The sequence below is a fragment of the Erythrolamprus reginae genome, chromosome 1, assembly GCF_031021105.1.
Source record: "Erythrolamprus reginae isolate rEryReg1 chromosome 1, rEryReg1.hap1, whole genome shotgun sequence".
NCBI classification, from domain to species: domain Eukaryota; kingdom Metazoa; phylum Chordata; class Lepidosauria; order Squamata; family Dipsadidae; genus Erythrolamprus; species Erythrolamprus reginae.
In genome coordinates this window covers 311425353-311569531 of record NC_091950.1, presented here as the reverse complement: position 1 = coordinate 311569531, position 144179 = coordinate 311425353, and the positions used below count along the sequence as shown (strand labels likewise).

Here is a 144179-nt window from a genome sequence, read left to right as displayed (position 1 = left end):
CTACTTGCTTTTCCTACTGCCCAACCACACTGCTCACCCATTTTGAGACTGTCACAAAATCACTACCCCAAATCCTTCTCTTCTGAAGTTTTTGCTAACACAGAACTGCCAATACAGTTGCCTGCACATCTTTTCATTTCCCAAAGAGTTGTTAGTGAGATTAAATCGACACATGTTTAGTGCTTTTTTTAGTCTCTAAGTTCTTAAAAGCTACCTGAAAACTTCTTTGAACAGAAATGCCCATGTCTTAGGAAAGAATTAAGGTAAGAATTCAGAGAAAAGAAGCACAAAGACTTGTGGATTTAGAAGATAGTCATAACACAACCACCCCCATAAATGACCTTTAAACAATAATTACATTGCAGGAGTTTATCCCAGCTATAATGTCAGCTGCCACCAGGAAAACGTTGAAAAAGTGCTGGAGAATATTAATAGTTACTTTCTCTTGTACTGTTGGATGAACAATTCAAAAAAAGACATAGATATTTGTATTTTGGCAGGTACTGTACATGATAACGGCAGCAAGATTATTTTTATGCACAGACATAGAAACATTTGAAAAGAAAAAATGTTTGGTGAGAGAACCTGTTGAGTTGGCCAAACTGACCTCTTTAATTAGAGAAAAGACAATATGTATTTTTTACAGCTGACAGAAAACTCATTATGGGCTCTTTGTGTACAATATTAAAAATGAACTTATGGTCTATGGTTTAGATCAGAAGTGTCAAACCCAAAGCCCGGCCTGCTGGGTGAGTTGTCCTGTAGTGAGTCAGCCATTGCAAGTTGGCTGTGGTGAATTAGCCATGGTGAGTTGGCTGTGGCAAGTTGGTCCTGGCGAGCCGGCCATGATAAATTGCCGTAGACCCCTCTCTCAACCCAACGCTCTTCCCAGGATTGTTATTTATTTATTTATTTATTTATTTATTTATTTATTCATTCATTCATTCATTCATTCATTCATTCAGTCATTCATTCATTCATTTATTTATTTATTTATTTATTTATTTATTCTATTTTTATGCCGTCCTTCTCCTTAGACTCAGGACGGCTTACAACATGTTAGCAATAGCACTTTTTAACAGAGCCAGCATATTGCCCCCACAATCCGGGTCCTCATTTTACCCATCTCGGAAGGATGGAAGGCTGAGTCAACCTTGAGCCGGTGATGACATTTGAACCGCTGACCTACAGATCTACAGTCAGCTTCAGTGGCCTGCAGTACAGCACTCTACCTGCTGTGCTGCCCCAGCTCATTGTGGGGAAAATAGGAGGACGGAGGAGTATTAGGTATGTTCACTGCCTTGAGTTCCCTATCCAAAGGTATAAAGGTAGGATAAAAATCTAATAAATAAATAAATAAATAATAAGTAACATTCAGTACTTTACTTACAAGCTTCAGGAAATAGAATGAAGGAGCCTGACTTATCTCCTATAACAAAATACCACAGTAAGTAATGCTACCATAGAAAATGACCATCTGAAATATTCTCACTTGGTATTTTCATTCCATTGGTTTTCAACCTTGGTCACTTGAAAATAAGGAGACTTCATCTCCCAGAATTCCCCATGCTGGCTGAGGAATTCTGGGAATTGAAGTTCATACTGCAATTATGCAAAATTACTTGCACTAAACACCTGATGGATGTGTGGGAAAGGGGTTCCTTCTTTCCATACAGGGGCAAAATATCATACGTATCATATACTCTCCAGCGAAAGGCTGCAAATATTTTTGCTACCACACTGTGGGTGTGGCTTATTTTGTGGGTGCGGCTTGCCACCCATGTGACCAGGTGGGAGTGGCTTGAAAATCATGTGACTGGGAGTGGCTTAAAGGTCATGTGAATGGCTTAAAGGTGACCAACTCACTCACGTCAAGGGTTAGGGTTAGGGTGTCTGGCCTCTCCTCGCCTCAGAGATACAATTTCCCTATCTATTTACTATTACTGAACATCCAAAATATGCTATTTAATTCTACGTGTACATACATATTACACACAGGCACACAAAAATATAGACTATCTACTATATAAACTGTATGTGTATACACATGCACAGCTCTTCTAAAATTATACACATTCAATTTCATTTACTGCGATAGAAAAAACATAGCCAGAGCTCAGAAGGAGAAAAAAAGGGGGGGGGAACCAAAATTTTTCTACTGGTTCTGCGTACTTGAACAGAATTTTTCTACCGGTTCTGCGTACCTGACCATACCCGTAGTAGCCCATCACTAGTATTCGCTGGTGAACAAGCCCAGAGAATCCCTGAAGCAGTTACCACAAAACTTTTGATTTCTTGCTCGCCCAAAATCTTCTTCCACCAACAAAAAGACGCAGCCTAATATATGCTCCCTCTTGTGGTCTTAAAGGAGAGGTTTTTCTCCCCAGCTATAAACACACCATCACATATTACTGCTTGTTATAAAAAAGGAAAGTCTCCAAGGCTTTTACAGCTCTCTCATAATTTTTCTTTATAAGGCCGTCAGAAAGCCTCATCTAAAGGCAGACATGACCTTCTAAAGTATCCGTAGGGCGCAGTTTTCTACTGCAGTGTTACAAATTCATCAGAGCATTTCCAATGCCCAAGAGGGTAGCTTTGCCAAGCCATTTTAAGTAAAGATGTGTCCAATCTGTTGCATTTTCCTCCCCACCATCACTCACTCTGGCTGTGAGCTCTGCAACCATTGATTCTTACCACAAATGAATCAGCAAGACACAACCGTTCCTCGTTTTTCTGATTTATGACATCCAGATATCTTTTCCCTGCAAGGTGACGACCAGATGCAATAACAGGGAAAAGGGTACCTTCAGGACCTGTGGCTTGCAGTGTTCAATTGTGAGATCCCTGCTAATTAACATTTATAAACATGGGTTCAGGTGGGGGTTCTTACTCATCGCCACTATCGGTGTGATGCGTTCACAGCTCTGGGTGATCAGTAGGGGGAGTGAACGTCGCGGTGAGATTTTGCTTCTGCGCAGATTTTGCTTCAGAGCCGCCCCGAGTCTTCGGAGAGGGGCGGCATACAAATCTAATAAATTATTATTATTATTATTATTATTATTATTATTATTATTATTTAAATACAACACAGTAAACAAGATCACTATGCTGGATTTCGTATTTCATCACCAGTCGGGCACTTCCCAAGGACCTAGGACTGTGTGATGTAGCGGCAAATTATGTGTGCGGATCCCAGTAAAGCGGCCTTTTGCAAATGACAGATTGAGATTTTGTCAATTTTGATGGTTTTCAAATGTCTGCTGAGATCCTTTGGCACTGCGCCCAGCGTGCCAAGTACTACTGGAACCACTTTCACGGGCTTCTGCCAGAGTTGTTGCAGCTCGATTTTTAGATCTTCGTATTTCACTAATTTCTCTAGCTGCTTCTCCTCAATTCTGCTGTTCCCTGGGATTGCAATGTCGATGATCCATACTTTCTTTTTCTCCACAATCAGGATGTCTGGTGTGTTATGCTTCAGAATTCGGTCAGTCTGAAGTCGGAAATCCCACAATATTATTATTATTATTATTATTATTATTATTATTATTATTATTATTATTATTTTGAAATCTCTCTCACACGCATATCCTCTCATGAGATTTTGCTTCTTGTGCATGCGCAGAAGTAAACTCTCACTGGAACATGTGCACTCCCCCTACTGGTCACCCAGAGCTATGCGCACATTGCTGTTTTTACTATCAGTGCACAGTGTGGCCCGAACCAGTAAGGAACCCAATACTGCATGGGTTGTACTCGAGTGGAGTAACCATTAAGATCTTGGACTGTTATCAGATATATCCAAGTTCAGTTCTGCCTTCTGCCATAGGAACTCACCAAGCCCAACTCTCTCTCTCTACATTTTGGTGGAGAAAATATGCAGGTTGAAATTTTTAGATATAGCACTAGCACTTAAAATTATATAGTGCTTTACAGCTCTCTCTAACAGTCAGCATATTGCCCCCAACAATCTGGGTCCTCATTTTATCGACCTCGGAAGGATAGAAGGCTGAGTCAGTCTGGAGCCGATGGGGATTGAACTACCAGCAGTCAGCAGAATTAGCCTGCAATACTGCATTCTAACCACTGCACCACCACAGCTCTTATGTAAATCTAGCAAATAAACAAATAACATTAAGGATCAAATTTGAGACCTTATAGGAAAAGCAAATGTAGCACCAAGGCACAGATCTTCCATGTAACATCCAACCTGTTAGCATTGCAGACAAAGAAATTCTACCGCTTGCTGGTCAGCTGGTCTAACTGGAGCGGCAGAAGAAAAAATGTCCCTACATTGGCAACCTAAGAGAAAAATGTCATGCATTACTCAGAAAAAATATACACAGTCTTTAAATCATGTCAAAGAATGTGCAGGAACTTTGTTCCTGCCTGTACTTTGAATACAAGCTTATCAGTGCCATTCATATTATTCTGAACAACAATAAATTCACTGAGAATAGAAACAGGAGTTATTTATTTTCTACACTGTTCAGATAGTAGGGATTTTTTAAAGAAGTTGTAAAATGTGCATAATCCAAAAGGGGAGTTGCAGATTAATCTGAAATCTCAATCAGACTGATACATATAAGGTAACCAAACTCATTATTTTAGTGCTACTTGGCTTAGAAATTAAAAATGCTTAAGTTATCAATGGAAAGCTTGACAAAACCTGGGTTCGAGACCTGAGCACTGTGCCACAGGGGAAAACTCCCATTTCTTGCTCTTACTCACTTAGCAGTTCAAAAACAGGTGAATGTGAATAGATCAATAGGTATTACTTTGGTGGAAAAATGACAGTGTTCCATCTTTATCATATAGCCATGCTTGCCACATGATTGTGGAAAATGTCTTCAGAAACGCTGGCCTCCGCCTCCTGCCACACGAATCCCAGCGACCGATTAGGTCCCACAGAGTGGGCCTTCTCCGGGTCCCGTCAACTAAACAATGTCGGTTGGCGGGCCCCAGGGGAAGAGCCTTCTCTGTGGCGGCACCGGCCCTCTGGAACCAACTCCCCCCGGAGATTAGAACTGCCCCTACTCTTCCTGCCTTCCGTAAACTCCTTAAAACCCACCTTTGCCGTCAGGCATGGGGGAACTGAAACATCTCCCCCTGGGCATGTTTAATTTATATATGGTATGCTTGTGTGTATGTCTGTTAGTATATGGGGTCTTTTTTAAATCTTTAAATATTTTAAATTTGTCAGATTATTTATGATTTGTTCCACGTGTTGTGAGCCACCCCGAGTCTTCGGAGAGGGGCGGCATACAAATCTAAGTAATAAATTAAAAAAAATAAATAAATAAATAAATAAATAAATAAATAAATAAATAAATAAATAAGAAATGGAAATAAGAACCCACCCTAGTTCACCGTGCATTCATTTACTACAAAATGAGATTGCCTCCAGATACATTAAATTAGAATTTATTCATTTATTTTTTGCTTGCTTGCTTGTTTGTTTGTTTACTTGGATTTCTAGTCCGCCCTTCTCCAAGGGACTCGAGACGGCTTACATAATAAAATGAATGCAAAATACAGAGGGATTTTAAAAAAAAACAACAAGTATAAACCTAAAAACTAAAACCCAAACAATTTAAAACCATTCAACCTAATTCATTCCAACCACAATCATACTGTCAGCCGGCACAGAGTATCAACGCTCAACGGCCCCAGGCCTGCCAGCAAAGGTGTATTTTTAAAAACTTTCAAAAAGCCAGGAGAGTGGTGGTGGTGAGAATCTTTGGTGGGAGTTAGTTCCAAAGGATCGGAGCTGCCACAGAGAAGGCCCTTCCCGAAGGGCCCCACCAGTCGACATTGCTTGGCTGATGGGACTTGAAGAAGGCCAACTCTGTGGGATCTGACCGGCCGCTCTGTGTCAATGTCTATGAATAAGACATTGACACATAATGCTGATATAGATTCCTTTTCATTTCTTGCTTGGAGTAAACTGCTAAAACGTCTATGCCACCCTTCTCCCTATCCAATTGCTAGTTTGGCTTACAGGCTGTCCTTATGGAACTCTAAATTAAGAGCGCTTTTCCCTTATAGGATGAGCTTCTGAAATGTATACCGCTCAAAAAATAAAGGGAACACTCAAATAACACACCCTAGATCTGAATGAATGAAATATTCTCATTGAATACTTTGTTCTGTACAAAGGTTGAATGTGCACAACAGCATGTGAAATTGATTGTCAATCAGTGTTGCTTCCTAAGTGGACAGTTTGATTTCACAGAGGTTTGATTGACTTGGAGTTATATTGTGCTGTTTAGGTGTTTCCTTTATTTTTTTGAGCAGTGTATTTAGAGATTATTGAATGATTCTGAAATTCCCAAGCAACCTGTTGTAGTTCCCAAGCAACCTGTTGTAGTAATATAATGGAAATATGACACATAAGTACTCCTAGTTGTAGAATATGTTTGTGGGGAGAGGTTCCTTAAACTTAAAGAAAGTTCAACACTCGGTTGACCATGAAGTTCTGACTCAGTAAGTGGGAGCGGAATCCTCAATCTGAGTATAGTATTGGCAGTTCTGTGCTAGCAAAGACTTCAGAAGAGAAGGATTTAGGGGTAGTGATTTCTGACAGTCTCAAAATGGGTGAACAGTGCAGTCAGGTGGTAGGGAAAGCAAGTAGAATACTTGGCTGTATAGCTAAAAATAATAATAATAGACAAATAGCCTTCGATTTAGAACCATCTACTGTTTGAAGTTGCAATGACACTGAAAAAAGTGACTTAGGATCAGTCTCGCACTTACAAATATTTCAGCATCTCCCTCATCACGTGATCCAAATGGGAATCCTTGGCAACCAGCACTACACCTGTATTTACAAATGTTGTAGCATCACTGGGATTATGTGATCACCTATTGGTGACCTTCTCAGCCAGCTTCTGACAAGTGAAGCCAGTGGGATTTGCTTAAGGAACACATGATTCGCTTAACAGCTGTAATGATTTAATAACTGTGGCAATACAGTTGGCAATAAAATTGGGCACAAACCAAAACAGAAATGCAAGTCCCAATTGCGGTTGTAAATCAAGGATTTTCTGTATGTTACTTTCTTTCTTTCTTTGTTTCTTTGTTTCTTTGTTTCTTATTTTCTTACTTACTTACTTACTTACTTACTTACTTACTTACTTACTTACTTACTTACTTGGATGGTGAACTTACTTATTCACTTGGACTCTGGATGGTGAACAACAATATAAAACAATATAAAAATAATTTTAAAACCCTTAATAATAAAACATTCATAGCCATTCAGCCAGGGCTAGATGGTATAGTTCACCAGCCCCAGGCCTGCTGGCAAAGCCATGCTTTCACAGCCTTTCAGTGGGGATCGTGGGGATCTCTAGTGGAAGTTGTTTTCATAGAGCCGGAGCCACCACAGAGAAGGCTCTCCCGTGTGGTCCCACCACGAGACACTGTCTAGCTGATGGGACCCTGAGAAGGCCAACTCTGTCGGCCCTAATCAGTCTCAGGGAGGTATGTGGCAGAAGACGGTATGGTACACAATCTTTTCTATTTCCTTTGTTGTGTGTGCATTTTTTTTTCACTTTCTATTTTCCCCCACTTTCTATACAGGGGTTTGTTTGTTTGTTTTTGCCTTTTCTTTGCCAATTTTTTTATCTTTATCTTTGTGTTGTGGAGGGTTTTTTAATCATTTCTTAACTCTCTCTATTTTAAAAGCAACTCCCCCCAAAAAAGAGGAAGGATTTATTTAGCTGGGGAGAGAGAAAAGAAATTAAACAAACAGATGAACAAGTAGTATAAACCATCTGTGTATAAATAGGAGTAAAATTAAAACCACGATCCAGTTTTCTAAAAAAAACCAACAGCCCAACCCTAATTTATTTGCACAGAGTTTTAGGTAACTGCAGGCCCTTGGTTGGCTGTCAGAAGGTCAAAATATAGCCTGCTGCAGCCCTTATGACAAAGGGAAGGAGGGAAAGAGAGGGAGAGGGAGGGAGGGAGAGGGAAAGAGAGGGATGTAGAGGGAGAGAGGGAGAGAGAGAGGGAGAGAGAGGGAAGTAGAGGGAGAGGGAGGGAGGAAGGAGGAAAATATAGGGAGAGGGAGGGAGGGAGAGGGAGAGAGAGGGAAGTAGAGGGAGAGGGAGGGAGGGAGGAGGGAAATATAGGGAGAGGGAGTGAGAGGGAAGTAAATGCAGAGGGATGGAGACAGAGAAGTAGAGGGAGAGAGAGGGAAGTAAAGGGAGAGGGAGGGAGAGAGGAGGGAAATATAGGGAAAGGGAGGGAGAGGGAGGGACGTAGAGGGAGAGGGAGGGAGCAGGGAAATATAGGGAGAGGGAGGGGGAGAGAGGGAAGTAGAGGGAGAGGGAGGGAGGGAGAGGGTGAAAGAGGGAAGTAGAGGGAGAGGGAGACAGGGAGAAGGGAAATATAGGGAGAGGGAGGGAGAGAGAGGGAAGTAGAGGGAGAGGGAGGGAGGAGGGAAATATAGGGAGAGGGAGGGGGAGAGAGGGAAGTAGAGGGAGAGGGTGAAAGAGGGAAGTAGAGGGAGAGGGAGACAGGGAGAAGGGAAATATAGGGAGAGGGAGGGAGAGAGAGGGAAGTAGAGGGAGAGGGAGGGAGGGAGAAGGGAAATATAGGGAGAGGGAGGGGGAGAGAGGGAAGTAGAGGGAGAGGGAGGGAGAGGGTGAAAGAGGGAAGTAGAGGGAGAGGGAGACAGGGAGAAGGGAAATATAGGGAGAGGGAGGGAGGAGGGAAATATAGGGAGAGGGAGGGGGAGAGAGGGAAGTAGAGGGAGAGGGAGGGAGGGAGAGGGTGAAAGAGGGAAGTAGAGGGAGAGGGAGACAGGGAGAAGGGAAATATAGGGAGAGGGAGGGAGAGAGAGGGAAGTAGAGGGAGAGGGAGGGAGGGAGAAGGGAAATATAGGGAGAGAGAGGGAGTGGGAGGGAAGTAGAGGGAGAGGGAGGGAGGAGGGAAATATAGGGAAAGGGAGGGAGAGGGAGGAATGTAGAGGGAGAGGGAGGGAGGAGAGAAATATAGGGAGAGGGAGGGGGAGAGAGGGAAGTAGAGGGAGAGGGATGGGGAAGTAGAGGGAGAGGGAGGGAGAGGATGAAAGAGGGAAGTAGAGGGAGAGGGAGACAGGGAGAAGGGAAATATAGGGAGAGGGAGGGAGGGAGAGAGGGAAGTAGAGGGAGAGGGAGGGAGAAGGGAAATATAGGGAGAGAGAGGGAGTGGGAGGGAAGTAGAGGGAGAGGGAGGGAGGAGGGAAATATAGGGAAAGGGAGGGAGAGGGAGGAATGTAGAGGGAGAGGGAGGGAGGAGGGAAATATAGGGAGAGGGAGGGGGATGTAGAGGGAGAGGGAGGGAGGGAGAGGGTGAAAGAGGGAAGTAGAGGGAGAGGGAGACAGGGAGAAGGGAAATATAGGGAGAGGGAGGGAGAGAGAGAGGGAAGTAGAGGGAGAGGGAGGGGGATGTAGAGGGAGAGGGAGGGAGGGAGAGGGTGAAAGAGGGAAGTAGAGGGAGAGGGAGACAGGGAGAAGGGAAATATAGGGAGAGGGAGGGAGAGAGAGAGGGAAGTAGAGGGAGAGGGAGGGAGGGAGGGAGAAGGGAAATATAGGGAGAGAGAGGGAGTGGGAGGGAAGTAGAGGGAGAGGGAGGGAGGAGGGCAATATAGGGAGAGGGAGAGAAAGGGAAGTAAATGGAGAGGGATGGAGAGAGAGAAGTAGAGGGAGAGAGAGAGGGAGGGAGGAGGCAAGTACAGGGAGAGGGAGGGAGAGAAGTAGAGGGAAAGGGAGAGAGGGAAGGAGGAAAGGGAGGGAGAGAGAGGGAATTATTCACTTAAGAAATGTGATAGTATCGGGTTCCTACCGGAATGGATGAGGACACCACACTGGTAGTAAAATTGGAGTTGCGTGTACAGCTTCAGGTCTTTGGCATGCATACACATGCGTCCCAGTGAGATTTTGCTTCTGTGCATGCGCAGGAAGCAAACTCTCACAAGGGGATGCATATGTGTCCAAGAGTTTTGCAATTTTTGCTTCTGTGCATGTGCAAAAGCAAAAAATCACCAAAATCTCACGCATGCACGCATCCCCTTGTGAGATTTTGCTTCCTGCGCATACGCAGAAGCAAAATCTCACTGGGACGCACGCACATGCATTGCGGAAACCTAAAGCACACCAGTAGTGACAATAGCAGCAACCAACCCCCACCTGAACTGTGGCAAAAGTAAGTCATAACAATGAGCAAAACTCACTTAATAACTGCCTTCCTTAGCAACAGAAATTTTTGGCTCAATAGCGGTCATAATTTGAGGAATAAAAGAGACACACCTCCCCAAAACCATCCAATACACTAGTCAATTAAGTTTTGGAAGTAAACACATCTACAGATGCAAGCAAGTTTCAGACCCAAATTAAGGCTGGTTTATTTATGCTTTACTTCTAACTGAGAAGCAGACGAGAAAGCTGAGCTTGGCTTAGGCATTTGAAGTAAACACTTATTTGATGTCTGATGAAACGAGCGTCCACAGAAATGCGAGGTAATATTTATTAAACATCTGGGGAAAAACAATCTGGCACGTACTTTAGAGAAGGAGACTCAGGTCCATCATAACACCCGAGGCACATTAGACGTATCGTCAGTGCAGTTTATGAGTCCCTCAGGATGACAAACGGCTCAGGCCAGCGATGCCCATATACGGCTACACACTTCCTATGAGCTGACAGTCTTGTAAGAGCATTGCGTACAGTTATTTGGATCAGGTTCACATTCCTTGGGCGTGTTCCTCTAGGACCCAGCGCTCTATTTCCGCTCTGAGGGCTGGCTCGGACCTCCAGTGGCTCTCATAAGAAAATAGCCATGACTGAAGGTTGAAAGTGTGCAAAATTCTTTCTTTAAGTACACAAACACTCCTGAGTCTAGCCACTTTCCTGCAGCCGTGCCAGGGTTGGGTGTTGTGTTTTTTCTCCCTTTCCCGTATGTCTGCTACTTGATCAAGCGACTTCTTTAGGGAAGAAGGTAGGAGTTCGAAAAAGGGAGAAGCAAAAAGAAAGAATGCCACAGATCCACACCTGTGGGGTGTTTCTTCTTTTTTTTTAAAAAAAAATAAGACTTACCATTAGTTGAAACTAATGTCGGCACATACATTCCACATATAGCTGTACAAATAAAACTGGGTTGCTGTTGTAGTGAATTCCTAATTGGATCAGAAAAAATATATACCGTCTGAAAAAAGAGCTGATGTGCAAACACCTGCACGAAAATTAGGAGCCCATATGAACAATCAGCTATTTATGACTGCCTGTCGTTCTTAAAGTGATTGAATGCCTTTTGTTCACAACTCTTGGCATAGAAAAGCTAGTGACAATAATTACCACGCATTTTAATTTTAGCATGACCACATCAGCACAACATGAATTTGATGAGTCATTCCTCAAGGGTGTACAGAGCAACAAAATTTCAGTCCACAGGATTAAAATACTAGACACGTTGTGCAATTCGTGGAACACAAAGAGAATTAAGTCCAAAATTGTTCTTAGAAACCAAACTGAAGTTGGCTTTCTTTCTGAAGAGTAAGCAGATACCCTTAGATAGAGGACATATAATCAGATCACTTGAGAGAGATAAGCCAGATAGCAACTTGACTCATTGATCTGCAACGTTGTGGACCATGAGTGATGCAGCAAAATTAGGGTATGTGATAGTACCGGCTAATATTCTGTGTGACTTCACATAGACAGCTGGGCATAAGAACTGTTCCACGGAACACAGATTTGTCAAAAGAAGGAAAGTGTGCTCTCTATGAAAAACATCTTTCTGTTCACTTCTTATATGGAAATGGAAGTTGGCTGAGTCAGGAAAAACGTAAAAGTATATTGACTGAAGTGGGATTGGGGCACTTAAGCAGTGTGTTTGGTAAAACAAGAACAGACAAAATGAATGTAAACTGAAGACAAAAGAAAGTGACCCATATGAATGAGGTACCTTGGTCATTCGGAAAGAAAGAATTAGAATCAAACTGAAAAACAAATACAGTGATACCTTGTCTTACCAACTTAATTGGTTCTGGGACGAGGTTTGGAAGGTGAAAAGTTTGTAAGATGAAACATTGTTTCCCATAGGAATCAATGGAAAAGCGATTAATGCGTGCAAACCCAAAACTCACCCCTTTTATTTATTTATTTATTAGATTTGTATGCCACCCCTCTCCGCAGACTCGGGGCGGCATTTTGCCAGACTCGGGGCGGCATTTTGCCAGCCGAAGCGCCCAGTTTTTGCGCTGATGGGATTTCCCTGAGGCTCCCCTCCATGGGAAACCCCCCTCCAGACTTCCGTGTTTTTGTGATGCTGCGATTTTGCTGAGGCTCCCCTCACTGAGAAACCCCACCTCCGGACTTCCATTCCCCTGCAGCATGGCAAAAACACGGAAGTCCGGAGGTGGTGTTTCCCATGGAGGGGAGCCTCAGGGGAATCCCAGCAGTGCAAAAACAGGCACTTCCCTGGCAACAGAAGTCCGGAGGTGGCGGCTTGGGTTTGTAAGGTGAAAATAGTTTTGAAGAAGAGGCAAAAAAATCTTAAACCCCGGGTTTGTATCTCGGAAAGTTTGTATGATGAGGGATTTGTAAGACGAGGTATCATATACAGAGCAGAGAATAATAGAATTGGGATGGATCTTGGAGGACTTCTAGCCTAACCCCCTGTTCAAGCAGGAGACCCTACACCCATGATGGCGAACCTATGGCACAAATGGCACACAGAGCCATACCAGAGGACACATGAGACTTTGCAATGTTTCTGCCATGTTTCAGTTCCAGCTGATTTTCGGTCTTGGGAAAGGCCATTTTGTCCTCCTGACACTTCAGGAAAGCTTCCCTGAAGCTCCAGAGGCAAAAAAAAATTTCACGCAATGGGCAAACCAGGAGTTCAGAAAAAAGCACTTCCAGTTTACCGTTATGTTGTTTTTTGCACTCCGGAGAGTTCAGGGAAGTTTCTTGAAGCCTCGGAGTACAATAAACAGCACAATGGGCAAACCGGAAGTGCATTTTCCAAACTTCCGGTTTGCCCATTCTGCTGTTTTTTTGTAGTCTGGAGCTTCAGGAAGGTTCCCTGAACCCTCCAGAGTGCAAAAAAATAGCATAATAGCAAACTTCGGAGAGGGGTGGCATACAAATCCAATTAATAAACCAGAAGTGTGTTTCCCCAAACTTCCAGTTTGCCCATTTGGGCATTTTTTCCACCTACCAGGCTTCAGAAACGCCTGTGAGTATGTGCAGGGGGAAGAACGGGGGATGGGCATGCTTTCGGTGAGAGGGAAGGGGTGTGTGGGCACATGCACACATGGTAGCACACACACACACACACACACCCCTTTTGACACGCAAACCAAAAAAAGATTCACTATCCCTGCCCTATACCAAATGCTTGTCCAGTCTCTTCTTATTTTTATTTTTTTTCAATTTTTTTTATTATTTTTTTCATAAAAACAAACAAATACATACAAACAATAAACATAAAGTGGGGGTATATTTCCCCCGCTTCTTATGAAAGTATACATTCAAATATAGAAAAAGAATACATAATTAAATATATGTTAACTATTATAGTAAAGGATGTCCTATATCACCATTGTTATTTATTATGACCCTTGAAACCTTATTAATTAAAATAAGAGCGGACCCCAAAATAAAAGGTTTAACCGTAGGAGATGAAACCTACAAACTCCAGGCCTTTGCAGACGATCTAATGTTTATAATTGAAGAGCCGACTACAACAGTTCCTACCTTACTACAAACCATTGAACAATATGGAAACGTAGCAGGTTTAAAGATAAACAAAAGCAAAACACATTACTTGACCAAAAATATGAATAAAACACTAGAAACTAAATTAGAAAGTATTTCTGGAATAAAGACTGTAAAAAAGGTAAAATATTTAGGAATAAATTTAACAGCGAAACCAATAACATTAAAAAATGATAATTATATGAAATTACTAGCAGAAATTAAAAAAGACTTAGCAATGTGGAATAATTTGAAAATATCTTTCTTAGGAAGAATTGCAACAATCAAGATGAACATTTTACCCAAGGTCTTATTTCTTTTTCAGACAATACCAATAAACCCAGGGGGTATCTTTTTAAAAACTTTAACAAACTTAGTTAAAAAATTTATATGGCAAGGTAAAAAAGCAAGGATAAAAATGAATTGTTTAGAAGATATTAAAGAAAGAGGTGGATTTGGCCTTCCAAATTGGAAATTATATTATCAGGCCGCTGCATTAACATGGCTTAGAGATTGGATAATTTTAGATAACAAAAGAACACTAGACCTAGAAGGACATGATTTAATGCTTGGATGGCACGCATTTTTATGGTATGATAAGGACAAAAACCATTCTTATTTTAAAAGGCATACGTTAAGGAAATACTTATTAGAAGTATGGAAAGACATAAAGAAAAATCATTTTTTAAGTATCCCAGACTGGCTAGCTCCTTTAGAAGCAATAACACATCCAAAGTCTATAAAGGATAAGAAAATAACTTATAGATATAAAGAACTATTAAATGATCAGATGAAGCTTAAATCTAGAATTGAATTACAAGAAGAAGGGATAATAATAGATTGGTGGCACTACGCCCAGATCCGATCTAGATATCAGAAGGATAAAACTCTTTACATTTTTAATAAAAGTAAGAATCCTTTAACTACTTTAATTACCACTAATTCAACAAAAATGATAGGGAAAATATATAAACTACTTATCGCTCATAAAAATATAGAGTTGACTTTAAAAGATACTATGATAAGATGGTGTAGAAATATTGGCAAGGAAATAGATATAGACACATGGGAGAAAGTATGGATTAACAATTGGAAAATGACTAAATCAGTTTCCCTAAAAGAAAATCCAGTCTCTTCTTAAATACCTCCAGTAATGGAGCACCCCAATATTTATGGAGGGGCAAACATTCCATTGATTAATTGTTCTCACTGTCAGGAAATTTCATAAGATGCATAAATAAGATATGTAAATCTTTATATGTTGTATTCCTTTGACTGATTATAGGGCTTTAAGTTTAAAAGTAACTGAGAAGAGTTGTTTGGGGGAAAGGCTTTTGAAAGTTCTGTGTATCCTGTGTGTTAAATGTAAATCTTTATATGTTATATTCCTTTGACTGATTATAGGGCTTTAAGTTTAAAAGTAACTGAGAAGAGTTGTTTGGGGGAAAGAAGGCTTTTGAAAGTTCTGTGTATCCTATGTGTTAAATGTAAATGATTAATTTTATTCTCCAGGGCACCAAAGGGCCAGACGAGGAACAACAGCTGGAAACTGACCAAGGAGAGATTCAACATGGAGATAAGGAGGAACTTCCTGATTGTCAGAGCAATCAACCAATGGAACAACCTACCAGCGGACGTTGTGAACTCCAACACTCTGGACATTTTTAAGAGAAGATTGAACTGCCACTTGACTGTTGTACTGTAGGGTTCCTGCTTGGGCAGGGGGTTGAACTCGATGGCCTTCATGGCCCCTTTCAACTCTAACAATAAACAAATAAATAAATAAATTCACTGGATTTTCAAAAGTGTCATATTTGTTAGCAGAATATCACATGCGTTTGTATGCTAAGCTTCTCAGTTAATTTTAAGCATGGTTGTTGCGGGTTCTGTGGTTTAGTGTTGTGCAAACCCAGTCCATTCAATTAGTTTATAAATCTGGAGAAACCTAGATGTTTGCTTTTCTCTTTCTCTTTCTCTTCTTTTGCCAATTTCTATTCTTTTTTCTTTGTGTAAAAAGCCAATATAGCATAATTCACCAAAAATGTCTCCCCTTCCGCTTCTCTTTCAAAAATGTTGGATTGTTCGTTGCATTCAAATGATCAGAGTAGCCTCAGGATGTTAAATTCTTAGGACATGTGCTTATTTTGTGATAACTAAGGATGAAGAGCTATATTTGTCATGTTCAGGATTAATTTGATTTGAAATAGAATACTTGCTAGGAATCATGCAGGGAAATTTAAACTGGGAGTTGTAGGTGTTCTCTAGCAAAACGGGCCAATTCGCATGTAATGCTATTCCTGTATCCAGATGAAAATCCCACAGAGTTCATCAAAGCATTATATAGCAAAGGGCAAACTAACAGCCTCTAGAACAGGGCTGTAAAACTTGTGGCCCACAGGCTGGATACATCCCACACTGGCCATACCCACACCTGGTTTAGTGAAGTTGTAATACATCCCGTGAGAACGCTGTGACCATGCAAGTTTGACAAAACGAAAAACTTTTGATTCCAACAATCGTTTGCCATTTTGCATAATAGCTGAACCTGATGAGAAATGGACCAATATATTGGGAGGGTAGGAGGTTATCTATCACCGGTGTGTCCAGTATTTAACCCAACATTTCAATTATCTAGCTCAGAAGTGTCCAAACTTGGCAACTTTTAAGATTTGTCAACTTCAACTGCCAGAATTTCTCAGCCAACATGAATATAAAAATATTGCAGTCATTTGATCGGTGGTTAATGATTTCATCCATCTGCTTCAAGGCAAGCAGTCAAACAATTACTTCATCATTTGTCAATGCTCATTTGGTCTTCCCATCCAGGTTTGGCTCATGGTCACAGATGCTTTAAACTGCATTGCTTTCAGTGTCCTCAATTCAGTCATTTCTGGTTCGATGATGTATGTTAATACAAACTATCCTTCCCTCTGCAACTATTTCCTACCATATTTGGGGATTTTAAAGCATCGTTCTATTTACCTGGTTGCGTTTTCATTTTCGTAAGCATGTTGTACATAGTTTAGTGTGTCCGTTATTGACTCAGAAGTGGGTAAATGAAGCCTTTTCTTGCAGGTATCCAAGTAAATACAGGTTTTGGAAAGACTCATGAATTTAGAAATGTGTATTACCTACCATAGCAGCGTTTTACTGGATTTTTACAAAAGAGGACTTTTTCCATTAAGGAAAACTCATAGGGAAAAATATCATTGTGGTGTCGGAAAGAAGCTGTGCCCGTACAGTATTATGTTTTAATAAAAAAAGGAACCAGCTAGGTGGCAAGTTTAATTCATTGCAAACTTCTCCATGGAAGGTCCCTTTGATTGGAAATAGTGGCAAACAGCACTGATATTACAGGGCAGTATCTTTTAAAAGGCCTGAATACTAACCCTATATTCTGTACCTCAAAATTCTCTATTGAGCCACGTAATAAATACAGGTAGGACTCAACTTAGTACCACAATTGAACCCAAAACTTTTCTTGCTAAATGAGACAGTTGCTAAATGGGTTTTGCCCATTGTTACAATCTTAAGTGAATTGTGAGTGTTTTTAAATTTGTTAACGCAGCTGTTAAGTGAACCTGGCTTTTCCCATTGACTTTGCTTGACAAAGAGCAAAAAGTGATTTAATTTAATTAAATTTATTGAATTTATAGGTTGCCCAACTCCTGTTGGACTCTGGGCAGCGTACAGCAAATAAAACAATATAAAAACAATTTTAAAACTCCTGTAATCAAAACATTCATCACTACTAGAGCAGAGCTTTGGTGTTATTGCTCAACGACCCCAGGCCTGCCAGCAGAGCCAAGTTTCTGAAGCTTAACAGAAAGTCAGGAGAGTGGAGGCAGTACAGATCTCTGGGGTAAGTTGGTTCCAGAAAGCCGGAGCCACCACAGAGAAGGCCCTTCCACATGGTCCCACCAGTTGGCATTGTTTGGCCGACGGAACCCAGAGGAGGCCAATCCTGTGGACTCTAATCGGCCACTGGGAAGTGTGAGGCAGAAGACCATACAGCAAATAGGCTGGCCCTAAACCATGTAGGGCTTTATAGGTGATAACCAACCTTAAATTGCATCCGGAGACCGACTGGAAGTCAGTGTAGCTCACAGAGTGTTGCAGTTATGTGGGTGTATCTAGGCACACCCACAACAGCTAGTGCAGCTGCATTCTGGACTAATTGTAGTCTCTGAATGCTCTTTAAGAGCGCATCTACATGAAGGGTTACATGATCCAGGGACACTGCAACCATCATAAATATATGACCATTGCCAAGCATCCAAATTTTGATCACGTGTCCTTGGGCATGCTGCAATGGTGGTTTGTGTGACAGACGATCATAAGTTGTAACTTTGAATGGTCACTAAATGAGGCGTTGTAAATCAGGATCTACCTGTCTGCATTTGCAAGCCACCTTTCTCAATAAAAATCCCTTGTCTTTAAAGTAGAAGCTCTCGGAGCTCAACCTGTCCACCACTCTCTCATCAATTGCTTAAGAAAAGGAATTACTAATTGGATCCAGACCCAGTTTCAAGCAAAGGATCCAAGGGCTAATTGGAACAAGCACCCTACCCTCTAATTCTTTGGAAGAGCCTTCTGATGAAATCCACATTTCTAAGATCAGAAGGCAAAGCAGCTTCCCTGGGTATTGGATCAAGTTGCAGGGCCAGCCCAAATCCGAGAGGGGGAAAAGAGGCGGCAAGCCTTTGGCATCAGATTTGGATGTCATTAAAGGGCAACTCATTGTTAGTTATTGCATTTGTTATTACTATGTTTCTACTGCCAGGTGTGGGGAAATGCAGATGTGGGATTTTCTGCCTCATTTGCCAAAATAACTTGGCTGGATTTTGGTGGAACTATATTTCCCAATTTGTAGACGGGGCTGGCTTTGTAGGCCAATTTGATCATCAGCCAATTTTTTGTTTTTTGTTTTGTTTTTTAAATGGACCTGTGCTGTTATAATTCTGCCTTCTCTTCTCCCAAGATTTATCTATCTATCTATCTATCTATCTATCTATCTATCTATCTATCTATCTATCTATCTATCTATCTATCTATCATCTATCTACCTACCTACCCACCTACCTATAATCTATCTACCTACCTACCTACCTACATCTATCTATCTACCTGCCTATCTATCTACCTACCTACCTATCATCTATCCATCTACCTACCTACCTACCTACCTATCTATCTATCTATCCATCTATTTTGTCCAATACACAATAATACACAATGAAGGTTATAGAGGATATAGTAGAGAAGAAATATGAGATATAGGAAAGACTATAAGACAGGGGACGGAAGGCACTCTAGTGCGCTTATGTAAGCCCCTTACTGACCTCTTAGGAATCTGGAGAGGTCAACCGTGGATAGTCTAAGGATAAAATGTTGGGGGTTTTGCAAGCAAACTGTTCTTCCTCCAGGCAACTCAGCTGTCCGATTTGGAGAAGAGAAGGCAAAACCCAGGCTAGAGGCCTAAGGAACATTGTTTTCAAACTCAAGAGCACGTAGAAGAGCCCTGCCCTATTTTAAACATAAGACAATCTCTCTGACTGGCCCCAGGCAAGTGGTGTCTTCAGACGTTTCAGGCCACACCAGGACAAAGGATGTACTCAGAGGTCTGGCTTGCAACTTCTCTGATGCAAAAGTGTAGCCTTAAAGCAGTTGCACTTAATATCCACTTCTGAAGCCCCTCCCCAATTTGCTACTTAATTGTTGCTTTTTAACTAAGGGAGAAAGGAAAATATTACCACATACATGGGAAAGTAGGCAAAAGAACTGCATCTCATTAGTTTGATTGAAATGAAATATAACCCAAATCAAATGTGGAACTGGCTAGAGTCTAGGCCTAGTTGCTGCTCATCCCAATTTTTCAAGGCGGTTCCAGGTTTTCTACGTAAAAACTAACTGTGGACTTTTGCCAGGAAAAAAGATTGACATTGTCCTTAAAGGCCCTGGGGACATATTTACATATTTAATGATAGTTAAGAGTCTTATTCATTTCTGGGTGGAAGTTAAATAAAGTCCTATGTGCCTTGGCATTGAAATACAGTTGTATGTGTCCAGTGTACATATGCATATACTGCCATCATCGCTTAATGCAGTGTTTCCCAACCTTGGCAACTTAAAGATATCTGGACTTCAACTCCCAGAATTCCCCAGCCAGCATTCGCTGGCTGGGGAATTCTGGGAATTGAAGTCCAAATATCTTCAAGTTGCCAAGGTTGGGAAACACTGCCTTAATGGTCTCTCAAATGAATGAGAGGGAAGAATCTCTGAGTTATGCTTTTAATTACAGTCCCCCATATTATGGAATGTCTCTAGTTCTCTCACGGCTGGTCTTTCAGAAGTTGATAAAACAAAACTATTCTGGAGCGCGGTGAATTTTTTGTTTTTATCTTGACTTCAGTTTTTCTTAACAGTGTGTTATGCATTTTTATTAAACTAATATAAGTTTATTTCTAGTTCCAAGAGCCCAAAACGTGAATAAACAAATGAATAAAGAAACAAACCTGAAGAGTATTTATCTCTATTTTTTCCCCCAGCATATAAGCCACCTCAATAGCTCAAGTGATTCTAGGCCAGTGATGGTGAACCTTTTTTTCCTCGGGGGCTAAAACAGCTCCCCACCACCACCAATGGAGGCCGGAAACGGCCTGTTTCCCAACTTCAGGTGGGGCCAGTAGACTTGTGTTTAGCAGATGCTTCCCTGGAGCCAAAGGAGGGTAAAAACACCCTCCCCCATCCCCCCATGCTCTCTGGGAGCCAAAAACACCCTCCCAGAGCCTCTGTGTGAGCCAAAAATCATCTGGCTGGCACAGACATGCACATTGGAGCTGAGTTAGGGCAATGGCTCATGTGCCAGCAGATATGGCTCCACATGCCACCTGTGGCACCCATGCCATAGGTTCACCTCACTGCTCTAGGCAGTGCATAAGATTAAAACAACAAAACAAGGAGTAAAGCAGTAATAAACAACAAAAACAATTCACTATAGTAACTTGTCAAGAAAGGAATACTGGGTTCATTACCCAGAGACTGTCATTCCAATTCTTTTGCCAGTGAATTTTACCTGTGTGCTTATACCAGGGGTGAAATCCAGCAGGTTCTAACAGGTTCTGGAGAACCGGTAGTGGACATTTTGAGTAGTTTGGAGAACTGGAAAATACCACCTCTGGCTGGCCCCAGAGTTGGGTGGGGATAGAGATTTTTGCAATATCCTTCCCCCAGGAATGGGGATTTTGCAGTATCCTTCCCCCACCACACCCACAGAACTGGTAATAAAAAAAATGAATTTCACCACTAGCTTATACCTACAACCACCCAGTAGCAAATGGTAGTTTGCTAGTTGATTACCCAACACAAAATATCCCTGGGTTAGTTTCCAAAAGTTAAAAAACAGCCTTATTTGGTTAAGCCAAGATATAGCTGTTGTCTTACAACTATTTGTTTAGCAATGGTTCGGTTGGGAGGGGGGGGAGTGATTTGCAAACAGTCCTTGCACTTACAACCGTTGCTGCAATCCCATGTGATTAAAATTTGAGCATCCAGAAATGAATAAGACTCTTAACTATCATTCTGAGTTGTAAATATGTCCCCAGGGCCTTTAAGGACAATGTCAATCTTTTTTCCTGGCAAAAGTCCACAGTTAGTTTTTACGTAGAAAACCTGAGTCTACGGAGAGGGGGTGCATACAAATCCAATAAGTAAGTAAGTAAGTAAGTAAGTAAATGAATAAATAAATAAGTAAGTAAGTAAGAAAATAAACAAACAAACAAGTTGGCAACTGGCATGCATTTATGATGATTGTAGCATCCCAGGGACACCACGTGACTGCCATTGCTGACCTTCCCAGCCAACTTCTGACAAGCAAAGTCAGTTTGGGAAGCCGGATTTGCTTCATGACTGCACGATTCGCTTATGGTAGGTGAGGAAGTCACTCCATGCTCTTGAGTTTGCAGTGATTCATTTAGCAATATGATAACAAAGGTCATAGAATTGGACACAAATCACTTGGCAACCACATTGTTTGGCAACCAAAATCCTGGTCCCAATTGTAGCCATATATTGAGGACAACCTGTGTTGGTTACATTCTTAAAAACAGGAATTCACTTCTAAGTTGTCCACTCATTTGCAATGCTTAGATTAGGGGCTATGGATGCCCTTTCTGGTGAAATCCCAGCTGTGAGCTGCTTAAGGGAAACAGGTCATTTTTATTTTATTTTTTGGAATGTTGCAAGTGTGGTGGATTGTGGATGGTCCCTAACAAAACTCCTCTGAGGAAGGGAGGTTAGTATGTAAAAATAGAGGCAGACAGGCAGAGAGACATAATGCCTCATTTCATTAAATAGCATCTTCTTTAAAAAAAAAAAAAGCTGTGGAACTATTGAGGGAAGGCAACATGTTTAAGGAGCAAAAAAATGGTAGGTGTGTTGCTTACGAAGAAGGATGAGTTCATACACAGTGGGAAAAACAGAGCACATATTCCGTGCTTCTGTCTCCTTTCAACATGCCAAGTATTTCAGAGCATGTTCCCTCCTCCCTACTTGTCTGTCTGTCTGTCTGTCTCTCTCTCTCTGTCTCTCAACAGAACGTAGTTATTAGGAAAAATATTCCAGTATGATTCAGTGGCCTAATTCTGCAAACCAAGCATTGTACAATACACAATTCTGGATGACCATATAATAAGAAATTCACGAAATAAACTTCTTTCCACAGAAAGAAAGTGTACCTAGCAGCGTTCCCCGTAAGCTGCGCGTGTGCCCCCCAAAATACCCCCACACACCCTTTTTCACGGGTGCGCGCTCCCCATTCCCCTGCCAGCCCGTGGGGGGGAGTCGCTGGCAGTAGAAGGGAAAGGAGCCGCGGCCGCCCCTGCCTCCCCACGGTGCCTCCGGCCCCCTCGGCCTTTTAGCGCTGCCCCCCGCCCACCCAATCCGCCCCCTCTGCTCCTCCACTGCCTCCTGCCTTGGGGCACGGTCACTCCCGCACCAGGAACGCACGCCCTGCCCGTCTCACAGTCCCTTTGCCGAGAGCACTTTCATCCCGGGCTCTCAGCAAGGGGGTTGCAGAAGAGGCGGGGCAGGCGTTCTCACAGCGGAGGCCGGCAAAGGTGATATTCAATGTCGGGGGCGCGCGGGTGGTTGCGCGTGCTCCCTATCCCCCTGCCAGCCCGCTTGGAACATTCAAAATAAGAAAAACCTTCGCCGGCGAACACTTTTCTTATTTTGAATGTTCCGGGCGGGCTGGCAGGGGGATGGGGAGCGCGCGCAACCACCCGCGTGCCAATTTTGGGTTTTTTTTATTATTAATTTATTTGAATAAAAAAGAAGGGATTTATTTATTTATTTATTTATTTATTATTTATTTATTTGTCTGTCTGTCTGTCTGTCTGTCTATCTATCTATCTATCTATCTATCTATCTATCTATCTATCTATCTATTTATTTATTTATTTATTTATTTATTTATTTATATGCCGACCAGTCCCAAGGGGACTGCCGCTCAGACACTATACTTTTCCGCCCACACTGAAAAAAAATTAGAGGGAACATTGGTACCTAGGTGTGTGGGGTCGAAGGAAACAGTTAAGCATCGGAAGTCTGCAAAGAAATTAGTAGAAAGTTTTCCACCATTGTTATTTCTAGAATCTTACGTCTTAAGATTCTGGAAAAAGGATACACTCAGCTTTGCTCCTAGCCGCCCCGAGTTCACGGAGAGGGGCGGCATACAAATCTAAATAATAAATAAATAAATAAATAACCCTTTGGGCTAACAACTACCCACCTCCTCTTCTCCCCTTCCCCCCTCTTGAATTCTCTATTCTCACTCATGGTAGGAGGTGACCCAAGTAGCACTAGATGTTGAGCAGGACGGGGTTGCCACTCCTGCTGCTACTGGTAAGCTGCATGCGCAGCTCTGCAGCTCTAGCACGTGCGCACATGTGTGCAAGCAAGCTTTTGCTTCTGTGCATGCAAAATATCATGAGGGGATGTGCACATGTGTGAGATTTTGGCCATTCTTTTTATTTATTCATTCAATTTATTTATTTATTCAATTTTTATGCCGCCTTTCTCCTTAGACTCAGGGCAGCTTACAAAATGTTAGCAATAGCACTTTTTAACAGAGCCAGCATATTGCCCCCACAATCCGGGTCCTCATTTTACCATAGGGGAAGGTTTGGTAGGGAAGGTTTGCCTATTTGCCGATGATGACTCTAAAGTGTGCAACAGGGTTGATATTCCTGGAGGCGTCTGTAATATGGTAAATGATTTAGCTTTACTAGATAAATGGTCAAAGCAATGGAAACTGCAGTTTAATGTTTCCAAATGTAAAATAATGCACTTGGGGAAAAGGAATCCTCAATCTGAGTATTGTATTGGCAGTTCTGTGTTAGCAAAAACTTCAGAAGAGAAGGATTTAGGGGTAGTGTTTTCTGACAGTCTCAAAATGGGTGAGCAGTGTGGTCGGGCAGTAGGAAAAGCAAGTAAGATGCATGGCTGCATAGCTAGAGGTATAACAAGCAGGAAGAGGGAGATTGTGACCCCACTGTATAGAGCGCTGGTGAGACCACATTTGGAATACTATGTTCAGTTCTGGAGACCTTACCTACAAAAAGATATTGATAAAATTGAATGGGTCCAAACGCAGGCTACAAGAATGGTGGAAGGTCTTAGAAACATAGAAACATAGAAGTCTGACGGCAGAAAAAGACCTCAAGGTCCATCTAGTCTGCCCTTATACTATTTTCTGTATTTTATCTTAGGATGGATATATGTTTATCCCAGGCATGTTTAAATTCAGTTACTGTGGATTTATCTACCACAACTGCTGGAAGTTTGTTCCAAGGATCTACTACTCTTTCAGTAAAATAATATTTTCTCATGTTGCTTTTGATCTTTCCCCCAACTAACTTCAGATTGTGTCCCCTTGTTCTTGTGTTCACTTTCCTATTAAAAACACTTCCCTCCTGGACCTTATTTAACCCTTTAATTTATTTAAATGTTTCGATCATGTCCCCCCTTTTCCTTCTGTCCTCCAGACTATACAGATTGAGTTCATTAAGTCTTTCCTGATACGTTTTATGCTTAAGACCTTCCACCATTCTTGTAGCCCGTCTTTGGACCCGTTCAATTTTGTCAATATCTTTTTGTAGGTGAGGTCTCCAGAACTGAACACAGTATTCCAAATGTGGTCTCACCATCATTCTATATAGTGGGATCATAATCTCCCTCTTCCTGCTTGTTATACCTCTAGCTATGCAGCCAAGCATCCTACTTGCTTTCCCTACCGCCTGACTGCACTGTTCACCCATTTTGAGACTGTCAGAAATCACTACCCCTAAATCCTTTTCTTTTGAAGTATTTGCCAACACTGAACTGCCAATACAATACTCAGATTGAGGATTCCTTTTCCCCAAGTGCATTATTTTACATTTGGAAACATTAAACTGCAGTTTCCATTGCTTAGACCATTTATCTAGTAAAGCTAAATCATTTACCATATTACAGACGCCTCCAGGAATATCAACCCTATTGCACACTTTAGAGTCATCGGCAAATAGGCAAACTTTCCCCACCAAACCTTCCCCTATGTCACTCACAAATATATTAAAAAGAATAGGACCCAGAACAGATCCTTGTGGCACACCGCTTGTAACCTGACTCTGCTCAGAATACTCGCCATTAACAATAACTCTCTGATGTCTACGCTTCAGCCAGCTGAAAATCCATTGAACTATCCAGGGATTAAGTCCAATCTTCACTAATTTATCTATCAGCCGATGTCTTAGAAGAACTTGAACGATTAAAGATAAATAAGGCAATGGGTCCAGATGGCATCCACCCCAGAGTTCTTAAAGAACTCAGATCTGTCATTACTACCCCCCTGACTGATTTGTTTAACCAATCCTTGTTAACAGGAGAAGTTCCTGAGGATTGGAGAATGGCCAGTGTTGTGCCTATTCACAAGAAGGGCAGTAGAGAAGAAGCTGGTAACTACAGGCCAGTTAGCTTGACATCAGTTGTAGTTAAAATGATGGAGACTCTACTCAAAAAGAGGATAAATCAGCACCTAAAAAACAATAACTTATTGGACCCAAATCAGCATGGCTTTACTGAAGGCAAATCATGTCAGACTAATCTCATTGATTTCTTTGACTATGTCACAAAGGTGTTGGATGAAGGTGGTGCCGTGGATATTGCCTACCTGGACTTCAGCAAAGCCTTTGATATGGTTCCACATAAAGAGCTGATAGATAAATTAGTGAAGATTGGACTTAATCCCTGGATAGTTCAATGGATTTGCAGCTGGCTGAAGCATAGATATCAGAGAGTTATTGTTAATGGCGAGTATTCTGAGCAGAGTCAGGTTACAAGCGGTGTGCCACAGGGGTCTGTTCTGGGTCCTATTCTTTTTAATATGTTTGTGAGTGACATAGGGGAAGGTTTGGTAGGGAAAGTTTGCCTATTTGCCGATGACTCTAAAGTGTGCAATAGGGTTGATATTCCTGGAGGGGTCTGTAATATGGTAAATGATTTAGCTTTACTAGATAAATGGTCAAAGCAATGGAAACTGCAGTTTAATGTTTCCAAATGTAAAATAATGCACTTGGGGAAAAGGAATCCTCAGTCTGAGTATTGTATTGGCAGTTCTGTGTTAGCAAATACTTCAAAAGAAAAGGATTTAGGGGTAATGATTTCTGACAGTCTCAAAATGGGTGAACAGTGCAGTCAGGCGGTAGGGAAAGCAAGTAGGATGCTTGGCTGCATAGCTAGAGGTATAACAAGCAGGAAGAGGGAGATTATGATCCCGCTATATAGAATGCTGGTGAGACCACATTTGGAATACTGTGTTCAGTTCTGGAGACCTCACCTACAAAAAGATATTGACAAAATTGAACGGGTCCAAAGACGGGCTACAAGAATGGTGGAAGGTCTTAAGCATAAAACGTATCAGGAAAGACTTAATGAACTCAATCTGTATAGTCTGGAGGACAGAAGGAAAAGGGTGGACATGATAGAAACATTTAAATATGTTAAAGGGTTAAATAAGGTTCAGGAGGGAAGTGTTTTTAATAGGAAAGTGAACACAAGAACAAGGGGACACAATCTGAAGTTAGTTGGGGGAAAGATCAGAAGCAACATGAGAAAATATCATTTTACTGAAAGAGTAGTAGATCCTTGGAACAAACTTCCAGCAGACGTGGTTGGTAAATTCACAGTAACTGAATTTAAACATGCCTGGATAAACATATATCTATCCTAAGATAAAATACAAAAAATAGTATAAGGGCAGACTAGATGGACCATGAGGTCTTTTTCTGCCGTCAGCATCAGTCTTCTATGTTTCTATGTTTTTATGTTACCCACCTTGGAAGGATGGAATGCATGCGCAGGAGCAAAACATTGCCAAAATCTCGCACATGTGCGTGTCCCCTCATGAGATTTTGCTACCTGCGCATGCACAGAATCAAAATCTTACTTGGATGTGCATCCACACATGCCGGAGACACAGAAGTGCACACACAGCTCAAATTTTGCTACTGGTACAATGGCGTCAACTGTATCCATAGGAGCCCGCTGCTGGTGTTGAGGGTGGTGATGACAAAGGCCATCTTCATCCATGAAAACAGCATCATTTACTTCACCAGGAAGGAAAAATACAAGCAGTGATTCTAAACCCAATTTATTATCTCCAAGCGATGTTGTTTAAGAGCCTGTTGGATATGACTACATGATTTCTGCAGTCCAACTAGTGTAACTATTCTTTAAAGTGTTTGAGGAATGTTAGAGAATGGACAAGATATAGAGAATGTAAACTCATCGTGCATTGTAAAAGTCTGACCAACTTTAGTCTGCAATACTTTCCAACGATTCAGTTGCCATATCTGGTGTGGGTGGGTGTGAATGAGAGGGAGGGAGCGAGGGAGGAGGGGAAAGAGAGAGACAGAATAATAAATATTGCACAGAAATATTTGAAAAACCTCTTTCTCATCATTATGGGTGGTATGTGTCTTCCTCAACTCCAGGCCTTGGAATCTGATAGTTCTGTGCAGCATCTTAGCTGTTCCAAGCACTGCATTCTTCTGGTTGCTGGGATCTGTTGGAGCCACGCTTCCAGCTTAGAAATTACAGTGTGTGTATTGCAGTATTGCAGGCTAACTTTGCATTTCCACTGCCAAGAGTTCAAACCTGACTGGCTCAAGGTTGATTCCTTCCATCTTTTCGGCATACAAATCTGATTAAACTTAAACTTTTCAAGAGTGGTCAAATGAGATGGTTGGGGGCAATATGCTGAATCTATAAACCACTAGAGGGGGCTGTAAAGAACTGTGAAGTGATATATAAATCTAAGTGCTATTATTATTGTAGAGTAGAACAGAATAGAATAGAATTTTTATTGGCCAACTGTGGTGGGAAACACAAGGAATTTGTCTTTAGTGCATGTGCTCTCAGTGTACATAAAAGAAAAGTTCATCAAGAATCATAAGGTACAACACTTAATGATAGTCTGGGTACAAATAAGCAATAAAGATAGGTGGGGATGAGGTTACAGAGAGGTGCTCCTTATAGAAATGTTCTTTAATTCTTAGCAGATGGTCTTGTGAGAATGAAATCTGTAGAGTCACAGGGAATAATAAAAAAAATAAAGAAACCATTTGAGAGCATTTCACCGAGGCAGCCGTCATCAGCACCATTTTGGAAATCAATTGTTATATAAAAATTGTTGATATGTATGAATCTAATCTTTCCACTGAGAAGCTCTTCCTCCAGATACAGTTTACACTGAGAGCTACAGTGTTTTATTTATTTTTATTTTGTCAAGTACGTATTGGTTGTATACATAGATATAACGCTGTTTATATACAGAAGCAATTGCCTTCAAGTCAAACAGTATATACAAGATTACAGTATTAGGTCCAAGATTGGATTACTGGGGGGGGGAGTGTTTTTAGCATATTAAAAGCAGTAATGAGCAGGAAATCTTGTAGTTGGTCTTGTGTATTATAATTTTGTGGAGTATAATTGGAAAAGTTGATGTGATATTTTCTAATATATTCATTTATTTTACATTTTTCCATCAACCTGGAAAAGGACTCCAATTTTATAACAGATTCCACGGACAGTTGGGGGGGGATCTGTTGTGGCCTCTCCACGTCTCGCCCAGCTGGTCATGGATCCTGAGGATCGAGAGACGGGTGTGTGCTGATACCCAAAATCTATTGGGGGAGGCTATTTCTAGGAGCCAAGATGGTGCAGTGGTTAGAGTGCAGTACTGCAGGCTACTTCAGCTGACTGCTAGCTGTAGTTTGGAGGTTCAAATCTCACCAGGCTCAAGGTTGACTCAGCCTTAAAATGAATACCCAGGTTGTTGGGCGCAATATGCTGATTCTGTAAGCCACTTAGAGAGGGCTGTTAAGCAGTATGAATCGGTATAGAAGTCTAAAGTGCTACTGCTATTTCTTGGGGGGGGGGGGTCATTGCTGGGACAGAACAGGAATCCTCTGAGGTTAAACAGAGAAATCCCTCCTTTTTAAAATGCCTCTTCAGAATGGATAAATTGTTCACATGAAATCTTTGGTATTTTAATAGAGATCATATACACTTTCAATAAATCATTGAACTCCTTTCACTCCCCCCTCCCCAAAACTGGGATTTTAGTGGATTTTATGCCTTTTGAAAGTTAAGACTGATAGATGCCAGTGGCGGAGGGGCTGAATTTCTGAGGAATTCTGGTTCAGCCTTTTGAAGTGTATGTGTGGGGTGGGGGGGGGAGAATAAAGATTCCAAAAGGAGACATATTTTTAACTTCTATAAATCAGGATTGCGGTGATTGGGAAGAATCTAAAGCTGGAAGCAGGGAGGGAAAGCTTCTCTCTCTCTCTCTCTCCTCATCCAAGTCCCCCTCCCCAGTGGAAAACACAAACGCCTTTTTTGTGCGCCAGCTTTTTCAGACGGGAGGAATGCGGAGATGTCAAGGGGTCAGGCTCAATCCGGTGTGACTTGACGAGGCAGGAAGGTGGAGAGGAATGCGAGGAATGTCGCTGTTTGTGTGGGACTCCATTCAGCCGATTGGCGAGTCCTGGGCGCCTCGAAGAGTATAAAAGCAGCGCCGCTGCCTGCTGGAAACTCAGACCTCACCAGAGCGCGCTTTCTAAAAGCAGAGAGAGAAACAAAAAGGGAGAGAAAGCCGCACTTTTCCTCGCGATCTAATCGAAGGAAGATCTGCCCTCGCCCACCAGCAACATTTAAAAAACCAAAGGATCTCACCTGGACAAGGCGATCCCAAAACAGCCAGCAACTCCCCGTGCGTAAAAGTTGCGAGCAAAAAGGAAGATGGAAGCGCGCAGCCTCGCCTGGGTTTTCCTCGCCGCTCTATTCAGCTGGGTAAGTTGTTATTTTCTGAGACGGATTGTCTGCCTCTCCTCTTTCTTTACTCACCGAACCCACCTGATGGGGCGTTTATTTGACCTTTCTGTCTCCTTCTCTCTCTCCAGGAAGCGGCCGGCCAAGAGTGCAGCGCGAAGTGCCAGTGCGCCTCCTCGCCCCCCGAGTGCCCACCCGGGGTGAGCCTGGTCCTGGACGGCTGCGGGTGCTGCCGCGTTTGCGCCAAGCAGCTGGGCGACCTTTGCACTGAGCGGGATCCTTGCGATCCTCACAAGGGGCTCTTCTGCGACTTCGGCTCCCCGGACAACCGCAAAATCGGAGTATGCACCGGTGAGTAAAGTTGCTTTTCGTTTTTTGCTTGCCGGCGCTATCTTTGGGAGTCGGCAGTGTAAGAAAATGCTGAAACGGTTGGCTTTTTTCCCCTCTAGGCAATGTTTCTCGATCTCATCAGTTTTAAGTTTGATTTAAAATTGAAATTAATAAATTGAACTAAATACGATGAGTGGACTTCAAGTCCCAGAATTCCCTAGTAGGGAAGCCTGCCTGGCTTAAAAAGTTGGCTGGAATTGACAAACGCTCTTTTATGGCTATGCAAAGCGGTCCTGTTCTGAGAGCTTTCTTTACTTTTTTATGGTTCAGGTATATTTCGTAAAAAAAAATACTGAGTCTGATTGGATAGTTTTCTCCCAAAGGCTTCTAGGAATGTTTAGGTGTATTTACAATGGTGTATATACTGTACAATGTTTACAACTACAGTGATGTTTAGGACTACAATGATGTACAATGGTAGGTACAGTGGTGCATAAGTCCTTCTGGAGTTGGGCAGTATATAAATATGTTTAATTAATAAATAAGCACACCACTGTTCCTACCATCCCTATCCTATTGCACTCTTTTTTGTTACTTTTTTACTTATGTTTATACAAACTACTACTATCCTATACGTGTTTGGCAAATAAATAAAATAAATAAATAAATTTCCCAGAATTCTAGTTACAATTTCTGAGAATCTGACTTACAGTCATTCGTACATACCTGATGACATCCATCACAACTTTGGCAACTTTGGCAACTTTTAAGTCGTGTGGACTTCAACTCCCAGAATTCCTCAGCCAGCAAGAGGAATTCTGGGAGTTGAAGTCCACAAGTCTTATAAGAGGTCTTCCAACCTTGGCAACTTTATTAGAATAAAGTTCCAAGATGTTCTATTCGAACTTTTTTAAATACTGTACTTTTTAAAAATACAGTAGAATAGAAGTACTGTATTTAAAAAAAGTTGGAATAGAACATCTTCCCATAGTTTGGGAGGTTTCATAGAGCAGAGAAAGTTTTACCCAATGTTTACACTTCTACACTTGCCTGTTATTAAAGGCAGAGGACCTGAACATAAACAAACTCGAAATTGGTTCTGTTTAGCCCTTGTACAGTTCTAGATTTCCTGATATTTCCATGGCTGATGACCCATCACTGAGTATTAATGAGTGAATCCTGTTTTCTGTCTGTAGCAAAGGATGGTGCTCCGTGTATATTTGGAGGCATGGTGTATCGGAGTGGTGAGTCCTTCCAGAGTAGCTGCAAATACCAGTGCACTTGCCTGGATGGAGCTGTAGGCTGCGTGCCTCTTTGTAGCATGGATGTTCGTCTCCCCAGTCCTGACTGCCCATACCCACGCAGAGTGAAGCTGCCAGGAAAATGCTGCGAAGAGTGGGTGTGTGATGAGCCCAAGGACAAAGAACGCACTGCAGTTGGACCTGCTCTTGCCGGTGAGCTGACTTTCCTTCATATTCCTTTGCGTTGTTGCTGTACTAGCTTCAACTACATAGACCACTTTGGTCATTCCATTGTCATAAGCACATTTACTCACTTTGATTCTTAATGTCCATCTTTAGCTAACTGTTTCTCCTGTGCTTTTCAGCCTACAGATTAGAAGATACCTATGGACCTGACCCATCCCTGATGCGCGCAAATTGTTTGGTCCAGACCACTGAATGGAGCGCCTGCTCAAAAACTTGTGGAATGGGAATCTCAACCAGGGTTACCAATGACAATGCCCACTGCAGGCTGGAGAAGCAAAGCAGACTTTGCATGGTGAGACCATGCGAGGTAGATCTTGAGGAGAGCATCAAGGTAAATGATTGTCCATTTCTGCTGTGTGCTCCTGTAAAAATGTTTCATTACCTTATCCTACTTTGGAAAATCTCTAATACAAACTACCGTAGTTTTCAATAAGTTGTACAAAATTGTTCAACAAGTGAGGTCTACTCTTCTCAAAGTGCTGAATTCCTCTTTTTCCTGCTCATCTGTTTCCCTGTATGCATAGCCCATATCAAGTTGATCTGGAGAACTTCCTCTTGTAGGATTATAGCGCTATATGTATTTTTCCAAATTATGAAGTTTTCTAAGCCTTGTTAATGCTGTAATTCCTTTTTTGTTTTGGTAGTGATGTGAAATATAAGTGTAAATAATCAACAAAAATCCTTGTAGTTCAGTTTTGGATTATTATGATTATTATTGCTATACTGTATATAGAAAGAGCAACAGTTTCAATGTCTATATAAACAGTGTGTTGTCTGGTTACAAGTTAGTTTGAGCAATAATCATCACAATAAGAAAATTAGACTCAAAGGATACGAGGCTAATTTAAGTATCTTTAGAGGGTGGGACAAATATGAGTTTGTCTGACCATGAGACTTATATAAGACTGGCAAAAGTATATCTATAGATTGAATGCTACATTTAGCCAAACATAGAACCCATTGATACCTATATTAAAGGTAAAGACAGTGATTTTCCCTGTCCAGTCGTGTCCAAATCTAGTAGATTTCAACTATGACTGGATCAGGGGTAGACAACTAATGCCTTTCAAGGATCTTAGGCTGTGTTTTCCATAATTATTTTGGTCATTATCCCATGCTTTTTGAAATTGATGATGTCCAAAACCTCTGGAGGTCCCCTGGCTGATCTCCAGTCCAGGATTTACCTTAAAAAGTTAAGAAATTAATAAAAAATGTAAACGCTGGAAATATCCCATGTGCTGGTGATCTGAATTGTTTATTTGATGTATCAATATAAGATTTTTTTTCCTTTCTTTCTTTCAACAGAAAGGTAAAAAATGCATCCGTACACCCAAGATCTCTAAGCCTATCCAATTTGAGCTGTCTGGCTGTACCAGTGTGAAGACCTACCGAGCCAAATTTTGTGGGGTCTGCACCGATGGGCGTTGTTGTACCCCCCACAGAACAGCCACTCTCCCTGTGGAATTCAAGTGCCCTGATGGTGAAGTCATCAAGAAGAGCATGATGTTTATCAAGACTTGTGCCTGCCACTATAACTGCCCTGGAGACAATGACATCTTTGAATCCGTCTACTACCGGAAGATGTATGGAGACATGGCATAAAGCCCCACGAGATTTTTTTTTTTTTTGAACTGGACCCTCGACTTGAACTGATAATGACATCTCATTTTGTTAAGCGTAATTCTATAGCACAAGTGATTTAAATGTCTGCTTTTTTTTTTATGACAAAATTGTTCCACCTTGGCCTTAAGGTCAAATTATCTACTGACCCCAAACATTGGTTTGAAGGAAGAAATAATAATAATAATAATAATAATATGAATATAATGTTGATGATAATGATGATGAAGAATAGTGAGAGATGAGACAGAATTCGTGTCTCAGAGTATGTTTGGGGAGAGGGATGAATAGAAGCTAGTTAAGGGACACAGGCAGTTTTCAGAAACATTTTCAAAATGTGGTGACATGTGTCCTAGTTAATTGTGCAATCAAAAAAAAAAAGACCCCTTAGCAAAGTTATTGGCACTGGTTTTTGTGACAGTAACAGCTGGACTGGACCTTTTTTATCCAGCAGGTGCTAAGTAATTATGTTATTTGAAAATGGCAATAATTCTGCCTTTGAAACTCTGATTCAGACGATTTGTTACAAAAAAAGAATCAGAATTTGACTGGACAGCTTGTGGCAATGGTTTGTTTGTCACGGGCAACATTTTTTTAAAAAAAAAAGATAGTGTAATAGTGTAAATACTGTATATGTTTATGTGTGTTTGTTTTATGTGTGTTTGTATGTGCATGTGTATATATATATATATATATATATATTGTACAGTTATCTAACTTAATTTAAATGTTGCATTTTTTGTTAATGCTTTGATACATCAGTGTTAGCCTCTCTCTTTTTTTATGATTCAAAGCTTGTCTTATCCACTGCATACATTCAGCTCATAAAATAGAGTCTGTAATGGTAGTTTTGTTGAACCTAGGAGGGGGGGAAATTAACTGAACTGATACTTTGATGAAGAAGATACATCAGTATCCTATCCAACCATTTCACCAAAGTAATAACAAAGAGAGGAAGGTACATTTCTCTCTGTCTGAATTAGTATTCTCTGAAACAAAACGAGTGCTCTCATATCTTTCCACCTGGGAACAATTTGTTACTTATAGATAGATAGAATTTTTTATTGGCCAAGTGTGATTTTATTGAGAAGTGTGACCAAAAGTTACATGTTTGCACCTTTTTAGAAAAAAAAATAAAGTATTTTATTTTTTTATATAAACTGAATTGTACCGACTTCTGATTTTGTTGAGTCTAATCATTTTGGGCTATGGGGTATGTTTATGCATCATTTCTTTGGTGCTTCACTGAGATATTTCTGTATGCTGGAATGACGTGAGTCATCTGAGCAGGAGAATGTTTTGATAGAATGACTCCCTGTGCACGCTCCCAATAGGAACACGACATGGTTCGACACTAAAAATAAGCATTACTTCGCCAACATGGCTATGAAAAGAATAAGGAAACTGTAGCCTCACATGTTTTTCTTCCCAATACAACACTCAGCATATTATTCAATTCATCAGTTGAAGGAGTTGTAATTCACAACTCCTTGCAGGTTTAATTGGACTGAAAGTTAAGCTGCTTTAACAAAATCATTCTGAAACTTGTCTGGGTGGCAAAATTCATGCACTCCATCTCCATAAATTATTTCTTAATCTCCATGGGTGTAATCAGCTTCTTGCCTAATGATGAATGTAAAGAGTTTGTCCTCTAGAATACACATGCAGATGCACAGTAGAAGTATTTTCAACTTCCTCTATTTTCAGAGAATAGAAAACAATACCAATAAACTAGTTACCACCTTCATCTAAGATTCTTTCCAGATGTTACTTTAATTGAAGCCAATTTAAATGGCAATTTCACTTTACCCAAGTGTAACCATTTTGCATTTAGTAGAGCTTATTTCTAAATAACCATGAATAAACTGTACTGCTGCTCACATTTACTTTGCTAGAAGTAATACTGGCATGGTCAAGGCTGATTAAATTGCAATTCTTTGCAGACAGATTTTGTTCTGTATTTCCCTCTGGCTCTAAGTGAACATGTTAACAGAAAGGGATGACTCCCCCCCCCCACACACACACACAGTAGACCAGTGTTTCCCAACCTTGGCAACTTGAATATATCTGGACTTCAACTTCCAGAATTCCCCAGCCAGCGAATGCTGGCTGGGGAATTCTGGGAGTTGAAGTCCAAATATCTTCAAGTTGCCAAGTTTGGGAAACACTGCAATAGACTAAACTTTATAACTTTCAGTTTACAGGGCCTTGTGTCCTAGCTGATGAAATTCATGAGCATCTAAGAATACTAGAAGTATTAGAAGAAACAACACTGACTGGCGAAGAATTACCAAAGAAAAATCAGGTAAATCAAATTCTCAGACAAGTGCAATAAAATCCCATAGTCTTTAAAGAAAATGTACAGTACATTAGCTTATTTTGTCGCAAAACTCATGTATTTTCTACAATATTCCACAGCATGATAAATATCCTTAGTTCCTTCATACTACTCATGTCAGACTATGGGGCATCGCTTTCTTAGAGGAAGATGATATATTTAGTGTGTAGTATATTTAAGCATCGACCACTGTGACAGTCCTGAAGATCCCAATTTAAAGATGGCTCCAGGATTCACCAGGATCTTTAACTGAGTTGTGCTCAATTTTCTATTCCTTGATAATTTCCTTGAAAAGCAACATTCAGGGGGACAATTCATAGATCACTGACTGTGATGAAATCCCATTGCTATGTTGATGTGGTCCCAAGAGGCAGACCTATTATAGGGAGCTGCAGCTCATTATAACTACTGAAGGAATTATTTAGGAGGCCAAAAACTGTATCTTTCAGACAGCCGCTAGTGGATGAAATTGAGAATAGGAATATGTGGTCTGCAAATTGCTAAATTTTCAGACCTTCAGTGCATTATTTATCCAAAGTCTGATTTGTACGTCATTGTGGTTGAAGCAAATGACATGGGTCATATTTACATGGGAAATGCCTGCAATTTTTAAGGAAGGAAATGTCTCATTTAGTCCCAGTAAAAAATAAAGAGTACATTGTCATCACCTGTTGACTACAGAGTAGGCATTTACCCTATAATTTTTCCAGTCTGGAGTGAAAATAGTTGGAAAAGGTTCATGGAAGATGGTGGGGAGAGACCATATACTGTCAAATAATGAATCCCATGTGCACGAAACACATGCCATAAATCTGTGCTCTCTGCTTCTTTTCATAAAGTTCCAAGATTTTACTGTCCTCTGGAAAACGCTACAAGATATTTTAAAAATAAAAATAAAAAGAATCAACGTACCTTGATCAAACGAATACTATTTTAAATATAGGCCTAGTGCGCCAAAGTAAAACAATATACAGTGGTGCCTCTACTTAAGAACGCCTCTACTTAAGAACTTTTCTAGATAAAACCAGGAGTTCAAGGGGTTTTTTTGCCTCTTCTTAAGAACCATTTTCTACTTAAGAACCCGAGCCTGGAAAAATTTCCCAGGAAATTTGAGAGCGGCACAAAGGCCGGGCCAGTTCCCTGCCATTCCCCCTGGCACAGTGTATGGAAGGCAGCCTCATGCTGGGTGTATGGGAGGCACATGCTCCTCCTTGCCGCCTCAGAGTACATCTTTATTTTTTAAGCCTTAAAGTTTTGGATTTTTTGTATTCCCCTCACCTCACCTTCTTCCTTCAGCAGCAACTGTCCTCCTCCTCTTCTTCTTCCTCCTCCTCCTCCTCCCACCCAAATTCCGAGCTTTTATTTCTTTCCTAACGAGTTTGCACGCATTATTTGCTTTTACATTGATTCCTATGGGAAAAATTGCTTCTACTTAGGAACCTGATGACAGAACGAATTAAGTTCTTAAGTAGATGTACCATTGTATTGAAGTTTTTGTAGATGTAATTTTGAAAACAATATAATGATTGAGAGAATAGTGGGAACAGAAATCTTCCCACGCAGATAGGCAGCTCACATGAACCTGCAGCAATTGCATGATTGTCAGAGGAGAAATCATGAAAATCAAGGCAGTGTTATACTTGACATGGACATGGTTCCAGTTGCTAAATCACTGAGATGCAATTATATGATATGCAATTAATAAATCCATGCAAAGAAATAAATAGCTACGACATAGCAGCAGCAAAAGTGTTAGACCATGGAGGTCTAAAACAAGGTGCAGAGTGGCACACAGGATACACAAACCCATGCCCTGTTTTGGCCAGCAAAGTGCTGCAGGAGGCCCTCCAGGCCAAAAACATATGTGAGGGGGCTCAGCCCATTTTGACTGGCAGGGTGCTGCAGGAGGTGCCTGTCCCGTCTTCTTCCCCCACTCCCCTGCCAACTGCGGAGGAGAATGACAATGCTGATTGGAAGAAATCTAGTTTGACACCCCTGGTCTAGATATAGAGATATGATAGAAAGAGAGGGAGAGAGGGAGATGATAGATGGGCAGCATTTATAGGAAATTGTTGTTGTTGTTGTTGTTGTTGTTAGTAGTAGTAGTAGTAGTAGTAGTAGTAGTAGTAGTAGTAGTAGTAAATTGACAGAATGCAAGTAAGATTTTCTTCCAACTTCCTTCCACTTTAAAATGGCTGGTAGAAGACAACTAGGGTGGGCTACTGCCTGGATGGGGGGGGGATGCAGTGTGGTAGCGAAAGTGGAGCTCCACCCCAGAACACCCAATTTGCACTGAAAGATGTTGAAAGAAAATGTAGGGCGTCCTGTATAAGCCACGCCCACAGTGTGGTAGTAAAAATGTTGCTAGCCCTTCGCTGAAGACAACCCATGGACATTAGAGCTGAGATACAGTTTGACCCTAGATATAACTAGTACCTATTCAATCACTAGTGTTGTATCTTGAAATGGCTACCTTGTATTTCCTGTAAATAGTTTGTTCCGTCTCCCAGCGCTGTCTGAGCTGAAGCAGGAAGTCGCTCCTGATTGGCTCAGACGCGGCTGGCTCTTGCTTTGGCGGGAGCCGCAAATGTATAAAAGAAGCGGTTTCTCCAAGCAGAGTCAGTCGGTACTCGCTGAATTGTCACTTGCCTTGCTGAGCTGTCACTTGTTCTCTGAGCTGAATAAAAGTACCGATTTGTTTGAACCCTGTCTCTGGGTCTACTTCACTGGCGACGAACGGACGGAAGAAACATCGCGTGCAACATGAGCAAAGTCCAGATCGGCCAGGCTCCAGAACTCTTCGACCCCGAAAAAACGTCCTGGGACGAATACATGGCTACCTTCGAGATCTTCCTCGAGGCAGCAGGGATACAAGACGCCGAAGCCGATTGCAGACGAGCTATTTTTCTGAATTACTGCGGCCCAGAAATCCGTGGCCTCGCCCAGACTCTCACCGACCCGCAGCCAGCAAGAACCGTCGCTTGGGACGTCCTACAAGACAAGTTAGCGAGCCATTTCAAACCGACCAAACCAGCCATGGTTTTTCGGCATCAGTTCTCTATGATGGCTCAGAAGGAAACAGAATCAATCAACCAGTTTACAACGCGACTTCGGACGGTGCTTGCACAATGCAAGTTTAAAGACCCGGAAGCTCGCCTCACCGATGCCTTGGTTTTTGGCATGAGAAGCGCCACGGTGAGGAACAAACTCCTCACCGAAGACGAGCCGACTCTACAAACCGTAATTAAACTAGCGCAAACCGCAGAAGCCGCCGACGCAGCAGCTAGAGAATTAAAAGAACACGGAAGGCGAGAACTCATCGCCAAGATTGACTCTGCGTCTCCCCGCGCCGTGGAATCAGACGACCCCAGCCAACCAGCTCACAACGGGGACAACTGCTTCCTGGTACAAGACCAGCCGAGACACCACAGAGCTACTCACCCAGCCCCCTGCGCGGGCTGCCGGGGAAACCACCAGCGCCATCGATGCCCCTTCCGAGACGCCACATGCCGCCGCTGCAACCGTCGAGGCCACATCGCCATCGCATGCAGAGCAACGGCACCAGAGGAGACATTCGCCACACCGCAACACCAACGACTACAAAACCAGACCCCCCAACCGCGAGAAAATCGACCGTTCCGCTATTCGGGTCAAAGGAACTACTCAACCGCTAACCGCGACTACTATAGAGGTAACACTCAATTTTCCGTGAATAACACGGCAACAAAAAAAGGGGCCAAAATTGTTATCTCACTGTTACTAAATAACCAACCATGCTCGATGGAGCTTGATACTGGGTCTAGGTATACCATTATGCCTTGGGAGAAGTTTAAACTGTATATGCCTAATCTGTCTAAATCTGATCTAAAACAAACCTCTTTAGTGATCAGAGATTTTCAAGGGGGGGGTAATCTCGGTCCTGGGAACAGCAAATGTACCTATTGTATTCAAGAATGTCAAATGTACCCTACCCATGCTTATTGTAACGGGGGCTAAGCACTCTCTCTTGGGGTTGGCTTGGATGGAACCTTTGGGGATTGAAATTTCGGGTGTGTGTAATGTAAACTGTGATAATATGCCTAACTTTGTGCAAGAGTTCCCCGAAGTGTTCAGCCCCACCTTAGGATCGTATAAGGGGCCCCCTATATCATTTTCCATCGACCCCAAGGTCCCACCAGTCAGGCTAAAACCTCGCAGGGTCCCCCTTCCGCTTCTCCCCAAACTAGACCTGCAGCTTGATAAACTTATAAGCCAAGGTATTTTGGTCCCTGTGGAACAAGGGCCATGGGAAACTCCCATAGTTACGCCTCTGAAGCCAGATGGTTCTTTAAGGGTTTGCGCTGACTATAAATCTACCCTTAATAAGGCCCTCCAACATCACCCCTACCCCATCCCGGTGGTACAACAACTCCTACACTCCCTGGGGGAAGGGAAAAGGTTTGCAAAAATCGACCTCGCGCAGGCTTACCAACAGCTTCCGGTCGATGAACAAACAGCAAACGCACAAACAATCGTAACGCACAGGGGGGCTTTCAAATGCACGAGGTTACAGTTTGGGGTGAGCATAGCCCCAGGGATATTCCAGAGCATTATGGAACGCCTATTGTCAGGGGTTAATGGGGCCATCCCATATTTTGATGACATCTTAATTGCAGGGGAAAACCAGGAACAAGTAAACAAAAGAATAAGGGAAGTACTTAAGAGGTTACAGGATAAAGGCTTAAGAATCAAGCCTGACAAATGTGTCTGGGGAACCAACAGTATAGAATTCTTAGGATATAAAGTAGACAAAGAAGGTATCCACCCCACAACAGAGAAGCTGAGAGCCATTAGGGAAGCCCCAGAGCCACGAGATAAGAATGAGCTGCAGGCATTTTTAGGCCTCCTTAATTTTTATTCCGTTTTTTTAAAGCAAAAGGCAACAGTAGCAGAGCCTCTACATCGTTTACTCCAGAAGGAAACCCGCTGGACCTGGGGGGAAACTGAACGTGAAGCCTTTTTCCAAATAAAGCAATTACTAACTTCTAAAAGTGTGGTAGTCCAATATAGTGCTTCACTACCCATTAGGCTCACGTGCGACGCTTCACCGTACGGCATAGGAGGAGTCCTAGCTCACGTTCTGCCTAATAAGACAGAGGCCCCAATAGCATTTTTCTCCAGAACCATGACCAGCACAGAGAGGAATTATAGCCAGTTAGACAAAGAGGCTCTAGCTTTAGTGGCAGGGGTAAAGAAATTTCACAATTACATTTTTGGAAGAAGTTTTGAATTAGTCACTGACCACAAGCCCTTACTAGGTCTGCTAGCCCCCAACAAGCCCACTCCGCCTTTTATGTCTCCAAGACTGATCAGATGGGCTCTTTTCCTCTCAGGGTACCAGTATGATCTCACCCACAAGGGGGGGAAGGAAATCAATCATGCAGACGGCCTCAGCAGGTGCCCCATAACAGACTTAGTGGAGGACCCTGCTCCTTCCACAGATGTACTAATGATAGAACTCGAGGATAACCCACTAACCACGGCCAAAGAGGTGGCTGCACACACGCAGCAAGATCAAATCCTTAAACAAGTGGTAAACTGTGTACTTAAGGGATGGCAAAGTGATTCTGTGAAACCTGAATTGTGTGACTTCAAAACCAAAAGACTTGAGTTATCTTATGTAAAGGGTTGTCTGCTGTGGGGAGATAGAGTGATCATCCCCAAAAGCCTAAGGGAAAAGGTACTCAAAATGTTACATGTGGGCCATCCTGGGATTGTCAGGATGAAGAGCCTAGCAAGAGGGCATTTATGGTGGCCAGGTCTGGATGCTGATATTGAGAGCTGGGTTTCGAAGTGTGAACCATGCCAAGAGTCACGGCCTAATCCCCCCAAAACAACTCCGGCTGAGTGGGAGCAGCCTGCTGGTCCTTGGTCAAGAATCCACATTGACTTTGCTGGTCCAGTGGGGTCCCAGTATTTCTTAATAGTGGTTGATGCGTTCTCCAAATGGGTGGAAATAATAGCAATGAACAACATAACCACAAGTGCCACCATCAAGGTATTGAGTAGATTGTTTGCCACCCATGGTTGCCCAGATATCTTAGTGTCTGACAATGGGCCACAGCTAACAGCCAGGCAATTCGAATTGTTCCTAGATGGCCTAGGGGTCAGGCATGCCCTCATCTCGCCTTACTCGCCTTGGGCTAATGGATTGGCAGAACGTTACGTTCGTGTGGCAAAGGAGGCATTGCGCAGGTCAGGCCCTGGGGATGTACAACAAAACTTGGACCAATTCTTACTCACCCAACACATCACCCCTAACTCGCACACACATGTAAGCCCTGCAGAGTTATTAATGGGAAGGAAATTAAGGTCACCACTAGATAGGTTGAACCCAAGATTCTGTATTAATAATAATCAAATGTGTGTAAAACCTGAAAGAGAAATGTATTTGGGACAAAATGTATATGTAAAAAGTTTTGATGGAAGTGTAAACTGGATGAAAGGAATTGTTGTTAAGCAAAATGCACCAAAGACTTATATAGTAAAACTAGAGGATGGTCGTTTGTGGAAACGACACATAGACCACATTCGGAAGCGAACAGAAAATCAATTGCCACAACCCGCTGACATGGACTCTCCCCCTTCAACAGACTTTAACACATTGCCCGAATTAAGAGACACGCAAAGGGACTTATCGGGCCAGGGAGAGCCATCCAGCGACGCCGAGCCATCCTCCTCCTCCGAAGCCTTTGTTGGGCCCGCCAGGCCAAGTCCGCCGCACCGGGAGAACAGCGGCGAGCCATCCTCCACAGTCAGTGTCGAAGGAGAAATTGAACTGCGCAGGTCAGAGCGAGCTTCACGGAGACCCCATCGATTGGACGACTTTGTCACGTGGCTTTCGTGATGGATGTGTCCAACTATGAGGGGAGGGGTGTTGTATCTTGAAATGGCTACCTTGTATTTCCTGTAAATAGTTTGTTCCGTCTCCCAGCGCTGTCTGAGCTGAAGCAGGAAGTCGCTCCTGATTGGCTCAGACGCGGCTGGCTCTTGCTTTGGCGGGAGCCGCAAATGTATAAAAGAAGCGGTTTCTCCAAGCAGAGTCAGTCGGTACTCGCTGAATTGTCACTTGCCTTGCTGAGCTGTCACTTGTTCTCTGAGCTGAATAAAAGTACCGATTTGTTTGAACCCTGTCTCTGGGTCTACTTCAACTAGGTCTTGCATCACACTTACAGTACTATCTACCATTCCCAGGGTATCAGCCAGGCCAGCAGTGTATCCACAGTCTAAACACACAATTTCAAGACTGGAAAATTGTCTAGCCTTATGTTAGTTTGCAAAAATCTGAGGTCTATACAGTTACACTCCAGTTTCCTGGAATAGAAAAGCAACAGGCATTTTAAAAAAATTCAGTTCAAATAAAGTTGCAAGCATTATAACCTTGTCATTCAAATCTACTATGACTGTTTAACTCAATATGGCAATTCATGCCCATGTTTTCTGGCCAGATATGAAAGACTCAAAAAACTTTTGGAGAGATGCCACTTCTCTATCTCTTGTTGCAGAGTCATCTGCCTAAAACTGTGTCATGCTAAATCACTCCCCCCCCCCACACACACACACCCCGGTTACTTTCAGTTGAGTTACAATGCAGAATCAGATGTACAGTACAGAATCTGTAACAGCAAAATAACACCTACAAAAAAATGGAAAAGGGAGGGAAGGGGAAAGGGGAGGGGGAAGAGGAGGGGAGGGGGAAAGGGGAAGGAAAGGAGGGAGTGACAAAGAATGGAAGAAAGGAGGGAAGGAAGAAAGGAAGGAAGAAAGAAAGAAAGAAAGAAGGAAGGAAGGAAAGAAAGAAAGAAAGAAAGAAAGAAAGAAAGGACTTGAACGCATGCTCTAGAAATAGCCAACCCCAGTTAAGTAATCAGCATTCCTTGCTGTCTAAAACTTTCCCTAAACACAATGTTATAAATCACTTCAGCTATTAACTATAATTCAGAAGGCATAGTATAAGAGGGGGAAACCACATTTTTCTACCCCTACAAGCTTTGCTTTCATTAGGGAAAGGCTTGGGTGTGGCTTTCTTTAAAATACCCTACGTTTTATGTTCTACATACATGGAAAAAATTACTAAAAAGGCTGTCCAGCCACTCAGACCGACAAAAAAGAAAAGGCTTTGCCAAAGAACAAGAAGAATTTGAGAACAGAAAGAGTTTGTTTAATTTTTTTTAGAGCTTCCTTTTTTCCATTCTTTTTCTCCTGATCTCTGCATTTCTTCACATGCCCTTAAATGGAAGTTCTCAAAATACCACCCACAAACAAGAGTGTTCAGCCTGACATGAACCAGGAAGTGTCGGGGGTTTCTTAAAGCAATCCTCTTCACCCTGAGACCGAGACAATCCAAGAAATGTTCGTCTGGGAACACGTATGTTAAAGAAAAGAGCCTTTGCTATTGGGGGAATCATCTTTAGGATTGCGCAACCTTGCTTTTAACACAGGCATGCTTTTGCAAAAGTTTAAGTCTATCAATCTACATGCTAGAGTTTTGTTTTTTCAGTGGAGGTCATTGAACCTGCCACTATTGCCTGGCAAATAGTTTATCCAGTTAACCAGTGCAAAATAAACAAAGATATCTGAAACGGCTCCAGTCATAGTTCCCTCTAAGCTGAGCAGTGAGCAATCGCTCCCTTAAAAATCATCATCAACTCAGAGTTTTCCAAACCTGCCCAGAAGCCGAGAGGGAAAGAATGAGAGGGAAGGAGAGAGAGAAGAAGAGAGGAAGAGAGAGAAACAAATAGAAAAAAGAGAGGAAGGAAAAGAGAAAGAAAAAGAATGGGAGTAAGGAAGAGAGAAGGAAAATCAAAATCTAGTTTGAAACTAGCTCAACTATTTAAGTGGCATTTTGATATTGATAGAGTTTCCCTATTATGAGCTCACTGTTATAGACACACAGTACAGTATTTTATTTTGAAATTCTCTGAGGAAAAACAGGGTGGTTTTTTTATTTGTTTGTTTGTTTGTTTGTTTGTTTGTTTATTTGTTTATTTGTTTATTATTTCTGTGCTGCCCAGTCCTGAAGGACACTATACTTTTCCGCCCACCCCCCAAAAAAAATTAGAGGGAACACTGGCCCCAGTTATATGTGAAGCAGCCATTTTGGCCTGGATCCCAGATTTCTTTGCAGGGTTTGGCCTACTGTTGCATGCTCTTTCTTTCTTTTTTTTCAATTGAAAAAAGAGGATGAGAAGAAAGTCGGAAGTGGAGCCTTCGGGGAATGATACAGGAAAAGCTCACATTTCGTCCCCCCACCCTGTGTCTGTGGTAAATAAAAAGAAAAGCATAACATCTGGGGGTGCCTGAAACAGCTGTATTTCAGTAGAGTTTAGGCTGCCATCTCTTTATTCAAAACCAGAACAGAGAAAGAAGGACCTGTCAGACTTACCAGGCAAAAGCCAACAGGTAACATGAAGAGATAAATTCTACTTTATTGTGAAAACTGAAATAACAGAATCTTGCAACTCTGAAAGTACAATTCTCCTGAGATCACCTCTACAGCCCAAGAAATTAGAATAGGCCTCCATCTGACCCTGTGGTTTTCTCCATCTAACTGGGCTATTCTTTCTATTATCTAACCATTCCCTAAGCAGCATCTCTTCACCCTATTTCTCAAGGTTTTTCTCATAAATATTCTATTCGCCCAGGCCTAAAAGAAGAAAATATGTGTCACAGTAAACAGTTTCTCATTTTTTCTATAAATGACAGAGGTGTTCAAACCTCCTTCCCATCTCTAAACATTTCTTCTTGTGCCATATGTGTCATCGGTTGATCATGTTGGCGATCATGTTGGCTAAACACTAGATGGCAGCAAAGAGAAGCAGATCACCTTTTTCATACCATCTAGTGCAGGGGTATCAAACTCAAACTCCGACCCGCAGGGTGCTTAGATCTGGCCTGCGGTACTGCTGTGGTGCCTCTGTTAGCAAAAACAGAGCTTGTGAGGGTCACATTTGAGCTCATAACAGGGGTGGGCTACTGCCCGGATGTGTGGGGGGGATGCAGCAGGGTAGTGAAAATGGAGCTCCAGCCCAGAGCACCCAATTTGCACTGAAAGAAAATGCAAGGCGTCCTGCCTAAGCCACGCCCACAGTGTGGTAGTAAAAATTTTGGTAGCCCTTCACTGACTCATAAGCTCTGTTTCCGCTGGCAGAAGTTTGCAGGAGGCCATGGCAGCCAAAAACAGAACTCGGGAGCCCATTATTACTGGCAGAACGCTCAAGCCACCACAGATGCCCCCGACATGAGTGACATTGAATTGGCCACACCCACCATGGCCATGCCCCCTGAAATTAAGCACACCCCTGATGCGGCCCTCAATAAAATCAAGTTGGACACTCCTGATCTAGTGGTTGTCCAGAATTGTGGAGGCCTGATCTAGTAATCTTAAATAAACTCTCTCTTCTAAGGTATTATAACAGGGTATTATTCAGGGTGATTATTGCAGGGCTCTGATCCTAAATTTACACTGGGTCTTGGCCCAAGCCTTTATGCAATGAACTGTCGGATAGCTATCCTAATACATTTGGGACATATAAATCTCTGTGCTAGGGCTGCAAAAACCAGGCGGGAAAAGCATCAACCTGTACACAATTGTATGTGTTGAATATGTACCTTTTCTCCAGAAATATATACAGCATATATAGACATCCCTCTGCTTCAGATTTGGCCCTATCATAATTGTCTAAAACAAGTTGGGACAAGAGGAAACCACAGGCCAAAATTGCCCAGTGAGCTGCAGTAGATTTGAAAACTGGGTATCTCTAGTCCTGTTTTTGCCACATATCCATGGATAGGCTACTGCCCGGATGGGGGGGAAATGTAGTGGGGTAGCGAAAATGGAGCTCCACCCAAAACACCCAATTTGCACTGAAAAATATTGAAGGAAATGCAGGGCGTCCTGCATAAGCCACGCCCACAGTGTGGTAGTAAAACTTTTGGTAGCCCTTCGCTGCACATATCCCATCTTTTAAGGGTCTTCACCAAGCACCAAGTTCCTTTCCCATCATTTGTCCCTGCTGCCAGTAAACTTCAAATGCACCCATTAAATTAAAGAAACTTTGCATCTTTCTTGGTGAGACGGCAGGAACATGGCAAAAAGCTTTCTTCCAGCTAGAGAATAAAGCTTAGGAAAAGCACAGAAGCTTAGACACAACTTCCAGCTTCAAGGCAGAGGTACAAAACCAATGCTGAGTTGTCAGGATACTGACAAATATTCTGCGATGTATCACCATTTTTTGCTACCCAGTACTCGGGTGACATCAACAGAAAAAGATGCTCAATACCAGGCGGGGGTTCCTATTTACCGGTGCTACCAGTATGATGCGAGCCCAGCTCCAGGTGATCAGCAGGCAGCTGTGCACATTCGAGTGAGATTTGACTTCTCCACATGCAGAGGAAGCGAAATCGTATGAGAGGATGCACGCATACCAGCTAGCAACCCATTACTGGTCCATATCCTGGAGGCCCTCTGGAGACCAGAAGCCTGTTTCCCAACTTCTGATGGGCCCTGTAGGCTTGTGTTTCACCCTCCCCAGGCTCCAAAGGCTTCCCTGGAGCCGGGGGAGGGTAAAAATGCCTTCCCCCAATCCCTTGGAGGATCTCTGAAAACCAAAAACACCTTCCAGAGTGTCATAAATCAGCTGGCCAACACACACGTGAACCTTGGAGCTGAGATAGGGCAACAGCTTGCGTGCCAGCAGATATGGCTCTGCGTGCCACCTGTGGCATCCATGCCATAGGTTTGCCATCACCGTTCTAGGCCAGCATCTTAATCATTACATGAAATTGTGTAAGTACAGCAAATCCAATTTTATACCCTACATCAGGTTGGGAAACACTGCCCTACATTATAATAGCAAAAAACCCCTCCATGGGCAGAGGAAGCTGCGTTCTTTTCTAAAACTCCAAACTTTTGGCTGGCTCAGGCTTCCTTCATTCTGGCTTTTACATCTGGCTTTAATTGGTAGCTTTCAGGTCTCTAGGAAACAATACAAAACAATATATTAAATCTGCCTGTCTTAAATTTGAAGCAGAGAATTGTAGAATCATAAAGATAGAAATAACTTCAGCGGTCATACAATCTAACCTTTTCCAAAGCAGATCATTAATAACCCCCAATTGCTGTTTAAAAGCTTATAATAAATACTACCTTATTCAGAAGGAAAGAGATTCCTTCTAGTGCCATATTTTTAGATGGGGGTGGAAATCTCCAGAGAGTGGGATCAATTTGGATTATTAAGATGATTTTGAAAATAATTGTTGCATGACACAAATGCATATGTTCTGCTTGGCTATCTATCGTCCTTCAAGACAGCTGAGGAGAATGTGCCGCAGTAAAGGCCTGACAGTGTTTAGGTACCTTGAGATTAGATGAGTATGTCATTTGGGAGGCAGAATACCTGTTACATTCATACCCAGTATTTCGAATCCATTAAGATACCACAAATTATGGACATTTCACTTGTAGAGACTCTCAAGTGTCATTATATACTTGCAGCACTCAAATTAGTTGCAGCCAAACCATTAACACAATTTTGCTGTTGTGCACAGTTAGGCCCCGATCTCCAGTTTTACACCAGTAGAACTTTCTTTCTTTCTTTCTTTCTTTCTTTCTTTCTTTCTTTCTTTCTTTCTTTCTTTCTTGATTGGATTTGTATGCCACCCCTCTCCGTAGACTCTTAGAACTTGTAGAACTTGTACAATCAAAATGTCTAAGATAGGCCCTTCACGTCCCTGAATGGGTCTCTTACGCCAACCTGACAGTCCTCATGAAAGTGGAGGTTAGAGTGTGGGTGACCATACTCAATTATCTGTTTGTTCAGATTATTCTTTTGCCCACCTTGGACGTACCTCATTAATTGAGGGATAATTTTCAGCCCATTTGGAAACAGGCAACGACAACTAAAATATCAACCTTGAGCTTCTCTCTAGATGTGTATGGAGATTCTCAGTCATCCAGGTCATGGTTGTCCCAAAAGTGGTTTTTCAGGAGGCAACTGGACTTTCTTGTTTTTCTTTGAAGACATTTCACTTCTCATCCAAAAAGCTTCTGAGTGGATAGCGAAAACATTGCAGATTACAGGAACATTTGTGCTTCAGTTTGAAATGCAGACAACACAGAGTCATCCCCAAAAGCCTGCGCCTGTCTTCAACAGCGAACAGACACAAGGCAGAAAAAATCCTGCAGCCAAAAAGGCTTCACACACATGTGCACTATTCAAGTGATCCTGAGGACACAGATACACTTCCAAGTGGCCTCAGAAACTCTCTAAAAGAATGCAAATAACCAGCTGTCTGCAAGGAATATAAATCCTTCCATTCTGCATCAGCCAGTCAGAGCTGGAGAAGCTTCTTGGATGAGAAGTGAAATATCTTCAAAGAAAAACAAGAAAGTCTAGTTACCTCCTGAAAAAACATCTTTGGGACTTCTATCAGGGTCTTCTATTAAGCATGGGATGTGATCAGGCCAAAGCACTAAGTAAGCGTAGCAGGCACAGAGCGTCAGTGTCACGCTGTGTATTGACAGCCCCCAGAGACATCCAGAGACATTCAGTAGTTAAATAGTTAACTCATGTATGTTAATTTAGCTCCCCCCATTTATGATGTAAATCCTGTCTAGTCACTTCCTGTTCCAGAAGAGAAGGAAGATCTCCATCTTTGAAGAAAACTTTCTAACTATGTAGACATGTTTTCTGAGCCTGTGATCAGGCATATTATGATTTTATACTTTTATACAAATAAAGTAACTTCGTTTTGAAGCTTTTCTCTCATTCTATCCATCGACCTCCGCAGTTAGTTTCATTTCAGCTCACGCGAGCTGTAATTGATGATTCTAATTGCGTCAGTCAGTTGGATCTATAGTCATGCATCAGTAACCTACTGCTCTAAGCCAAATATGCTAATCTTTGTTTTCTATAAGGCCCATTTGTATACCCCATGGTAAGCAAACTCAAATTTGTAGCTTGGCGATTCAAGGGTTCAAAATAAGTAATACAGTGGTACCTCGGTACTCGAACGCTTCCTTTCTCGTACATTTCGGATAACGAACAAAATTTTCGGCAAAAATTTGCTTCGGTATCTGAACAAAAATTCAGATACCGAACAGCCAGAGAAAATTTTGTTCATTATCCGAAATGTAATCCCGGCAGCTTCAGGGGGCTGAGATGCTCTCTAAGAGCTCCAAGCTGCAGGAAGGGTGGGGGCTGCTGCAATCTTGGCAGCTTCTGGGGACTCCTTTCCTCATTGCTGCCTCTTATTACCTGTAAGCAGCTTCAAAAACTTTCTCCTTCCCTGTGGCTGCAACAGCGGCGGCTTCCCTTCCAGTAGCAACAGCGCCGGGAACGTCACGTGATGAAGGGAAGCCACCGGAGCCATCTCAGCAGTTGCTGCCGCTCCAGCAGCTTCCCTTCATTATGTGACTTCCCGGTGCTCTTGCTACTGGAAGGGAAGCCGCCGCTGTTGCAGCCACAGGGAAGGAGAAAGTTTTTGAAGCTGCTTACAGGTAATAAAAGGAAGCAATGAGGAAAAGACCCCCCCAAAGCTGCCGGGATTGCAGCAGCCCCCACCTTTCCTGCAGCTTGGAGTAGCGAATTTATTTATCCCATTGGAAATAAAGAAAATAGATTTAATTGGTTCCCAGCGAGTTAATAGGGGCTGGGAACCAATTAAATCCATTTCCATTATTTCCTATGGGATAAATAAATTCGGTACTCGACCAAATCGGTTCTCGACCACACTTCTGGAACGAATTGTGGTCAAGTACCAAGGTACCACTGTATTTTGGGATCAGCACCCGACAGCTCTCATGAGTACTGAGCTTTTTAAGTGACCATGGTATACTCATGTATTCTTATAGGCCACAGGAATGTCAAACTGGCAGCCCATCCCAGCTCTGTGAAGAGAAAAAAAACATTGTAATAAGTCACACGATTGCAACAGGATGCTGCAAGTTTGGCGCCCGTGTTGTAAGGGAAGATTGCAGTTAGAAAGTGAAATATAATGGAGTGCTCTGAAAGTGGGCAAGATTTACCAGCTGGTTAGATTCTGAAAGGAACTTACCATGTGCTGCCGTGTTTTTATATCCAAATTCTGGAATAAAACCTGAAAACTCTCAGGTATGGATGTCAGAGTCCATGTTTTAGATCATGACATACTGTCGTGTTCAAAGTTGGTAATTCAAAAACTGCATTTCTGTTCAGTTTCCTGCTACAGGCAGATTATCATAAAAAAGTTCTAAATGATAAAGGCAGTCTGACCCCATGTGGTAGAGTTGAAGAATAGTTGAACAAACTATTTATAGAACATATAAGAATGAGAACTTAGTTTCAGAAAATTATTGGTTCACAAAACCTTTGAGCAAAGGAAAGAGAGATCATCATAATCATCAATTAGAACTTCAGGGATCAACATAGCATATACCACTAACACCACCCACCTAGGCCTTATTCTGTCTTGCTGAATACTTTAATTTCTCACAGAGTAACGAATCAAAACTAAGTCAGGCTTTAAAACAATCCTTAGGTTTTCCAGAGAAACCGTAAAGGTTTAGAGATAACAAAGGGTGAAGCAAGGAGAGTTTTGCATGTAACCATCTGTCTGCATTTTATTATATTTTTCTCAGTTTTTGTTCAACTACTTAATATTACTTCTGTTTTTCTTTAAATTATTAAATATTTGTCATAAATGAATGAAATATTATCTCCCCTGCATTTTTCCTCTGAGAACCTAACAAGGTCCATCTTGTCTCAATATATCTCAATTCTTGTAAAAACTATGTGCAATTCTTGAACATGATACCATTATCAGCCATTCTTCTTTTGTTTTGTCTTTTTAATCAATCCAAATTTATTACCCTTTTCCTATTATTTGGAACCAGGTATAAGTAGGTGTAAGAACTGAAATATTGTGCATTCAAGCTAAACACAATGTGGGGTGGGACAATTTCTGGCTACCACAGTTTCCTTAGACTCCCATGAAATGCATTTTATTATAAAAGAATAGACTCTTATTTGTTCATTATCTTAGATATCTATAGTACTTACCAATTGTTACAGAGATTATCCCTGAAAGAAGCTGATACAGTATTGTAACTGCTTGCATGTTTACCTCCCTTATTCTTAAAGGAACAGATAACACTATGAAACCATTATTTCTTTCTGTATGCCATGCATCATTGATGAATTGAAATTTTAAAAAAAACATTCTCAGACTTCCAAAAAAATTGGTCTTAATCATTGTTATCAGTAAGAAAGAAAAGAAGAAAACCAATCTGTTAGACAGTATTTACTTACAATTCTCCTAATCCCTCAAAAAGACATGTTGCGATTTCAATTATATACATTTGAAGACTTAATCTTATGTGACAAAAAGGAGGGAAATAGAAGAGAATAGGAACCCCTGTAACTCAGGGTTGACCCCTTGAACTTGAATGTTTATACTAAACAAGGTGCAAATCCCACACTCGCTAGCGCTGATGCTATTACCAAGTTGGGTAATGGGACATCTGGAAGCAAACAACCAAGGCACGAAGTTTTTCACATACTAAAAATCCTTTCTGAAAGTTGTATCCTGCTACTTCAACAGACAGTTGCCTTGGAAAAATTGTCATTGTTCAAAATTCAACAAAGGAAAAAAAATGGAACTGAAAAGATTTTTCAGGAATAATTTTTCTTCATACAGTATTTAAAGAAGGGAGCTGTTTGCATTGCAGACAATTATTCCTTAAGTAATCAAAATAGGTATGATACTTTATTGCTTGCCATAAGTGTTTTTCTGCCTTCTACTATCTTTAGTGGCAAGATATTTTATTTTCGGATAAATTGATCTTGTTATAGTCAGTCTTTATTCAGTCCCAAAAAATATGTATAAGCATAAGAGTATTTATTACATGTTTAGTGCCTATTGACACAGAATTGTTCCATGAAATTTGCTACAGTATAAATCTCATCCAAATATTATCTTCCACATGAAGTTGGAGAAACCCTTCTTCAATCTACCTTCATGGTCCTTGTGTTATATGCAAATGCTTTAAGGAGAGACCTTGCCTGTTCTATGGCCTCCCTGTGATTTGTTCTGCTTATTAAAGTGTATTTTGTACCCAAGATTTTTTTTTTAAGCCAGTGGAACTGGAGAAAAAAATTAACTTTACTGAATAAAGCATTGTTATTATTGTTGTTGTTAGCCTGAGTCTGAAGTGAGGGACGGCATACAAATCTAATTTTTTATTATTATTATTATTATTATTATTATTATTATTATTATTATTATTATTATTAAATATTATTATTATTAAATATTAATAATAATAATAATAATATTAATATTAATAATAATATTATTGTTGTTGTTGTTGCATATAAAACTTGAATTTCAATTACTGATTTCTCTTATTTTTTTCAGTATATTGTTCATGATCCAGATTGGCATAGACCAGTTATGGTGAACCTTTTTTTGCTGCAGGTCCAAAGTCGTGCGCATGTGCCCAGACCAATAATGCAATGCCCTCCCCCCACGCGTGCGCACACAACCCCTCCACCACCACCGTGCTTCCCTCTTGCGCATGTGCACAGGCCTCACTGAAAGCTATGGAGTTCCAGTAGGCCTGTTGGGCTTTTTTTTGCCCTCCCCAGCTTTCAGAAAAGCCTCCTGAACCTGTAAATGGTGAAAAGCAGACAAAACGGCCTACCGGAAGTTCATTCCCAAATTTATAGTAGGCCCATCACAGGCTCTGGAGACTTTCCTGAACCCTGAGGAAGACAAAAATGGCCTCCCTCTCACCCTCTGGAATGCCGAAAATTTATTTATTTATTTATTTGATTTGTATGCCGCCCCTCTCTGGGGACTCAGGGCGGTTCACAACAACTCGGGGCAGCTCACAATGAAATCAGCTGGCCAGGATGCACATGAGTGCTGGAACTGACACAGGGCAATGCCTCGCATGCCCTCAGATATGGCTCTGTGTGCCATTGTGGCACACATGCCATAGGTTTGCCACCATGGGCATAGACAATTGAAAGAGTTTATAAATTAAATAATGGAGTAAATGAGTTTTATTCTATGCGACCCTTATTTATATAATTTATCTTATGCTCCAATATGTGCAACTAGGAATATCTGCTAATCCCCACTTCCGCAAAACGAGGGTCAGAAGTAGGGTGTTTCAATAATGGGATTTTGTCCACTTGTGAACTCAATCTTTCCTTGCATTGTAATCTTTCTGTAAACTATTTAAAATGGAGCTTTTGAAGAAAGCGTTAGAAATGTGAACCGTCGTAATTTATTATTCCACTGTTTATATTTTGATTTTTTTTCTTATTATACTTTCCTGTTTTATTGTACAATGTATGTTTGATATTTATGTGTTGATAGAAGTTGTAAAATGTGAAGTGTCTTTCAGACAGTGGTGAGATTAATCCAATCAGCCAATCAATCAATCAATCAATTCTGCATTCACATAGCACTCAGCCACAGAAAATACACAAATTTTGTTCATGTCTGTTCAGATATATGAATGGCTAATCAAATACAGTCCCCTAATTTTCTGGTTTTGTGGACCAGCAATGGTGATGGCGGTGAAGGCAGAGGGAAGGGTTTCATACATGTTCCCGTCACTTAAGCAAATGGAGTTTTGTACACTCATGCTTACTCACTGCTTATATAGATCGGTTCCTAATGGATCATGGACTGGTACTGGTCTACAGTTGGAGATCCCTGAGATAGTATCTGGGGATATGGCGGCAGTGTCAAACTTATGTCATTAACATTATATAAGTATTACACCAACACGATACAATCATCTTTTGTGTTTCAGGAGTCCACAATATATTAGAGCTGTAATCCTATAACCATGCAACTGAAAATAAATCACATTAATCATAAAAGAGCTTCTGAAATGATATGTATGATACCCCTTCCCCCCAATTAAGAGTATCCATTAAATTGTATTCTATTTATTAAACAGAGGGGGGGGGTTTCAGAAAATGACAATTTTTTAAAAAAAAAACTTTGTATATTACTTATAACTTTTGAAATATACATGCCAGTTGAGTTCACTTGTAGTTAATTTGCTCTTGCCTCTATGTAAAAAAAACCAAAACCCAAAACAACAACTCAAGCAGAATAAAGTAACTCCTGAATACTTTTTATACTGTTGAAATCATTGTAAAACTGTTGGTTTTTATCCCATTTGATCTGTTGTGGTGATATTGCAGACAGGGTTTTATAACAGCATAGCCATAGACATTTCTATCACATTGAAGAGAGTAATAAGGCTGAAAGCTATTTGTTTCCCATATAGGTGATCCATTAAATGTCCCTGAGATACAAAATGTGGCACAGTTTCTTCCTTGTTTCCATTTTGCTTCAGTATCTTCCGTATCTTTAGAATCTTTGTTTTTCCGAAGCTGTGATCTAGTCAGTTTCTCTCTGTGTCTCTGTCTCTCTCTCTCTTGTACAGAAGCGCAACAAGGTTAGTTTCTGGCTTTGTTAAATCTTGGCAAATATGTTTTCAACTTTAAAACATCAGCCACAGGCTGCTTTCCTTCATGATAAAAGCTAAGTCCTGTAAGAAGTTCCACATCTCTAACTCGAGCAACATGAAATCTCATTCTCTCTTCAACCCATAAGGATTCGGGCTTGCCAACCTGTTGGAAGAAAGAAACAGGTATTCTAGTTTTTGTTGCAGATATTTTGAGATATTTACAGACCCAATGCAAAATTGATTATTGCTTTGAAGATGATCTGAGAATGTTCCCCAGAGCAAGAAGGAATGTGTCTGGAAAGGTGAGTCCTTGCTCATGACCTATTGACCATAAGGGGGCAGCAGAGCTTAGCTAGAGAATTAAGGGCCTGTTCTGTTGTCCTTTCTTCCTCTATTCTACCTCTTTTTTTAAAAAAAAAATAGATAAATGATTCAGGACACTTCCATTTGCTTTCATTCCCAGGAACCTATGCAAAGAGAACATAATTTTTGACTCTCTTGTTGTTGTTGTTGTTATTGTTGTTGTTGCTGTTAGTTGCGAAATTGTATACAACCCATCTCAATCCCATGGACTCTCTTGTTACTAGAACATAATTATCGGGGTACTAGAATTTGCCTATTCCTGTAATGTATTTCCTAATGAATTAAACTCTTTTCTGGTGCAGTTATAAAACTCAGGATATTGATCATTATTCGTGTCATATTCCCACTCTCAGGAATGGGAAGGCAAAAAAGCTCAAATGCAAACAAAGAAACAAAGACTTAATTTTTTGCTGCAGCAATCTGACTACTTTTTATAAGTGCTAACACAGCATGCAATTTAGCCTTCTTTCAGAGGGAACTGAGCAGTCCCAGAATTATGATGTTGAAAGAGGCCAATTTAATTCATTGATCCAACCCCTGCTTAGATTAAAGCAGCAGGACAGATGGCTATCCTATTCTTGTTTGAAAACTGTCAGTGGAAGGGGACTCCACGTTTTTCCTGATAATTGCTTCCACTGTTAAAATACTTAGTGCTATTTGGAACAGTTCCTGATGATCAGTTAGGAAGTACTTGCTTAAAGCAATTTGTTCTGGGTGCTGCACTCTGTGGCAACAGAAAGCAGATCTAGGAGAGTTATCCGGAAAGTAAGGTTACAAGGCTTGTAGCTCTCGCAGGGAATGTTCGCGGGGGAAGTTAGTATTATTATTGTGTAGTGGAAAGCCAGTGGAAGCAACTGAGCAGTGCCAGTGGCAATGTTCCCTCTAATTTTTTTTCGGTGTGGGCGGAAAAGTATAGTGTCTGAGCGACAGTCCCTTTGGGACTGGGCGGCATAGAAGTATAAATAAATAAATAAATAAATAAATAAATAAATAAATAAATAAATAAATAAATAAATAAATAAATAAATAAATAAATAAATAAATAAATAAATAAATAAATAAATAAATAAATAAATAAATAAATAAACAAACAAACAAACAAACAAACAAACAAACAAACAAACAGGGAAAAAATTCCCCTTTTTATTAAAAGAAATTAATAACAAAACAAAACCAAAATCTATTTCTATTATTACTATCTTCTCTTTTTTCATCCCTGTCTCCTCCCCCCTTGTGTGTGTGTGTGTGTGTGTGTGTGTGTGTGTGAACTCTTGAACCATTTCCAGTAACAGGTGAGCTATTGGAAATGGTTCAAGAGTTCACACACACACACACAGACACAAACAAACGGCTGGGGGGGGTTCTCTCTTATTATTTGGGAGCTTTTTACCATATGCTTTAAATCAAGAGTCATTTCTTTCTCTTTCTCTCTCCCCCTCTTGCTCTCTCTCTCTTTTTCTCACTTTCTCTCTCCCTCTCTTGTTTTCTTTCTCTCTTTCTATTGCTTTCTTTCTTTCTCTCTCTTTCTTTCTACCTCTCTTTCTTTCTCTTCTCTCTCTTGCTATCTCTCCCACCCCTTTCTCTCTCTCTCTCTTTCTCACTTACTCTCTCTCCTCCTCTCTCTCTGTCAGCGAGGGGGCTGCGAGACCGCTTTCTCCAAGCGCTTCGGGAATGCCTGCCCTGCCTCTACTGCAGCCCCCTTGCTGGAAGTCTAGGACGAAAGCGCTCCCAGCGAAGGGGCTGCGAGAGGGGAGGGGCGGGCATTCCCGAAATGGACAGAGAAAGCCCTCTCTCTCAGCGAAAGCGCTCCCAGTCAGGGGGCTGCGAAAGAGGGCTTTATCCGTTCGTTTCGGGAAAGCCTGCCCCGCCCCTCTCACAGCCCCCTGGCTGGGAGCACTTTCGTCCCGAGAAGCCGAAGGCGAAGCCGCAGCCACAGCTGCCGCAAGAGAAGTCTCGCCCAAGGCAGGAGGCGGCGGAGGAGGAGAGGAGGCGGATCGGGCAGGCGGGGGGAAGGGCCGAGAGGCCAGGAGCGCAAGGGGGCCGGAGGCACCATGGAGAGGCAGGGGCGGCCGCAGCTCCCTTCTACTGCCCGCGTCTCCCCGCCCGCCCGCACCTCCTCGCCCGCCCGCCCCCCCCTGCGGGCTGGCAGGGGGATGGGGAGCGCGCACCTGAGGAAAAGGCTGCGCGGGGGGGGGGGTATTTTGGAACACGCACGCGGGAACGGTGGCCAGTGGTCAGTAGATCATCGACTGGCATTATGGTGAAAGTTAGAGATGAGTGTCCTCATTCCATTTCCTCTAAGTGTGAAGTGTGCATTGTAATACACTACCTGAATGCTAAGGGCATGAATGCTGCTGCAATTCATCATGAAATCGTTTCAGTTTATGGAGAGGATATAATAGCAAGACAGCATGTGACAAAATGCGTCAATTTTCTGCACTACATCATCGGTCACAACGGCTGTCCACTTCTGTCTTCATTGTGAATTTCCATCCTTCTGAAATTCTGTACACGTTTTGCACTTCGCACTTGGAGGGAAACGGAATGAGGACGCTCATCTCTAACTTTCACCACAACCCCAGTATATGATCTGCTGACCACTGGCCCTGCTCATTCACTTCCGCTGGCTTCCTGCTACATGATAGTAATACCAACTTCCCTTGTGAACATTCCCTGCAAGAGCTACGTGCCTTGTAACCTTACTTTTTGGATAACCCTCTTACATCTTCTATGTGACATGTCTTAAATGCTTTAAAACTGTTACTTTATGCTATGCTATTTTCTGTCATCATGTACCACCATCTAGCTGGCTCTCTTATTCCATTTACTAAACTCTACTAAACCAATAATTCCCTCAACACTGTCAGACTTTTTACTAAATCTGTACTTCTATTCTACTAGTTTTTCCTCATCATCCTTTTCCTCCCACTTAGGACTGTATGACTGTAACTTGTTCCTTGTTTCCTAAGATTTTTATTAATATTGATTGTTTCTTCGTTGCTTATTTGACCCCTAGGACAATCATTAAGTGTTGTATCTTTTTCTTTTATGTACATTGAGAGCATATGCACCAAAGACAAATTCCTTGTGTGTCCAATCACACTTGGCCAATAAAGAATTCTATTCTATTCTATTTGTGAACAATTGTAATTCCAATATCTTTTTTCAAATACAGATAGTCCTCCAACTTACAATCACAATTGAGCTCAAAGTTTTGGCTGCTATGCAAGACAGTTGTTAAGTGAGTTTTGCTCCATTTTATGACATTTCTTGCCATCAATTGTTAACTGCAGTGCCATAGGTGGGGCCATCTGGATTTTTAAAGCTTTTTTTTTAGTACTGCACATCCATGTGCGGCGTGTCCCTGAGCGAGTCGGCAATAACATAATCCAGAATTCACCACTGCCTAGGAAGTAGGTAATGGTAAACCACTACCAAACATCTTGCAAACAGAACTTGTCCCAGTGGTTTCCAGAAATCAAGATGGACTCAAAGAAAACATCCCAACCCCCCCCCCCCCCCAAAAACAAAATCTGCATTGCAAACCAGGATTTGAATTTGAATTTTCCTGTGTTTTTTTGACATTTATTATTTTCAACTCACTTTTCCAGCCAAAGATCTCTCCAAAATCCAAGATTCTGAATATTTTCCATTTGACCTAGAGCTGTGATAGCTAACCTATGGCATGTGTGCCACAAATGGCACATGGAACCATATTGGTGGATATGTGAGCTCGGGTCTGGTGCGCATGTGTGCGCTGGACAGCTGCTTTTTGGGCCTTCTGGGCCCACTGTTTTCAGCCTCCGGAGGGGTGGGAAAGGCCCTTTTTGCCCTTCCCAGGCTCCTAGAAAGGCTCTGAAGTCTGGAGAGTGCAAAAATCGGGTGTGCCATCACATACCAGGAGCAGGGGGTGTCACGTGTGTATGTGCAGGGCATGCATGGAATTATTGATGTGGCCCCGTGCCCCTTCCCTTTTGGCACACAACCAAAAAAGGTTCGCCATCCCTATGTAAAGTATTAACGATCCACTCCAATTATCAATTTCATACTTGATATATATTTACTTTACCCCTATTTCCATGATTCCTACTTGCAGCCTGAATATCAAAACTTCAGAAAGATCATAATTAATAATTTATTTAATAATTTATTAGACTTGTATGCCGCCGTTCTCCGAAGACTCGGGGCAGCTCACAACAGCAATAAAACAGTACAATATAAATCTAATATTTAAAACTATAACTAAAACCCCACTATCTCAAAAAACAATACTATACAGTCACAACCACGCATAACCCTTAATGGTCAGAGAGGAGGATACATTAATTGCCCCATGCCTGGTGACATAGATAGGTGTTCAGGGTCTTGCGGAAGGCGAGGAGGGTGTGGGCAGTTTGAATATCCGGGGGGAGTTGATTCCAGAGGGCCTGGGCCGCCACAGAGAAGGCTCTTCCCCTAGAGCCCGCCAGACGACATTGTTTAGTCAACAGGACCCAGAGAAGGCCAATTCTGTGGGACCTAATTGGCCGTTGGCATTCATGTGGCAGAAGGCAGTCCCGTAGGTATTCTGGTCTGATACCATGTAGTGCCTTATAGGTCATCACCAACACTCTGAATTGTGTCTGGAAACTAATCGGCAACCTGTCCAAATAGAGCCGCAATTGGTGCACCAGGCAAACCTGGGCAAGCGCCCTCCTCACCACAGCTGAAAGAGGATGTTCTAAAGTCAGCTGTGGATCAAGGAGGACGCCCAAGTTGCGGACCCTCTCTGAGAGGGTCAATAATTCCCCCTGCCCCAGGGTAATGGACGGACAGATGGGATTGTCCTTGGGAGGCAAAACCCACAGCCACTCCGTCCTGTCAGGGTTGAGTTTGAGCCTGTTGACACCCATCCAGACCCTAACAGCCTTCAGGCACTGGCACATCACTTCCACTGCTTCGCCGAGTGGACACAGGGTGGAGATATACAACTGGGTGTCATCAGTATACTCATGACACCTTGCCCCGTATCCTTGGATGACCTCACCCAACGGTCTCATATAGATATTAAATAGAATGACAGAAATCTCTGTATAAGATCCATGGGCCGGGGGGGAGGGGAGGGATGATTATCTAAGGGCAGAAAACAACTTTGGTGATAATAACACAATTATTTATAAACATAAGACCCCATAATTAGGACTGTGCTAATGTTGTGCTACAGTTTATGCTAGGGATAGACATGAGGCTTTTTATGTTAAAAGCTATGCAAAATATTCTACCCATTTCAAACATTTTCCTATATTTTTCACATTTTTAAGTCTCTGCCCACACCTACTATAAAAACTAGAAACTTGCATTTTTTAAAATTAAAAAAACCCACCTCTTTTGTGAGTCGTTTATGTTTCATGTATTAAAAGATTATACTCACTGTACAACTTTCACTGTTCTCTTTTCTGTGAGGTATAATGTAAGATATAACATCGAGGGATCCTTCACATTGCAAAGGCGTCTGGGAAACATTTTTACAACTTGTCAATGTAATGAAGTAGTGAGTGGGAATCAGGACCAGTGAATTAGCGGAGTGCCTGAAATTTAATTTTTAAAAAATGGGAGGGGGGAAGCAACATTTTCTTGTTAGTTGTACTGAGCATACTCCATACACCAAGGAAATATACATCTATTCAGTTAAACCAAAAGCATAGCTTTAAATGATCTACTATCAGCCGCCTTGACTCTGCGAGGATAGGGGGGGGGCTATAAATCTAATAAAATAAAATAAATAAATAAAAATATTTCAGTAGATATAGCCCAAGGGTGTCAAACTTGTTTTTGGTCCACTGATATATTGTGACTTATTTATTATTCATTCATTCATTCATTCATTCATTCATTCATTCATTCATTCATTCATTTATTAGATTTGTATACCGCCCCTCTCTGTAGACTCGGGCGGCTAACAACAATAATAAAAACAGCATATAACAAATCCAATATTTAAAATAACTAAAAAAAACCTTATTAAAAACCAAACAAGCACACACACAAACATACCATGTATAAATTGTATAGGCCTAGGGGGAAAGGATATCTCAGTTCCCCTATGCCTGACGACAGAGGTGGGTTTTAAGGACTTTTTCCACCTTTGATAAAACAAGGGTGAGTGTGGCAAGCACGTGATGCATCTGGACTCAGGGCCGCCGATAGACCGGTATTACTGGGAGTGGCGTCAGGGGCCCGGCCAAATTGAATAATGGGGGGGTCCGGCGCCCGCCAAAATCTCTCCAACCCCGATTGCGACGAACTCTGCCTCTGCGGAGCTTCTCCGACCGCGGCCCGCACCTTCTTCCCACCCCCGCGAGGAAAGAAGGCAGGGAGACTGGCAGATAGGCAGGGAGCCCCGATGGCAGCCGCGGAAGGAGCTTGGCCCTCCGGAAGCCAAGCTCCCCATTGCTATGGGAAGCCAGCCGCTTCTCCTGCTGAGCCCAGTCCTCTCCCGGTGGCTTTCGGCTCCTCCCGCCGAGGAGCTGCAAGGCTGGCCCCGGAGCCCCGGGCGGCCAGCGTTCCCTCGTGCCCGGTGGGCTCCCCTTTCCTAAACCCCCAACAGCCCCCTCCTTCCCTTCCCGCCCTGCCCTCCTTCCCCGAGGCGTCCCTTGCCCATCATCCCCTGCCGGGCAATGGGGCAGCAGGACTGCTAGATGGGCAGCTCTTCCGGTGAGGGTGGGCAAGGCGCGCCCTTCTCAGCTCTCGGCCTCCATGGCTTCGTAACGGCCTTTGCCCGCGCAGAAAGCATCCTTCCTCGCACCCAGTGCCAGCCATGGGGGCTTCCGCCGCCACCTTCCGCAAGGCCCCCGAGGAGCTGCGTGGGTCTCCAGCCTTCTCCTGGTGAGTCACCATGGCAAGGATGCGGGCGAGGGAGAAAGGGAAGAACCCGGCGCCTCGGGCGCTTCCCTCTTGCGGTAGAGGGGTAGGTGGTTTGTGGGGAGCGGGGGAGGGAAGGAGCCGGCATAGTCAAAATCACAATTTCTTTCGTTTCTTTTTCTTTCTTTCTCTATTTCTCTCTTGCTCTTTCATTCTTTTTTCTTTATCTTGCTTTCTTTCTTTCTCTTGCTTTCTCTCCTTCCTTCCTTCTTTCCATTTCTTTCATTCCCCCTCTCTTTTTATTTCTCTTTCATTCTCTTTCTTTCCTCTTTCTTTCCTTCCTTCTTTCTTTCTTTCATTTCTTTTTCTCTCTTTCTCTCTTTCTCTTTCATTCTTTTTTCTTTCTCTTGCTTTTTTTCTTCCTCTTTCTTTATCTCCTTCCTTCCCTCCTTCCATTTCTTTCATTCCCCCTCTCTCTTTTTATTTCTCTTTCATTCTCTTTCTTTCTTTCTTTCTTTCTCTTTCTTGCTCTTTTTCTTTCTCTCTTTTACCTTCCCTTCCTCTATTTCTTCTTTTCTTTCTCCTTCCTACCTTCTTCCCTCCCTTCCTTCCTTCAGTCCTTCCTCTCTTACTCTCCCCTTTCATAAGTTTCCTTCCTTCCTTCCTCTGTTCCTGTCCCTTCCCCCTTTCTTTCTTTCTTTCTTTCTTTCCTTCCCTCCCTCCATTTCTTGCTTTCCTTCTCCTTCCTCCCTTCTTTCCTCCCTCACTCCCTTCTTTCACTCCTTTCTCTCTTACTCTCCCCTTTCACACCTTTCCTTGCTTTCTTTGCACCCTTCCTCTGTTCCTGTCCCTTCCCTCTTTCCTTCCTTCCTTCCTTCCCACCCTCCGTCCATTCATTCACCCATTCCTCTCTTGATCGCCCCTTTTACCATTCCTTCCTTCCTTCCTTCCTTCCTTCCTTCATAGCTCGCCCTCGCCTTTCTTCCCTTCCTTCCAGATGGGAGTGCCTCCTCAAGACACCCGCCCGACTGCTGGTACCCTGCTTTTTCTCTCCCCTCGTCCTTTCCAGCTCCTCGCCAGTGGCTGCCGGGTGTGGGATCCCCCTCCACTCTCCCCTCGCTAGAAAGCACATGGTTTTGTCAACAAGGCCTCTTCCAAGAAGGGAGAAGTGCCAAGGAGCCGTAAATAAGCCTCGCTCCGCCTGACCGATGCCAGGAGGATCTTTCTTTCCCTCGCCGCTCCCGCTTCTTTCTTTCTCCTGGACGAGTCCACACAATCGGCTTAACCCAGTTCCTGAAATAGCCTATGGCAGTGCTTCCCAACCTTGACAACTTGAAGATATCTGGACTTCAACTCCCAGAATTCCCCAGCCAGCGTTTGCTGGCTGGGGAATTCTGAGAGTTGAAGTCCAGATATCTTCAAGTTGCCAAGGTTGGGAAACACTGGCCTATGGGACCACCTCGCTTGGCGTGAAGCGGGAAATGATCCCCGGGGGATGGAGTGGCTTGGCGACTTAAAATAGTTTTAAAATGGTGGGGGGGCAGACACTTAGGCTGCATGGGGCCCCAAAATTCCTGATGGCGGCCCTGTCTGGACTCTGCGTAGTAAGCTTGCTACCCCGATGTAACCCATCAGGATGTATCAAGCGTAGGCTAATTTATACTTGAACCTGCAATGAAGTAATGCAGCCTCTAGGGGGAGCCGATCTCCCTTGTTAAAACGATTCCACAAACTATAGTGGAATTATTTCCAGGTACATTCAAAGAACTGTTTATAAACCTTTAAAACTATATGTAATGAGGCCAGACTATTTGTATGAGAATTTTTTTTCTCCTTTCAATCAGTCTGGGCTTCACAATCTCCAAGCAAATTTATTTTCTCAAATCACACTATTAAAATTAGATCTGATAGAAACAGAAATCATGGGTGTTTCCATTTCCTGTTCCAACTTGTACGTATAGAAACATAGAAGCATAGAAGACTGATGGCAGAAAAAGACCTCATGGTCCATCTAGTCTGCCCTTATACTATTTCCTGTATTTTATCTTACAATGGATCTATGTTTATCCCAGGCATGTTTAAATTCAGTTACCATGGATTTACCAACCACGTCTGCTGGAAGTTTGTTTTAAGGATCTACTACTCTTTTAGTGAAATAATATTTTCTCCCGTTGCTTTTGATCTTTCCCCCAACTAACCTCAGATTGTGTCCCCTTGTTCTTGTGTTCACTTTCCTATTAAAAACACTTCCCTCCTGAACCTTATTTAACCCTTTAACATATTTAAATGTTTTGATCATGTCCCCCCTTTTCCTTCTGTCCTCCAGACTATACAGATTGAGTTCATTAAGTCTTTCCTGATACGTTTTATGCTTAAGACCTTCCACCATTCTTATGTATCACAGACATGATGTGTGAATTGTGTTTTCAAAATGTACTTGAAATGTATTTCTCTTTCTTATAAATCTTATAATTACTACCAAAATGGTGATGGACATTCTTTACAGAAAAGGGAGGTATACTTTTAATACAAAGTTGAATAAGATACCTCCACATGATTTGAGGCATTCATGCAAGTGATAGAAGCAGGATTGCCCTGTTGAAATGAAAGCTCCACTAGAGTCATGGTTATGTGTGGACATCATAATGCGCATGTAAAAGGGATGACAAGACACTGCCTCCATCATTTGTTTCTCCTTTTGATATTCCTCCCCTGCTTCTTCATGGATCCTTCAATAAGGGCTGCCCACAACACTGTTAGAATATTAATGCATATTCCTTGATAACCACTTGAACCAATACCTCGTCTTACGAACTTAATTGGTTCCAGGACGAGGTTCGTAAGGTGAAAAGTTCGTAAGATGAAACAATGTTTCCCATAGGAATCAATGGAAAAGCCAATAATGCGTGCAAGCCGATTAGGAAAATCCAAAACATTAAGGTTTTTTTTAAAAAAAGCTGCCGGCAGATGAAGCTGAGGCGAACGGAGTGGGGGGAGTGACAGCGAGAGGTGGCAAGAGGTGGCAGTCCCAACGAAGCAAGGCGAAAAGAGCCTCTCTTGAGCTCCATGGGTCTTTCCCTCCTGTTTTTGCCCACACCGTTCTGCTCATTTTCCCCACACTTTTCTCCTCTCTTGAGCTCCATGGGTCCCTCCCGTTTTTTCCCACCCTGTCCTGCTCATTTTCCCCACACCTTTCTCCTCTCTTGAGCTCCATGAGTCTTTTCGTCCTGTGTTTGTCCCCCCTACTCTGCCCATTTTTTTGATCCTGGGATTCCCCTCCTGGGATTTCCCTACAGCATCGCGTTTTTGCGGAAGTCAGGAGGTGGGGTTTCCCATGGAGGGGAGCCTCGGGATCCCAGGATCGCAAAAACTGGGGCTTGGCTTGCAACAAAAGTCTGGAGGCGGAGCATCCCAGCGGCAGCGGCAGGTTCATAAGGTGAAAAAAGTTCGTAAGAAGAGGCAAAAAAATTCCGAACCCTGGGTTTGTATCTTGAAAAGTTTGTATGACGAGGGGTTCGTATCATGAGGTACCACTGTACTTTTAGATTATTGTGAACATTGAAATAGTTTTACCCACCAGCTTTTAAATACCATATCAAAATATCTTTCATACACTTTGAAGTAAAATATGTATTAAAATACTTATTTGAATGTAATTTTCTTTTTAAAAAGAAAATAGTTTACACATGCTAACATCCAATACAGCTCAGTGATACATATGGAAGAAGCCACAAAGAGATTGATAGGCTCAGTATAAATGGCTAATTGTCTTCAGGACATAGACTCTATTAAGTAAGAAAAATATATTTCAAAGGAGGGTTGTTCCCATTAATTAAATTAAAGTGGTTATTTCAACACACAGTCTCTCTCATAAACACAAAAGTTAAAAAAGATGTCTGCCTACCTTCTTATTACCTCTGGGGTATCATATACGCCATCATAGTCGTAATCAAATATAGGACCCGTGATCACATTTACACCATTCCTGCCTTCAGCATATGATGGCAACAGGACAGCATTAAAATATTTCCAAATCACTGAAAGAACAAGGGAGAATATCACTAAGAAAATGCCATGCGGAGAGGGGCGGCATACAAATCTAAATAATAAATAAATAAATAAATGATCTGAAGAGAACAAGTCCATGGGTGATGCTACTGTTTGAAGGTCTATGTTTATTGTTTTTGTTCTACAATCATGGGCTGCTTTTATTTTACTTATTTATCAAACTGGTATGAATATGTTGGAACTACACAGTCCTAATCAATATTTTGTACTTGGCATATTGGAGGTTTGGAGCTTGAGATATGAGCTTCCAAGTCCAAGATGTATTTATGAATGGATTTAACTTTGATGCACAACCTCAGGACTTCGAAATATAAAGCAAACCATGATGCTTGCTTTGACCATCTTTTAAAAAATAATTCTTGAATGGACTGACACTCTCTACAGTGGAGATCTAGAATCTAGAAATTCTCCTAATCTTTAGAAATAGATAATCAGTAGAAAATGTTTCATACACTATAAACATTTTCCATCAATGGTTTACATAAAGACTACTTTGGCTAGTTTAAGAATTGCACTTGGAACTTGGGCAACCAAGGAAGCACAGTGTTCAATCTATGTCCATGAAATTACCCATCTCTGGATTAGAGAACTGAAAACAATCCCAGTCCCTTTGAGCACAATGGGTTTACTCCCAAGTAAATAGAGAGATTATTTTAGCCTTCCAATTTTAAAAGTGTCTTGCTTGCATGAGTGAAGAAGCTACATAAAGGAACAGAAGATCCATTTCTGTTTTGATTTGCTAAATCATGGTATGATCATTTGAAGTAGACTGCAGACATACAGAATCAAGAATGTAGGCCAGTGATGGCGAACTTTTTTGGCACCAAGTGCCCAAACCGAAATGTGTTTGGATGTGCGCGCACCAGAACACAGGAAACCCAAAAACCAGCTGACCATACACATGTGTGCACCAGCCAGCTGGTCTTTGATTTTCCAGCACGTGCAAGCACACTGGCCAGCTGGTCTTCGCACATGACAGAAACCCAAAGACCAGCTGGCTGGCACACAGATTCCTATTCTTCGGCCATTTTCTGACATTTTTTGGGCCATTTTCTGGGCGAGTTTTGTGCTGTCCCAGTAACAAGCCCCCCAGGAAATAGGTCCCCAACACACTGATTTTACAAAATTTAAGCATTTAATTCTGACATTTTATGAGCAGTGAAATAAGTATTTTTGGTGCCAACTGCCAATTAGAGTTCCCACAACGGGCCAGGGTCCAAACAGAAACCAAAACAAACAGATTATTTCTTTGATCTCCTTCACGGACTCACTCTGAGTTGGCAGAAATCCCAGATATAATTAGTCCAACTTGCCAGTTTGTAATTCATCATTGAAACAATAATATCCAAAGAGAGAAATCTGAGCGAACAGTTAGAACATAACGAAAGTTGACTTCCGCACTGAAGCATCATGTGGCTAAGCCTTAATAGTCTATTAGACATGGCAAATTGTTCTACAGATCTATTTGAGCAGGAACCTCATCTTGCTTAGCCACTTGTGTCTTCTGGCAACTCTGTATACCCTAGCATCAAGAAGAGGCTCCTCCACTTCTCCTTAGTCATCCATGTGCACCTTGGGAGGTGCAGAAGGCTCTGGTTGGCTTTCAGCCTCTGACATCACATCCTCCCCGACCTCCTCACTATCAGACTCGGGTGGCAGGTACATGAGCTACCTACCGTCTCTCAATCCTTGGGATCAGTGACCAGCTGTGTGGGATGCAGACAAGCCACAACAGGTTTCAGACTGGTTTCTGTCTGGTTTCCATGCCAAAAATGGCTTTTGGCTGTTTTTCAGGCCATTTTCTGACACCCCAGCGTCCACAAAGACCAGCTTGGTGGTGTGCAACTGTGCGCTAGTAACCAGAAGAGCAGCTGGGGATGGCACACATACCCACAGAAAGGGCTTTGCATGCCACCTCTGGTATTTGTGCCATAGATTCACCATCATGGATGTAGTCATTCAGGAAATTATTATGAGCCTGAAGAATTATAGTACAATGTAGAACACCATCATCATTTATTGGGCATTACCAGTGAAGGGCCACCAAAAATGTTACTACCACACTGTGGGTGTGGCTTATGCAGGATGCCCTGTATTTTCTTTCAACATCTTTCAGTGCAAATTGGTGCTCTGGGGTGGAGCTCCATTTTTGCTACTCCACTATGTGTCCCGTCCCCCACCCCCCGTCCGGGCAGAAGCCCACCCCTGGACACTACTATATGTATTTTATTGCAGACACAATCCAAAGAGCATAACTTTATATAATTATATTTTATTAGCTTTTATTTTTCCCATAAAAAGAAATAAAACCCCATCATAATTAACCTTTACCTTGAAAAGCAGAATACATTGGAGCTATGTTGCTTGAGAGAAGTCCTTCATAATAATTTTTCTTATCTTCTTTAATCAGATCTAGAAACATAAAAATATATAAGCAAGTATTTATAACTGATTCATATCAATATATCAAATGACAGAAAAACCTTTCTAGCTTTTGAAATAAATACACGGTATCAAACATTTAAGTCCAAATATATTCAAGAGTCAAACAGATGACTTCACTTATTGATTTATTTATGTGCTGTATTTATTTTAATGTATAGGCCACCCAATACCTAAACAATACCTTAAGATATTGTTGTGGCTTAAGATATTACATATTGTTATTAAATATTCTTAATCCAGTACACCAGTACAACGACATTTCCAAGATGAGTGAGCTACATCTCCCAGAATGACCAACTACTATGGCTATTGGCCTGTTGACTGGACATCTTGTAGTCCCAACATATTTAGAGGATACCAAAATGTGTGAAGCAGTGTTCACCAAAGAGAGCATTCCAAGATTTCTCAGGAATGTTGGCAAGCACACTGAACTCACACAAGAGGATGCCACCTATTTGGGGATTGATTGTGTTTATGACAAGAAAACATCCAATTCATAAATTACTTAAAATACAAAAAAATAAATCAAAATGTAAATATTAAAATAAATGTCAATGTTAAGGGCTGAATTTCCAAAAGCAAATATAGAACACTTCAGAATTATATTTTTCATACTAAGCCTTTAGTATGAGTGGTTTTCCACATCATCTGGTCACTGTTATAAAATATACTGTATTGAAGCTCATTTTTTTGAGAAATTAAGCACTGTAATATTTATGTACCACTCACAGATGTATATTTATTTTAACATTAAAATGCTGGTTCTTTTATAGTTTGAATTTAAAACGTGTTTTGTGCCAGAGGTAGGTTCCTCCCGATTCGGAAGAGCTATTTAGAACTAGTAGCAGGAATTTACTCCCACTCACCAAACCAGGAACAATGAGTGGCTGAATCCATGAACTGACTCTCTTGATGGTGCTGTAGGAACCGCCATGTTATTTTTTGCTCTTGTGCATGCACAGAAGCTGGGTTTTCAGCACTGTGAGCGTGCCCACGTGGCGAGGGAGGAAGCGAACCAGCACCCCTGTTTTGTACCAATCAGAATTCTACAATACTATATAAATATCAATTAAAGATTTTCTAGATTGGGTATGACTTACCTCAAACATTTAATTCTTATATACTGTATAAAAGAAGATTGTTTTTTAAGAAACAGAAGATTGACACATTTTTTAAGAAACAGAAGATTGACACATTTTAAGAAACAGAAACAAGTTTTATTTTGGCTATTAATTAGTCTCTGCTGTGGCTCATCTCAAATAAACTAACTAGGCTTGTACCTGGTTATTACCTTAAAGGGACCCAGCAGAACTATAAGCTACAATAACTAATAAAACAATATTTAGAAGAAGACTATATGGAATTACCTGGAGGAAAAAGAAATCCATAGTTAAGCTGAGGGTGCTTTTTGTAAAATGAACAAATCTGACTGCTGTTTAAAGAAATACGATGATCCGTGTAGAAGCAGCTCCTGGTGGCACCTGCAGAGGTATTCCAGCGGTCCTAATTAACAAAACAAAACAAAAGTAACCAGTGGTTGTATATATGTATTGTATATAAAGAAGACAAAATAGCCCCCTGTTCTTCTTCATAACATATAATACTCCAGCTATATTATAAAAATGTGTTTTGTTTTAGCACTATAAAGTCTATATGTAATATACCATGTTTCCCCAAAAATAAGACCCTGACTTATATTTTTTTAACCCCGAAATAAGCGCTTGGCCTTACTGCCATATACTCAAAAGCCCGATTGGGATTATTATCAGGGGATGGCTTATTTTCTGGGAAATAGGATAACTCAGGCTAAGTTTAGATGCTTGAGAAGAGGATTTCTAAAGACCACTCTGTTCACAGGATTTATCATAAATCCTTTATACTTTCCCAAATCAAGAGTAGGCTGATGAAGCCCTATGTCCAAATTGCTGTGCACATAGGCCTTTACTTAAAGAGTGGGTAGCAATATGCATGCTTTTAGGATGCAATAGGACATGCCAATTGCATGATCTTCAACAAATCCTAATTTTAATCTATTCAGAGATTCTGTGTGTGTTGGTATAGGCCATGTAGCTATCTGATTGCAAAGGAGAAAATGGATTTTACAAGTCGTATAAGGGGGTTCAGAAGCATCAGTCAAGAACATCTTAAATAAGCATGACTTTTTCCAGGATTATCCTGAGTCCATTTCAGAATTTATTGTACAATAAATAAATATTCATCTTTTCTTGAACAGGGAAAGATGAAGCTACTTTTAAAGTGTTCCTAAAATGTGCTACTTGTTCAGTCACACATACTTCCAATTACTGTACATTGGAAGTATACATTACTGAATATCATTATTCAAGTATCCCTGACCCGCACACATGTATTCATACACTGAATACATGATATTCATACACTGAGAAATTATATTTTAAAAGTAGTGGTTCAATCCATCTGACTAGCAATGTAATAACTCTCCCAAAATTAAGTTACAAATTTCTTGTTAAGAAAAGAAACTAGCAAAGGACAAATCGAGATAAATGATAAAGGATCCCGATTTGGCTGGAGAATGATGCAAATTTGGAACAAAAAAAAATTCTGCATTATATCTGTGTATAAGCAACTGAGTTTTAGTTTCTGCTTCCATGATTCAGAGAAAAGAATATCCTGAATGCTTTTCTTGTATTTTTTCTGCAGAAGTACATGCAAATATGTGGTCATAGTTGGTAAAGAGAAAAAGAAAAAGCAGGGGGGAAATTTCAGCAGGCAAACTACATATGTTTCTGGTATTTTATTTAAACCATTGCTGAAAACATGCACTATTTAAAAATGATTTATAACCACAGTCTTTCCCCCCACTTAAATGAAGCCCACATCTGGCTTGCCACATTTTTTTTCCTGCTACTCGTTGCTTTATGACTTTTTCCTTCAAATGAATACTGAATTACCTGCTTACTTACATGCTTGTTAACAGAATAACTACTCCACAAAGGCATCTTGATGTTCTGGCTAAATCCACTGACATAACGATGATTATGGAGGAGGCAAAACTTCTGCTTCTTTTGGAGTACACGGGGCCTCCCAAATGGCAAGATGTATTTTTCTATCTTCTTTACTACAGAAGGTAAAAGGGCAAACTGGGCCTGTTATTGTACAGTATCTTCCCAGTCAAGCGTTTCTGCTTAAGATATCCACTCCTAAAAGCAGTTATAATACTTACCTTCTGAAGTGGTAAGATCTACCTGTGGTTGAATCAGTGGCAAGCCCTATATGTAAAGGGAAGCAGAGGATGAAGTCATTTTTATACATCGGACAGAAGAAACAAATAAAAAATTATATTAAAAATGGATGGGTGGGTGGGTAGGTAGGTAGATGAGAGAGAGAGAGAGAGAGAGAGATGGTGCCATGGATATTGCCTATCTGGACTTCAGCAAAGCCTTTGATACGGTTCCACATAAAGAGCTGATAGATAAATTAGTGAAGATTGGACTTAATCCCTGGATAGTTCAATGGATTTGCAGCTGGCTGAAGCGTAGACATCAGAGAGTTATTGTGAACGGCGAGTATTCTGACAGAGAGAGGTTACAAGTGGTGTGCCACAAGGGTCTGTTCTGGGTCCTATTCTTTTTAATGTGTTTGTGAGTGACATAGGGCACATTTTGGTAGGCAAGGTTTGCCTATTTGCCGATGACTCTAAAGTGTGCAATAGGGTTGATATTCCTGGAGGCATCTGTAATATGGTAAATGATTTAGCTTTACTAGATAAATTGTCAAAGCAATGGAAACTGCAGTTTAATGTTTCCAAATGTAAAATAATGCACTTGGGGAAAAGGAATCCTCAATCTGAGTATTATATTGGCAGTTCTGTGTTAGCAAAAACTTCAGAAGAGAAGGATTTAGGGGTAGTGATTTCTGACAGTCTCAAAATGGGTGAGCAGTGTGGTTGGGCGGTAGTAAATCCACAGTAACTGAATTTAAACATGCCTGGGATAAACATATATCCATCCTAAGATAAAAATACAGGAAATAGTATAAGGGCAGACTAGATGGACCATGAGGTCTTTTTCTGCCATCAGTCTTCTATGTTTCTAGATAGATAGATAGATAGATAGATAGATAGATAGATAGATAGATAGATAGATAGATAGATAGATAGATAATAGGTAGGTAGGTAGGTAGGCGGGTGGGTGGGTGGACGGACATACAGACAGAGATTGAGATGTGATTGAGATAGATGAGACAGACAGACAGACAGACAGACATACAGACAGACAGAATCCTAAATTAATTGTATCCAAATTTGTCCTTATATACCACCATGAAAATGGGAGGCATTTTTAATGAAATATCACCCAAAATTCTAATTGCTATACCCCAAGAGCAATTGTTGCTTCTCTAAGTCCTTACCAAAGATTTGCATGAGCAGCTATGGCCATCAGTGGAGGTCTTGTGTTCCACTGAAGGGCACGAAGCAGGGCTGCTTTCTTCTTTGGGATGCTTGGGAATATAACTGGCTCTCTTCAGAAGGTGGTTGAGGCTTCCATGAGTGCCATTGTTAGGGGCTGGCCTTAAATGAAGAAGATCTAAAGTAGTTGAGAAAACCATGTTAAAGACGTTGAAGGAATGCTTTACCTCACAGTTCAAACAAAATTCTTACAATAAATATGCTATAGGCATAGACAGTCACTACTTATCGTTGTTCTAAATGTAATAGCAGGCCATGCCAGTTATTCCATAAAAATATAGGTATAAATAAAGCATGCTATTTTAAAATAAAACCTTAAGAACAAATATCTGTTATTAAAAAATAATATGAAAATAGATAGGAAGAGTTAAACATATGGATCAAAACTAGAGAGATGTCCCCTATGGATAGTTTTAAAGAATCAAAAGAGAAGTTTTTAAAGGGAAAAAAAGGAGAATTAGATGGGGACCAAATTCTACTTCTAACATTACTGGAAACTGACATTGACATTGACATCAGAAATAATCTTTCAGCTTTTCAATATAATAAACATAACGAAAGTAAGTACAGGTAATCCTTGAATTACAATAGTTCAACTTTCAAAGTTGTATTGGGACTAAAAAAAGTGATTTATGACCATTTTTCACACAGCCATTGCGGCATCCTTGTGGTCACATGATTTACATACAAATGCATGATAACTGACTCACATTTATGATAGTTGCAATGTCTCAGGGTCATGTGATCACCTTTTGCAATCTTCTGACAAAGCAAAGTCAATGGAGATTGACTTAAGTGAACCATGTTTGCTTAACAAACCTTTTATTAACTTAATAACTGCAGTGATTCGCTTGATAGGTGGTAAAATGGGACACAACTCACTTAATACATCTCCCACTTAGCAACATAAATTTGGGGCTCAATTGAGGTCATAATTTGAGGACGACCTCTAGTATAATTCTAGATGAATGTTAAATATTTTCTAGAAATGTTTTGAGTTGAAGAGATAAAGGGGGAGCAAGCCAATTTATCATACCACATATTAAATTGTAGATTTCAATATTTTCAAAGGGATCAACCTCTGTTTGAAATTTGAATTGAGGTCCATATCCAATAAAGAGTGCCTATAACAAAAAAAACAACACATTTATTTACTTTGTTTATTCAATTTTCCATGGGCACTTAACTCAATCAAATGATTTTGGTTGAAATTGGAATGTCCAGTTGGTCTTTAACTGGAAAATTGCTGAATTTCCCAAAACAGTTTACTAAAAACTTGTTTTCAGAAGAAGAATATGGTTAAATCTATTTTTAAAAGACAGCTGACTCCCCTCTTAATAGATTTATGTAAATTGAAAAGTCACACAGGAAATCCAGATGAAAGTGAAGTTTGATATAGCATAGCTGACAGATTTCCACAATAGATTTCCATAATGGTCTGTACTCAACGAGAGCTACTTTTATTTCTTTGAACAATTAGAATATGTCCCAAATCATACATGTTTCTGTACTAATGTTAGTGGAATTGTAGGTTAGCTGCTTCCGTTTTCTGTCAGTATTTAGAATACATCTGCTTTGAAATAAATTATAATGAGCTACAAGCCATTTCATTCCAAGCAAAGAAGTTCATCAACCCTTTTGGAATTTCTTTTTCTTATTTTCTCCTTAAAACATCTGGGTTCCTCCCAACCCCAATTGCTGTGAATATTCTACTGCAAAGATTTGCATATATTCTCTTTCAATAATATAAAACCTCTAAGTTCTCCCAGCAAAGCTATTTAACTACTCTTTTCCCCAAAAACATTATACTTTTACATTTCATCACAGCTGCTCAAAAGATAGCATCAATGCAAAATGAAGAAGCTTACCATCTGGCTAGAAACTGATTCATTCAGCAACACAATGACTGTTTCTAACTTAAACAAATATAAGATTATGAAACTCACAAATTTGGTATCAGCTACTGAATTACTTTCATCCCACAATATCTCACTGGCAGTTCACACAAAGCAGCAGTTCTTGCAATTTAAAAGAAATTAAATATTGTAACTCTCTTTTCATTTTATTGAAGTGAACAGGTACTAATAGTCTTGAGATTTACATACCAGAATTTTCCCTACAGCAACAACATTGTATATAGTCTCTCCCTATCTCTTATATCATATATATTCTCTCCCTCCCATCTACTTCTCTTCTTTTTTACTTTCTATCTTTATATATATATATTACTTAATGTCTATTCTCTTCCCTATGTATTGTATATTGGACAAAGAATAAATAAATAAATAAATAATAAATTGTGAGGTGGGTTGGGCTGAGAGAAAGTGACTGGGCCTATGTCATCCAGCTGGCTTTCAGGCTAAGTTTGGACTAGAACTCACTCTCTCATTTTCTAGCCTGATACCTTAACCACTAGACTAGGGGTGTCAAAATAACATCACTACGGCAATGTTGCATGATGTATTTCCCCTTTTGCTAAACTGGGCGGGGTTGTGGCCAGCGCATGATGCATCTAGCCCACGGGGAGTGAGTTTGGCAGTGCTGCACTAGACCAAACTGGCTCTCTATAATATTCTCCGTTATTTATACAAGGGCCTGAAGAACTTGATTCACTTTCCTCAGCAAAGGAAATCAGACTGAGTATAAAGAAAGCATTTCCTGATAGCAAGAGTGTAGGTTTTATATACTGGGAGGTATTGTTTAGTAAATTTCTCCACAGAGCAGGGGGTTGGATTGGATGGATGATTAGACCCATTTTCAACTCAACATAATATTATCGTTCTACCTGCTGTTTTCTAAAGTAGGAAGTTACTGTAAGTTCATAGGCAGCTTCCAAGCAAAGATCTATTGAAAGGGGCTTGGTTTTCCTTTCCTGAGGGAGGAGGTCCCTTGAAAAATTGGAGGAAAGAAGAAGGGAGTGTGTGACTTCTTCCTAAATTACAATCCTATAGGACAGGGCTGTCAAACTCCTGGCCTGCGGAAAGTATGCATCACGTGCTGGCCACACCCACATCCGGTTTAGCAAAGGGGAAAAAGTCACAATAAGTCATGTGATACTGTTGTGACGACGTGAGTTTGACACTGCCGTAAGATATTGAAAGAAATAAAAGTAGGTTTGGCCTGAAAGAAAAATCTGATATTCAGCTGAGAAATCCACTGCACAGAGGGTTACAAAAAATAAAATGGTGATGTCTGGGTGGGTGGGCAGAGCCTCACGCTGCCACCACTACCAGTTATCCAAACCACCGGCAGTTGCTGCTACCAGTATGCCCGAACTGGGCAGAACCGGTAGCATTTCACCCCTGCTGAAATCTGAAAATAGAATCCCATGTTAAAGAACCCCAAAACAGCCCTGTGTTCATTAAATAGCTTGGAATATTACTCTTTACCTGCATGTTTTCAAATACATTGTCTGATCCATGAAATCCACCAGTGCAATATTTGAGCTCAGACGGTATCCTGCAAAACACAGGAATTTTTCCATAACAAATAAACCTGACAGGATCAATTAAAATAAAATTGCTTCCTGGCTTTTCTTTTACTCTTTATTGTGGTTAGCTCTGTCCCAGCTCCTGCCCCAAGGACTGTGGATGTGGGGAAGACATCCACATGCTGCAGGCCTGTTTTGCCCCCGGTGGAATCTGCTGATTAAGGCTCCTCTGACCAAGAAGACATGAGAGACAGGGAGGAAGAGAGTGTGGCAGACAGCTCAGAAGGAGATCAATTATCTAGCTCCTCTTTGGATTCAGAACAAGAGTTAATGATACAGCCACACATGGGGAGAGCGATGCATAGGCAACAACAACTGAGAGATTATTAATCAAAGAAAATGAAGCCACCTGTGGTTGGGTGGGGCTGTGGTAATTAGTGTGAGGCTGCTATAAATAGCAGCCTGTGGGTTTGGCCATTGTGGAGGATTATCTGATCGTTGTGTGTCATGACTGCTTTACTGACTTTGACCTTTTGTGTGCTGATTTTTCCCCCGCTTTGAAACTAAACCAGAGCAAAGTGTGTTTCATTTTGTGAATTACCTCACAGCTGCAAGCTAAGTATCACAGAACTGATAAGGGACTTGTACAAATTACCAGTTTGTTTGGAGACCAGTGCTCTTTGCTATACCAAAAGAGGGCTTGGTTTAAGTGAATTTTCATTATAAAGAACATTGTTTTGAATTTTCAAACGTGTGTGTGTCTGAAATTTGTATCTGTGAATTTTTGGGAGGATTCTACCAGAGAGCCCGACAGAACACTCTTCGACACAATGTAAGCCCATTCCCTTCTTTGGTTGCTCTGATTATAGAGTACTCTTTCTTAGGTCTGTCTACTAGTTTTCTATCCTATTCTATCTATCAGATCACACATAAAGTAGTTCCTAGTTGGAAGATTTTGGTGCTTACATAATTGTTTAGCAGGTGCTCTGTCCCACTCTACATACACTGCTCAAAAAAATAAAGGGAACACTTAAACAACACAATATAACTCCAAGTAAATCAAACTTCTGTGAAATCAAACTGTCCACATAGGAAGCAACACTGATTGACAATCAATTTCACATGCTGTTGTGCGCATTCAACTTTGTACAGAACAAAGTATTCAATAAGAATATTTCATTCATTCAGATTTAGGATGTGTTACTTGAGTGTTCCCTTTATTTTTTTTTGAGCAGTATATATATCCCCCTTGCTACTAGGTAGAACATTTTTTAAACTTCTTCAGCTCCTCAAACTGACACTGCCAATAAAGTAAAGACACCTGAAGAAAAAACAAGGTAGGACAAAAGATTGCCTGAATTCACAGATGATCACTCACATAATTTCAGTTAAGCTAAATAACTAGTTCTTCTTCATTGTGGTCTCTATTGTTCACAGATAATAAGCTGAAGGAGAACCTGAAGGAGAAGATAGTGACGGTGAACCTTTTTTTCCCCTTAGGTGCTGAAAGAGCATGTGCGTGCCATATTGTACATGCGCAAGTGCTCACACCCATGATTCAATACCTGGGGAGGGCGAAAATAGCTTCCCTCATCCCCCGAAGGACCTGTGGAGGTCAGAAACGGCCTGTTTCCCAACTTCTGGTGGGCCCAGTAGGGTCATGTTTTCCCCTCCCCAGGCTCCAAAGGCTTCCCTGGAGTCAGGAGAGGGTAAAAATGCCCTCTCCCATTCCCCTGGAGACTCTCTGGAAGCCAAAAATATGCTCCCAGAGCCTCTGTGTGAACCAAAAATCAGCTGGACAGCACAAACATGCACGTTGGAGCTGAGCTAGGGCAATGGCTCCCATGCCAGCAGATATGGCTCTGCGTACCATCTGTGGCACCCTTGCCAGAGGTTTGCCATCACTGCGCCATAAGATGACTAAGAAGAGGAGAATTGTTCCAAAAGTTGCAATTCTTAATGAGTATAAGCCAGTCTTTAGTGCTTAATAAAGGTGGAAGGTTGAGCCCATATGGGACCCTGGCAAAATGTTAGCAGGGTATAACATGTGGCATTGTTGCTCTTATGGAACGAAATGTAAGCTGGAAGTGAAAGATAAGGTAGCTCCCACTTCAGTGAAATAAATGGGAATTAAAACAAAAACTAAGAGCTTACCGGGCAAGCTGCCACTGCTGATCCATATAAAAATGTACAGATTCAATCCGGTTATTATTGGCATAGTGAAATCGCTTGGGAAGCATCTGCTTCAGATATGCCTTGAAATGCTGCTCTGGGACCAAACACTGCAATGTAGAAATCACAGTAGATGGTCATATCCAACACAATGCAAAACATCTTGCTATTTTTTCTCTGACTTTTTGTCACTTTCACACATTTCCTTTGGACGGTACTCAGACGGTAATTAGCAATGACATTATTGATTTGATTAGAGATAAATTGACCTATATTTATTAAGATTATACTTCTTTTTCTTCCAACAGATTGTCCACAAGGGGCAGGTAATACATAAATGATGTTGTTAAAGCATAATTAACTATAAGCAAACATTTATTAAAATACAAAAGGACAGTCATAATAAATAACAAATTTCTCCTTCCATATATTAAGCATCCGAAACCTGCTTACACTTCTTGCCTAAATAAACATACCTTTTTAAAAATATAATTTATATTGAAGAGATTTTTAACAAGATAAAAACAATACAAATATTAGAAAGAAAAGAGAAGAGTAATAAATAAATAAGAAAATAAATAAATCAAAAAATTATAAAGGAGTGTACTTCAATTTTTTGGCAGCTGTTTATGAATGCGTTTATAGTTTACCCTGTCTCTCTTTAAGGTTACATCATCTGGGCCTGTACTCTTATAGGGAAATATTTTAAGTCAAATGTTGCATAAAAGACAAAGTTCATAGCTTGTTTTAACTTGATTTGAAGCCCAAGATATTATGATCTGAGCTCTTCAGGTACTGCTAATGCTGTAACGTCCTGAGCAATGGGACAGGAATCTCAAAATTTTTCAGTGATTTTCTCTGAGACTTTCTGTAATGTCATGCAAGAAAACTAAAAATACATCTAGTATTTTCCAATATCTCATTAAATTGGACATTCTAATTCAAAAGTGTCACATGAGAATGAAAATAATGGCAGGATTTGGAAATCTTGCAAAATTTTGGCCGTATAATATTTTTAAGGTATTTCTGCAAATACTATTTTGATTACTATACAATAGCTATTGTGGAATCCACAGGTATTTTTGTACTCAAAAATAATATTAAAAATTATGGCTTACCAGCCACAATTTCTAGATTTAAAAATCACAATTAAAAAGACAAACCAAATCACATTATCTTTAAAACGATGGGTCGGAACATAGCCAAAGTATTTTTTAAAAAAACCTTCTATCCAAAATTACTTTTATACCAAATACTGATTCTTGTTTATTTTTTTCTTTCTATCCCGGAAGAAACAAACAGAACAGCAGCAATATAATAATACAGTGATCTCTCGATTATCGCGAGGGTTCCGTTCCAAGACCCCTTGCGATAATCGATTTTTCGCGATGTAGGGTTGCAGAAGTAAAAACACCATCTGCGCATGCGCGCCCTTTTTTTCATGGCCGCGCATGCGCAGATGGTGGAGTTTGCGTGGGCGGCGGGGAAGACCCAGGGAAGGTTCCTTCGGCCGCCAAGCAGCTGATCTGCTCGGCAGCGCAGCAGCAGCGAGCAGACGAAGATCGGGGTTTCCCCTTTGCGTGGACGGCGGGGAAACCCCGATTTTCGTCTGCTCGCTGCTGCTGCGGCCGCCCAGCAGATCAGCTGCTGGGCGGCCGAAGGAACCTTCCCTGGGTCTTCCTCGCTGATGCCCCTGCTCGCCTGCCCACCGCCCGCCCGCCGCCCGCCGCCCGCCCGCCGCCCGCCAGCAAGAGGGGGAGAGATAGAGAAAGAGAGAGAAGGAAAGAAAGAGATGAGAGAGGGAGGAAGAGAGTGTGAGAGAGGAAGAAGCAAGATAGAGAAAGAGAGAGAGAAAGAAAGATGAGAAAGGAAGGAAGAGAGTGACGTCATCGGGTGGAAAAATCGCGATATAGCGTTTCGCGAAGCACGAGATCGCGAAAATCGAGGGATCACTGTATACCAAGGGGATGCAACCCAAATATTTTGATATGTCTGAAGGAGGGAAGGTATATTAGATCTGAATTAGTTGACTAATTCTATAAATGATAGGGAAAATTCAGCTAATGTAGTTTACTGGATTAGGCAACTATACTATATCTAATCAATAAAATAAAATAAATAATGACTTGGAGAAGATGTCAGTACTTACTGTAAGGTTTCTGACAAGGCCTTCATAATCAACTAGAAGAGTTAGATGAGATAATTAGTTACCTATAAGTTAAAATAAAAATAAAGAACATCCAACTAAGTAGCAATAGCTGAAATACTACATTGCATTTCATTTTATTTATAAGCTAATTAAAATATTCTTCTATTAGAAGTAACTCTTTACCATACAGCAGAACACAAGGATGTAGCACATCAGTACAGATAATGCTAAAATAATTTTCTGAAAAATGCCCCATATTGAATTAATATTCAACATTCATAAACATGGTTTCTGAATGGTTAATTTAATTGGAAAAATAATAAAAAGGCAAAGTATATTATAATGTGGAATTAAAGGACAAAACATTTTTGCTAAGGTATTGAATACTGATGAGCTCTTCCAGACTGCACATAATGATCCAAGGTCCTGACTCACACTAGGTAAAAACAAATAAGAGTACTGCAGGTTCCAAATTACATAAAATATGTAATTTTTCCCAAAGTGTCTATATAAAGTGTCTATATAAAAGATATTATTTCAAACAATATGACTGTAGATTTCAGTGGTGAAATCCAATTTTTTTTACTACCTGTTTTGTGTGGCTTGGTGGGCTAGGTACGCATGGTTTGGTAAGCGTGGCAGGGGAAGGATACTGCAAAATCTCCATTCCCACACCACTCTGGGGCCAGACCGAGGTGGTATTTGCTGGTTCTCCGAACTACTCAAAATTTCTGCCAGAAGCCTCTGGATTTCACCCCTGATAGATATCTATTGAGAAGATTCAGTTCTGTGGAAGACTACTTCTTCACTGCAAATCTCCAACTGCTTTGAAGTTTTGCCTACTGGTAGTAAAGAAATTTGGGGATCTGGTACTTGTCAATGAATATTCAAATTCTGCCTTTAAACTTCTTGCTCAAAACAGAGATCAGCTATCAATACCTATTATATTGTCAAATCATAATTACACAATAGTTCTGTTTGTTTTGATTTGTGGCCCTAAGAGATGTTCAGTATTACAGTTTTCATCAGAAAGTCTATGTCAATGTTTCCATATGTTTATATAGTAACACCTTTAGTGTCTCAGTAAGTCTTCGGAGGGGGCGGCATACAAATCTAATAAATAAATAAATAAATAAATATATATATTTTTTTTTTACAGTGCCATAGATTTAAGATTGCCCAAATCTCAGCTTTAGAAATGGATGACACAACTATTTGAAACATCTCATGGCATCCCTGTGCGTTTGCATCCAGGATCCACAGTGTGGGAATCACAGGCTACACCCTACATGAATTTATTTACTTATTTACCTACTTACCTACTTACCTACTTACTTACTTACTTACTTACTTACTTACTTACTTACTTACTTACTTACTTACTTACTTACTTACTTACTTACTTATTGGATTTGTATGCCGCCCCACTCCGGAGACTCAGAGAATACTGATTGAGAGGCTTATTTAAATTTTTGCCATTGTTATTTAAACATATAAATATCATGACTTTTTTTCGGGTACAAATAAAGGGTGGAATCCAATATTCATCATCTTCTGGAAGAAAGAAAACCTATGCAGTTCCCCCACCAAAACTATATATGTAGCTCAATTATTTTAGAAAGCCTCCAAAACAGGAGAGAATTGTCCAGCCTCACTTCTGTGAATCAGGTTATCAGGAGAAGTTCAACCAGCAAATGCAAACATTTAATTTGATCCCACAGCTTCATATAAGACCAACATTCACATACTAAAACATCAATACAAAACAAGCAAGTAATTCAAATTGGTCTAGTAGTTACATACAAGAGAAATACTCATCTGGAGAATTTTGGGGTCTTAAGCGAGCTGCAGGGCCAGATACCACAAACAAGTCTTTAACATTGCTCAAATATGCATCCAGGAAGACTGTTTTTTGGCAGTTAGCTTCCTCCATTCCTTGCAAGAAAAATATAAATTTTTATGCTCATTTATGTATTTTACTATGCACTGAGAAAAAGTATAATTACCAGCAAGAAATTAGCTCTAACACTTGTTTGTTCATATAAATGAATATCAATTATCTCAATTTTTCATTTTGTTTCTAACTTCTTTATATGCAAGTCCCAATGACTAAACGAAAGTTGTCTTAGAATCCACTTAAATAAGTGGTCTTTATAAGTAATGAACATCCAAGACTTTAAATTAGGGGTGGGAATTATGGCCTTTTTATGGCCCAGCATTTATAAATGAGGTTCCAGATGGCTGGGAGTAAGAGGTGGATTCTTCCCATTTCAGACTGGTTCACCTGAACTGGTAGCAACCCGCTGGTAATGTCACAATGACATCATGGAAATGGTTTGGTCGGTGCTGGTCCATGGGTGCTACCATCATTCATTCATTCATTTATTCTGAGCATGCACAAAAACCAAGTTTCTGGTACCGCACATGCATCACCATCTTGTTTCCAGCCTTCTTTTGGGGGGGATTTTTTCAGATGTTTTGGCATTGCGCTTGTATGTGTGCACAAAGAACATGCATTCCCATGAGGTGAGCCCACACAGCACATGAGAAAGTGAACCAGCAGCGAGATAAGTTAGAACCCACCCCAGCTGGGAATGTAAGCAATTGTTGTTTATATAATTTTATCCCCAATCGGTAAGCAGGATGTCACATGGGTAGCCTTAGTCAGAAAATCTAGAACATTCATTTCCTTCACAACTGACTGGTGCTCACTCTATGGACAAGATCCTCTGAACCTGTATTTCACATATAACTAAAATTAATCTTCTGTATCTCACCCTTGCATTGGCACTAAGCATTGTTGCTTTTGGCACACGACTCCAATTAAACTATGGTTATAATTTCTATAACCAATAATCCAGATGAATTAGAATTAAGTCTAGTAGTGAATTCATGAAAATTTGCTCCTAAACTAGTCTACATTTATTTAGAAGGGTTTTTTAAAAATATTGTCAGACTTCTTTCAATACAATAGTTCAAAAGACATTTCAAAAATGTTTTATGTATCTGTTTTATTATTTTATTTATTTTATTTATTGGATTTGTATGCCGCCCCTCTCCGCAGACTTGTTTTAACAAGACTTACCATGGTCAGAAACAAGAATAATATTAATGCAGTTGTGAAGGTTCATTTGCTTAAGACCATCCATCAACAATCCAACCACTTTGTCTACTCTCTCTAATGCAAGAATGACCTGCAAATCGAAAGTGAAAAGAGGCAAAATAAGTTAAGCAACATTTCAAAAATAAATAAATAATAATAATAATAACAACAACAACAAATAATAATAATAATAATAATAATAATAATAATAATAATACAGTGATCCCTCGATTATCGCGAGGGTTCCGTTCCAAGACCCCTCGCGATAATCGATTTTTCGCGATGTAGAGTTGCGGAAGTAAAAACACCATCTGCGCATGCGCGCCCTTTTTTCATGGCCGCGCATGCGCAGATGGTGGAGGTGGGGAGCGACGAAAGTGCGGAAGCCGACAGATTGCAGCACCCGCTCGCCCGCCGTTCGCCACTCGCCCGCCCTTTGCCCGGCCACCCGCCGTTCGCTCGCTGCTTGCCCGGCCACCCGGGTTCGGGGGGGTGCTGGGAAGCCCCCCAGGCCGGCTGCAACCTTTTAAAACAGCTGCGCCGCTTCCCAGCTGAGTCCTGAAGCCAAACGCGGAAGTTCACCTTTGGCGTTTGGCTTCAGGACTCAGCTGGGAAGCGGCGCGGCTGTTTTAAAAGGTCGCAGCCAGCCTGGGGGGCTTCCCAGCACCCCCCCGAACCCGGGTTGGGGGTTCGGGGGGGTTCTGGGAAGCCCCCCAGGCTGGCTGCGACCTTTTAAAACAGCCGCGCCGCTTCCCAGCTGAGTCCCGAAGCCAAACGCGGAAGTGGTTTTTTTTTAATTAATATTTTTTTAAAAATCGCGATATAGCGATTCGCGAAGATCGAGATCGCGAAACTCGAGGGATCATTGTATAATGGTGGTTCTTCATAAATATTTTGCTGCCAATAGAAAGCATCTGTCAGCAATGTAGAGTAGCAATTGGTTTTCCATTAGCCATGCTTTCTCTGCAACACTTATTAACCTTTAATTCTGCTTGATATTGTTTGGAGAACTATTTATTGGAGCAACATTGCTGACTAATATTTTCCAGCACCAGCAGCAGATCAGTTAGATATCCTTCAGATGGCTACTGACTCAAGTAAAATTAATTGTGATATAGAGGTCTGTCTAACATGAGCAATTCCAGCAATTATCATTCTTAGACTACGTAGCTGAGCTGTGCAGGATTGCTGTTCAGTCACCCTTGTAACTAAATTAAGAGATACAAAGAGTCTTTCATAATGAAAGTAAACAAACAAAGCCTTGTAGACTACACAGACATTGTAGAAAACATTCCAAATTTCCAAAACATTTAGCCAAGAAGAGTATCACAAAAGCAAGAGATAGAAAAGGAGCAACAATGTCTAAAAATTAGGGCATCCTTCCCTCAAAGCAGTTGTTTTTCTAATCCACGTGACAAGAAACAGATGTTATTATGATTTGTCATATATATCCCACTTTTCTACCTATACAATGCCCATGGCAGCTTACAGTGATTTAAAATACAAATGATGAAATATAGGAATAAAAACAATGAAATTAATATGAAAACAAAATCAAAATCAATGACATTAGAAACAATTCAATTAGCAATTATAAGTTTGGGGAAAGGGATGTGTTTTATCATTTTCCTAACTATTAGAAAACTGATAATCTCACACAGATAATATCCCCTATCTTGGGGAGAAAGCTTAATTCTTATATACTAGATAGCCAAATTTCTAGCAGCAAGGGACATCTTCAAAAAGGTTGTTCTGGCTGATATCAATAACCAGGCAGGTTCAAAGCAGAATAAAACAATTGTCATATTTTTATCCAGTAAATATCTAGTCTAAGAAGAAAAACGGGGGAGAAAGTTCTCACAGTGATGATCTTCAATAATTCTTTTCTAACACAAGGATCTAAATATGTAAAGAATTCTGCATGCGGCTGAATTTTCAACACTTTTTTCCTCCATATTTTGGGATAGAATAGGGGCCAATAAAAATTAACCTTTACTTAAATGTTTCATATATAAAGCAAAAAGTATTAAAGTGATCTTGTTGTAAATTTCTAGGCTATCATCCAATCTTTTAACCCAATGCACATACATATAATCTTCTGTTATCTCTTTGGGTCACTTACTTTTTCGAACACTTCTTAACATTTAATCCTGCCAGAGTTAATGTCTTTGGATGTTTGAGTCTAATTGTTTAATACGATTGTAAATCTGAAATCTTCTTTAATAATTATGTTTAAAGACCTTGTCCATGGTCTTCATTAAATGTGTTCTGCATCAAGATCTTTCATAGTTGTTTTAAATTTTTATAAGTCATCATATTAATGCTCATGGAGCTGTGCATCGCTTTTATAATATATGAATAATTAAATAGATGTTTTATTTTAAATGGGGGGGATGAAATTGCCCTTTAATTAGATTTCCTAAAATGTTCTTATCCTTAATCTACTATGGAACTTAATTTAAAAGAAATGCCATTATAGCATCCAGTTACTTACTTCACTGCTGATTGGCCCATACATGTGTCCTGAGGAATCTGGTTCTTCTAAATACAGAGTGTAAAAGTGTGGTCTATATCAAACAGCATTAAAATTTAATATTTTACATATAAATTAAGGTAAAAGTGAAAATATTTGAATTAATATATTTCATTAGAAACAATTGCATTAATAACAAATAGTGGGATGGTTTATATAAAATATATATATTATAGTACACATATAGATAATATGAGGATAAACATATTATGACTAGGAGGCTGGGTCCTGAATCAAGCAATTTCTCACTAAATGGCCTTAAGCATATCATACTCTCCCAAATTCAATATGAGTAGTAGTAGTAATAGCAATAGTCATAGTAATAGTAGTAGGAGTAGAAGTAATATATCAGTTAAAACAGTGTTTCCCAACCTTGGCAACTTGAAGCTATTTGGACTTCAACTCCCAGAATTCCCCAGTCAGCATTCGCTGGCTGGGGAATTCTGGGAGTTGAAGTCCAGATAGCTTCAAGTTGCCAAGGTTGGGAAACACTGGGTTAAAATGATGTATGCATGAGTGTTACAAGGATTTAAAGTATGCACATGAAGAATTCTAAACAATTGAAAGTATTGTGCAAATGTTATCTATAGCGAAACCTCAGTTTAAAGGACTTTAATTCAATAGACTTCAGATTCAATAGATAAAATTTGCACTGCAATTACAGTTGAATTATGACATCATGTCATATGACATTCTGTCCAGGCTAACAGACAAATGAAAATAATCCTTTCACCCAACTGAACCATTAACATGAAGTAATCACTACGCATTATTTTACTCCACATTCATACTCTGTTACAGTAAAAGCTTTTATAAGCCCTTAAAAAAAAATTAAAACAAACTTCACAATATCCACAATCCAAGTCAAATACAGTGTTCCCTCGCTTTTCGCGGGGGATGCGTTCCGAGACTGCCCGCAAAAGTCGAATTTCCGCGAAGTAGAGATGCGGAAGTAAATACACCATTTTTGGCTATGAACAGTATCACAAGCCTTCCCTTAACACTTTAAACCCCTAAATTGCAATTTCCCATTCCCTTAGCAACCATTCAGATTATTACTCACCATGTTTATTTATTAAACTGTATTTTAAAAAATATTCATTAAAGGCAGACGAAAGTTTGGCGATGACCTATGACGTCATCGGGTGGGAAAAACCGTGGTATAGGGGGGAAAACCCGCAAAGTATTTTTTAATTAATATTTTTGAAAAACCGTGGTATAGACTTTCCGCGAAGTTCGAACCCGCAAAAATCGAAGGAACACTGTAGTGTTAATTCAACATAGCAGTTACTATTTGCCTTTCAGTTATTTTATACATTGCTTTGAGATGGGGATTGTACTTGCCTTTCTTCTTCTGGTAATTGTAGCCATCTAAGAAATGTTATTACTCTTTCTTCAAATGGTATTGATCTAAAAAGGAAATGTCAACAAAACACAGAGACTTGCATGTCACATTTGGCTTTGACATCATTGATTTATTAAATCTGGACATAAAGATCTAACATATTCTAAAAAATTTAAAAATATATCATTATAGATCTGGAAAGGAACATTATAACAATTGTTACTTAGGTACTTTGAATCAGGCAAGTTTTATGAATCCCTAAATTAACCCAGACAGTTTGTTTAGAGCAGTGGTTCTCAACCTGGGGGTCAGGACCCCTTTGGGGGTTGAATGGCCATTTCAGAGGGTTTGCCTAAGACCATGGGAAAAGACAAATTTCCCATGGTGTGAGGAACTAGGGCTTCTATTTTGGCGCCTTGGAACATATTTTTACAAACCCACCAATCAGGTGTTTACAGTGGGGGTGTCCCTCTGACCTTCCTGCTAGTCAGCTTAAAGCTCTGTTGGAGGAATTGGTGCTAGACTTATTGGTACTAGACATGAGGAATTGTACTAAAGGGTTGCAGCATTAGAAAGGCTGAGAACCACTGGTTTAGAGTTACCATATCTGCAAAAATTGGACAATCACTAGATGGCAGTAACTCTCCGAACATCTGAATATTGTACCCTGCAGATTTTAGCTAAGAGATTCAGAAAAAAAATAAGCCAGGGCTGGTTTTTAATAAACCTACCATTCGGAAAAGAGTAAGAAACCCAAAAAACTTTACCTTTTGACTGTCCATTGTTGACCTCACCTGAATCCTAAGAGATCAGTAAGGGGCATGAATAAGCACACCAGCATGCCTACCATCCCTGACCAATTGTTCCCTCTTATCAGTTCCCATCTTATGTATATAAACAATGTTATATCTATGTATACAAATACGTACTTGACTAAATAAATAAATAAATAAAAATAAATAGAAGATACTTGCCAAAGCATGGTTAGCTATTTAAGGCTTTCTTTGCCTACTATTTTTGATTAGAAGAAATATTTTCATGTGCATCTTTGACAACCAATTGGATTATCACGAAAATATTCAGAATATTTTAAAGATCAAAATTTTATAAAAACATGTGGGGCTTTTTAAGTGCAGGAATATCTGCTTAGCATTTCCAGAGACTTCTGCTTGGAAACGCCTTAGGACAACAAGCACACAAACATAATTCTATGGGCATTCTATAGTTACACCAATCCTGTAACATTACAAGCAAATACAGTGTTAATTCTGATGAAACTATTAATGAGGTTAAAATAAATTCCTGAACCATAAAAAAGTATGTTCTTCTTTAATGGAACATCTCGAATCAATAAAAGTTGTCTTTTTAAAAATATTTAAATAATAAGTTGGATAGATTCAGTTACAGTGGGTGGAATATCAGAAAACCTGAAAATCCAGGTTAGGGATAGATCATGGAGAAAATGTATCTATGTGGTTGAAAATAATCAATCAATCAATCAATCAATCAATCAACACACCATAAAGCTAATCCCCCCTCTTTTTCCTTACCATTTACAAAAAACTCATACTTGTAAGAAGGACATTCAGGAAGAAATACAAATTCAGAGTTTTTACAGAGCCTTTCAGCATGTTGTGTGACAATTTAGAATGTCAGCAATAATTAGCATCTTATTATTTGGATTTGTATGCCGCCCCTCTCCGAAGACTCTTTATACAAAAAATAGCAAGTGCATCACAAAATAATTTTTCAAAAACAAGTGACTTACAATTGGTATAATATCAAAATCAACAAAGCATGCAATCCCATAAAACAGTGATGGTGAACCTTTTTCTCCTTGGGTGCCGAAAGAACATGTCCGTGTGCTATTGCAAATACATGAGTACCCATAATTCAATGCCTGTGGAGGGCAAAAACAGCTTCCCCCCCCTCGGAGGCCCTCTGGAGGCCGGAAATGACCTGTTTCCCAAATTCTGGTGGGCCCAGTAGGCTTGTGTTTCACCTTCCCCAGGTTGCAAAGGCTTCCCTGGAGGCGGAGGAGGGTAAAAATGCCCTCCCCAATCCCCCTAAAAGCTCTCTGGAAGCCAAAAAAAACCCATTCCAGAGCCTCTGTGTGAGCCAAAAATCAGCTGGCCATCACACACATCCACGTTGGAGCTGAGCTAGGGCAACAGCTCACATGCCAGCAGATATGGCTCTGTGTGCCATCTGTGGGACCAATGCCATAAGTTCGCCATCACTGCCTAGAATGTAGTTCTTAATAGAACAATTAAATAAATAGAACCCATAAGCTAATAAAAATGAAAATGATATGCAATGACTGAGAGCATGACTGAATAATTTATTATGTGCTTAAAATTTACCTACAGATTTTCTTCGAAGCAGGTTTTTAAACTTATCAACCATAATCAATAATATTTAAAATAACAGTGGAAGAGAAGAGAGGTTGTACCATAGCTTTAGAGCGAAAAGGAAAATTATTCCCCAAAAATTCTGCCATACTTAAAAGGTTTAGCTTTTTAGAACTTTTTCATGATGTTGTTGCATTCACAAATTCTCACCTGTTGTATAATTTGTACAAGTTTGGAAAACTTCCATTGACATCAACATCTGAACCAGGCCAGAAAAATGAAGCAGATTTTAGTCCCTGATACATTGCAGTCAGCCAAAGCTGTACAAAAAGATTAAAAAAAAACTCTTGTCATTGTGAATTCTCTCTGTTGTTTTTGAAACAAACAGTATTTGGAAAAGCAAGTTTCCACCCACTCACCCAAGCCTTCTATATTGTAGTCAGAAGGAACATATTTTCCCCTAACTAACTTTATGCCAGTCTTCTCTTACTGAATCTTTCATTGATTGTGTTTGATTCCAGTGATATATTTTCCAAAGCTATTCATAAGAAGATGAAAAGCTGCCTATGTTTATGATAGCATTTCTACTGAGTCTTTCACAAGATCTGTTATTCTGTTTCTTCTAACACAAGATAGAAGCTTTATTTATCTATATAATCTACTAAAATAACTGAATATTTCAACATTCTTCTGAACAAGCCTTTTCTGTTCTATATCGTATTGCATTGAACATTCTTGATCTTGTGAAGAGCTGTTCATTTCAGCCTTGTCTCCTGAAAGCCATGATTCCATTTTCAAAAATAAATGGATGTTGAAATTAATAAAGTTGCCAGATATAGTGAAATTGACTGATTTGATTAAAGAAAAGATTTTATCTAGCTTTGTTTGGATGGGATGGGGTGGGGTGGGGTGGGATAGATGGAATGGAATGGAATAGAATAGAATAGAATAGAATAAAATAAAATAAAATAGAATTCTTTATTGGCCAAGTGTGATTGGACGCACAAGGAATTTGTCTTTGGTGAATAATGTCTCAGTGTACATAAAATGACAAGATACATTCATTAAGAATCATAAGGTAATCACTCTTGGATTTTTTGATTGAAACTAAAACAAACGAGATTTTAACTTAGGTCTTCATGGTTGGGTATGTTTATGATGACTGAACTATTTAATATGCATTCTAGGTCAAAGTGTTATAAATGTATACATTTCTATCCATATGGAAAAAATTAAATAATATTTTTTCTACTGTAGTTTGTAATTGTTGCTGTTTCTTGCACTGCCTTGTTGTTGTCACCACTTTCCCCAACTCCTTTTTTTTCTTTTTTATATATTTTTAGAAATTTAATAAAATTTTGAAAAATAAATATTGTCCTTTCCTCCTTTCTTTGTTCTGTTTGGCAAATTTATCCACTATAAATTTAAGATGGCCTCCTTCTGCCTCACAGGCTATCCAGCCAGACTTCACCAATATATCTGTCAATCCACACTACTTTACAGAATGCTTAATGCCCTCGCCACATTTCTCCACTCCCATCCAATCAATTTGTCTCCTTTCCTTCGCTCCTATCTACCTTTCAGCTGTCCTACATAATATCTCTCACAAAATATTTCTTTTTCTCTCTTGTTTGCCTCACTACTTTGATCCCCTTGTCTAATGTTTCTCTCCTTTCCTGGATTTCATCTCTATGTCATTATCTCTTTTTCTTCTTGAATTGCAGAAGCTTTGAGAAAAAAACAACAACTGAGAGGCTTCATAAACAAAGTGAAATCACAAATGAGAGTTGAGGATAATAACAGCAATCTTGTAATAACAGTACCAAAAACAACAGCTATACCAGCATGATGCAGAAATAATGAGGAATAATTGATCACATTACCATTAATGATCAGGAAGAATTGGAACACATGAAGAAAGCTTGTATAATATCATATAAAACAATCATACATTTTTATTAAAGTCTGTGGGAACAACATAAAAGAAAAAATAGGACTTTGTATGTGTAGGAGGGAGTTTCTATTTGTTCTAGGTTGTAATGTTGGCCTAAAAATCAGGGGACTGTGAGTTCCAGTCCCATTTCAGGCATGAAAACTGGCTGGATGACTATAGACTCTTCTTCGATCAGGACAAGGGGGGTTGTTGTTGTGTAGAAAATCAGAGGAAAAAGAAGTATTGGGTGTGTTCTCCTCCTTGAGTTATTTATAAAAATAATGAAGACAGAATATAAATACACTATTTTTTAAAAAGTAAAATAAAATCATCATTATTTGTGCATGTATTCAGTATCCTGGGAATAAAAATACATCAAAGTACCAGGACGGGATGAACTGAACTGCAAGACCATTGAGGAGTGAGAACAAGAAAAAAACAAATGAGATATCAAGAGAAAGACCTTTCATGTTTCAAACCCTTTCATCAAAACAATCAGCACAACTGAAAGGAAAACCTGCTTTTTGTTTATCAAAACCTTGTGTTACACAAATCAATAAAAGAAAGAAAAATAAAAATAGCCACCACTTAAAATTCTCTCAGCTTTCCTTACTGGAGATATAATTTAGACATCATATTATAAATATTTCATCTATATTAGATGAAGATTAGAACTTCCCCTACTCTTCCTGCCTTCCGTAAACTCCTTAAAACCCACCTTTGCCGTCAGGCATGGGGGAACTGAAACATCTTCCCCTGGGCATGTCTAATTTATGTATGGTATGCTTGTGTGTATGTCTGTTAGTATATGGGGTCTTTTTTAAATCTTTAATATTTTAAATTGTCAGATTATTTATGATTTGTTTCCACGTGTTGTGAGCCGCCCCGAGTCTTCGGAGAGGGGCGGCATACAAATCTAAGTAATAAATAAATAAATAATAAATATTGTATTTATAACTCTGTAGATAAAATTTGTACAGTTCTGTGTAATCAATGTAGCATACATCATAAAATAAATTGCATCTTTCCCCCTTTTTATGGTCTGAATTTCTGATCCTAACAATGTAGTTTATTTGAACTCCAGTAAATGATTGTGCTGACCATAAGTACCCCATGTCAAACACATTATTGCCTCTGATTTTTCAAAGAAAAGAAAGTCTTTCTTTCCCATACATCTCCAACAGCATTTGTGCCTAGTGCATCATATTTCCTTCATGAACCCTTCAATGTTTCCCATTCTCTACACTTGTCTGGAAATGTTTTCACAATAATCATAGAATAACCTATTCTCTTAGCCTTATCATTTCTTTTCAATGTTTCAATGGAAGGGAAGAACTACAGATGGGTCTGTTATTAGATCTGTCCAGAGGTGGACTGCTAAGGTGGAACGGTGACGTGTGTTCGCCCCAGTGGCTCTGAGTATTAGCGGAGTCCAGCACGATTCTGCTACTGCACTTGGGCAGGTAGCGAAATCGTATGCAGATACGCAGATGTGCCACCTTAGCAGCCCACCTCTGGTCTTGTCCCAGGGCTGGATTCTAACTTACCTCGCTGCTGGTTTGCTTCCTTCTGCGTCACGTGGGTGTGCTCACATGCACAATGCTGAAAGCCCGACTTCCACACATGTGCAGAAGCAAAAAACAGTTTCTGTGCATCCATAGGAGCAAAAAACAAGATGGCAGCACTATAGGAGAGAGCTGGTTCAAGGGCACGGCCAGCCAACCATCACTCCCAGTTTGGCAAACAGGGAGAAATTCACACTACCAGTTTTAAAGAACCAGTCCGAATGGGGAGGAACCCACTTCTGTCCTGTCCCCATTTTTCAATTCTAAATCTATATGTGTATGAAACTCACTCTACCAATTTCTGCTCATAAATCTTGCAGCTCCATTTTCTCTGATCATATTTATGTTAACATGATTAACCATTATGATTTGCAATGAATTAGGCTGAATCTAAAGTTGACTAAATGGGGTGCTACTTTCAATGGTTATAACAATTCAAAGCCCAGGAAATGCTTCCCACGGAGGAAACAGATCATCCTGATTTTTTTATTCTTCTTCATCCCCAAATAAATCAATTCTTTTTTGCTCCAGATATCTCAAACTTTCCATAGCGGGAGCAACAGGAAAGGCAGAAATTTGAGAAACAGCTCTGCAACTTTTTTCTTCCAGCAAAAGTTCCACCTGAGGTATAAATTATTAAAATAGCTCATTTTTCTTTAAACTTCCTTTTTTCTTCACTTGCTCTCTTTATCACTTTATGTTGCTATTTCTCTGTAGAGCAGGCAGATAGCCTTGGTTTTATCTTTAAACTTTCTCTTTCTTTCATATCTCATGTTTCCCATAGTTAGTGTCAAGTAGCTCATATTGCTTCTCCATGTAATAAAACTATACAATGACTTTCTCTTGTAGAACGAACAGGCAGAAGGCTAGCAGAGTACATTCATGAACACCAATTAGCAGTCAGAAAACACAATGAAAACTCCTTAGTTTTGTAATATATTGACCATTATCTCAACAGGACAATTGTGAGCATCCTAGACTAAATTAAACCCAAAAATGTGATGGAATTCCTGAAAGTTTGTCATTTAGACAAATCAGCATCAACAGGCATACAGATTACACACCATTAAAAATAGTCAATAAGAAACATTAAAAAAGAAAAAAAACAGGGGAGGGGAGGGGAGGGGAGAGGCGAGAAGAGAAGAGAAGAGAAGAGAAATACAAGTTAATATCTAACAATTGGTGGTGGGTTGTCAGTGGCCAAAGTCTGCCTAATTTTGCAGACAGTATAACTTCATTTAGCTACATTCAAAGAGACTATATCCGACTGATCCGATAACAGCAACTGCACGTAAAAGGAATTGGTGCTTCCCAGGTATTCTATCAAGTCAGCTGTTATGAGATGGGTCTATGAGTCCTTACAGTGAAATGTGAGCTGTATTAAGTATATTTTGATAATTAATAACACAGTAAGAATTGATACTTACTGGCTGTCCTTGGTACCACTGTGAATTAAACTTCTCAGGACTTTTGAGGGTGAAAGAAGTATTTCTCTCTGGATCATACATTTTGTTATCTACCAGACCATGGGATTCTGGATAGAGACCCTGGAAGTAAGATTTGAATTAATATGCATCAACAATGATGACATGGCAACAATTGGAGATTTCAAGCTATACACAGTAGGAGACAGGAAACAGAAACATAGAAGACTGACAGCAGAAAAAGACCTCATGATCCATCTAGTCTGCCCTTATACTATTTTTTGTATTTTATCTTAGGATGGATATATGTTTATATCCATCCCAAGGCATGTTTAAATTCAGTTACTGTTTGGGAACAAGTTTGATTCTCTCCAGCTTAGTATTACAATAACAGATTTTAAACAAAGTTTGCCACAACAAAAGAAACCAGCTCTCCATGTCTTTATTAATCTTCCCTCACAACTCCACAGTAGTTTGGAAAGTTTCCAGACTCTTTTTATTTCATCTGGGGCAATTGCAAGGCCCAAGAGGAGTTAAAACATTAAGGCTTAACAACAATGTAGAGCAGTGATGGCGATCCTTTTTTTCCTCAGGTGCTGAAAGAGCATGCACGTGTGCTATTGAACATGCGTGAGTGCACACCATAATTCAATGCCTGGGGTGGACGAAATCAGCTTTCCCCACCTCCTGGGGGGCCTCTGGATGCTGGAAATGGCTTTTTCCTCATTTCTGGTGGTGCCCGTAGGCTTGTGTTTTGCCCTCCCCAGGCTCCAAAGGCTTCCCTGGAGTCCAGGGGTAGGTAAAAACGCCTTGCCCCATCTCCCTGGAGACTCTCTGGAAGCCAAAAACGCCCTTCCAGAACCTCTGGGCGAGCCAAAGATCAGCTTGCTGGCACACATATGCACATAGGAGCTGAACCAGGGCAACGTTTTGCGTGCCAGAAGATATTGCTCCACGTGCCGCCTGTGGCACCTGTGCCATAGGTTCTCCATCACTGATTTTAGGGAGACAAGATTGGTTTTAGAGCAGGGGTGTCAAACTCAATTTCATTGAGGGCTGCATCAGGATTGTGTTTGACCTCAGGGGGGCTGGGGGGGCCTGACCAGTGTGGGTGTGACCAGCTCAATATTACTTCTGTGATGACCTGGCAGAGTGTTCTTCCAGTGAAAAGGAGCCCCGTTTTTACTGGCGGAGAGTTTCAGAAAGCTATCACAACCAAAAATGGAACTCGGGTGCCCATTTTTGCTGGCAATGTGGGACAGTTCACTGTTTCCAGGGTAGCCAGTTTCTAAGTACCCCACATGCTGGAACTGGCCCCTGTATCTTGAGTTTAGAGTGAAAAGAGGCACAAGAAAACATCAAGCAAACAAATACAGTGGTACCTCTACCTAAGAACGCCTCTACTTATGAAACTTTCTAGATAAGAACCAGGTGTTCAAGATTTTTTTGCCTCTTCTCAAGAACTGTTTTCCACTTACAAACCCGACCCTCCAAAACTGTAACCGGAAAAGGCAGGGAGAAGCCTCCGTGGGGCCTCTCTAGGAATCTCCTGGAGGAAACAAGGCCGTAAAAGGCGGGGAGAAGCCCCTGTGGGGCCTCTCTAGGAATCCCCTGGGAGGAAATAGGGCCAGAAAAGTTGGGGAGAAGCCTCTGTGGGGCCTCTCTAAGAATCTCCTGGGAGGAAACAGGGCCAGAAAAGGTGGGGAGAAGCCTTCATGGGGCCTTTCTAGGAATCTCCTGGGAGGAAACAGGGCCTCCTCCCTCCCCGTGGTTTCCCCAATCACACACATTATTTGCTTTTACACTGATTCCTATGGGAAAAATGGCTTCTTCTAACAAACCTTTCTACTTAAGAACCTGGTCACAGAACGAATTAAGTTCAAAAGTAGAGGTACCACTGTACTGGGATATGGTGGTATCTACACTGGAAACATGGAATTAAAGAGTGGGAAAAATTATGGAAGTTATTTCCCCTAATGTAATGAAATAGAATTTTTACAACTCTTAGTATGCCTTTGAAGGGAATATGGAACATGAAAAGCAAGAACTTCAACATACCGTAGCAATGCTGTAATGATTAGGAAATGTTTTTGATGGATACACTGGCCTTAGGCTGCGAGTATATGTCCCACATTTTCCTGTCAAGGAAAAAAAATGCAATTCCATGTTTATAAATAATGTACTTTTTCATATCAATTATTCAGAATTAGATTAATATGGCATTTCCCATGTTTTTTGCAGCAGCAGAAATAAATGTTATTACACTGTTCCAAATGAAATGCAAAGTGCCCCTCATTCTCACTGTCCTCCCATATTTTAGCTGTTGCTAGAAGTTTCAAAGAGAGAACTTAGATCGAATTACTATAGTATCACTAAATTACATATGGAAAATATTTATTGTTCTTCTGTGTCAGCCCTCCAAAATAAATAGGTTTCAAATATATTCAAGTGTCTTCTTTCTCCCCTTTCTCATACACTTCATAATTAATCATTCTTTAGAGTATCTAACTTTCCATATCTGGAAATGTAATCATTACATGGTTACAAAAGTTAGAAAAAAAATTGCTAAAATTCAGGCAAGACTCCAACAAGTTCATTTTTGGATCATGAAACATGAAACATTCAAGTCTTATTTGGAGTTTACAAATAATATGTAGAGCTATGAAAGGGAACAATATTTAATTCCTTCCCCCCCCCCCCCCCCCGATTATCTCTGCTTGCTATTGCTCAGATGCAGTAGGTACTCACTTAATTTGCTAATAACCGGAAGAAGTTTGCTCCAAGTTTGCAAATATTCAGCTCGGAATCCATCCAAAGAAAATAGTAACACTGGAGGTTTTGTAAACCTGAGTTGGAAACATTAGGACAGTTAAGTAAACACCTGATTATTATTCATTTATTTTCTATATGCTATACATCAGGAGTGAAATGCTCCTGGTTGGCTTCTGCTGGTTGGTCGTCGGAGAGCCGCTCACGAAGGCAGCATGAGGCTCTACCCACCTGACTAGACACTGTCATTTGGGTTTGTTTGTGTCACGCTGGAAATTGCCAGCCCCCATGACATTGAGAAACATCCAGTAGTTAGAGAGTTAATTCTGTCTAGTAAGATAGCTCCTCCTGTGTGATGTAACCTTTTGCTCACATCCTGTCTCTTCTCCAAGAAGAAGGGCGGTCCTTATTTAGAGGACATCTTTTTCTCCATACATCCTACCTAGAGGATGTGCTTTTCATGTCTCTTCAGACATTTATTGTTTTTATACTTTTCTAATAAAAAGTAACTTGTTCATTCGAACATGCTTGTCTGTACTTCACTATCCATCACCTCTGGAAGCTCCCGGCTCACTCCTCACGGGCTGAGCGCCTTGTCTAAGGTAAGGGGGTCTTCTAATCCCGACATGGTAGCAGAGGATGGTTATTATTGAAGTAACAGACCCCGCTTACACCCCGTAAGCTTCCTAGGAATTTTTCCCTGATGCCAGCGAAAAAGAAACGTAATCCTCTCACGCAGTCATACGTTGATTCCCTCACGAGTGACCAATTGGCCCAACTCAAGGAGACAATTCGTGTAACCGATTGTAAAAGGAATCCAACCATGTCTCTACAAGGTGAGAAGGAACTTCTTCTAGCTGACCCCTGCACTCAACAAACCGTAAGTGAATCTTACTTGATTGATGATGTAGAAACCAGGGAAAAGGATTGTAAATCTACCCAGGGTGAGCCCTCCGGCAGTCTTTCCATTAATCCTAGCGAAGATGAGGAGGAGGAGACGTTAACTCTGTTCCCCTCACAATCATCTGGCACCCACGTTAAGGCTCAAACCAAGACAAGGCACCTAGATGATTTTAGCTCTCTCACTTCTGCTAAAATAAAAGGAACTTCCTTAAACCTGCAGAAAATTGAAGAGCTCATTGACAAGGATGAGAAGGAGATAAATTCTTTAGAATCAGTTTGTCTCCATTTCGATAATCTTCCTACAATGAAAAATATAGAGCAGCAAGAAATCTATTTCAGTTACTTAAAAAAGGCTAATGAAGTCAGGACTGAATTACGATCTCTGAAAAAACTTCAGCTTAAACTTCTTGCAGAAAAAATGGAGTTTATGTCCCTGAGAGGCAGTTCACGTGCTCATTCTCCACAGGGAGAGATAGAAGGAATCCATTCCTCCCACTCACCCCAAGATACGCATGGGCACATCGTAAATCCTCCTGTGGTCACACATTTTTTCCCATCACGCTCTCACATAGAACACATTCCTTTTGAACAAGGGAGGGCTCTCCAGCTCGAAGATAAAAAAATGGTCAATTTGCAGTTTGAAAATGTTGCAAGCCGAAAAGGGGGGCTTTCCCCCACTGCTGCAAGTTACGCAACAGCGGCCACTAGTGGATGGAACGTCCGAAAGGAAAAACCATTGCCAGAAGCCAGACAGGGACTTTCCCAGGCAGACATGGCTGCTGAAATGCAAAGAAAAGATCCATTTATTCCAGGTACTTCTGTTTCATCGCAGATACCTCCAGTTTTTATTCCGCAGATGCCTGCACAACTTCCCCAGGTGGTACAGCCACAAGGTTTGTCAGGAGGGGTAGGGGCTCAACCCCAACCGCTCCAAGCGGTCCAAATGACTGCTCCAGCAAGACAGACCATCACCTCCTCTGTTCTGAAAGGTGAGTTTGTGCTGTTACCTAATGGACACAATTATAGGAAGTGGCTTCACAGAATAAATTTGCACCTACTGGCTCATGACATAGATGGGATTGTTCATAATCCACCAGTAAGGCGCTGGACTGCAGAAGAAAAGGAAGCTGACATAAAAGCCAAGCTACTCATTCTCATGAGCATGGATTCACAGTTGTCACAGAGATATGACACACATGACATTACTTCAGCTCAGATATTGCAGTCAATAGATGGCATGTTTAGGCCAATATCAGATGAAAGCAATTACATACTGATAGCCAAGTTTAACAATACTAAACTTCCAACAGGGGGCGAACTTGCACCTCACCTTTCTAAAATTCTTACAATGCACAAAGATTTAGAAGAAAGAGGATACCGCTATGATGATAATCAAGTAAATGCGGCTATTATAACTTCTCTTGGTCCTGAATGGAAAGAAGTTATTTACAAGTTCAGCATACTCCCAATGGCCCAGAAATCTACTCAGAGACTCTGTAACATGCTAACTGAAGAAGCAGAGTTGCTGAACACTGGCCTTAGACCTATGTCAGCAGCATTTAAATCTAACTTGGCCAAGGGCGGTCAGCAGAAAACAAGTACTCCAAAGTACTCACGCCAGAAACCTTTTAAGAAGGATGACACTCGCAAATCTCCTGATGTGCAAAGTGTGAAGTCTGGCGAGACTGATCATCCACCTTATCCAACCCAGCCTAAAGGCGCACACAAGAAAGGATCCAGAGGAAAGAGTTCTGGAGCTGCAAAGTCGACTCCCAAAGACTCCAAAGATGAGAAACCTACTTATGTTGGTACCATCCACCTCAGCATTGTTCCTGACAAGAGTCCACTCTATGACATTCGTGAGTTATGGACCCTAGACAGTGGAGCAGCGGCACACATCGCGTACCGGAAGGAATCCTTCAGTGAGCTACACCCGACAGATGTCAAGGAAGTGTATGGAGTTGGTGATCTACGTTCCAAGGTGGAAGGAAAAGGAAAAGTCTTCGTCAAAGAACTGGACTCCCTTATCTCAAATGTTTTCTACGTTCCAACTGCCAAGAACAACATTCTTAGTGGATATTGCCTGAGAGAAGAATTGAAGGTTGTAATAAACTTTGAACTTGTTGACACCAACATTATCAAGGATGGCAAACTTCTTGCTACTGCCATCCCCATCAAAGGTGTCTTTTATTTGCAACCCAAACCTGCCAGCAAAGGTAGTGTAAGTATAAGCGTTCCAAAGGGCGAATGCACAGGTCCAGAGAGAAACCCTGGTGCCACCGCTAGTTCAAAGGTTCCTAAAACCAATGAAACCCCTGAGGTTCCTAATGCTGTTAAAAATGTTAAACATATGTTAACAAACAAATCTTTTCATTCCAGGTGCATTCACAGATGGCATCGTCGCTTGGGGCATGCTTCTTACCCCGTTTTAGCAAAGACGTCTGAATATGTTGATGGTTTCACAATTGATGGGGCTTGCAAAGTTTACCTTGATTGTAGAATTTGTAACACTGCCATACTTCAGGATCTCACAATTCCCAGATTTCCTGTCCGCCAGTGTACACGCATCTTTGAATTGGTCCATACCGACGTTGTCGGTCCATTTCGGCCTACTGTTGGTAAACGTAAGTACTTCTTAACTGTAGTTGACAGTTACTCACGATTTGGCTTTGTTTTTTCTTTAAAACAAAAATCAGAGGCGTTTGAGGCTTTTAAAGGCTTTGCTGCAGATATACTTACCCAACACAACGTCTGGATCGAGCGGATTCAAAGTGATCGTGGAGGCGAACTTATGTCACAAGAGTTCCAAGGATGGATGGCCAGGAATGGGATCCTCAGGCAGACCTCATCGTTAGGAGCCCAGCAACACAACGATGTATGCGAACACAGAAACGGGATTCTGCAGACAATGTTTCGTTGTCTCATTGAGGATGCAAACGTGGACTTTTCATACTGGGGCGAAGCATTAAGGTATGCTAATTACATTGTTAACAGAACATGGAGTAGCGTCATTCAAGACACTCCTTATTACTTGCTCCATGGCAAGAAACCTGACATTCAAAACATTTACATTTTTGGTTGTTATGCCACTGTTAACATTCCAGTTGAACAGAGAAGAAAAGGAGGTCCTGTGTCAGAAAGAATGAGATTCATCGGCTTTGATGAAGTCTCCAAGTACCACAAATTTGCTGACTCTCATCACAGAGTTTATATTTCTAATTCAGCCAAATTTGAGGAAGACACAAATTGGTCCAGTATACATAGTAATGATACTTCAGTTTATTTTCCTAAGGAAAGTGTGCAGAGTCCTGATGCCCAGGAAGCTGTGCCAGATATTCCAGATGTTCCAGATGATGAACAACCTTCGACAGTTGCCGAGGAAACCTCTGGTGATGAACTTGAAGGCGGAGATGATGATGAAGGATGGACCAGCGTTCCCAGACGTTCCAAGAGAACTACCAAAGGAACTCCTCCAAAGAGATTTGCACAGCAAGTATCTGACTCTCCTTATCTTTTCATGTGTAACAATCTTACACTTCCACCTGATCATTTTCACCAGATCAAACTTTTGCCTGACTCTGAACAAGAAAAATGGCATGAGGCTATGGAACACGAACTGGACTGTTTAAAGAAACTTAATGTGTTCCAGAAGGTGGAGCCTCCTAACAAGAAGAAAGTCATTGGCACACGCTGGGTGTATAAAGTCAAACAAAAGCCTAATGAGGAAAAGCTGTACAAAGCTAGGCTTGTAGCTCAAGGATTTTCTCAAGTTTATCCCGAAGACTACACAGACACATACTCACCCACAGTCAGAAATGAAAGTGTCAAGATTGCCCTAATCACTGCTGTTGCTTTGGGTTTAGAAGTTTTCCAGTTTGATGTAGAGACTGCCTATTTGAACGCTGATCTGAATGAAGAGATCTACGTCAAGGGTGCTCCTGGATTCCAGAACCGAGAAGGAGAGGTTTGGTTTCTGAGCAAGTCTTTATACGGCCTCAAACAGAGCGCCCTCTGCTGGTAGAAATTATTATCCCAAAAGCTAAATTCAATGGGCTTTATTAAGTCCGAATCTGATGGATGCGTGTTCACAAAAGGGCAAGGTAAGACTTATGAAATTGTTCTTGTTTATGTTGATGATATTGTTTATGTAGGTCTCAATGAAAGCACTAGTCAAACTTTTGCTAAGGGCCTTGAGAAACATTTCACCTTGAAAAGCCTAGGGCATATCAATGATTATCTAGGTGTTCAGTTTGAGAAAACTGAGAAGGGGTTCTCTCTTTCACAAGAAAGTAAGGTTGACCAGCTTTTGCAAAATTGTAACATGTCTGATGCGCATACTTGTCGTTCTCCTATGCAAACTGACTTTTACAGGTTAACCCGAGAAGAGTATCCTGATTTTGAGAACAAAACATTGTACCGGTCAGTGATTGGATCGCTATTGTACATCAGCAGCTGGACGAGACCTGACATTTCACTGAGTGTGAATCTACTGTCCAGATACGTTGGAAAGGCTACCACGTTTCATTGGTCTTGCATAAAGAAGCTGCTCAAATACATGAAGCTCACGAAAGGCAAGAAGCTGTACCTTGAGCCAGATCATGTTGGGTACCCTGAAGTGATTTGTTATGCTGATGCTGACTGGGCAAGTGACACAGAAACACGAAAAAGTACTTCTGGTTATATCATGTTTTTAAATGGTTGTCCTTTCTTTTGGAAAGTTAGGCAGCAGAAGTTTATTTCTTGCTCTTCAACTGAATCTGAATATGCATGTGTTTCTGATTGCTGTAATGCATTAATGTCTCTTTTTCCTCTCATTGATAGTATTTGGAAAGGTCCTATGACACCAATTGTTATTATGGAGGATAATATTTCAGTTGCATTCATTGCTGAAGCTGAATTTGTTGGAGCTCGTTCACGGCACATTCACATCCGGTATCAAAATATCCGAGAGAAGGTGAAAGATGGTTTCGTGAAATTTCAGTATGTGGCTACTACTGAGCAGATCGCTGACTTGCTGAATAAGCCATTGCCAGCTGATCAACATGAATACCTCGCCAACAAATTGTGCCTTAAGTGAATTGATGTCTTGATGTCCTGATGTCCCTCTTGTCTCTGATGACTGACAAAGAAGGGGTGTCACGCTGGAAATTGCCAGCCCCCATGACATTGAGAAACATCCAGTAGTTAGAGAGTTAATTCTGTCTAGTAAGATAGCTCCTCCTGTGTGATGTAACCTTTTGCTCACATCCTGTCTCTTCTCCAAGAAGAAGGGCGGTCCTTATTTAGAGGACATCTTTTTCTCCATACATCCTACCTAGAGGATGTGCTTTTCATGTCTCTTCAGACATTTATTGTTTTTATACTTTTCTAATAAAAAGTAACTTGTTCATTCGAACATGCTTGTCTGTACTTCACTATCCATCACCTCTGGAAGCTCCCGGCTCACTCCTCACGGGCTGAGCGCCTTGTCTAAGGTAAGGGGGTCTTCTAATCCCGACAGTTTGTTTGTTTGACTTCTATGCCGCTCAATCCTGAAGGACTCAGGGTGGCTTACTACAGTGGTACAAGTTCAATAAGAATAAATACAAAACAGTAAAAGAAGTCGAACAGTTAACTGAGGTTAAAACATAACAAACTGGGGAAAAAACCACAAAAAGTTATTATAAAAAGAAAATCACACTCATATATATACACACCATTATTACTGTTGCCCATCAAGCTATGAATTTATGGCCCCCGGGCCTGTCGGCAAAGCCAGGTCTTTGTAGCTTTGCGAAAGGCCAGCAGGGTGGGAGCAGTATGGATATTGGGGGGGAAGTTGGTTCCATAGAATCGGGGCGGCCACAGAGAAGGCTCTCCCCCATGGTCCCGCCAACCTGCATTGCTTAGTTGACGGGACCCAGAGAGGCCAACTCTGTGACCTCTTATTGGCCTCTGGGAGGTATGCGGCAGGAGATGGTCCTGTAAATAGTCTTACCTTCTGCACACAAAATAGTTTTACCCTCTGTAAACACACAAAGTGTTCTGTGCATGCACAGAGGGTAAAAGAACCCAAATGGCGGTATCCAGGCAGGTGGGCGGAGCATTGCTCAACCTTTGCAATCAGCTCCCCAACAAACAACAGGCATGAGAAAACCAGGAGCTTTTTTATCTCTGCTATAGATTAAAGGCCTCTTCCTCCAGGTGGCCATAAGCATGTGTCAGAAGAAAGGAAGAAAAGAAAACCCCATCAAAAATCTCTGTTTATCAGCTGTCTTCAGCCTGGTGCCCTCTAAAACCTGAACCTCAGCTGCCATAACAATGGGAGCTGCAGTAGATAAGAACCACATTTTTTTATAACACTAAGCTGGGAAAGCTACAGTAATAAAGGCTTTGCCAAACTACACAACATTCTACCTGAGAGGAAGGAAAGAAATTTCTTTATTTCTTTCACCAGATCTTCCCCACAAACTTGGACAGTGCGGAAAAAAGAAGCTATAGCAGCAATTCCAGGAATGAAGAATGTAATGCGAATTAGTGCACACAAAAATAGGGCATTAAATAGATATGTACATGGAAAATATGACTTCAACAACAGTGATCAATGCCTGGAATGCACTACCTGACTCTGTGGTTTCTTCCCAAAACCCCAAAAACGTTAACCTTAGATTGTCTACAGTCGACCTCTCCCCATTTTCTAAGAGTTCTGTAAGGGGCGTGCATAAGTGCCCCACTGTGCCAACCATCCCTGTCCTACTGTCCTATTGTCCTCTTTTATCATTACTTTTTACTTATGTTATGTTATACAAACTACTACTATCCTATACATGTTTGACAAACAAACAAACAAACAAATAAATCTTAAATTTCCTTACCCTTCTGGACACTGGTTTTCACTGATGTCTTCACATTTCTCTTCAAGCCAACTTGTCTTTCCTTGTTTTGTTTTGTTTTAAAAAAGAAGTTTATGATATTATTTTACTTCAAAAGAGTAAAATTTATTGATACTTTATTAATTGCGTAGTTAGGAAAATATTGTGTTTGTTTGTTTATTTATTTATTTATTTATTTATTCAATTTTTTTTTAATCACAAGCAAAATTGTCAGTGAAGCTCTAAAGTTATTTTTTGGATCTCAGCTTTGATATCATTATAGTTCAGTGCTTCTCAAATAGTGGGCATTCCCACCTGGGGGGGGGGGGGTCGACCGATGCTAGGGGGTTGCATGAGCCCTGGGAACATGGGTTTTTTGCCACTGGGAGTAGGATGCATGTCCTACCTGACACTTGTGTCGGTACCACTGTCACGTTCCTCGGTGTTGTGTCCAGGGCAGTCCATTCCAAAAGAAAACATCTCTCAAGTTCAATCAAACTTCTCAAACTCAGAAGACATTTTCTTTTAGAACAGGCTGCCCTGGACACAATGCCAAGTAACGCGATGGATGTACTATTACAAGTGTCAGGTAGGACGTACGCCTCACAAGGGAATGGGGGTGGCAGGTCAGGTGGGGCAGGTCGCAAGACGGGCATCCTACATGGGACTTGTAGCTCCATCACATTCAGGGAGGCCGCGAAACTTGTAGCTCCATTGTGCAATTTGGGGGAGGTGAAAAATGTTTACTTCTTCCTGGGCATGCATAACAAAAAATAATTGAGAAGCACTGCTATAGTTACACATGGCATCTTCAATAAAAAGGTCATTAGGGATAGCCATTTGTATTTTTGGGGTTTTTTAAAGCTATAATGTTTAAAATGTTTATCTGAGATTGGTGGTCTCTGTTGCCTGTTAATGCAGAATTGTTCAACAGGTGCAGTCTTTAGAATTTCCTCCACCCACTGGCCTTCTGATAGAAATATGCTGCCAAACCACTGTATTTTCCTTAGCTCAGTTACGATCCAAGACAGAACATGAAAAAACTTACTGGAGGATGATACACAAGACAGCAAGCACATCTGATGTCCCTAATCAAATGCTTCTTCTTCTTCCTCTTCCTCTGCTAGGAAATTACAGGAGTATGGCTAACTACACTGAAGCTTGCTGTGTTTTTAGAAAGGAAGGTGAAGATTGTGAACATGATTTAAACAATTGCCTTGATTAAAGGAGCTTTGGACTGAAGATTTAGGATCATTTCTGGATCCTAATCTGATCACCTCATTAGGGTGACAAATTGATATCACACACACATCCTTGAGAAGCACCCACCATTTCTTCAATTTAACCAGGGCAAGTTCTTCCCCTGGTTAAATTGTTCTGTGTTAGGAAGTTATTCCTTAATTCCTGGTTGCTGCTCTCCTTGATTAGTTTTCATCCATTGTTTCTTGTTCTGCCCTCTGGTAGAAAATAAGTTGAAAACCCCCTTACTTTCTGTGGCAACCCCTCAAATACTGAAATACTGCTATCATGTCCCCCAGCCCTTCTTTTTTCTATACTAGCCAAATCCAAATTTTGCAACTGTCAGTGGACAAACAGAAGCAGTATCCTCTGTACCATATTTGGGCAAACCAGGTTGCTCTGATTTTAAAAAATAAACACTTCATCATAGGACAATGTATCCTCTTACTTATGTATCAACTATCAGAGTAGATGCTTACTTATACTGTATATGGAGTCAGCTACAAAACATTATTCTTTAGTTTAAAAACCAAATGCTTGCTATGGCACATAAAATAAGATCCCAATTAACTCAGCTCCCCCTGAAACCAGCCAGTTTTTTATCTCACTGTAACCAATTTATCCCAATAATTTCAATAGATTCTGAGTTTGAAAAGACCCTGGCCTGTGCTTTCTTTAAAAATAAAATGTTTAAAGCAGTCTTTTAAATCAGACTTCTTGGCCTAGAAACTAACTCAAAATCCTTGAAAAAGTAGAATAAACAGTGCCATTATTGGAAGAAATAAGCAAACAGGGAGTTTTACCTTGGCAAACAGAATCATAATTGACACAACAATTTTTATTTTTCACACAATCATCCGAGCAGGAACAATGATATTCTGGCCGGTTCTTCTCACCACATCTAAATTTGGTGCAGGTCCATATCTTAACTGTAAGAGAGAGATACTCTTTGAAATTAAACATGTCTGGGCTGGATAAAAACTGTACGTAGAATTGCATGTCAAATTGTTACAAGGCTACAAACAAACAAACTTTTGTTTTTGTACTTTCTGAACTCAAGGAAATATTGAGCAAGGATCTTCATGGCTAAAATCACTGGCCTGGGAGAAAACCGAGTGCCATCATTCAAAGTGTCCAACCAATTTAAATTCCTAATATTCCTACCTAATGTGTTTCTCCTACTCCCTTATCCATACACTCTCAATATTTTAAGCATTGAGTAGAGACCTAGAATTCTTAGGTTCTAAACATTTAAAACAGCCCTTTTAAATCATTTTGGACTGTTCAGCATATTTGGAATCTGGAAAGCATATCACTGGCATTGGTGCAAAATGGTTTGCCATGCGGTAGAAGTGCTCTCTTCAGAAAATAATGGCCATGGTAAGTATGACCAGTCATGAAATATTGAATTTACTAGAAGAGAAACTGGTAAGAAAGGTCCATTTCTCCCCCTATAACCCTCATCTTCATTCTGACTTCTACTAGGCAATGAAGGGCTGGAAAAATTTTTACTACCACAGGGCTTATTGTGTGGGTGTGGCTTGCCGGCCATGTGACCCGGTGGGAGTGGCTTGGTAATCATATGACCAGGGTGACTTAAAGGTCATGTGACTGGGTGGGAGTGGCATACCGACCAAGATAAGTTTTCAAATAGGTGCTTGGACTCTTTTTCAGTTGATTATGTCACCTTATTTGAATAGCCACAAAAAGGACAGCATTATTTGTTGAAGAGCACAGCAACATTTTAAGGTTTTGTACTGAATCCACAAGGTTCAGTATATGATAACAGATTAGGGAAGTAGCTCAATTTTCTTTAATTGCTATAAAAGTTCAGTTCTAGATAAATATTAAAAGGATAAAAGCATTTATGGGTAAAAACTATTTAATTATTTCCTAATTTAAAAGCAATTAAGGATCATACTAAGGTACCAGAGAAGGAACAACAATAAAAAACTATTAAGTATTCAATAAATAGTGCATGAACTTACTGCCCTCACTATGCCCCCCTCCCCCCGTGGGGGCTGCAGCCCATTACTGCTACTAGGAATATAAAAATTAGGCCAAAAATGATTAAACGTTTTAATTCAATTTCATTTTCCATCAGTTCTGACTGAATTTATTCAACTGAAACATATGGAAATATACACAACTGAAACAGACAGAAATAATGGTTGGAATCCAGAAGGGCAACTCTTTGAAATGCTCAGCTGGGATGAAATGAAAGCAATAAAATAAAACTTTAAAAAAATGCATACCAGGTTCTGTACAAGCTTCCTGAAAATCTAAACAGCAGTTTCCAAGTTCAACGCATTCCTTGTCACAGCGGCAGGTTCCGAATGTTCTTTCATAGCAACGACCCTTGCAGGTTTTCACTGAAAGTTTTAATAGTTACTCAATGTTACAGATTGAAGGCAACGTTCTATTTCAGGGTGGCTTAGCATCACAGTATGGATTTCCCTTTTAGTAACTCCCTTTTTCTTTACCCCCTAGCCAAAAAAATAGGGATTCTCGATCTAAAATAATATAAATGCTATTGAATCTGCCTATGACTATAGATGTGGAAGCAACATTGAAGTCACGTGCATTGTCTAAATTTCAATGTCAACCAATGGAGACCATATAGACCAGGGGCATCAAATTCAAGGCTCAGAACCCAGATCTGACCCATGGGCTGCTTAAATCTGGCCCATGAGGCCACCCTGGAAACAGAAAAGGCCTGGCCTGCAGAGCCCCAGCCAGCGAAAATGGAGCGCCTGAACTCGGTTTTTGCTGGCAGAGGATTGCAGGAGGCTTTCGCAAGCAAAAACAGAGCTTGGGAGCCAATTTTCGCTGGCAGAGCATTCAGGCCATCACAGAAGCCCCCAACACAATTGACATTGAGCTGTCCATGCCCACGTGCCCCCCACCCCCAAGTTCAAATACAACCCTGATGTGGCCCTCAATGAAATCGAGTTTGGCACCCCTGGTATAGATCTTTTAGATCTAAATTTGCCTATTCTCCCCAAAAGGATTAATTGAAGCCTTGTGTTGATTTCTTTGAGTACAGCTTCATTTACTCATTCCTTCTGAATTGTGGGTGGAGAAGTCTTAAGCTAAACTAAGTTTTGTGAGATTGAAAAACAAGAGGGAAAAGCATTTCCATGGAAAACCATTCAAGACCAGTATATTTAGTCATATGTGCAAAATAATCCCAGGGTATACATGTGGCTTGGGTTTTTATTTCAAGGAAGTTATACATAAAAATGTAATTGAAGATTGTGATCCTACATACCTAAGTGTTTTGAATAGGAAAGTGAACACAAGAACAAGGGGACACAATCTGAAGTTAGTTCGGGGAAAGATCAAAAGCAACATGAGAAAATATTATATTACTGAAAGAGTAGTAGATCCTTGCAACAAACTTCCAGCAGAGGTGGTTGGTAAATCCACAGTAACTGATTTTAAACATTCCTGGGATAAACATACAGTATATCCATCCTAAGATAAAATACAGGAAATAGTATAAGGGCAGACTAGATGGACCATGAGATCTTTTTCTGTCTTTAGTCTTCTATGTTTCTATCAGTGACTTGCATGAGATCTGAATCCCATTTGATTAATTAACTAAGGCTCTTGTTAATTAAATGGTAGTTCAGATACAAATACAGTCATACCTCGTCTTACAAACCTAATTGGTTCCAGGGGGAGGTTCGTAAGACGAAAGGTTCGTAAGACGAAACATTGTTTCCCATAGGAAACAATGTAAAGTCAATTAATCCATGCAACCAAAAAAAAAAATCCCGCAAAAAAACGCTGCCGCCCAGCTGTCACCTTTTAAAACAGCCTGGGGGCTTCTCAGCGACCTCCCGAACGCCGAACGCCAAACCCGAACTTCCGGGTTCGGTGTTCGGGAGGCCGCCGAGAAGCCCCCAGGCTGTCTTAAAAGGTGACAGCCGGGCTGGGGGGCTTCCCAGCAGCCTCCCGAACCCCGAACTTTTGCCGAACTTCCAGGTTCGGGAGGCTGCTGGGAAGCCCCACCGCCCGGCTGTCACCTTTTAAAACAGCCAGGGGGCTTCCCATCAGCCTCCCGAACACCGAACCTGGAAGTTCGGGTTTGGCGTTCGTAACACGAAAAAAGTTCATAAGAAGAGGCAAATTTTTTCTGAACCCCGGGTTCGTATCTCGAGTTGTTCGTAAGACAAGGGGTTCGTATCTTGAGGTACCACTGTATTACTAACAACATTCATAATTTGTATTGTATTGAGTTCTTAATGGAAAAATTTTGACAACTAGGCACAATCATGCCAGAGGAAGCTCAGTGAAAAATTCAATGGCCTATATTACTTTGTTCATGCCTGGGTTATCGTTATAAATAAATTCTTGTTTTTATGTAGCTGTTTCCAGAAGTAGGGTGTACCTTATTCTGGATCTGGTTCAACCTACAAGCCATTACTCAGTATATACAGAAGACCAGTGTAGAATGCTATGAATGTAATCTTGGGGATGTGGAGATATTTTTAAAGCTCATATATTTATTCTTCTATTAGCATTTTTCCTACTTACCATCTCTTGTACAGCTAGGTTTCAGTCCAAATATACACCCTAAGATAACTGTAAGCACAATGACGCATAATACCTAGAACAGAAAAGAAAGTTTTCTCAAAAAAGGAAATCTACTACACTAATTGTAGTCATCAGAACTCAATAAAGCAATGGATTCATTGGCTGCTAAAAATATAGCACATTTATTAAAAATAAAGTCACCGTAACACACATAGATTTACCAAGGGTTTATTGCTACAGCTCTGGAACGATGACATTGTAGTGCCCATTGAGTATAGTGTGCTTTGAGACTGTCCATCAAGCAAGAATTTCCACTGTAATACATTTCACAGTTATTTCTTTGTTTTTGTTTTAAAACAGTGGTGGCGAACCTATGGCATGCGGAACCATAGCTGCTTGTACACTGTTAGCCTAGTTCAACTCTAATGTGCATGCCAGCCAGCTGAGGCTCTGGAAGGGCATTTTCAGTTTCTGGAGAGTCTCTGAGGGGACGAGGGAGGGCATTTTTGCCTCTGGAGCCTGAAGAGGGTGAAAAATGGGCCTTCCTGGCCCACCAGAGTTTGAGAAATAAGCTGTTTCAGGCCTCCAGAGGGCCTCCGGGAGGGGAGGCCATTTTCGCCATTCCCAGGCATTGAATTATGGGTGTGGGCACTCACGATTGTGCAATAGCACATGCACACACATTTTTGGCACCTGAGGGAAAAAACTTTGCCATCTCTGTTTTAAATCCTTGTAAAAGTATTATTTCCTCTTTGTTTTACTTTCAGTAATTCAGAACGAAATTCTAAAGGAAAAAAAACCCACAACCATTATTTTGGTTATTGGTTATAACCACAATATTCTAATAACCCTTTTTTCCCCTCATCCTGCTATTTTCAAAACTCTTTTTCAACTACAACTTGATTTTTTTCCAGAAACAATTAAGAAAATATTTGGTTGAACTAAATGTTTTATAAAAGGCTGCAAATGAGATGTTTCTTGTGTTGTTCAGCTGTTCTATTCATGAGTAAACCATAAGGCTTCTATCACGTAGTCTTTTCCTGAATTTCAGCTGTCCAGGCTGCAGGTGGATAATATCTCAGTTTCTCTTTTATTTGGAAAGGTTTCTCCAGACAAAAACAACCATTGGCTGCTATTCACTATTGCAGCATTGTCTCTACTTCTTTGGGGACATCCACTCTGCTACAGAATCTCACTGGAAGCTTCCATTGGGCTTCCATAAAGGAAGGCCAGTGATAGAGTTCTCCAGTGTAATTAGATCAGCATTTCTTAACTTTCGCCATTTTTAAATGTGCGGATTTCAACTTCCAGAATCTGCAGTCGTAATGCTGGCTATGGAATTCTGCGAGTTGAACTCCACATAGATTGAGAAACACTGATTTAGATACTTGCATGATGCATTATACTTCCAAATGGCACTATGGCCAAACAGTTGATTGATTAGTCAGCCAAATACTTGGATTTTGAAATCCTATTTCTAAACTTTCCTTTCCAAATGGTTTCCTTTCCAACTAATTCCCATAACACTGTCAAACTATTTACTAAGAACGTATTACTATTATTCTTTTCATCCTTCTTATTACCTTACTTATGACTATAACCTGGTTGCTTGGATCTTTACAATTTATATTGCTTTATTTATTTTCCAAGTATGATTTGATTGCTTATTTAGTAACCTATGACAATCACTGTTATATCTTATGAGTCTTGCTGAATGTATTTTTTATGTACACTGAGAACTTATACACAGAAGACAAATTCCAATCACACTTGGCCAATAAAGAAATCTATAAAGGAGTGATCAATTTGTTAGAATGATGTCATGCTTGTCCTACAAACAAACATCTTTTTTTTCTTCAAATACACTTCATTAAATATATTGGTTTAATATAGTTTTTGAATCTGCTTTTTCTTCATGTTTTATGTTGAGGAAGACAAATTATGTGGTATTACTGTAAAGTAATTTCTAGTATTGCTAAAAGCTATCATTCAAAGCTTACCCTTGAGGGGCAAATAACACAAGGTTGGGTTTTTTGGTTAACTAACATAGTTACTTTATATTTTATTTTGATTTATTTTCTCTCATTTTAAAATGATCTTTAGATGTGTTCGCTCTTAACATTCCTAAGCTGATAAATGAGCTGGAGACTAGCTCCAGATGAGATACGTTTTTTAGTACAACTTGGGGTCTGGTTTATCTCTTTTGTGAACTTTAAACAACCCTTTCCCTTACAATTCCGCCCCTTCTGATGCCAGACCTCATTTTAATGAACATGTGTGATTTATGGGATGCAAATATGTAACATGTTTGACTACATATAATTGATTTTCTATGCAAAGGGGAGGCTACTTTCATTCCGTCCAATCAACTTCCCCCTTGCATTTTCTTTATTGTGTTAACTATAAAAGGGGGGCAACATGCAGCTAGAGGGTCTCTCTTTCTTTCTTTTTTCATGGAGAGACCCCACTTTATCAGGGTACCCCAACAAACTGCTTTTAAATGATCTTCTGACTCAGTTACTTATAGGCAGGGGTGGGCTACTGCTTGGTCAGGAGCGGGGAACAGAGTGGGGTAGTGAAAATGGAGCTCCACCCCAGAGTACCCAATTTGCACTGAAAGATGTTGAAAGAAAATGCTGGGCGCCCTGCATAAGCCAAACCCACAGTGTGTTAGTAAAAAATTTGGTAGCCTTTCACTGCTTATAGGGAAGGTAGACTAAGGCACAACCAAGGGCCAGATTTAGCTTTCACTCTTCAACTTAGAAGAACAGGGGGACACAATCTGAGGTTAGTTGGGGGAAAGATCAAAAGCAACATGAGAAAATATTATTTTACTGAAAGAGTAGTAGATCCTTGGAACAAACTTCCAGCAGACGTAGTTGGTAAATCCATAGTAGCTGAACTTAAACATGCCTGGGATAAACATATATCCATCCTAAGATAAAATACAGGAAATAGTATAAGAGCAGACTAGATGGACCATGAGGTCTTTTTCTGTCGTCAGTCCTCTATGTTTCTATGTTTCTAAGAAGAAATGGATTTGGTGTCATTGACTACAAAGAGATTATTCTGAAGCGTGCCAAATATTGAAGGGGAATACTACTTTTTTTGATTGAATAATAAAGAGGTGGTTTTTCCTTCCTCCTATGGAGGAAGTATGATAAGTCACAGTGACACAGTGGTTAGAGTGCAGTACTACAGGCTACTTCTGCTGCCTGCCATCTGCCTGCAATTTGGCAGTTCAAATCTCACCAGGTTCAAGGTTGACACAGCCTTCCATCCTTACGAGGTGGGTAAAATGAGGACCCAGTATTTTGAGTGGGGCAATATGTCGACTCTGTAAACCATTTAGAGTGGGCTATAAAAGCACTGTAAAGTGATATGTATAAGTATAAGTGCTATTGCCATAAGCAGAAGAATAAAATCTTCCCAAAAGCATAAGCAGAAAATAAAAATACCATTTAGAGAGGGCTATAAAAGCACTGTAAAGTGATATATAAGTCTAAGTGCTATTGCTATAAGTAGAAGAATAAAATCTTCCCAAAAGCATAAGCAGAAAATAAAAATACTGACTCCTCTCTAGCTTCCCCATGTTAGGGGAAATAGGTATGCATCATAGATGGGTATGTATTTTTTGCCCCAGTGAAAACTCTGGAGGAAATCGTTGTGGTTAAAAAAGAAACAAGTGAATCTTTTCCCACAGTCAGGGAGTTTTGTGGAAAAGACCTTGTTCCTGTGGAACTGCACTGATTTATGTTCAACAACAAACCACGCAGAGACAAGTTCACAGCACCACAAACCTCAGAACATTTCAAAAATAATCTCATGTTTACAACAAGTTAATCAGTGAAGAGCAAATGTTATGGCCAAGTGTCAAAGAAGGAAAATTAATTAATAGACAAGGTTAAGGCAAATACCTTGAGATGGACTATTAAAAAGAAAAATCTGAGATATGCAAATTAATATAGGATTTACAACCACAGTTGAGCCCAAAATTTCTGTTGCTAAACAAGGCAGTTGTTACTCCCATTTTATGACCTGTTGTCAAAAGAGCTATTGCAGTTGTTAACTAAATCAACTGATCATTAAGCAAATTTGACTTTTCACACTGATGTTTTGAGTTGTGATTGTACCCTACAATAAGCAAGTATGAATTTATTTATTTATTTATGTGTTTGTTTGTTTGTTTGTTTGATCAATTGATTGATTTCTATGCCGCCTTTCTCCTGAGACTCAGGGCGGTTCAACAACACGTTATATTTGCAAAAAGAAAAAATTCCTAATGCCTCTTTTATTAAAAATAAATATATTTGGATAAGATAAGGATTGCTGGAAAATAAACTCTCAAAAACCCAACCTACATATCTAAAATAGCTTGAAATTAAATTTCACTGTGAACAGCTGTGGAATTTTACTCCAAGTAAAAGTGGTATAAATCAATGATACAGAATTCGGAGTGAAATTCTTTTTTAGACCAATGCCATTCTCTTTTGGTCTATACAGTATTTGTTTCCCTGTTAGGAAGAAAACTGAGGCTGTGCATCCATCAGCAGGTGCTTAAGAGCAGGGAGTAAAGTGGAACATTCTGCTCTTAATTGTAGTGGACAGTTCATCATCGGTACTACTGGAGGAAGAATCATTTGCAAGTTGGGTTTTATAGAGAGAATGGGGAGAGGCCCCATCCAGTCCTTTGCTTTGAACAGCAGACTATCTTGTAACATTCTTGTGGTTGTAAAAGCCTCAATGGGAAAAGTATGCAAAAGGAAACAGTAACCCAAACCTTCAGAAAAAGTAGATTTAACCAGGAAATGCTGGAGCTGCACTAAAGGAGGATTACAAAATACAGATTGACTTAATTAATTTATAGGTAATCCATCTTCTATACATGACTCTCGGAGGCTAACCATTAAAGGAGAGCAAAGACAATGAAAATTTTAAAACATTCTTCTAAAAACAGCCAAAAACAGCTGCCGAGAACACTCATCAGCTCAACTATATATGGAACAGACTCACTCATAATGTCAAGGCCCCAGGCTTGATGGGAAAGCCCAGTTTTTAGTGCCTTGCTGTGTCAGTTGACATTAGAGCGGTAGACTAGGCTGGAGCAACTGACATTTTGTAACATAGATAATTGTACAAATAAAAAACACATATAAAAGGTAATTATGCCTTTGAGTTATAGCCAAATCCCATACAGAAATGGTATCTCTCATTTCTAACAGCGGAAGTTTAACTGTGCTGCTTCCTGATGAGACAATAAAGACCACAGAAGAAATCACATTGACAACCAATTAAGCTGGGTTTTTTTAAAGCCCAAAATATTCTCTCTCTCTCTCTCTCTCTCTCTCTCTCTCCTTCCCTCTCATATTTTTAAATGAAAAAATATATAAAATAAATAAATAAATAAGCTATCTTCCTCAGAATAAGCTTGTCTTGTAATCTATCTGAGTGCTATCACAGCCTTTTTGGCTCTGTTCTTTTTCTCTTCCTCCAAGCTAATGTGGGGGGAAAAATCACCGAATGAAAAAGAAGTCAAGCAGAACATGACAGTCAAAGTGGGGAAAATATCAGAGGGGTTTTTTTTCCCAACAGCCCTCATGGAAATCTAGGTTAGAATAATGATTCTATGTTTCAGAAATCACTCAGACTTATCAGTAAAATTAGTGAATATTTAGATCCTAATCTTGTTTTCGGAACTTGAACACTTGTAAGCCATTCGCTGATGCATAAGAACCTTCCCACCATTTGAATTCACTCAAGGCCGTTTTGGTCTTGAACTACATGTCATTCTTTATTTATTATGTATTAATCTAATTTATATGCCGCGCACAACTCCTCAAGGACTCTGGGCGGCTTACAACAAATAAGAACAATATTTAAAAGAACAATTTAAAAAATAGACCCAGGACTGCCGGAAAAGCCAGGTCTTTACAGCTCTGTGGAAGGCCAGTAGGGTGGGGAGGGTACAGATCTCTGGGGACAGCTGGTTAAAGAGAGCTGGAGCCACCACAGGGAAGGCCCTTCCCAGTGGCCCCACCAGTTGGCATTATTCGATTGATGGGACCCGGAGAAGGCCAGCTCCATGGGACCTTATCAGTCGCTGGGAGGAATATGGTAGGTATTATGCTGTTTTTCCAAAGCTTTACATCATCCCTGAATTATTACTAAATTCTAAAAATGTCATATAAACAGGATTAAAAATTTACATCCATTAGCTTGATTCAGATGAGTACGGAAATTGTTATTGAAACAGATGTCCAAGTACCACCTCTATGTTAGTTGAGGCAGGCAGTATTCCCTTGGGTACCATTTGTCAAGGGAAAGGAAGGGTTTTGCCTTCTCTTTCTGCTCATGGACAATTGGTGGGCCACTGTGTGACACAGAATGCTGGACTCGATGGGCTTTGGCCTGATTCAGCCTGTTCTTATGTTCTAAATCTATAGTTTATAACCCATACTTATCTTCAAGTGTAAACATGCCAATGGACCACATGTCTTCTTCCTCCTCCACTACTATCCAAATATCATAGAAGGCTGCTTAGTTAACTTGAAGTATGCAAGTGCAGGAGAAAGTCCTGTTTCATGAACCAAAGTTACTAGACAGATATAGCCTAAAGCAGTGTTTCCCAACCTTGGCAACTTGAAGATATTTGGACTTCAACTCCCAGAATTCCCCAGCCAGCATTCGCGAATGCTGGCTGGGGAATTCTGGGAGTTGAAGTCCAGATATCTTCAAGTTGCCAAGGTTGGGAAACACTGGCCTAAAGGAAGCCTAACACTGCACTGGGTGTCACATATTATTGTGATTGCTGAAGTATTCCTGAATGACTGATGATTTCCACCAAACTCTCCTACATTCCCTATTGTCAGGAAACAATATTAAGTGCTACGGCGGGGGTGAAATTTATTTATTTATTTATTTTTATTTATTTATTAGATTTGTATGCTGCCCCTTTCTGTAGACTCGGGGCGGCTAACAAAAATGCTCCTGGTTCACTCTTACCTGTCAGTCATTGGAGAGACGGTCGCAAAGGCAGCATGAGGCTCCGCCCACATGCCCAGAGGCTGCCATTTGGGTTCTTTTACTCTCTGCATATGCACAGGATGCTTTGCACATACGCAGAGGGCAAAAGAACCCAAATGGTGGCATCCATGCGGGAAGGCGGAGCCTCTCCGATGACAAAAAAGGCACGAGCGAATCGGGAGCATTTCACCCCTGAAGTGCTATACAGTGGTACCTCGACATACGAGTTTAATTCGTGCCAGAGCTGACCTCGTATGTCGATCATCTCATTTCTTGAACAAATGCATTTCGATTTGGCTTTTCACGCGGAGATAACTGGGAAAAATGGAATTCTTGCGCCATCTAGTGGACACTTGGCTCGTATCCCGAATTTGAGCTCGGGTGTCAAACAGAAATTTTGCTCGTAACTTGAAATACTCGCATGTGGGGCAGCTCGTATCTAGAGGTACTACTGTATATTTTTCAATAATCTTCTATTCTGGTAGTCCATGACTTACAAACATTCATTTGGTGATGATTGATTGATTGATTGATTGATTGATTGGATTTCTAGGCCGCCCTTCTCCTGCGGACTTAGGGCAGCTTACATAATAAAATCAATACAATACAAAATCTGAGAAACCCAATATAAAACCTAAAAACAATATAAAACCTAATCTAAAACCCCACGTAATAACAAATGTTTAACTAACATTCATTCATAATCAGTCATTCATACCATAATTTGAAGTTACCACAGCATTTTTTTAAAAATCACATGACGGTTTTGACACAGTGGTTTTCGACACAACCATTGTAGCATCCCCATGATCACAATTCAGTTGCTTGACAACTAGCATGTATTTATGAAGATGTCCTGGAGTCATGAAGTAACTTTTTGCATCCCTCTGACAAGCAAAGCCAATGGCGAAGCCAGATTTGCATAACAACCATGTTACTAACAACTGCAGTGATTCACATGGCAACTGTGACAAGAAAAATCATAAAACAAGGGGAAAGTCACTCAAGTGTCTTCTTGGCAATGACAATTTTGGGCTCAGTTGTAACCATAACTATCTACACAGAACAAGAATGGAGATTGGAGAAATGTATTCAGATGATGTGTGGAATACATACTGTTTGCCAGAGGTCTTCAAACTTGCCAAGTTTAAAACTTGTGGACTTCAACTCCCAGAGTTCTCCAGCCAGCTATGCTGGCTGGAGAATTCTGGGAGTTGAAGTCCACAAGTCTTAAACTTGCCAAGTTTGAAGACCTCTGCTGTATACGTAGGACCAGATGAAGATTACTGAAGTAAATGCACTTAATTAGAGAATTTCATGTGACTGAAAATTTGTACCAGATCGAACTATATGAGCCAACCTTCTAAAGGGAAGATTCTGTGCCACAAATAAAACCTCTGGGTTTCTTTGGTATTCAATTGTAAAGCAACTTCTGTCCTGAGGCAAATTTAAATTGCTCCCAGTGGTCATGCTGTCAATGTTCGAAAGGATATGCTGACATTAGAGAATGAACTCAAGAAAAGAAGGTCATGCAATTGCAAAAGTGAAAAGGGGGATGGGAGTTGGAGACTTCACATCCTATTTTGTTAGGATTCAAGACCGCATAGACAAATGTAGGCATTCTTAAGCCTAACTCAAATGTAAATTCCTGTGTTGAAAGATTTAAGTATATTTTCATGACTCTGGAAAGCAAACGGGGGAAAAAATAACAAATGTACGAGTATGAGCTAAACCTATTGGTGAGATTCTTAAGAAGCAGAGTATTAAAGTTACAAAAATGTGGTTTCCCCCCCCCCCAAATTGTTCATATGCTTGCTGCTCTATCCTGTGCTTTGCAAGGCTTTTAACTGAATAAATCAAATTGCCTATGTCTAAGGCTTCACTTTCTTAAACGGATTTTAAAATATTGTAGTAATTAATCTACTCTAATTGCATATGTTTCTTTCCTTTGCAGAGCCAGTTATACAGGTCCTTTACAAAGATCACAATACCTCATAACATTTAACGCATGTTGCACAAAGAAGGAATATAAATAGCCCTGGATTTAGCCTGATTACTGGCCAATTCAATCGTTGAGTAAAATATCATAACTGTTCATTACTACACAGAAGGAAACCAACTGAGAAAGAGAACTTTTACCATGAACAAAACTTGAGACCTACTAGAAATAGCTCAGACAGGATATAATCACCATACAGTACTTGTGGAACAGAAACAGCCAAACCAGCAACAACTCAAATAATATATTGCCTTCACAGATGTGAGATAGCAAGCAAAGAGCCTCTTTTAGTTCTTTCTATTATTTTTAATTTCCACATGGGTATTTTACTCACTGACACAGGTATCAGTCCTATTTATTAGGCTTACTTCTGCAGTGCTTTTAACTGAGCCAAGCTTAGAACTGAAAAAGCATACAGGATATTTGAGCTGTGGAAGAACATTACTTGAAAGAAATCATTACTTTAAACATGCCTGGGATAAACATATATCCATCCTAAGATAAAATACAGAAAATAGTATAAGGGCAGACTAGATGGACCATGAGGTCTTTTTCTGCTGTCAGACTTCTATGTTTCTATGTTTCTAAATCAAAATCTGTGCTTGATACCAGCAAGTTCCCTTTCCAAATAAATCTTCTGAAGACTCCCCAGGCAGATACATTTGGGGAGATTAGCCACTTCATTAAGTCATCAACATAATGCATTAGTGTGACAAAATCTTCTTAATCCCTGGTTACTCTCCATTCAGTTTAAGCCATTTAGAGGATAACTGGGATCAAAGCTTGAGTCTTGTTTCCAAATTAAGAGATTAAGGAAAGATAAAATGATTTACCGCCCCATTCTCCTAATTCTGGGATGGTGATACTTTCCCCAATTTTTTTTAAAGCAGAAAGTTAATCTTAAAAGAATATCCTCTAGAACAGTGTTTATCAACCAGTTTGCCGCGGCACACTAGTGAGACATGGTCAGGTGTGCCATGGGGAAATTAAACATGGGTCCTCAAACTACGGCCACCATCCGAACATAAACATTCCCCTCACAATCCCTCCAGCTATCAGCAACAGGAAGAGTGGAGGCACAGGGAACGCTCACGCTGACCAATCACCTTTTAGGATTCATCCCGACCACTACCAATGAACCAATAGCAGGCCACCTCTCATCCACACCCAGGAAGGTCCCCGCTCGGGCTGCCGCAAACTTGTCATTGTGTGACCGCGGCAAGTAGTTGAAGCTGCTACTCCTCCCCATGGTTCCGATTTCTAATCCTGGTCAGGACTGGAGGCAAATGTTGCCACCACTAGATGAAGCCTCAGCCTCAGCTGGTTATGTCTATCCTGATGGTGTATATAGATATTTGACCTTTTTCTTTTTATAAGAGGCCCCTGCAGAGGGTGATATACAATGCATCACAATGTTATCTATATTGTATATGGAGTCCTGAAGGGTCATCTTCTTATATTTATTTATTCATTCATTCATTCATTCATTCATTCATTCATTCATTCATTCATTCATTTATTAGATTTGTATGCCGCCCCTCTCCGCAGACTCGGGGCGGCTCACAACAAAACAAAACAATTCATGACAAATCTAATAAGTATAATTTAAAATATTTTAAAAACCCCATTTACTAAGCAAACATACATACAAACATACCATGCATAAATTGTATATGCCCGGGGGAGATGTCTCAGTTCCCCCATGCCTGACGACAAAGGTGGGTTTTAAGGAGCTTACGGAAGGCAAGGAGAGTAGGGGCAGTTCTAATCTCTGGGGGGAGCTGGTTCCAGAGAGTCGGGGCTGCCACAGAGAAGGCTCTTCCCCTGGGGCCCACCAATATGTACTGTGTTATAGTGTCATTTTGTGTCATTTTGGTTGGTGGTGTGCCCCAGGATTTTGTAAATGTAAAAAATGTGCTGCAGCTCAAAAAAGGTTGAAAATCACTGCTCTAGAAGAGGTGTGTCAAATTCAATTTCATTGAGGGCTGACCTTGGTGGGGGCAGGGATGCATGGCTCATCAACATCACTCATGTCAGGGGAGCCTGTGGTGGCCCAAGCGCTCTGACAGTGAAAATAGGCTCTGGAGCTCCGTTTTTGGCTGCGACAGCCTCCTGAAATCTTCTGCTAGCAAAAACAAAGCTCAGGAGCACTGCCCGCAGCCTCCCAAGCTCCATTTTCACTAGCAGATGCATCACAGGCCCTTCCTTTGCTGTTTCCAGGGAAGCCCTGTGGGCCACATCTAAGCATCCCACAGCCAGATCCTCCCCCAGGCCTTGAGTTTGGCACTCCTGCTCTTATACAATGTTGACTGTCGCTGGTCTGGTTTTTTAACACACAAAAAGTCAGATGGATAGGTAAAATAGATTTTCCTCCAAGATCCCACATCTTACATATGTTCCAAAGAAGACAGGATTGTAGCATAACAAAAAGAAAATGACTCAACCCCATAACATGAGGGTAAATCAGGAAAATCCTGCAGATGTTGGACAAAAGGAATGCAGATTTGAAGGATGAGAGGGGAGAGCCAGTACATCTGCAGAATGAGGTCATATTAATTTTCTTAATTCAATTATTTATACTTTCTCTTTATTTCATCCCAAAGATGGATGGTGATAAATCCACAATACAGCTCCTCTTCAGACCAAAGAAATTAAAGTAAAGGACACATAGACAGAATTTGTCCCACTGCATTACTTCATCTGAAGCAGCTGTTCTTCTAGGACTGAAGTTGGAAAACTAACAATAGGATAATACCAATTAAATGTGAATTTGGAAAGATGAAAAATTCCATTTCCCAACTACTAGGTACAAGGATGGAATGGCAATTAAAGTGTAATTGGCACTGGAAAATACAAGCCTATTAGATCCAACTTCTAATGTGCATTTTTGTTTGTTTTCTGTATTTTAGAAACTGTACCTCTCCCTACAGAGTAACTCTGGGTGGTGTACAAATACAGTGTTAAAAACTGAATATAGAAATTTTAAATAGAGGCAAAAATAAACCATAAAAGATAATTAAAAGGTAGGGAAGGGGCCTTCAGGGCACTAACAAGACCCACAGGAGCCATATGTTCCATTTTGAACCCCAAACAAACTGGCAGATTCAAGTCTTCAGATATTTTTTAAAGGTCAAGACAGTCGGGGCCCACCTCATCTTTGGAGAAAGAGTATTCCAAACGGCATAATGTGTATAATGTAGGCTTCTTCAAGTGATGCCCCACCCCAATGGCCCTTGTCATTGGGGATTCTGGCTGCAAAGGGCTACAGAAGAGGATGCTCCATCCAAGATTCACTTGCTTGTCTCAACAACAACAGTAAGGCAAGAAAAACAAAATGCACAGGTACAGTAATGTGGGAACTTGCTCAACCGTAGTAACTGTGAGAGGAATCTTAGAGTCCTTGTGGACAACCATTTAAATGTGAGCCAGCAGTGTGCAGCAGCTGCCAAAAAAGCCAACACAGTTCTAGGCTGTGGGATAGAATCAAGATCATATGAAGTGTTAATACCATTTTATAATGGCTTGGTAAGGCCAAACTTGGAATACTGTATTTAGTTTTGGTTGCCAAAACTACAGTACAGAGAAGAGCAATAAAGAACAATTGCAGGAACTGGGTATGTCTAGTTTAATGAAAAGAAGGACTAGAAGAGACATGACACAAATACCGTCTGGCGGGACCCAGAGGAAGAGTCTTCTCTGTGGCAGCCCCGGCCCTCTGGAACCAGCTGCCCCCGGACATTAGGACTGCCTCCACCCTCCTTGCCTTTTGTAAACTTTTGAAAACCCACCTATGTCACCAGGCATGGGGAAATTAATATACCCCTTAGTGATTATGATTTATGTATGGTTTGTTTGGGCTGTATGATTACTTTTTATAAGGGTTTTAACTGTTTTTTTTAATCATTGGATTTGTATACTATGTATTGTTTTGTTGTGAGCCACTCTGAGTCCTCAGAGAGGGGCGGCATACAAATCTAATAAATTATTATTAATAATTATTATTAAATTATGACAGCAGTGTTCCAATATCTCAGGGGTTTCCACAAAGAAGAGGGAGTCAAACTATTCTCCAAAGCACCTGAGCGTAGAACAAGAAACAATGGATGGAAACTAAACAAAGCTAGAAGCAACTTAGAACTAAGGAGAAATTTCCTGACAGTTATAACAATTAATCAGTGGAACAGCTTGCCTTCAGAAATTGTGACTGAAAGTTTTTAAGAAAATGTTGGATAATCATTTGTCTAAAGTAGTATAGGGTTTCCTGCCTAAGCAGGGGGTTGGATTAGAAGACCTCCAATGTCCCTTACACCTCTGTTATTGTTGTTGTTTTTGGTATTATTATGTCAGTACAACACATCAAACGAGATCACTATGCTGGATTTCATATTTCATCACTAGTCGGGCGCTTCCCAAGCACCTAGGACTGCGTGATGTAGAGGCAAATTATGTTTGCCGATCCCAGTACAGCGGCCTTTTGCAATTGACAGATGGAGATTTTGTCAATTCCGATGGTTTTCAAATGTCTGCTGAGATCCTTTGGTACTGCGCCCAGCGTGCCAAGTACCACTGGGACCACTTTCACTGGCTTATGCTAGAGTCGTTGCAGCTCGATTTTTAGATCTATTATTATTGTTATTGTTGTTGTTTTTGCTATTACTATTACTACTACTACTACTACTACTACTACTACAAGGGATGTGTTTAAAATAGTTCATGCAATGCAATGCTACCACTTGGACATTATTCAGGACATGACTAAGGATGTTATAGAATACTTTGCACTTGAGAGAACAAAATCATTGAGTTTAAACTGTACCCTAACTTAAACTCCCTTACTGTTTCTGTCAGCTGAGTACAGTGGTTCTTCTAGAGCAGTGTTTTTCAACCAGTGTGCCGTGGCACACTGGTGTGCCGCGAGACATGGTCAGGTGTGCCCCGAAGCTCAGAAAGAAAGAAAGAGAGAAAGCAAGCAAGCAAGCAAGAGAGAGAGAGAACAAGAGAGAGAAAGAAAGAGAGAGAAAGAGAGAGAAAGAGAGAGAAAGAAAGCAAGAGAGAGAGAGAAAGAGAGGGAGCGAAGGAGAAAGAGGGAGGTAGGGAGGGAGAGAGAGAGAAAGAGCAAAAAAGAGGAAGGAAGGAAGAGAAAGAAAGAGGAATGGAGAGAGAGAAAGAAAGGAAGGAAGTGAGAGAAAGAGGGAGGGAGAAAGAAATAGAGAGAAAGGGAGGAAGAGAGAGAGAGAGGATTTTTTTTGTCCAAACTTTTTTTAGCGCCCCCCACCCCCACCCCGCTCAATGTGCCCCAGGGTTTCGTAAATATAAAAAATGTTCCACGGCTCAAAAAAGGTTGAAAATCACTGTTCTAGAGAAGCTGATACTGAAGGGGCTGCACTCTGCACATGCATGTTTCTTAACCCTTTTCCTTCCTTCTTTTAAAAGTTGTGGAAGAACCCCAAAACAGTTTTTGTTCATGTGGGTTATATTTACCATATGAAAAATTAAAAAGGATGCATTCACTGTTTCTCACAATTGTTTGATGGGATTTTTTAATAATGTATTATTTTTCAACATATGCTGGCAAATGATTCCCCTCTCATGGAACCCTGAGAGAAGTTTCAGGGACCTCCAGGTTGTCCCTATAGTCCTTAGGATTGCACCTTAAGAAATATACTGCTATACATGTTTAGAAGTTCTGTTTCTATGTATTATTTATGGTTACAAATGTTTTAAGAAGAAATCAAGGTATTGAAACACCACCTGATAAAATCAACCAATCAAAATAATTGCCTTATTGGTCTACCTGATGAAATCAACCAATCTGATGAAATCAACCAATCAAAAATAATTGCCTTATTGGTCCCCAGAGATAAAAAATGTCTTTCCCAAGGCCCAGAAAACATGGTAGTCCCTAAAATCAGAGGTGTCTATTAATCACACCATAGATCAATTTTCAATAACATGGCATCTTCCAGAGTTTGTTACATTAAGTTAACTTGGGAAAGATTCTACCATAAACGGGAAGGTATCAAAGCGCGCACAGCAACAGCAGAGTTGATACTGTATACACAAACCAAACTACAGTACTGTACTGTACTGATTACCGCCGACTGCCAACAGCGGTCCCGGGGAATCAGGCAGCATTTTTTTTCCATTCCCCCCCCCCCCCCAAAAAAAATTTGGACCTTCTCCACGCGCAAAATGTTTTGTTCCGTGAGCTTCAACCCTTTCCTTGCAAAGCTCGGGTAGCTTTGCTTTGCCAACCAATTGCGCGCGGGGCGGCGGGTGGGAGTCCTTAAGCAAAGTCGGCCGATTCCGCATCCTTTCCAAAAACCCAATTAGTATTTCCCTTCCCTTCTCCGAGAAGTCCGCAGCCAGCTCATCCTGAAGTGGGTCACTTTGAACTCGGCTAGATGTCCCCCACCACCACCACCTCGGAGTCCAAACGCTTTCCTCCTTTGGGTCCCAAAGCGCGCCGTCTCCTTACCAGGGAAAGGACTTTGTAAGAGGGGTCCTTGATTTTCCCTTTGGGCGCCCCCGCCGTTGCCGTTTTCTCCGGCTCCTCCGACACCTCCAGAGCCGGCAGCATGGGCACCGCGGCTGAACTGGGCTGCTCTGCCCCGTCGGGGAGGAAGCTTTTCCCTTGGCCGTTAGCAGCTCCTTCGCTCGCCATCGCCCCCGCCGCGCCTGGATTGAATGGCTCTCCGCCTGCCGCCGCCTCGGTTTAATAAGCTGCTGTGATCCCACCTCTTCTGCTTTGGGACTTTTTCAGACTCCGGATGCTTTTGGTTTCCCGCCTTGGTCCTGCCCCCCCCCCTCCCGCCCATCCCAAACCGAACTCTCGGGGGATTTAGTGGGTTCCCATTTGCCTTGGCAGGCGGGCGTCTTCCCCAAGAGGTGGGGGGTGGGTATTTGGTGTGCGGGGGAGAGCCAAGATGTTCCTTTTGCAAGACATCGAATAGATGCAGCATCGTTAACATTTCTAGCATTATTATTAAAATTATTGTAGCATGGTTAGAAGGGGGCATCGCCCGACTGGAATATTAGAGCCTTAGCCGGAAGGTGTTTTGGAGTTGTTTACGCGCGAGGTTGAAGGTCCAGCATTTCCTTGCGCGCGTGCGAGAGAGAGAGAGGAGGGAAAGTCGGGAGAACAGCCACCTTATTTACACAAATTTTCCAGAAGGCAAAGCCCTGGCTTCATGTCTAGGCTGAAATGAAATCTATGTTCCGGAGGCTCAGGAATGGATGCTTAATTGTAGGAATGGCTTGCTCTTCTTGGCAGTTTGGACATGAAATTTAAGCACCCACGCCCTTCACCTTTCCCTGCTATAATCTTTTGGCCTATTGAAGTCAAAAATCCTTTGAAATCAACTGCATGGTTAAGGTCAGGCTGTTCTTTACTTATAGGCAGCCCTTGCCCAAGATGGTTTGTGGATGTAGATTTTCCTCTTCTAATTTTATTTATAGAGTAGAGTAGAGTAGTGTGGACTGGGATGGAATGGAATGGAATGGAATGGAATAGAATTCTTTATTTGCCAAGTGTGATTGGAGACATAAGGAATTTGTCATTGGTGCATATGCTTTTAGTGTACATAAAATATACGTTTGTCAAGAATCATGAGGTACAACACTTAATGATTGCCATAGGGTACAAATAAGCTATCAGGAAACAATCAATATTGATATAAATCATAAGGAAACAAGCAACAACTTACAGTCACAAATGGGAGGAGACGGTTGATAGGAAGGATGAGAAGACTAATATTAATAGTAAAGCAGCCTTAGTGAGTAGTTTGACAGTGGTGAGTGGATTATTTGTTTAGCAGAGTCATGCCGTTCTGGAAAAAACTGTTCTTGTGTCTAGTTGTCTTGGTGTGCAGTGCTCTATAGCAGTGTTTCCCAACCTTGGCAACTTGAAGATATCTGGACTTCAACTCCCAGAATTCCCCAGCCAGCATTCGCTGGCTGGGGAATTCTGGGAGTTGAAGTCCAGATATCTTCAAATTGCCAAGGTTGGGAAACACTACTCTATAGCATAGTTTTAAGGGTAGGAGTTGAAACAATTTATGTTCAGGATGCGAGGGGTTAGTAAATATTTTCACGGCCCTCTTTGTAGACACACAGCTGGAATCCTGTTCTGTTACTTCATTGCATTTTGTGTATTTTCCTCCTTTTTCTATATACAGTTGCCTAGCAATTGAACTCCTTTGAATTTGTATCTCAATCCGTTCATGTTGAATTGTAATAATTTTACATTCATCAAGCCATATTGTTATATTTATTAATTAGATGCAGTACTCTACTGCAACCCAAAATACTCTTTGGTTCACATGCACTATCCCTATAAATACAGTCATGGTAAAGGAAGATAAACACAAAAGCAAGTAATGACATGGCAATCAGTAAGGCTGATAACATCAGCTCATTTCCTATAAAGTTCTCTGAAATAACTCAATTTTTAATAGCCTGCAGACAACCATTAAACCAATAAACCCAATATTAGAGTGGAAGCAAATCAAATTTTATAGGAGGTTCTGCTATGGAAAAAAATGACTTGTGCAGGTCGGACATGCTTAATATTTGCATGACAGAACAAAAAGGCCAGACTTATATATGTTTTTTTTAAAAAATCTGGATCCCCCCCCCCATTCCTGGCAATGGGAAATCACTTCCATATTGTTTTTAGAAAAATTGTAAGTACTACACTTGTCAGTAATCAGGTCCTTCCCGAAATGCACATATTTACATTTTAGCTGAGATTTGAAATATCTTTACTGAAATGCAATAGGCTGAACCAATAGGCTGAAAATGGATATACAGTGTACTTTGGTTTCTTCCATAGGCACAAACATCTTTTTAAGCACTTTTATATTTAAAAGTATGAAATTGCACCAATGTGTCTAATTCTTTATGTGTTAGCATTAGATGCACAGTGCTGTGTTGTGCTGTCCTTTAGTAAATGATATGGAATGGGCCAGTAACAGCCTGTGGAGCACATTTAAAGAATTAAGATTTTTCTACAGTATAAAAAAGAAATCTCCCTGTATCTCAGTAGTATTTGTCACCCTCAAAGAGTTGGAAGGACTGTTGAAAGTGAATGATCTTGTTAGATTGGTGTACCTTTGTTTTGAATCTTTCTACCTGTGTTCTTTTCCCTACAGGAGAGATATAAATACAGTTTTCCAGGGAATTGATAGCTTTTTTAAAATGTATTTTTAACTAATACCCTGTTTCACTCTTCCTCTATTTTTAAGTCATTTAGAGTGTTATTTTCAGAAATGCATTTTACTTTAACTTTCTTCCAGTGGTGAAATCCAGATTTTTTAATAATTTAGTTCTGTGGGCATGGCTTGGTGAGCATGATGTGGCTTGGTGGGTGTGACAGAGGAAAGATACTGCAAAATCCCCATTCCCACATCAGGAGGAAGGATATTACAAAATCCCCATTCTCACCCCACTCTGGGGCCAGCCAGAGGTGGTATTTCTTGGTTCTCTAAACCAGTGTTTCCCAACCTTGGCAACTTGGAGATATTTGGACTTCAACTCCCAGAATTCCCCAGCCAGCGAATGCTGGCTGGGGGATTCTGGGAGTTGAAGTCCAGATATCTTCAAGTTGCCAAGGTTGGGAAACACTGCTCTAAAGTACTCAAAATTTCAGCTACCCACTATCGGTTCTCCAGAATCTCTCAGAACCTGCTGGATTTCACTCCTGCCCCCTTCCCGATCTGAATAAAGGTTTTAAAAACAATTAAAGGAGAAAATTTTGTGTATGGCTGAAACTCTCTGCACGTTTGCAGATATCTTTTCTAATGCCAGACATTTGGATTGTAGCTAATACAGTTTGTTTTAGTTTTGGTACGTTTCAAAATGACATTCCTGGATGTCCTATATGAATATACAGAATGTAAACCTTTTTAAGTCGATATCAGATTTGATACCATCCAAAAATGTTCGGCATTCCAAATATGCAGCAAAGGTAACAAAAAAACTTTTATTTTATAAATTGTGAATACTAGTTTACTGATCCTAATGATATTGGCTTTGATGTTTTTACAGACATGGAATGGGGCATGTTCACGTATATGGAAGTAAGGCCTTTTAAACAGTTTTAAACTTGTTTCTCCATACATTTATTTCTCTATAAGTAGCACTGAGCGGTTACTAAAAATGATTTATCAGTCTACCTTGTGATGACAGATTTATGTTTCTCTCTGTCCCCCTCCCTCTCCCTCTCTCCCTCTCTCCTCTCTCAAAGAGACACAGACAGACAGACAGACAGACAGACAGACCCAATTGGAAAGCATAAATAACATTAAGGGTAGTGGGTGGAAGTCTCTTAGTGGGCAGTGCAATGATAAAAATGCATAACAACAGCATCGTGCACAAGATTTTGTAAGGATTTTTGGATTTTTTTTTTAAAAAAACCACAGAATTATTTAGTTTAGTTTAGTTTCAAATTATTTTATTTTTTAAACTTGTTTCAGGTTTACATGACAATTTCCATGTGCCAATTGTCAATTTTCAGCCATCTTCCAGTGAAATTCAGCAACATGGACTTTGGGGTGTAATAGAATGATGTTGATGATAAAGTTTCAGTGACCAAATCCAAAGAAAGAAAAGGGAAAGAAAGGGAAACTTAAAGTCAGGTTGGGTTTTTTAAGGCATGAGGGAATTGCTTTGATCACTCTGATGGATGATTTCTAGCGAGCCCAGGATGGTGGTCATTCCTCCATCTTGGTGCTTCTTGACCTCTCAGTGGCTTTCAATACCATTAACCATGGTATACTTCTGCAGCAACTTGGGGGTTGGGAGTGGGAGGCGCCCTGATGCAGTGGTTCTTCTCCTATCTCTCTGGGCAGTCACAGTCGTTGTTAGTAGGAGGTCAGAGGTCGACCCCTAGGCCCTCCTTTGTGGGGTGCCACAGGTTTCAGTCCTCTCCACTCTCTTATTTAACATCTACATGAAACTACTGGGTGGGAAAAATTACCCCCCTCAGAACAGGTTCGCAATTTCGGTGTCCTTCTAGATCCTCAGCCGAAATTAGAACAACATCTGTCAGCCGTAGCTAGAGGGACCTTTGCACAGGTTCGCCTGGTGCACCAATTGCGACCCTATTTGGATCAGGAGGCTCTTCTCATGGTCACTCGTGCCCTTATCACCTCACAGTTAGACTGTTACAACGTGCTCTACATGGGGCTACCCCTGAAAAGTGTTTGGAGACTTCAGTTGGTCCAGAACGCAGCCATGCAAGCTGCTGTAGGTGCACTTTGGTACACCCACATCAGGCCAACTCTCCGAGAGCTACACTGGCTTCCCATCAGTCTCCGGATGCAATTCAAGGTGTTGGTTATTACCTATAAAGCCCTACAGGGCTTAGGACCAGACTATCTTCAGGGCCACATTCTATCACGTAGCTCACTGAGATCCGGCCATAAAAGATATGCATGGTTTTACTGTGCATTTTAAATTGTTAAACTGTCTTTTAGCTTAAACTGTCTTTTAAATGATATGTTTTGTTTCTTCTGGTTGTGAGCCACCCAGAGTCCTTAGGGAGTTGGGCAGCGTATAAATGGGACTAATAAATAATAAATAATAAATGTGAAGAATGTCTTAATGGAGGCTGCATATTAACAGCTTATTTCGCCATTGAATTCCTGGCATTTGTAACATTAACTTTAATATTCTTATACTTTATAGGGAGAGGAATTGCATTTGGGTGTTGTGGTTGGCTCTGGCCCAGCTCCTGCCCCAAGGAATTGGGGAGTTTAACTACAAAAAAAGAAGAAAAAGGAAAGAAAGGAAAACCTTAACCTGTTTGGGGGTTTGTTTATTTTTGAAACAAGCCTATTTTTCTGGATGGAACTCTTCTGCATAATTATATTTATGCAATTAGTGTAATATTTGCAACTTGAAGCAGACTTCCTCAGTATAGTAGTCTTCAGATAACGAAGAGATTCAAGATTATAGGATATGTAGTCCAACACACTTGTTGAGTGCTAAATAGGGAAAACAGAACTGAGAAAAGTACACAAATAAATGTCCCACCACCCAAGAACCTTTGAGATTATCTGTCGCTGAACTTTTAAAACATTAATTAACCTTTTTTTTAGTGTATGTGCACTATGGATTTATTGTCCAAAAGAGGGCTTGATGGGTGAACCCTTCTTATTCATGCGAACAATAACATTGGCAGCATAGGTAGCAATATAAGCTCAATAAATAAATAAGTAAAATAAAATAAACAAACATGCCTATTTCAACTCTACAAAAGGTCTTTAAAGCATATTCATAAAAGGAAACTGAGGAAATTAAATATGACCATTTGAATTAGGCTATCCCAGTCCTCCAGCTCATTTTGGTTATAGTACTATTCAGTAGGAGAACGATAAAAGATGTTGTTTAGTTTACAGGCTATTATAGATCAATTGCAATATTATAAAGATAAATATGGAGATTTTAGCAACCTACATTCCAGCTGTGTGTCAGAGAATGGGCAGTGAAGGGCTGCAAAAACTTTTACTACCATACTGTGGGCGTGGCTTATTTTGTGGATATGGCTGGCCGGCCATGTGATCAGGTGGGAGTGGCTTGACGATCATGTGACCGGGGAATGGCTTAAAGGTCATGTGACTGGCTTAAAGGTGGCCAACTTGACATTACAAGGGTTTGGGTTAGGGTTGGGGTTGGGGTTAGGGTGCCTGGCCTCTCCTTGCCTCAAAGAGATACAATTCCCTATCTACTTACTGAGCATCCAAAATATACTATTTAATTCTATGTATATATGCCATATGTGTACATACATATTACACACAAAAATATAAATTATCTACTATATAAACTGTACATGTATGTACACACACACACACGCATGCACAGCTCTTTTAAAATTATACACAAAAATCCATTTTTTTTCTACTGGTTCTGCGTATCGGACCGTACTCGTAGGAGTCCATCACTGGGAATGAGAGAACTAATACTGTTCTCCCATAGGTGATACTTCTATCAAAGTATAGAGTATGGTTGTCCAACTATTTGGCTTGCCTGGGCCACACTGAGTGAAGAGGATAAACTGTCCTCAGTTAAAATGTATTTGGCATCTACTTCTTTCAATATTTAATTGACTTTAGTGATAAACATACTAAGGAAGTTACTTAAATTCAGGAATAAATAAATTTAATATGAAACTTTATTTTCAAGATACCATCCAAACAAACTAGGATTATCTAAGATAGTTATTTTAGTTGAAACCTCTATAAACAGTTGCAAATAGTGCCATGAGAAATATTACTTTTTCCACTGTGTTATTGGAAATATTTTTTACAGTGACTGGGTTGGGAAGTTTATGAGTATTAGGGCCTATAAAAGGCATTAGAAGCTAGTAAAAGTCATGAAATTGCTTCTTATCATTCTAGATTTGTAAGGTTATCTTTTGAAAGAGACTGTTTTCAGATGTGGGTGACTCTCATTTGAAGTCTAAGGTTCTGTTTATCAAGTACACAGTATGTTTCTTGGAAAGTATTTCAAAAATTCATTCTTTCAACTAGATTCTTCAATTTTTGACAGTTGTTGACCTTTGTAGCACTGGTATATCTTCTTTGATCCAGAGAATCACCATTTTGCTTGGGAAATAAAAAAAAACTCCTTCACTTTATTAATTAGATGTCTTCCCTTGGGGCCTCAGGTCCTTGCCCTAAACTTCCTGGAAGACTATCTGATAGCCTTATCAAGGAACTTGTAACAGACTGGCAGATGATTCAGGGTTAACTTCCCCATTCCTACTCGAAGATAAATTAGCTAGAAAGTTGTGCATACTTAATTACCAGCCTTCTGAGCCATAGGAACAGAAGGTTGAGAGTTATAATAATTTATAATACAGTGTTCCCTCGATTTTCGCGGGTTCAAACTTCGCGGAACGTCTATACCACGGTTTTTCAAAAATATTAATTTAAAAATACTTTGCGGTTCCCCCCCGCATACCACGGTTTTTCCCGCCCGATGATGTCATATGTCATTGCCAAACTTTCATTTGCCTTTAAAAAACATTTTTTAAATAAACTTTAATAAATAAACATGATGAATAATAATCTAAATTGTTGCTAAGGGAATGGGAAATTGTAAATTTAGGAGTTTAAAGTGTTAAGAGAAAGCTTGGGATACTGTTCATAGCCAAAAATAGTGTATTTACTTCCGCATCTCTACTTCGCGGAAATTTGACTTTTGCGGGCGGTCTCGGAACGCATCCCCCGCGAAAATTGAGGGAACACTGTATTATAATATTTTAGTAAGCCATCTTCTGGGAGGGACGTCCTCTGCCAGGGGTGTAAATAGTTTATTTCTTATTGTCTATTGCTTGCTAACGATCACTTTCCTTTGTTTTCCAAATGTGTATAAAAACTGATTTGTGTATTGGGCTATCCATTTGTGATGTAATCTGGAGAGCATACCTTCTTTGTGCTGTATCATGTTGCAGTTTCCCCAAGATGTGTGATAATTGGCTACTTCACACCAGGAAAAAACAAATTCAGCATTGGGTCAACTTACAGTTTGGCCAACCCCTTTTATTTATTTATTGTATTTATATGCCAGTCATTCCAAAATGGACTCAGAGTTGCTAACAACAATCATAAATATAACAATAGTAAAAAAAAGCAGTAAAAATGCAACAATAAAATCAACAATGTAATAAAAATATCATTAAAAACATGTGTACATTACAGTCCTCGGAGAGGGGTGGCATACAAATCTAATAAATTATTATTATTATTATTATTATTATTATTATTATTATTATTATTATTATTAATCTAATTCTAATTCCAGGCCTGCCAGAAAATTGAGGTCTTAACAGTTTCCCAGAAGACCGGTAGGGAAGAGATAGGGGGGATCACTGGGGGTGGTTGATCCACAGAGAAGGCTCTTCCTCGAGGTCCCACCAGCTGACACTGATCGGCGGACGGGACCTGGAGAAGGCCAACTCTGTGGGCACTTACTGGCCACAGCGAGGTATGAGGACGGAGGTGGTCCCATAAATAGTCTGGCCCTGAGCCATTTAGGGCAATGTCTTGTGTTTTTGCTTTAACTTGTTTTTTCTCAAATGGCAAAGAACCAATTTCTGCTATCGCAGGCAACTGGGAAATACATTTTTGACATAGAGCAGGATATAAGGTAATTATCCAAGATGTGTTTCAAAGAAGGAGGATAAAATTCATCTTCCAATGTAAGAGATCAATCGTGTAGTGGCTGCAGAGCACAGGATGATTCCATGGTGATGGGATTTCCAGGCAGAGAAGAAATCGTTCAGGGTTTATGGAAAGAATCTCTGTCTTTGAATTGGTTTTGGTTACTTGTTCTGAGCATGTGTTAGGAAAAGAAATATAGCACATCACTTTCCGATTTGTTCTGAAATTTGTTCTTTAATGTAAAAAAAGCTTTCTAGTTGCTGCTACCTAGCTTTGGCACTTGCTAGCTCATGTCAAGCAATGTTTTCTATATTCCAAATGCTTGAATATATCCTACTATTGTTGTGTTTGGGCCTGGGCCAGCCGTTGCTCCCACAGATGGGAGAGACGTGGCACAAAGTGAATGCAAAAGCCTGGCTGACAGCCAGGAAGATGTGGCAGACAGCCAGGAAGATGTGGCAGACAGCCAGGAAGACGTGGCAGACAGCCAGGAGGACAAGGCCACTGGGACGCAGGATTCAGCAGACAGCCCAGGGGATTTGACATGCAGTCCCTCAGACAGTCTTTCATCCCTGGGTTCTTCTGCAGATCCATATATTGATCTGCGTAGCTGAAGAGCTATGCAAAGAAGGGATCGCTTTAAGGAGTATTACAAGTCATTATAGGAGCACCTCGGCTGGGTGTGGTTCCCTTAATGAGGGCTAAAGGGATAAAAGGGAACAAAGGCCAAAGCAAACTGTGGCTGTTTATCTGTGTTATTTTGTGGTTCCTGCTCTGAAGTGTTTGTTCCGTGCCGTTGGAGTTTTCAACCCAGCTTTTTCAGACAAGTGGGAGGTGAAAACTCTGGGACTTGCTGTTTGCTCCAAAGATTCAAAAGGACTCCTTAGACATCTTTGCTCATTCCAGGTTGTCTTTGTTTGTTTTTTCCTGTGTTTTTGTATGCGGCTGAAGTAAGCCTTGCACTATCATTGTTTTCGGACACTAAGAACTGTTTTTGAGTAACCCTTTTTTGTTTATCTAATACAAGTTTGCTGATTAGCAGAGCATGTGTGTGTTTGATTTCTTTTCCTTGGACTGTTATGCATTGCCTATGCCAGTCAGGCAGAACAACTATGGCAGTATAAAGCAAAGAAGTTGTGGGTGCTCCAAAATTGGAAATTTAAAATATGAGATTGGACAACCACTTGTCTAAAATGATATAGGGCAGTAATGGTGAACCTATGGCAGGGGTGCCACAGGTGACACGCAGAGCCATATCTGCTGGCACGTGAGCCATTGCTCTAGCTCAGCTCCAGTGTACATGTGTGTGCTGCCCAGCTGATTTTTGGATCACACATAGACTCTGGGATGGCATTTTTGGCTCCCAGAGAGCCTCTGGTGGGGGGTGGGGGAGGGCATTTTTACCCTCCCCCCTGGCTCGAGGGAAGCCTTTGGAGCCTGGGGAGAGTGAAACACGAACCAACTGGGCCCACCAGAAGTTGAGAAAGAGGCCATTTCTAGCCTCTAAAGGGCGTTTGGGGGGGGGAACTGTTTTTGCCCTTCCCAGGCATTGAATTATGGGTGTGGGCACTCATACATGTGTGATAGCATGCACACACACTCTTTTGGCACCCAAGGAAAAACAGGTTCACCATCACCAAATTCATATATAGTATCAATGCTCTTGACAGATATCAGATGGCCTCCAAAACCTGGTTGAGTTTGAACAGGCTTACAAAAAGTAAATATATCACAAGATTTCATTATGGGCATGCATGCATTCACGCTCGCCCATGCATTTATACATGAGCACATAGGCCTGTAGTCAGTTTGGTGTAGAGATTAGGGCACAAAGCTAGAAACCAGGGGATTGAATTCAAGTCCCATGTTAGGCAAATAGCCATCTGGATGACCTGGGGCCAATTACTCTCTTTCAGCCCCTAAAAGAGAAGGCAAGGGCAAATCACTTCTGAAAAACCTTGCCAAGAAAATTGCAGATATTAGTTCAAACAGTCCAGAATGATTTGAAAGTAGAAAACAAAAAACATAGGCAAATAACATCTGAAAAGAGTTGGGCCCATTTTTGTGACTGATTGTTACTGACATGCTTCCCTGATAACTGATAAAACGCTTTAAAATATATCCCATGGTTCTGGAACAAATATTTTCATTTGCTTAAAAACAGAACTTTATGCTGGTCCCCTCGTCTAGAGAAATTTTATTAATGAAAGTCTCTTGTTAATTTATCCCGATCCTAATTAATTCTAAACCTATGTACATCCTTAAAGTATGCACTTTAGGATGTCGAGGACAAGGAATCGAGCAGTCAGAGAAGGAAGTCATATTGAAACTTTCCACCCAAGCTATCTGAAATCCAACATGTGTAAGTAAACACACTCATTTTGACTAGACTTGTTGAATTTAGTGGCAAACACATTTTTCCTGTGATCATCAGAGCGTGTAAATAGAATCAGATGTCATGGTTTTAATAAAACATAAGCAGTATAAAAAAATACCTACATCCATTATCTAAAGTATTCTCCAAGTTAGTACTGAAATTCATGCTGGCAGGGAGACTAAAACTAGTTTATTTTAAATAATATTATTTTTCTTGTATAGAAAATGTTTTCTTTTATTAGTTAAGCAGTTAGATAGATGGAGTAAATATTGTTGAAATGAATTAAGAATGTTTTATTGATTTTCTATATAAGATTTTTTAAGTATATGGTTAAGCATTGATGATATATGTGTTCTTATCTATGTATATTAAGCATTGATGGTATATGTGTTTTTATTTATGTATGTTTTTAAGTCGGATATTTTAAATATATATATATATATACTCCAAAAAAGGAATTCTGAAAGTCATAGACTCAACACATTTGTTGCATGTCAAACTGGGAAGATTAACCAATAAGAAAGATCTTAACTAATATTAACATATACATAGGTTAACTTATATACATACAGTATATATAATATATATATATTAACTTGTATTAACTAATAAGAAAGGTCTTATTGCAGAAAACAATGTGGATTCATTTCATGCTCACATAACAACATTGGTTGTAAAACAGGGATCCAGTTATTTTGTTCTGTTGTTCAAATAACAGCCTTTGAAAAGCCATTGGGATGTCACTTCATCATTTTTAATAGCTAAACTTTGCCCTGTGTAACATTATGCAATATTATATGCTCACTTCCAGACACATGATAATTATAAAAGCTTTTTGCTTTGTAATCTTTTTTTTTTTTTTGAGAAAATCCTTTCTTGGCATTAGAATGAGAGACGCTTGTTTCAAATTCATTCATTGGCTATGGTTAAACTTTCACGGTTTATTAACTATAGCATTCCATAAAGCTATGTAGAAAAACTGACTGTACAGTGAAGACAATTGTTCTTCACATAATGAACTGAAAAGTTCAAGCATGGGGTTTTTTTGTATCATATTCAAATATTTACAGATGAATTGTATTCAGACATATTCAGAAAAAAAACCCTCAATGCCAAATCAGATTCATTAGTTCAGCACTAATGAACTACTATGGAAAGCATAGCAGCCTCAATTTTACAGTTAGATGGTTTAATTAGAAAATAACCAGATCTTGCATGAAGATTATTTGGCAACAAAACCCAAGAATTCAATTCAGATGCTGGAATTTTTGCCAACCTAGCAATAAAAATATTGTCAGAGTGAACCAGAATGTTTTATACTAGCAAACAGAAAAGATTGTTAGCTGGTAACTCCCATACTTACTACAAATACTACAAATTTCTTTGTTTAATTTATATGCTGCCCATCTCACTATCAAGTGACTTTTGTATGCAGGAATGAACAGAAACTGTGCAATGTGGACTTGTGAATTGTCATTCATGTGAGTACAAAATATAATAACATGACACTCTGGCTGTGTCAATATGTGAAATAAATTTCATTAATATTCTCAGCTATTATTTGACACTTTCTGAAATAGCAAATATATTTCGTATACATAAATGTATACAAATAAGACAGCTTTTAAAAACTTAATTTTGAAATTAGTTTTATGCTCAAATAGCAGGCACAAATTAATGCCGGAAGCTAAGCATTTAAGATTAATTGTTGTTTTTTTTAAAAAAGATGTAATCCTCTTATTTTAAATGGGGGAGGTCACCTAATTGGTTGAAAACTAATAGTTCTGTGTGCCTGCCCCTCATTTTGATCAGGGAAAGCAAAGTGAGGTTCATCATAAATTGAGTGGAAAACAGAGGTAAGTCTATGTATCAGAATTTAACCATTTCCTAATATTTTACCTACAGAAAGTTCCCCTCTCTTTCTTTCCCTCTTCCAGGAGATAAGTGTGGTGGAGGAAAGTATCTTGCTTACCTGGATAACTTTTCTCCAGTCTGGGCAACCTTCAGACTGTGGATTTAAATTCTAGAACTGGTGATGTACAAAATATCTCAATTGCAACTTATTTTGATTGTGAAACAGTCCATTTCAAACGTGGTACAATTTATTTTAAATAGGCTGGTTCAATATAATTTAAGCAGTATTTCAAAGTCAAGGATAGTTGTATCATTTGTCCATCTGGGAGAATTTCCCAGAACAGCCTTTTATTTGAAATCATTTTAGGGTTTCCCAGCATTTATTTAAACTTTTTTAATCTTACGGACTCAACACAGAGATAGCAAACAAATACTTGCCCAATAGTGTGTTTTTTAAAATTTATTTTTATTATTATTATTAATAGCACTAATACCAAGAACCATTTCTCAGGAATAGCCCTACATTTACATTCAGTCAACTGGGTTTACAAATATAGGCAGAAATGTTTTCAATCGAAGGGTTTCTGAGAGAGGCTGTTTGAGCTCTGAATAAAAATCCAGACCAGTAAGGAGCTCCACATCACGTACACGTGCTGTATGAGTCTGCACTCTTTCTTCAACCCACAGATTTTCTGGTGATTTGTCCTGATAAAGCAAGCAAATATAATATCTAAGGTCTGTTTTGTCAGACAGTAAAGCAGCTTACCAGTCTTCTAAATTCAAAATGAAAAATGTTACATCTTTTTACAGCAATTAGCTACATCCGTGGAGTAGTAGATCAAGTGTTAGATTGTATTCATGGAGCTAATAGATAATTATTAGATTTTTATGACCTACATTGTTTGAAATTTAGATGAGCATGCAATCCCATTCTGGTATAACTGGTGGAAACATAAATGAATGTTTTTAAAGTTAGAATTTTAAGAACTTTTTAGTATATTAATTGGATAACTGTACTGTTGTGTTTCGCTATATGTTGTGAGCTGCCCCGAGTCCATGGAGAGGGGCGGCATACAAGTCCAATAAGTAAGTAAGTAAGTAAGTAGGTAGGTAGGTAGGTAGGTAGGTAGGTAAGTAAGTAAGTAAGTAAGTAAGTAAGTAAGTAAGTAAGTAAGTAAGTAAGTAAGTAAATAAATAAATAAATAAATAATAAATAGCCTTCTTACTTTTTGTCTTCAGTAAAAATGATAGGAAAACAGCAAAAGTTGCTGTTTCATCAGATTGTGGGGGGCCCCCCTGGTTTGGCCCAATTTTAGAATTAAAGATTGACAAAATATGCTGTAAACATTGTCCAAATTTTCTGGCAATAATATTCATTTCATTAGAAAACAGAAGAGAGCACAATGAAAAATAGAGCTTTATCATATATTAGTAATTGAGGCAAAACTGAAGGCAATAAAGTAAAGGAAAATTGCAAGATAGATCAAACCCAAAAATCTATTTTCTAAGTTAGTTCTAGTTACAGAAAAAGTTATGTCTAAATTTCATAGCTGAAGGGGCAGCTATTCCAATAGTTCTTGTGAATAATTATTTAATAGCATTTGAATGCAAGCTGACTATGAGCATACAATGTGATGCTGCTGCAAAGAAAACAAATGCAATTTTAGCCTACATCAACAGAAGTATGATGATCAAACTACAGGAATTCACCATTTGACCCAGTTCTTTGGTGAGATTCACATTATCCACTGGGTCTATTCTGGACAGTATACTTTGAGACAGAGGTCTCCAACATTGGCCACTTTAAGACTTGTGGACTTCAACTCCCAGAATTCTGGGAGTTGATGTCCGCAATTCTTAAAATTGTCAAGTTTAGAGACTCCTAATTTAGACAAATTAGGTCAGATTCAGAGAAGTGCAACAAATGTGACGGGGTGTTTGAAATTAAGAAAAATTGTAAGTACTGAATGTTAACCACTGAGAAAAGATGTCAGAAGGGGAGAATAGTAGTCCTCTTCAAGCATTTAGAAGGATATCACATAGAAAAACGTAAAGATTTGTTCTCTCTGATTCCAGAAGACAAGAATAATTATCTTAATTAGAGGAATTAAGTTATAGAAAAGCATATTCTGACAGGGTCCTACAGAGAACTTCAAGATACTACAGCAAATCAGTTTGGCAGTGCAACCAATTGCTAGACAGAGGGTGGCCTTTCCTTTAATAGAATGGAATGGAATGGAATAGAATAGAATAGTTGGAGGTCTTCTAGCCCAACTCTCTGCTAAGGCATGAAACCCTACACCACTTCAGACAAATGGTTATCCAATCTCCTCTTTAAAACTTCCAGTGTTGGAACATTTACAACTTCTGGAGGCCAGTTGTTCCACTGATTAATTATTTTAACTGTTAGGAAATTTCTCCTTAGTTCTAAGTTGCTTCTCTCCTTGATAGGTTTTTGCCCATTGCTTCTTGGATGAAAGCTTCTGTCTCAAATGCTGAAATGCTTTAATTTTATTCCGTTCCTGAATAGAAATTGGATTCAGTAGCCTAAATGGGCCCTTCAAATTGTATGATCTATGCTTTTATCATTTAAGTGGGAAAATAAAATGGACCAAAATGACGTTTCTCGGCTCTGGAGTTTAGAAGGTCTAAAGCTATTTATATACATTTGCAATTGTAATACTTATTAAAGTATATGCATTTCCCACTTAGTATACTCATTTCCATTTTATATTGCAGACAACACAGGCTAAGCAGTTTGTTTTGATTAAGAACATCTGCTGCATTTGTAACAGATTTGTATTTTAGCTTCTTAGCCACCGTTTCATAACAGATCCTAACCCTAATTCCTGTAGATATACAGGAAGATTAGGAGGAGGAGGAGGAGGAGGAAGAAGAAGAGGAGGAATCAGACATTAAAAATCTTAATAAATTTTCAATTCAACTATATTTAGCTCAAATATAAACTTAATGATTATTAAGACAATGGTCTAATAACCAACAGTATCAGAAGAATCTATAGGCTAGGACCCATTGGGGAAATTTTTTAAACAATCCTAAATTGGCAAAGCAAGAAGGCAAAACATTTGGAAATCACTATTGCCACACTTACAGCACAGCTCTCTGAGTTGTCAGGACGGTGAGGGAGAATAAAAGACAAAACTTGCAAAAAGCCTGGTGGACAATTCAGTGGAGTGTTGGTTCGATTCTCACAGCTAGTCAGCACAACAAAGTAATGGGTTGGGATGGGAATCTTTGTATTGTTTACAAACCTGCAACAGAACCAGAATGCTGTAGTTGTTAAATGAACCAATCGTCTGCTATGGACATGGTTTTGTTGAAAACTAGAAGTAAATGCTGATATTGGGTAAAGTTAGAAAAACCATGACATGTTTGTGGGATGCTGCAACTGGCCGTAAATGCAGCCCAAATATTAAATTTTATAATAATTTTAAAAATTCTAATAAAATTAGGGGCCTCCTAACTGTCATAATTTCAAATTGGGTCATAAGGGCCTCCCAAATAGTTCAGTCAGTATTTCAAACATCATTAACTGACTGCTCAGGGACTACCTTTAGGTTCGATTACTGCAACGCTCTCTACATGGGGCTACCTTTGAAAAGTGTTTGGAAACTTCAGATCGTGCAGAATGCGGCCATGAGAGCTATCGTGGGGCTTCCCAGATTCGCCCACATTTCTACAATACTCCATGGCCTGCACTGGCTGCCGATCAGTTTCCGGTCACAATTCAAAGTGTTTAAAACCCTACATGGCAGTGGACCAGAATACCCCCGGAACCGTCTTCTACCGCACGAATCCCAGCGGCCAATTAGGTCCCACAGAGTTGGCCTTATCCGGGCCCTGTCAACAAAACAAT

At 40.4% G+C, this 144179-nt stretch overlaps 3 protein-coding genes across 3 annotated transcripts in view; 1 reads left to right on the top strand and 2 right to left on the bottom strand.

Annotated features, from left to right (window-relative positions):
• Positions 1 to 29764: 29764 nt before the first annotated feature.
• CCN2 (cellular communication network factor 2) lies at positions 29765 to 34713 on the top strand. Its single transcript, XM_070733531.1, is given in 8 exon segments — positions 29765 to 29842; positions 29844 to 29924; positions 29926 to 30061; positions 30064 to 30137; positions 30248 to 30467; positions 31643 to 31900; positions 32053 to 32264; positions 33239 to 34713. Coding segments are annotated over 8 exon segments (1341 nt in total). The 5' UTR covers positions 29765 to 29779; the 3' UTR covers positions 33536 to 34713.
• A 20148-nt stretch (positions 34714 to 54861) lies between these two features.
• On the bottom strand, positions 54862 to 127717 carry LOC139157118 (ectonucleotide pyrophosphatase/phosphodiesterase family member 1-like). The gene is made up of 25 exons (XM_070733529.1): positions 127380 to 127717; positions 111880 to 111952; positions 109593 to 109709; positions 108141 to 108266; positions 106102 to 106162; positions 98324 to 98421; positions 97634 to 97713; positions 95579 to 95698; positions 90864 to 90973; positions 88302 to 88367; positions 86919 to 86991; positions 84407 to 84515; positions 83125 to 83256; positions 81322 to 81353; positions 79155 to 79282; positions 76960 to 77029; positions 74607 to 74694; positions 73513 to 73688; positions 72326 to 72371; positions 72066 to 72220; positions 70491 to 70626; positions 69010 to 69090; positions 66515 to 66647; positions 61181 to 61337; positions 54862 to 55570 (listed from the first exon to the last, which is right to left on the bottom strand). The coding sequence occupies exons 1-25, from the start codon at positions 127563 to 127565 to the stop codon at positions 55397 to 55399; spliced, it is 2727 nt and encodes a 908-aa protein (XP_070589630.1). The 5' UTR covers positions 127566 to 127717; the 3' UTR covers positions 54862 to 55396.
• A 13032-nt stretch (positions 127718 to 140749) lies between these two features.
• ENPP3 (ectonucleotide pyrophosphatase/phosphodiesterase 3) overlaps positions 140750 to 144179 on the bottom strand; it is a 77192-nt gene continuing 73762 nt past the window's right edge. Inside the window, exons 25-26 of the mRNA XM_070733530.1 lie at positions 143415 to 143574; positions 140750 to 141007 (exon numbers count right to left, since the gene is read on the bottom strand). Of these exons, the coding sequence (XP_070589631.1) occupies positions 140834 to 141007; positions 143415 to 143574 (334 nt within the window). The 3' untranslated portion in view covers positions 140750 to 140833. The remainder of the gene's footprint in view (positions 141008 to 143414; positions 143575 to 144179) is intronic.

What these genes read in the sequence shown, in the direction of transcription:
- LOC139157118 (XM_070733529.1), bottom strand. Translation starts at nt 127,565, where the DNA reads ATGGCGAGCGAAGGAGCTGCTAACGGCCAAGGGAAAAGCTTCCTCCCC. An exon ending in ATGTATTTGAAAACATGCAG is followed by an intron (nt 74,695 to 76,959) that starts GTAAAGAGTAAT and finishes TTTTTGTTATAG; the next exon opens with GCACTCTTTATTGGATATGG. An exon ending in TGGATTTCTTTTTCCTCCAG is followed by an intron (nt 69,091 to 70,490) that starts GTAATTCCATAT and finishes TTATGTTTCTAG; the next exon opens with ATCTGATTAAAGAAGATAAG.